We start from the raw sequence: 144179 nt of genomic DNA, 5'->3' as shown, positions 1-144179 counted from the left end.
GGTGGAACAACTCGAAGAATACACGCACAAAGAACTAAAGCAATTCTGAAAGAACTTAAAATCGCTACCACCGGTCTCAACACCAAAGAAGATTTGCAGAAAGCACTGAAAGCTTGGGTGGATGCCGGGGCCTCCCGCCCAGAAGGCACGGGGGAGCGCCCCGACGAAGCCGAACCCCCCCAAGGCGAAAGCAGCAGCAATCAGGAGCGAGGCATCGTACCAGACGGGGGACTATCCCCGGAAGAACTCGCGGACAGAGAGAGAAGCCGCAATCACGAACTCGAGTTAGCCAAACTCAAAATCGAAGGCGAATTAAAGTTAGCGGAAAAAAAGCTAGCAGTAGAGCAAATGCGCGTGCAAGGCGAGCTAGAAGAGAAGAAGCTCCAACGGGAACACGAAGGGAGGAAGCTCCAACTAGAGCACGAACGCAGCTTGAAGGAAATCGAGCTCAAGGCCAGAAGCGAGGAATAGAGGCCCCCGGGAAACCGAGAGGCGGCCTCCCCAGCGGAGCAGAAGGTCCACATCCCCAAGGACGTGGTCAAAGAATATTATAAGAACAATGACATTCAACAATGGTTCAGGGCCTACGAGGTCGCCATGACCTCCCATCGGGTCCCGCAGAAGGACTGGGGGGCCGGGTTGTGGGGACGGTTTCTGAGCGAAGGAAGAGACACCCTGCTCGACCTACCCATCTCTCTGCAGACCTCCTACAGCCACATGAAAGAGGCTCTACTCACAAGGTACGGTCTCACCCCCGAGATGTACCGTCAGCGATTCCGGGACTGCAGGAAAATCCCGGGCACCACCTGGGTGGAATATGTAAACTTTTTCAGTCGGGCCTTCGATGGGTGGATCAAGGGCAGCAAAGTCACCACCCTTGAGGAACTCACCAACCTCATGTTGTGGGAACACCTGGCTGCGAACTGCTTTGTGGAACTACGCCAGCATCTGCTGGACAGCAAACTCACCGATCCCAGGAAGCTGGCGGTGGAAGCAGACCGCTGGACCAACACCCGGGTCCCCCGGGGCATGGTAGGAGAATACCCCCGAGCCAGTCAGGGACCACCCCGCCAGAGAGGAGGAGGGAACCAGGGAGGGCAGCGAGAGTCCCAGCCTAGCCCCCCAAAGACCCAACCTCCACCTTTTCCAGCGCCCTCCCCACCAGTAACCGGACCCCCCGGGAGACGGGGACACCGGGTAACCGTCACTTGCTTTCGTTGCCAGAAGCCCGGGCATTACGCCAATGACCCAGAGTGCCCCATGGCCACCCAAATCACCCCTGCAAGACAGATAGCCAACATAGCTCTGGGGGAGGAGGTTGAGGAAACCGGGGAGTGGGAACCCGCAGCTATGGCCCTAGTATCCCTGGGAGATAGAGAGATGGTCCCTGGTAGCCTCCTGCCCTCCAACACGAAGAAATACGGGCAGCTCGTCAAGATCAATGGCCACCAAATAGAGGCCCTGCGGGACACCGGGGCCAGCATCACCGGTGTCCTCAGGCACTCAGTCCCCGAGAAGCAGATCCTCCCCAACGTCTTTTGCCCGGTAATTTCCGCAGATAATAGAGAGAGTATGTGTCAGGTAGCCCTGGTGCCGTTTGAGTGGGGTGACAGGTAAACTGAGGGTTGCCGTAAGAACCTCCCAGCCGGTCGACTGCCTCTTAGGGAACGACCTGGAGAGTTCTCCCTGGAAGCACGTCGAGCGCAAGGCCCACCTAGGAATGATGGGGCTCCCCGAGTGGGTGTGCGCCACCACCCGATCTATGTCAGCTCGACTTCCCCCCCTGGGAGAAGTCGAAGACGCCCCGACCGAAGAAGTCAGAACAGTAACCCCCGAGGGTCCTCCCGTCCCCCCATCGGAAGGGTCAGTCGCCAGCGACGAACCCTCACCGTCCGACACCGCCCCGGTCCCCGAGTTAGGCGATCTACCCGAATTGGCCCAATGGCGCCACGAGGGCGTGCCCACCCGGGAGGAATTTTGCCGGGAGCAAGCCACTTGTCCTTCCCTGGTCGGACTGCGGCGCCAGGCCGAGGGCCAAGCCGCAGGCGACCAAACTGGAACGCACCGAATTTATTGGGAGAATAACATTTTGTACAGTGAGCAGAAGTCGGTGGAGCTGGGATCCGGACGGGTGCTGGTGGTACCCCTCCGCTTCCGAGACTTCCTCCTGGGCTTAGCCCACGACGTCCCCCTTGCCGGCCACCTGGGTCAAGACAAGACCTACAGCCGTCTCGTGACCCATTTTTACTGGCCTAGAATGAGAACAGCTGTAGAAGCCCACTGCAAGTCCTGTCCCACGTGCCAAGCTAGTGGGAAGAGTGGGGGGAAGCGCAAGGCTCCCCTCCAACCCTTCCCGGTCGTCAGTACCCCCTTCGAACGAGTCGGGATCGACATCGTGGGGCCCCTGGACTCCCCCACCTCCCAAGGTCACCGTTTCATCCTGGTCCTAGTGGATCACGCCACCCGATACCCTGAGGCTATCCCCCTACGCACCGTCACGGCCCCCGTGGTGGGCCGGGCCCTGATGGGGATCTTTTCCCGGGTGGGTTTTCCCCGCGAGGTCGTGAGCGATCGCGGCACTAATTTTATCTCGAAGTACATGACGTCCCTGTGGCAACAATGTGGAGTGTCCTATAAGTTCACCACCCCGTACCATCCCCAAGGGAACGGCCTAGTAGAGAGGTTTAACAGGACTCTGAAAGGGATGATCACCGGCCTAGAAGAGCCCCTCCGGCGTAAGTGGGACGTCCTGCTCCCCTGCCTCTTGTTCGCTTACCGAGAAGTCCCCCAGAAGTCCCTAGGGCTCAGCCCGTTTGAGTTGCTCTATGGACACCCCGTCCGAGGTCCCCTCAGTTTGGTTGAGGAAGGGTGGGAGGCGGCACCCCAGACCACCCCACGAGATGTGTTCCAATATGTTCTGACCCTCCGGAACCAGACCAGAAAGTTCCGAGCACTGGCCGAGGCCAACCTAGAGGCAAGCCAAGAAGAGATGAAGCGCTGGTACGACCAGAATGCCACTCTGGTCGAGTTCCAGCCGGGCCAACAAGTATGGGTCATGGCCCCCGTGAAGCCAGGCGCCCTCCAGGACAGGTGGACCGGGCCCTACAAAGTGATTGAGCGGAAGAGTCAAGTCACATACTTGGTGGACGTCCAGTCGCCTCAGGATCCCCTTCGGGTCCTTCACGTGAACTTCGTGCGGACAGAACTGAGCCTCCTGCTGGCCGCCGATGACGGGGCCGAAGATGAGTCCGATCCCCTCCCGGACCTCCTGTGTGTCAAGGAGCAGGATGGCTCCGTGGAAGGAGTGAACCTCTCCCCAGCTCTCACTGCCCAGCAACAAGAGGACTGCCGCCAGCTCCTAGGACAATTTGCCGACCTCTTCTCCCTGGTCCCCCGAGTCACCGACTGGTGTGTCCATGACGTGGACACCGGGGACAGCCCGCCGGTGCGACACCGAGCATACCGGGTCCCTGACCGGGTCCGGTCCTGCATTCAAGCTGAAGTCTCGAAGATGCTGACCATGGGGGTGATCGAGCCATCTGACAATTCCTGGGCCAGCCCCGTGGTCCTGGTCCCGAAGGCAGCGGCCCCCGGTGTCGCCCCCGAGCTCCGATTCTGTGTGGACTACCGGGGGCTCAATGACGTCACCCGAGCCGATGCCCACCCCATTCCACGGGCCGACGAGCTCATTGACCGACTCGGGGCAGCCCGGTTCCTCAGCACATTCGACCTCACCTGCGGATACTGGCAGATTGCGCTCACCGAGGGAGCCAAGGAGCGGTCCGCCTTCTCCACCCCAGATGGGCATTACCGCTTCCGCGTAATGCCCTTCGGAATGAAAAATGCCCCGGCCGATTTCCAGCGACTGGTGAATAGAGTCCTGGCCGGGCTGGAACAGTTCAGCGCGGCCTATCTAGACGACATCGCCGTTTTCAGTTCCGAATGGAGTGAGCACCTCCAGCACCTCCGGAGGGTGCTAACCGCCCTGCGCCAGGCAGGCCTCACAGTAAAAGCCAGCAAGTGCCAAATTGGGCAAGGATCAGTAGTCTACCTGGGGCACCAGGTCGGGAGTGGCCAGGTCGCCCCTCTACAGCCGAAGATCGACGCCATCTTGGCCTGGGAACCCCCCACCACCCAAACGGAGGTCCGAGCCTTTCTGGGCCTCACTGGCTACTACCGAAGATTCATCCGGGGGTATGGCAGCCTTGTCGGCCCCCTCACAGAACTCACATCCAAAAAACAGCCAAAGAAGGTGCAGTGGACGACTGCCTGCCAGGAGGCGTTCGATGCCCTAAAGAAGGCCATGTGTACTGCCCCCGTCCTCCAGGCTCCCGACTACTCCAAGGAGTTTGTAGTCCAAACCGATGCCTCCGAGCATGGCATTGGGGCCGTCCTGTCCCAGGTGAATGACCAAGGCCTAGACCAGCCCATCGCCTTCCTCAGCCGGCGGCTGTTGCCCAGAGAACAGAGATGGAGCACCATTGAGCGCGAAGCCTTTGCCGTGGTCTGGGCACTCAAGAAACTACGCCCCTACCTGTTCGGCACCCATTTCAAAGTCCAAACCGACCATCGGCCCTTGCGATGGCTCATGCAGATGCGAGGAGAAAACCCCAAGCTACTGCGGTGGTCAATCTCCCTCCAGGGGATGGATTTTACCGTAGAACATCGCCCTGGTACGGACCACGCCAATGCTGACGGCCTCTCCCGGTTCTTCCGCCTCAGCGAAGAGAACCCCCCAAGATGATGGGCAGTTCTCTCCGGCTTTCAGCTGGGGGGGACGCGTGTTGGACCCGGCCTCGTAGCATGGCTCTACTTGTCCCCGCACCACCTAACCTGGTACCTGCAGCCCCGAGCCCACGGCCTAGCCGATCCTTTCCACCAGAACACACGCACCCGACCCGGACACCCTCGTCCATGGCCTCTCTCCCTTCGGCCACCCCGGGCCCGCGTGCCCACTTCATGCACCAAGATGGCCGCCCGGCCCCAGCGCGACCCGGGCCTAGCGGCGCCACTCCGGCTGGAGGACACCAGCTTGCCAGGGGATGAGAGAGGGAGGAGCAGTTTCTATCGCACCTCTGAACTCCCCTGGGACGATGAGTTTCGATCGGCCCTCCGGCCTCCCTGAGAGCTGGCTCCACGCCTGCTGGGTGTCTGGGACTCCTCCCGACCCGGCCCTGAGAGGATCAAAAGACAATGGCAGGAAACCCCGACAAGCGACCCCCAGGTGACAAGACCCCTGCCTGCACAGACTCCGGACATCAAAGAGGGGTCGACCTATAACAAGGGGTGCTCTGAGACTGTCCGGCAGATTCGACGCTGGAACAACGAGAGCCCTGCTGAGTGACTCGCGGCTCTCTGAAGATTGTAAGACCTCCGAACTGTACCTGAGCCCGCTGAGTGACTCGCGGCTTCCACAGACTCCACTGGTCCCGCCGGACCCCAATGACAACAAGCCTACCCCCCCAGCTCGAGGATTGTGAGCTGTGCGCCGGGTACGTCCTTGCCGTGAACCTTTTACCAGAGACTGTCCCGCTACCCCCTACCCCTTCCGAGACTCATTGAGCCCGCGCTCTCCTTGTACATATTTGCAGTGCTAACCTGTTTGATAAAGAGTGATTCCTAAGAACGCACGGTGTGGTGTTTCTGTGTCGTGTGGTGCCAGAAGTACGATCCTCGATACGGGATTCCTCCTCCTGAGGAGTCTCCCGCCAGTGCCCGGCTACGATACTTTGAGGGTGGGTCTCAGGGTAGTCAGGACCCCCTTTCCGGGCTCCTCTGAGGTCGCCGTCTAACAATTTGCACCTTACCATTGTTGCAGGGATTCTGCTCAGGAACAGAACTATGCTTGGGATCAAAGAACATCAGTAGATAGGGACTTACTCACCATATCACTTGAGTACCATGCACCCGAGTCCGACTAGCTATAGTGTCTCACTTGCCGTCCTACACATAACCGGAGGAACAAGTGAAATGACACCCCAGAAAACAACACTCCAGACCCCCTCAGGGATCGCGCTAACAGGGCACTCCCTTTCGCTCACACATTCGTACTCATCCTCAATAAGATATGACAGAGACACAAAGGAAGTTTTAAATATTTACTGAAACTATCATGCCCTAGAATGCAGAATACGTGCCACAATCATAAAACAACTGCCTGGCAAAAATACCATCAGCATAGTCAGTAAACCACACATTATGAAAAGCCCTGTCATATTATAAGACAGATTAGCCTAACCCCCTTCCCTTCTACAGAAGAAAACTGATTATACAGCAAAGATCTCTGGGATGAGTAGTGGACCCCGTACCTTAGCAAACACAGATGGACACTCTACATCCCAGATACAGCTGTAATCTTTAATCAGGATTTTTTTTTATCTCTCGGTGTTACGTTACTGCACATACCTATATGACAAGGTTTGCATGATCATAAACAGCAGCTGAGGTTCTTTGTTTTTCTTCTAGGTGTGAGTACCTGACCAGAAAAAAATAACAAGGGACATTGTGGCATATGTACAAGTCCCTATCGCCACTACAACATCACCTATAGTGACCTTGTGGTGGCAATAGGGGCTGTGCCATATTCCTGCCTTGTACATAAGGCCCCCTTTCACTCTATGGTTAGCGTGAAAGGGATGGGCCGTGGGGGTTGTGGTGGGTGTTCCACCGCAACACCCATTAGTTTTGACGCTGCCCCCTATGTACAAGGGTGGCGTACATAGGAGGCAGTGCCAAAATTAAGACACAGTAAAACTTTTTTTATGATAGCAAAATGAGGAGAAATGCATTTTTTCTCCTCGTTTTTGCTTTTTTCATGTGTGCAGCCTTGTGCAGCACACATGGAAAAAACAAAATGCCACTGTTTGTTTATGTTCAGGAGGTGTCGCTTCCTGTACATAAACAAAGCTTTTTATAATGACATTTTGTCACTTTAATGTGTTCTGCATGAAGCAGCACAAATGAAAGGGACAGAATGGCATTTCTAGGATTGTTTATGTGCAGTAAGGGACACCTTCCTACACATAAACAATCCTCCCCTGCATGCAGACACCCTTGCACTCTGGTGCACGGGTGCCTGTGTTGGCGCTAAGTTGCTAAACTTAGCGCCATTGCAGGGGGAAATGCAAGGCTGCACCACATTCTTGTAAATATGGTACAGCCTTGCATTTCAGAAGACGAGGAGAGAGGCGTTAAGCCAGGAAGGCTAACGCCTCTCTCCTCCACTTCCATGCACATATCCCCCATTGTTTTTTGACCTTGTCTGCTGTTCGGACTAAATCCCAGGAAATAAAAGAACGAGAAAACAATTGCAGACTCTGTGTGAAAATATAGTGTGGCACAAAAACAAACGTGATTATATATTAACGTGTGTAAAGCTAATGTGGCTTCTCGTGCAGTTATGCTAACTTAGGGAAAACTACAATGGGGCAGGTACTGAAGACATGACACCACCTCCCCCTTAAAGCAGTCCTGGACTTGGAAATATGGCACCAGAAGAAGATCCTGCTGGAAGAAAGAAGGCTCCTGACTTCTGCTGTTACCCAGGGAATGGAACTGCTCTCCAAGTGTAATGTGGCAGACCTCCTGATTGCCTACTTCAGTAAGATATCATGGACATGTACTCCTGACTACACGAGGGCAAAGCTGAGAGCAGAGGACTGACCCTTGCAGGAGACCTGGCTTGTTATACACTAGGTGCCCTGGGCCAGGAGTTACCAGAAATAACTCTTCAACTCTTCCAGCAGTTTGACAAAAGTAGCCTTTAGGTATTTTTTGTACCTCTAAAGGATTGCAGCAAGGTGCAAAGGCTTGAGCAGGAAGGTCATACCCATTGAACACAGGAATAATAGGTTTATCGCACTCAAAGTACCTTGCGGAGCCCTGCTCAGGTACAGCCTGCAGTTTAATGCTAGTTAATGTGTGAAATTTCCAAAATTTACCTTTGTGTAATTATGTGAAACTGAAGCAAAATTATGTGAAATTATGCGTAATTCACTCAACATAATGCAAATCCATAATTGAGCACTATATTTGTGAGGATATTGCATTATCCTATTAATAATCGAAGCAAGGACACATTTTGTACAAAAAAAGTGCAAAAAAAAATAAAATAAATGCAATTACTGTGTCTCTCATCATGTTATTCCTATACATTCACAGTGGAATTTTACCGAGAATGCTGTGCAAGTATGCAAAGTGGTATAATGGTGCAATTTTGGGAATGTCATAATATATGTGCACTGTCAAGTCCCGAAATAATACAAATTACATGGTGTAATTTTCATTTTACCCAGACTTAGTACATTCTTGGACCAGGGCGAAGCATCAACTCTATCTCACCTGTGTAGTTCCCTCAGCACCTGCCAATCCCACCTTTTTCCTACTCTGAAAGCAAAGCTCAGTGGCTTCAGTGGAAGATGGATGATGATGTATCTGACTTCAAGGGAACCTCCCTGGCTATAGCCTTGCACCTTGCACTGCTGGAGAAGTTTGACTTCCAAAAAAAAGACTAAAGCGAATTTTATGATTTGTCAGGAAGGGGACCTTGTCCACGAAACTGATGGCCTGCCTGCTCTATTCACAGTTTGGTAAGCAGCTCAACAAACTCACAATGACTTCAAAGGGGTCACTGTGGCGAAGGCTCCTCTGAACCTATAGAGACCTCAGTCAGGCAGAGATCTCTAAATATGCCATCCACCAAGCACAGGTCTCCACTGCCACGGTGGAGGGTACAAACCCACAATGTCTTCAAAGGGGTCACTGTGGCGAAGGCTCATCTGAACCTATAGAGACATCAGTCAGGCAGAGATCTCTAAATATGCCATCCACCAAGCACAGGTCTCCACTGCCACGGCGGAGTGTACAAACCCACAATGTCTTCAAATGGGTCACTGTGGTGAAGGCTCATCTGAACCTATAGAGACCTCAGTCAGGCAGAGATCTCTAAATATGCCATCCACCAAGCACAGGTCCCGCTGCCATGGCGGAGTGCACAAACTCACCATGCCTTCAAAGGGGTCACTGTGGCGAAGGCTCCTCTGAACCTATAGAGACCTCAGTCAGGCAGAGATCTCTAAATATGCCATCCACCAAGCACAGGTCTCCACTGCCACGGTGGAGTGTACAAACTCACAATGCCTTCAAAGGGGTCGCTGTGGCGAAGGCTCCTCTGAACCTATAGAGACCTCAGTCAGGCAGAGATCTCTAAATATGCCATCCACCAAGCACAGGTCTCCACTGCCACGGTGGAGTGTACAAACTCACAATGCCTTCAAAGGTGTCGCTGTGGCGAAGGCTCCTCTGAACCTATAGAGATCTCAGTCAGGCAGAGATCTCTAAATATGCCATCCACCAAGCACAGGTCTCCGCTGCCACGGCGGAGTGTACAAACTCACAATGCCTTCAAAGGGGTCGCTGTGGCGAAGGCTCCTCTGAACCTATAGAGACCTCAGTCAGGCAGAGATCTCTAAATATGCCATCCACCAAGCACAGGTCTCCGCTGGCACGGTGGAGGGTACAAACACACAATGCCTTCAAAGGGGTCGCTGTGGCGAAGGCTCCTCTGAACCTATAGAGACCTCAGTCAGGCAGAGATCTCTAAATATGCCATCCACCAAGCACAGGTCTCCGCTGCCACGGCGGAGTGTACAAACTCACAATGCCTTCAAAGGGGTCGCTGTGGCGAAGGCTCCTCTGAACCTATAGAGACCTCAGTCAGGCAGAGATCTCTAAATATGCCATCCACCAAGCACAGGTCTCCGCTGGCACGGTGGAGGGTACAAACACACAATGCCTTCAAAGGGGTCGCTGTGGCAAAGGCTCCTCTGAACCTATCGAGATCTCAGTCAGGCAGAGATCTCTAAATATGCCATCCACCAAGCACAGGTCTCCGCTGCCACGGTGGAGTGTACAAACTCACAATGCCTTCAAAGGGGTCGCTGTGGCGAAGGCTCCTCTGAACCTATAGTAACCTCAGTCAGGCAGAGATCTCTAAATATGCCATCCACCAAGCACAGGTCTCTGCTGCCACGGCGGAGTGTACAAACTCACAATGCCTTCAAAGGGGTCGCTGTGGCGAAGGCTCTTCTGAATCTATAGTGACCTCAGTCAGGCAGAGATCTCTAAATATGCCATCCACCAAGCACAGGTCTCCGCTGGCACGGTGGAGGGTACAAACACACAATGCCTTCAAAGCGGTCGCTGTGGCGAAGGCTCCTCTGAACCTATCGAGATCTCAGTCAGGCAGAGATCTCTAAATATGCCATCCACCAAGCACAGGTCTCCGCTGCCACGGTGGAGTGTACAAACTCACAATGCCTTCAAAGGGGTCGCTGTGGCGAAGGCTCCTCTGAACCTATAGTGACCTCAGTCAGGCAGAGATCTCTAAATATGCCATCCACCAAGCACAGGTCTCTGCTGCCACGGCGGAGTGTACAAACTCACAATGCCTTCAAAGGGGTCGCTGTGGCGAAGGCTCTTCTGAATCTATAGTGACCTCAGTCAGGCAGAGATCTCTAAATATGCCATCCACCAAGCACAGGTCTCCGCTGCCACGGTGGAGTGTACAAACACACAATGCCTTCAAAGGGGTCGCTGTGGCGAAGGCTCCTCTGAACCTATCAAGATCTCAGTCAGGCAGAGATCTCTAAATATGCCATCCACCAAGCACAGGTCTCCGCTGCCACGGTGGAGTGTACAAACACACAATGCCTTCAAAGGGGCCGCTGTGGCGAAGGCTCCTCTGAACCTATAGAGATCTCAGTCAGGCAGAGATCTCTAAATATGCCATCCACCAAGCACAGGTCTCCGCTGCCACGGTGGAGTGTACAAACTCACAATGCCTTCAAAGGGGTCGCTGTGGCGAAGGCTCTTCTGAACCTATAGTGACCTCAGTCAGGCAGAGATCTCTAAATATGCCATCCACCAAGCACAGGTCTCCGCTGCCACGGCGGAGTGTACAAACTCACAATGCCTTCAAAGGGGTCGCTATGGCGAAGGCTCCTCTGAACGTATAGAGACCTCAGTCAGGCAGAGATCTCTAAATATGCCATCCACCAAGCACAGGTCTCCACTGCCACGGTGGAGTGTACAAACTCACAATGCCTTCAAAGGGGTCACTGTGGCGAAGGCTCCTGTCGTAAATTGGCTGCGATTAAATTAGCGTTAGCAGAATCCATCTGGTATTTACAGGCTATCCTGTACATTTTGTGGAATCCATTTTGTATTTCTGGCAGCCAATTTGTCTTCCCTTGTGCTCTGTTTAAAGGACTGGCTATACTTAGACTCTGCTACCCTGCACATGCGCAGGAATATCTAACTGTCCATGCATCTGTTTTTAGTCTGTAACTATCAGGTTGTTTCTACCAGAGTCAGCAACTGCTAGCTCCTCCTATACTATTTACGGTGCATTTCTGTATGACCATCTATGTATGTAACTCTTCTCATGTATGCTTGCATCGTCCTTTTCCTGAGCCCCTGTGTGGGTATAAAAGACCCATGGTTCTTCTACTCTGGGTGCTACCTTCATTCAGCACCACAGGGTGCTGGGTGAATGTGGTTCCACCTCCTGAGGTTTAATAAACTATGTATTTTCTATTTCAGATTCTGTGCCAACTTCTTTCTAATAGTCTGAGGACTCTGTGCAGAGAAGGGCGAACCCCTTGCACTGGTAGGCCTAGCTGAGGCCTATTTTCTACAATTGGCGCCTCAACTTGGGGCTCATCGGTGACTCGGATGCCCAAAGGATTGGTCGCGACGAAGGATTGGAATCTCGCTCTGGACGTGATCACTGCCCGATAAGACCAGAGTCTTGGCATCCACGGCGACTTTTCCTTTCTTTCTGATCTGACCATCCAGGTGGCACCGGTCCTCGACTGAGATCTCTTCTGTTGATTCACCGTGCAGTGACCATTTGGTCGATTTTAGAACTTGGCAGGATGAATCTGAACACCAAGTGATTGGTAAGTGTCTGCGGCGCTTGCTGTTGGTTTTGATGCCTGTGATTGGTAAGGTAGTTTAGTAACGCTTACTGTGGCTTTGAGTATGGTATATTTTGTGTTGGCCAACTTGGTTTGTTTTGACATATGTGACTTGCAATTCACATAGGCAGGTAATGAGGAGAATTTTCTCTAACTGAATTGATTTGAACGGCACATCGTACTAAAGGTACCTTAAGTGCTACTTTGATTATAATATTGCATATTCTGCACTATTTTTTGGCATATCTGTCTTTAGCACACTTCAAAAGATGTGTTGCCTTTGGAATGGTACCAAAATGAAACTTGATGAAGCACAACTGGCCCCCCCTCGGAGGGGACGCCTAATAGGGATATGTATATTAAGTATGGTCTTTCTTCTATAATGTACAGCGCATTATGGAATAAAAATACCTGTAAGTGGTGACTAGTACCCCGAGGAACTAAATATGTACATAAAAGGATCCTGGTCTGTGCACTTAGTAACATTCATAAGTGATGAGATGCAGAGCGTTTTTTTTTGGTGTTCTGCCAGCCAAATCTGGTGAATATGACTTGCAACTAGTATTTACAAATGGTTTGGTTTAAGTACAGTCTGTGGGCTGTCTTTTGTTTCTGTCTTAAGTGTTGATCTGTGGGTTAAATGTGTGTTTACATGTTATGGTGTGGTAAATTGTGTTTTGGATGTTGCTAGCACTGGAAAAAGCGTGTGATTGAATGACTGTGAATATGTGAAAGAATTCTGAGAAGTGAAATTGTTAAGGAGTAAATTTAATTTGGTCTCATCACCATCAATAAGTCGCAAAAGGAAATTGAGAGGGGTGTAGCAAGAGAAAGAGCAACCCCTGTGATTTGATGACACCCTTAATGTACAAAAGTATTAATGAAGAGTAATTAGGGACCCGTTAAAAGTTTAGCTTGGAAAAATTGTGGGTATTTCGAATTTGCAAATTGTTCCTATGCAGCTTTGTGTTCTTGGTGGTTCAGTGAACCAATGTGCTGGGTCCACAGGGTTGTAGGTTCTAATTTAAGCTGAACCTGCTAATCTGAGAATTGAACCTAAATTGATGACCCTTGAAAAGAAATTGTATATTAAAATAAATGTTTCCATAGGGCAAATTATTGCAGTTTAGATAACATTAGGAAGGCTTTTTGTCTTTGACAGCTTCAGGGCTGTGCAAGGCAGATTTTGACCTTGCAGCTTGTAAGGTGGGGGCTAAAAATAGAGGAGTGAACCAGGAGGTGAAATCACTGCTTAGAAAGCTTCACTGACATGAAAATGTGTAATGCTTGCAGCAGGACAGCCTTGGAGAAAGGTGGGGGCTAGGAGCACTCGCTGTGGCCCGGTTCTGCGCTGAGGTTTAGCTTCTCTGATGAGACAGGGCAGCTGAGGAACGAAACCCAAGGAGCCTTCCTCTGCCCTATTTTGTGCAAAGACCAGTTAGACTTTCCATAGAAAACTGTTTTTATTTTTTTTTTAAAACTGTTGCATTAATCCTACACAAAAAGTAAAATGATGCTCTTGCTTGAAATTTTAAGGGCTATATGCCTATATAAAAACGATTTTCCAATTGAGAATTAATTTTCTCAGTGGAAATTGTGGCGCAAAATTAACATGGATTATCGGATAAGAGTTTTACCTTTAGAAAGTTAAAATTAAGATGACCTGTGTAAAGAGAAAAACGAAATTGTGTGTTTTACAATAGACTAAATTCAGATACAAAATGTCACAGCATTTATCTTTTGTATAGGGTATTCAAAGGCATTCACATTATACAGCACGACAGATTTGTGTTGGCTTGAAGGGTTGACTTGCAAGGCGTGTGAATTTCGACACCTTTACGTGTTAAACAGCTGTGTCAACAAGACCATTTCTATTTCGGACTCCGGCTACAGAGAATAGTTGAAGTCAAAAACACGGAGTAAAATTCTGCATTTCAGACTGCTGTTTCCAAAGTTAGAAATGTAGTTTCATTATTTTTGCAGATTGACAGTAGGGATTTCTTTTCTTAATGCCTTTTTTTTAAAATAAGGATAAGAGTGGTTTTTGATGTTCAATAATAATGGCTGTCCTTCATTTAAAAGTGGCGCAGACTTAAGATGTTTCAAGATAAGCTTCTGTGCTTAGGGCTAAGAATTAATGTGTTTCAATATAATAGGCAAGGGATGCAGCTCGCTTTTCATATGTAGACTCATCAAAATGATCAGATTTATTAACAAAAAATATATTTTGATTATATAAAAAAAAAAATGTTATTTCAAATAGGTGCAAAAACAAATTCGTTTTTTACTATTTATAATGCCTAATAATGATACTGTGACCTCCTAGCATCCAAATTGCATTTAAGCCGTGCTATACAGCAATAGGGGGTCAATTACATGTGAAAATATCACTTTACCCAGGCGTACAAAACTCATTTTTATAAGGGTATACATTATACATTTTTGATGCCACATCTCTGGGATATGTAGAGGACATTCTGGGGATGACTATTATGCAAAAACATTGTAGGATGTTAATTTTTAAGTGCCCTGAAAATCAAAGTCGAAATTGGGTAAAAATTCACTATTTAAATGAGTTTTCTCCAGTCAGATCAGTTTTTAAACTGCCTTACGCCCCAGTAAATGCACATATGTAAGCATAGACCATCTATACTGCTAGACAAACGCTTGGCACACTGCTTATACATATCAATGTACAAAAATTGGCAGAAGTTATTAAGCTTACCTCTGAAATTGCTGGTAGACACACAGAGTGGGTTTTGCTGCTCTGTCTTCGGTCTTTAGGGTCACTTTGACTTGGAAGCACCACATGAAAACCTTGCATGCATGCTGGGGAACAGCTGCATAGGTTATAGGTCAAAGTCCTACATTTAGAAGCCTGTAGGGCTCAGCACAACGTTGCTTTGACATTTCGACATTTGAAAGACGAAATGGCAGGGGAAGAAAGAGGTTTTTGCTTACCCTTTTTTTTTTTGGTAAAAGCAAGTTTTTGTGTGCACTCAATGCACATAGTATATGTGACCTCTCTTTAAAGGACAATGGCTCTGCCATATATATATAGTATAAATGTTTTTAGGGTTGAATTCAGGAAGCAATGGGATTCAGTTTGACTTCATGCGGTCTCATGTTGCACTAGTACATTTGCTAAAGGAATATGTTCTTTGGCTAGCTGAAATGTGCTATTTCGCTCCTCAGAGTTTGTTTATGCCCAGTTGCTACAAATTGGGGTTGATAGTGTTGACAGAATGAAACCTGGTACAGGTTTCTTACCGTCAAAACTGGGGAGTGGAGGCTAGCTCCTCTACAAATTAAGGGTAGGCAAATTTATGTGTTCTCTCTCTTTTTCTTACTTTTTTTTTGAGCCTGTCTAAACTGTCTGTGAAATAACCATGAGACATTAAATTGGCTCTTCAGTAATACTGTTTTAAACATTATTAGCATTAATAAAACGAATAAATATATTTTGCTATGTTACTACCCATCCTCTCTGATGGAATTATGAGAGGATGAGTAGTCTAGGTTGCTGTTTCCTTATTTGATCTTTGAGGGGAACTAGCTGTGGGTAGTTTTTGTTTGAAAATTCTCAGGTGACAACACCACTATTGTTTGTTATTCTCATGCTACATACAGTTTTGCAAGGGCATTGCTAGTTTTATTAGCTAGTCTGTGTAAATAAACTGACAGTCCTTACTAGAACTAATGTTGCATAGTTTGGATTGTGAAAATGTAGAATGCAGGGAAGAGGTCTATGTGTTCCTTAGCAAACATTTTTGAGGAAAATATTGTTTTACAGGAGTCTGTTAGTCACAAGATGTTCCGCTGGAGAACATGTACCCATTATGTTGAAGTTTTTAGTTCTGTATGTAATAGGAATCCCTGTTAAATTAGCAGTGTTAGATTTTCCTGTTGCTCCTATAACATGAGAGCATGGTCCTGAGTATACAATATAGGTGCTTTAATTAAGAAAAATCATTTTAGAAGTGTCTGCAGTCCTGTACAAATAATGCAATGTTTAGGAGTAAAACGTGTATAACATTTCCTTTTTCTTGAGGGTCTTTAGAAATGAACACAGACTTCACTCCTCTGAACCTATAGAGACCTCAGTCAGGCAGAGATCTCTAAATATGCCGTCCACCAAGCACAGGTCTCCACTGCCACGGTGGAGTGTACAAACTCACAATGCCTTCAAAGGGGTCGCTATGGCGAAGGCTCCTCTGAACGTATAGAGACCTCAGTCAGGCAGAGATCTCTAAATATGCCATCCACCAAGCACAGGTCTCCACTGCCACGGTGGAGTGTACAAACTCACAATGCCTTCAAAGGGGTCACTGTGGCGAAGGCTCCTCTGAACCTATAGAGACCTCAGTCAGGCAGAGATCTCTAAATATGCCGTCCACCAAGCACAGGTCTCCACTGCCACGGTGGAGTGTACAAACTCACAATGCCTTCAAAGGGGTCACTGTGGCGAAGGTTCCTCTGAACGTATAGAGACCTCAGTCAGGCAGAGATCTCTAAATATGCCATCCACCAAGCACAGGTCTCCACTGCCACGGTGGAGTGTACAAACTCACAATGCCTTCAAAGGGGTCACTGTGGCGAAGGTTCCTCTGAACGTATAGAGACCTCAGTCAGGCAGAGATCTCTAAATATGCCATCCACCAAGCACAGGTCTCCGCTGCCACAGCAGTGTACATCCTTTCAAGTTTGAAGATAAACATTTGTACCTGGACAACTCGCTTGGTGTATTCAACCTCTGCTACAACACTTGTTGCCTGACATTGTGCCGAGGTATGGTTCAACCACAAACTGTTGGTTTTCAAAAGTGTTTTACTTTTTGTTTGTGCTTTTTGCCTTAAAGTTTAGAAAAATCATATCTCTGGTTCTCCCTATCTGATTTTGATGGTGTTGGTGTCTTTATTCTCATCAAAAAGTGTTCTCTTTTTAAAAAATAATTTTGCAAATTTAAATGTGTTGTTTTCTTACTTTTAATATTGTTGGTGCTGCTTGAACTTAACTTGTCTTTCTCTGAGGAATTGTCTACTTTTTGTGCAGCTGCTACCATAAAACAAAGGTTCTCTAGAGAATGTGCTTTGACCTAACCAGAGTGGATTTAATATTTGGTAGGGGTCCCACTTCCAAATTTTTAAGACCATTTCTTTTTTTTTTGTGTTGCAATTTTTAATTGTAGTAGAGAGTCAAAGAAATATACATCATGAAGAGACAAAATCCGCCGATGAAATGAAATTGGTGGCAACAGTAATAATGTGAAAACATGAATGGCATTTGCATCTGAATAAGACTTGAAAGTGCAAGAAGAGTAGAGGGGGGCAACGGGGAGAAAGGAGGGTATAAGGAAGCTTCTTGTCCGGGTATGTTCTGCAAGTATATAGCGGGCAGATTGGGTGATCCCGAATGTCCAGGTCCTTATTGTGTCAGCCTTCTTCTGTTGTTTTTTTTTATTGTTGTATGTTTGGTTGTTGGTTTTTTGTTTGGTGGCACAGATGTCTGTGGGTGGAGGGTACCAAACCCAGATAAACTGACTGCGTCTCCCATGGCGGAGGAGGGGGGTGTTGCCTAGAGTCTGGCTGGTATCCCCCCGGGGCAAAACCGTGCAGCCATTATGTAACCTCGGGAGTGTCCCCGGTAGCAGTTGCCCTTGACCAGAGATCAGAGGGCACATCCCTGTGGGGGATGACATGCGCCTAGCATGCCACAAAAGCAGAGGTGATGATGTTGTTTGAGTAATTGTAGTCATCTAAAAGTGTAAAAAGAACAATTGCGCGTGGTATATGACGGTATGCGTGTATGGAGGTGAGGAGCGGTCCCTGAGGAAAACGATAGAGGGTATCCTACTCCACCCTGTCTACTGGTCTTGATGTGGGAGCGCTCATTTACCAGGGTATGGGTGGACTGCAAAAGGGGTGGGGAGTGGAGATATGTAGAAGGGTGGCGTGGGTCATGATACTCTCCGACAGTGTCACTGGGTCCCCTGTGTATTCATGAGTGTGTACAGGGGACCATTAGCCAGGGTTCTGCATTTTGCTGCCCTTGTGGTACTGCATGGTGGTACGTGGTGCTGAGTGTTGGTGCCAGGGGGTGGGTTAGGGGAAGTGGATGGGGAGAGGGAGGGGAGGGCAGGGCAGGAAAGGAAGATCGGGCAGACAGACAGAGGTGGATAAGGAGGAGGAATTTGGAATTGGATCATAAGATGGAAGGAATGCGAGTCGTCCTTGATATGTGAGAGAAGAGAGGGTACGACAGAGTAACAAAAGAGAAAAGAATGGAAAACGTAGGTGGGAGTGAGTGCGTATGGGTATGGTTTGGGTGGGCAGACCACAGGGGGTGAGCGTGAGGAGCATGGGGGGAGGTGGAAGCTTACAGTTCAGTGAGGGCACTGTAGAGAGGGGAGGAGCAGGGGCGCACTCTCGGTGCGTTAGATGATGTGGTGGATGGGCCGGCTGTGGAAGAGAGGGGATCCGAGTCCCCTGCTGCATGGTTATCCTCAGTGTTCTCCTCTGCAAGCAGAAAGCTCGCGTCCCCTATCTGTAGTACTAGATCGGATTGGTCCTACAAGTTGTAAATGATTTGTTAGTGGGAGGCAATGTTGATCATGGCCACCAGCCAAGCCTCCTGTGATGGCGGTATCGGCGATCTCCATTATCACAAGATACATAATGTAGCTGTAGCTACCGCCATGTGGAAGAGGCGGCGTTGCATCTTTAATAACGTTGGCAATTGCCGCAAGTCATGCAGTAGGATGGCAGGAGGGTGAGTGGCAAATGTACGGGCATAGAGGCACTCAGGACCTGGCCCTCATAAGACCAGAAGGGGATGCACCGATGGACATTCGCAAATAATATGTGTTGTGTCGCAATGCGTGTTCGCACACCTCCAGCAGTTCGCATGCTGGAGTAAGCCAGCTCTATGTAGCTTCATTGGCGCCAGTGGCAGTCATGTAGGGTCTTAAAAGGACTGAATTTCAGTTGCGCCTCCCTGGTACCTCTGCACAGGTCTTCTAGAGGATCTGCTCATTCATCTTCTTCATAGGAGACTGATAGCTGTGCTTGCCATCTGCTTGTGACAGAGGTTGTGAGAAAAGATGGGAGGAGAGAACTCCATATAGGCATTACGTTGCCCCTTTGTGTCTCCCCCACATATGGAGATATGATACCACCGGGGAGGTTAATAAGGACCAAGGGCGCGGGCCTAGGCATTTCCTCATGCATTGCTGCAATTGGATGTGCCTCCAAGATTGCCATGTGGGGAGGCCAATCTCCTCCCTCAACTGTGCGAACGTTTTGAAGTCACCACCCAAGAGGAGCTGATAAATGGTGTGAATTCCCATCAGCTTCCACAGGGGCCAAGGTTGCCCACGTCCAGCGATGCATATGCCAGCATTTCCGCCATAGGGAGATTTCTCCTGGAGTCGTTGGTCCAAGCCCAGCAGGTGGTATGCTCATTGCCAGGCCGTGTGCATGGATGATAGTACCGGATGGGTGGGGTCTTGTTGGCATCTCTCTATCCCATATAAAGCAGAGAGGCCTACCTCAGCAGATAATAAGTGCAGTTTGATGTGTACCCAGTGAGGCGTGTCCGGGATCCCCAACAGCATATACATCACTGAAGGAAGGCCCAGTCCTCTGCTGGAGCCCCACACTTTAAGTTTTGGCATGGCCAGACGGGGCTTCGAAGAGCCCTACGTGAAAGATTTGATCCTGGAATCTAGCATTCTGAGGGTATAGATAAAGTGCAGAAGTGTGACCATGCACACAGTTTGCACTCTGCCCCACATTGAAAGCCCGAGCACTTTCCACTTCTCAAAGTCATGCTGCATCTGAGTGATCAGTGGGTTTAAGTTATCCGAGGCCATTCCAGCCATACGTTTGGTCACCAGGATACCGAGGTATTTAAGACATAAGGGTTGCCAGTGGAAGGTGTACCCCTGTATGGCTGCTTTTGTGGTGCCGTTAGAGATGAGGCATGCCTCACTTTTATCCCAATATATTTTATAGCCAGAGAAGGAGGAGAAATTGTCAATAATTTGGAGCAAATCTGGTAAAGATCAGTGCAAATACGTGAGGGTGAGTAGGATGTCATCCTCATAAAGGTAGAGTTTGGATTCCCCAAGAGGAAGGCATATGCCCGTGACTTTGGTGGTGTTACGAATGGTGGCTGCCAGGGGTTCCACGGCCAGGAGAAAAAGAAGCGGGGAGAGGGGGCATCCCTGGCATGTCCCCCTTCGAATTGGGAATGGAACCAATATGCAACCCACACAGTTGACCTGCATGGTGGGATTGTCATATAGCAGTCACACCTTGGCGATGAATGAGTCCCCTAAGCCAAAATGTTCCATTCCTTTACAAATATAATCCCATTCGATGAGGTCAAATGCCTTTTCTGCATCGAACAAAAGTGCCAGCATGTCTGTCCTGAGGTCCTTGCCAGACCATAATGTATGGGCGAGGGTGCGTTGGTGGTTTCTAGAGGAACGGCCTGGGACAAATCCCACTTGCCTATGATGCACCAGTGAGGGGAGGACTGTGCAGAGATGAGAGGCTAGGACACTGGCTAGTTTTTCACAATTCAGCAAGGAGATGGGACAGTAGCTACAGCATAATAAAGGGTCCTTACCAGGTTTAGGCAGGACAGCATTTACTACCCTGTTGGAGAGTGAACCCAGGTAGGATGCCGGCTCTGCCTCACATAATGCAGCCTGGAGTGTGTCAACTGCCTCCTCTCCTGCCCAATGGTAAAAATCTGCTGGGGAACCATTTTCTCCAGGGACCTTATGGTAGGCTAGCTCGGCTGTGGCCAAAGCAATCCTGTCTCTGCTGAGCTACCCGTCTTATAGTTCATGCCCTTGTCAGAGAGATGAGGGAGATTCGCCTCCTTCAGAAAGTTGGCCAGCTTTTCCCCTGCAACTGGTCCCCCCGGGGCATAGAGAGATTCAGAGAATAAAGCAAATGTATTCACAATATCCTGTGGGAGGGTAAGGATTTCCCTTCACACCACTCTATTGGCCGGGATGGTCATGTAAGACTCTCGCTGACGGAGCTGTGCCACCAGTAATCTCCCTGCCTTTTACCCCTCTTCATAGTGCCTCCTTTTCATTCTCTGTAAAACATATTCTGCTTTGGAGGTGAAGAGGCTATTTAGGGCCATCCATGCCCGTTCCAGAGACGTACATTGATGTAGGATAGGTTGTGTAGAGTAGACATGGGTAAAGGGCCGAACGTTCCATTCCAGCTCCACCTGTCGGGTAGCAGCTTGTCTATTCGCATGTGCTGCATCCCTCAAAAGTTGGCCCCTAATGGTGATGTTTGCTGCGACCCAGAGAGTTCTGCCAGAATCTATGGACCTGAGATTGTCAGAGAGATATTCTTTGAGATGTGTCTGTAGTTGGCCTTTACCTTTAGGGGTCCGATATAGCTGGGTAATTTGTTCACCATGGCTTGATGTTTAGAAGAACCGGGTAGTTATCAGAGAGTGCTGCCTCCAGTATGCGGAATTCTTGGGTTAGTCGCACCACCCCATGAGAGATGAGAAAATAGTCCAATCGGGAGAGCGTGCCATGGGTTGGGGAGGTGAAAGTGAATTCCTTGTCCATGGCATGACTAAGCCGCCAGTGGCCCACTAAACTGTTGTCCTCTAACATGTCGTCCATCAGGGCCCTATCAGCTGCATTGCCCTTATCGAGGGGTCCCATTCTGTCCAGTACTGGGTCCCTCAGTATATTCCAGTCATCGCCGATGAGGCGCCTATCTCTATCAGGAAGCAGTTCAACTGGAGAAAGAATGACTTTTTCGCTCCTGTCGGAACATATACCCAACCTACGCAGATGTAATGATCCCTTAGCCTCAGCTTGGCAAACGCGTACCATCTGTCTGTGTCTGACCATGTGATAAGTACTGTGTCTGGACGGGATTTGCATAGGAGGATTGCTTCTCCACATTTTCGCAGAGGTCCCACGCCTGGTGCGTTCCCGCCTTGCAAGCTTCTGTGTATCACTTTCCGCACCCAGTCCCTGAACAGCTTGCCAGATTCTAAGGCATTGAGATGTGTTTCCTGTAGCAGTGCCGTCCATCATTTGTTTGCTGTAACACTTTTGCTGTGACATACCCTAAAACCGGTCCCAGGATGCTTGTTTCCAGTCCAGGGAGGACCTGGCCTGGCAGTTCGGGCTGGACTGTTCCCATGGGGCACAGGGTCAAGACTGATTTGCATATGGCTGGGTCCAAACTGGGGTATGGTATTGGGCAAAAGAATGATGGATTTAACCCAGATCTTTTGACTGGGGAGAATGTTTGCATTGTCAACATTCAGTCCATCATTTGTTTGCTGTAACACTTTTTGCCCTAAGTGTGATGGTGATGCCGAGACGTAGGTCCCTTGCTCACTGTGCCACTGGATTCAAGCTAGCCTGGCGGAAAAAGTGTGACATACCCTGAAACCGGTCCCAGGATGCTTGTTTCCTGTCCAGGGAGTACCTGGCCTGGCAGTTCGGGCTGGACTGTTGCCATGGGGCACAGGGTCAAGACTGATTTGGGTCCAAACTGGGATAGCGTGGTGGGAAAAAGAACGATGGATTTAACCCAGATCTCTTGACTGGGGGAGTATGTTTGCATTGTCAGCATTCCGTACATCATTTGTTTGCTGTAACATCTACTCACAGGGTGGCACCCTTTGTTGGCATGCCAAAGTACTTGGTAAGTGGTGCCAACGGTGTCCCACTGGCGGTTCAATGAGTATAGGTGCTGAGATGAATACACTGTAATGGCACGGAGATGGGGAAGAGTGCACTACCTGCTGCTGGTTTGGTGCGATGGGGACCCCCAGGTCACCACAAGAGGGGCCCAGGAAAAATCCTCAGGTCCAGTTTGCTGCCCGGACTGCTATGCAAAGGGGGGTCCATGTAGTCACGAGGACCTTGGGAGACAACAAGTGTGGGCATCACTTGATTGTGTGTGCCAGAGTCGGATACAGTGTGAAAGACACAGCACGGCGAGCGGGCCAAAGGTAGGAGCAGGAAGCACGCATTCCTCTTTGTTGGCCAGCTGAGCGTGGGTTTCAGCCGAGCTTGGATGTACCAGGAACAGAGCAGCAACTTCCGTTCAGAAGTTATGTGTGGGACCACTGCGTCATGATCTTGCGTGGAAGCCTGCTGGTGGACGGCAGCCAGGACATCGGCACCTGCCCGGGTGAGGTGCAGGAGGCGGGATATTGATGTGAGGTGGAGCCCCTGCATGTTTTCAGGCCACACTGAAATCCACTATGCAGTTACACTTATACCTAAGTACCAAGCGCTAGGCAAAATGGGGGGAATGGGCACCATGTGATGTGCCACCCTTTTATCCTCTCACTGCCGTCAGCATCTCTCTGTGGTGAGCTAAACTGTCCTGTGGTCTCTGGGGTCTCTCCGGCTCTCCTTAAATCCTGTAGCACAGGGAAACGCAGGGTCTGTTAGTGCCAATATCGGCAACAGTCCTCAGTTATCATGCAGCACAATACATAAATAAACCACACGACACCTTGTTAGTGGAGAAAATTGCTGCAGGTTTATTTGCATAACAAATATACCAACATGGTGGGTTATCTTAAGGGCGATCCCAGGGCAGGCTAGCCCTTATGCCACCTGCCCGCCTGATGAGCCAAATTACACTGTGGCCGTCGCCAAGCGGTGGTTACCAATTATTGGGAGGGGCCACCCCTCCCATCAGTGGACCGATAGTCCACTCCCTTACTCACGCCCCCCCAAAGGTGGGCGGAGCGTTCCAGGCATCCCCCGGTTGCTCAGACCCACAACCGCCCGTAGGACTAACGGGGCGCCGTATTTCTTCCAGGGGACAGCGCTAAGACATCCCTGGGTATCCTTGGCTTAGCACCCTTGTTGTGCTGCTGCATATAGTACCAATCTGTATCTTGCAGACTCTGGATCAACCTGTAACTCCTCCTGCAACACAAAACAATAGGTTAGATTTCCCCCCCATACCTCCCTTTGGCCGTCCGCAGGGTACGCGGTGGGGCGGGAAAGGCGAGACGGGCAGCGGTCAAGAGACTGCCCTGTGGGCGGGGGAAGACTTTTATACCCCTGTCCCCCTCCCACGACCGGAAGTGGCCGGCCGGAAGACCCCCTGGTCCCAAGCCCAGGGAGCCTAGTCGGCAGACTTCTGTGCCTTCCTGTAGCACTAAGGTGGCCGCCCTGTTGGAGGGTCCCCTACGTGGCCCCCCGGGCAGCCTTGGCATAGTGCCAATATCGGCAACAGTCCTCAGTTATCATGCAGCAAAATACATAAATAAACCACACAACACCTTGTTAGTGGAGAAAATTGCTGCAGGTTTATTTGCATAACAAATATGCCAACATGGTGGGTTATCTTACGGGCGATCCCAGGGTAGGCCAGCCCTTATGCCGCCTGCCGCCTGATGAGCCAAATTACACCGTGGCCGTCGCCTATCGGTGGTTACCAATTATTGGGAGGGGCCACCCCTCCCATCAGTGGACCGCCAGTCCACTCCCTTACTCAGGCCCCCCCAAAGGTGGGGGGAGCGTTCCAGGCAGCCCCCGGTTGCTCAGACCCACAACCGCCCGTAGGACTAACAGGGCGCCATAGTTCTTCCAGGGGACAATGGTAAGACATCCCTGGGTATCCTTGGCTTAGCACCATTGTTATGCTCATGCATATAGTACCAATCTGTATCTTGAAGACTCTGGATCGCCCTGTAACACCTCCACAGCTCTGGGAGTGGCCACCGTCACAACCAGGGCCCCCCCACCAAGGTAGATATTCCTACTTACATCCTGTTGCTGCCAAGGCCTCCCCCAGGTCCAGCAAGAATAAGTCCATGCCCAACCCTGAGAGGTGCGCCCCATCCACCTCCCAGCATCCAGTGGACTTGGCATGAAGTAAACCATGTCTGAGAAAGCCAAATCCCCTTTGCTCCGTGAATTTACGCATGGCGCTGTTTACTCTCCTACGTGAGATCTCAATGGTGTCCCCAGATCAAGCTCCTTGCCAAACTGCCCGTGGTGTAATTTCTGACCACCACAGTTCACATGCCCCCAGTTGATTACTCAACTGACACATGGTGTCTCTCATATCTTGGAGCAGTACAATCCTCCCCAGTACAGTCAGGTCCTTCCCTCCCAAGTGTATGACAAGCATGTGAGGTGGGGCGATCCCACCCCCAAGTCTCTGCTGCAGCTTCCTCGTCAGTTCATTCCAACGCATACCAGGGTAACCCAGCCACGATATCTCGGTGGTGGAGAAGCCATGCTGCCATTTTCTGAACTCAGCCCACCGTGCCACTCTAGCGGTGCTTGAATGGCCAATTACCCAGACTTTGGTTCCTGGTAAATAAAGAGATGTTTTGTTTGAAAAACATTTATTGTAAACGTTAACACACTACTAGTCTACAATTGCACCTCAAAACACATCACTGCAACATCACATGGCAACTCGGGCCAAAGCTGTATGTCTTTATGCACATTAATGCACGTTGGGACATTGGGCCTAAGAGATCTCTCGCCACACCCTCCCGCTTAAGGCCTTATATATCGCTTGTAGCATTGAGACTCCCAACGCCCTAATTGCTTCCTTCTCTCTGGCGGTATCCTTGCCCATCCCTTAAGTGCAGCCCTGATTACGAAGGATTTGGTAGGGTCACTCTGTCCTTCCAACCTGGCATGACGACTGATGGCCGACAAATGGCCCAAGATCCAAGGGTGGGATTTCCCACCATCCTTGGCCCACAGGATAAACTTTTGTACTCTGAGCTCCAGAGAAGACCCTTCATCCTCCCATGCTCCCATGGTTGCACAAAATTTGTCCACGTAAGTCCTGTAGCGCTTCACCGTCCTCGGTGCCAGAGACAGCTCCCCCAAACCCCTCATCTTTGCTCCACTTCAGAAGAAGCCACAAGTGATGTGGGAAAGGGGGCATTCCTTCTCTTGTTCTCGGCCACGCCTCCCGGAAACAGTGCCACTGAAAATGAGAGAGAGGGTCAGCAGCCACGTTCTGCACCCCTTGTGAATGTGGCGAGCCCTGCAGTCAACATTGTTCTTCAGGCATGCCCTCACCAGCTCTCTCAACAGGCACAACACCAAGGGGCAGCTAGCTGAATGTGAGTTGATAGCTTGGACAACCGCTAGGTTGTCGGACCAGAACAGGACCCTCTTCGCTGCCAACACCCCAGGCCAAAAGTGGAAAGCAATTACTATGGGGAAGAGATCCAACACAGTGATCTTGGAAGTTATCTTTCTATTGTGCCAAGAGTTAGGCCACCTCTCAGCACACCACTCCCTTTCCAGGATCACCCCGAACCCCTCCCTTCCAGACGCGTCAGTGAACAACGACAGCTCCGCGCTGTTTGCCCAGGGTGCGCGCCAGATGACAGACCCATTAAAGTTGTCTAAGAAGTCAGCGCACATTGGTAGGCCCTCTCTCATGCCTCTACTCAGTTTCACCATGTGGTGCTTCTTTTTGACCGAAGCCGTTGCTCTGGCAAGCCTGCGCGCAAAGACCCTCCTAGCGGGAATTACCCTGGCAGCAAAGTTGAGTTTCCCAAGGAGGCTCTGAATGAAAGCCAGCAGAGCCTTGTCCTTCCCTATGGCTAGCCGAATCTGTTGTCCCAGGTCCCGAACTTTGTCTGGAGGCAGCCTGGATTCACCTAAAACCGTGTCCAGTTCAATCCCTAGGAACGTAAGTACCTGCGCATGGCCCTCGGTCTTCCCGGGAGCCCAGATGCTTGGCGAGGGTCTGAAAGTCAGAGAGTGCTGCCTTGCATTCCTGCGTGCCATCCCACCCAATGAAAAGGAAATCATCCAAGTAGTGGGAAACCCCTTCCACCCCAAAGGTTTCCTTTAGCGCCCACTGCAAGAAGGAACTGAATGCCTCAAAGAAGGCACAGAACACCGCGCACCCCATGGGCATGCATTTGTCAAAAAAGTACCAGCCATCTAGCCTGAAACCCAGAGGTGTTGGCTGCTTGGGTGCACTGGTAGCAAGCGGAACGCCAATTCAATGTCCGCCTTCGCTAACCAGGCCCCCTTGCCCGCCCTCCTGACTAAGTCCAGAGCCACATCCAGAGTACAGTATGACACTGAGCAAGTTCCCTCTTGGAGCCCATGGTTGACTGAGTCCCCTTTCAGGTAGGATAGGTGATGAATAATTCTGTAGTCCCCCGGCTCCTTCTTAGGTACCAACCCGAGCGGGGAAACTACAAAGTTGTCCAGTGGTGGCTCCCTGAAGGGCCCTGCTACCCTCCCCAGCTCTAGCTCCTTCCTGACTTTAGCGTGCACTACTGACGGAAGGTCCCTGGCTGACTTGAGGTTGTCCGCCTCCCTGCAAGACATGGGGCCCACATAAGGGATCACGAAACCTTCAGAGAACACCCCCAGCAATAACGCCCCGTCTACCTTGTTAGGGTACCGTCTGAGGAGGGGGAGGATGTTGCTCATGATCACTGGTGACGGCCCTTTGATTGCAAGGGGAGCTAGCGTGCTGGGTAATGCCAGGGGATGGCTACGTTTAGGTAAAATGGCAAGAGCGGTTGAGGTGCTGCACGGCGGGTCATGTGTTGGAGGGATAGGTGTTTCTGCTTCAGTCAGTGCTACCTCAACTGTCCTGTTTACCATTGGCTGAAGGTTTCTGCTTGGATAGACATGAGGTCGAGGGGTGTTGGCCACCGCATTTGCTGCACGCATGCTGGAACTTACACTTGATCCCCCATGAGCATGCCCCCAAGTTAAAGAGATTGCATGTTCCCTCTTGAACCCCTCTCTGTGGCCCCCCAAGGGCTGCTTGAAAGTCCTCGTGCTTGTCTGAGAGTACCCTTGCCCTGTATGGGCCCCCCTTGCACCTTAGGCTGCATAACTGTGCTCTGCGCCCCACGGGATCCCATATGGTCCATCCACAACTGGACCTCTTTTGGTCCCACCCCATCTCCGGGGATACTGCCATCTTCTTCCTAAATTTGCGGTCATAGTTCAACCACCCTGACCCACCCCACTTCTGTGCTTCTGTGTGTATCAGCCTTTGGTATTGCACAAGCACATGCCCTTGCTCTGGGAATTTTTCCAGGATCACTGACTGGAAAATGGAGAAGGCAAATAGCCAGCTGTCGATAGACTTCTCCAGCCACGCCTGGAACCTGATTTTCTTATCCTCATCTTTCCCCCCGACCCTCCGCGCGTCCTGGCCATGTTGGTCAAGCATGAGCAGGGAAAAAATGTCTAGAAATTCACACCTCCATATAAATTCCTTAACAGCAAATGGCACTTCCCAGGACAAGGAGCTGTGGCCTGACAACAGTGGCGCATGAGTGACAGGCTTGTGTCCTGTTTGCGTCACCGGGGTCTGTACTGTCAGGGCATTAACTGTTGCACCTGGCTAGGATGCCTTGGAAGGAGCGACTAGGGGATTGCTGTGCATGGCCTGGGTGATGATAGCCGCTGCCCCCGCTGCCGAAGGCCCACCCACCTCGACGTGTTGCCTTCCACTAATCCCCGCTGTAGGTCCTTCAATTGGGGCAGTCAGAGTCTGGTCACCTAGCCCAAGGACACCAACTGTCCCAGCAGCTCCCGCATCTTTGCTAGTACCAGGCAAACCAGCCCCTGTCTGAGTTCCTAATATGGATTCCCCCCCGGGGGGGACAACGGTTGCACCTGAGTGGTGCTCCCTTGGAGATCCCACACCTTCGCTGCCGCTGCTACCCCTCCCTCCAGAATGTTTGCAGTGGCGGCTCCAGCAGTTGCGCCGGCCCCAGCGAGACCAGATCTGACCCCTTCCATGAAGCTCCTTAGAGTGTCAGTGAGCTTACCCAAATCCTCAGTTGTTGCGAAGTTCACTTGAGGCGTGCCGCCGGCCGGGGGAGAAACTAGTCCTTGTGTCACGGGCGGGGGAACGGGCAGTGGGGCACTTCGGGCAGTGGCCACTACCCGACTCTTCGGTGGCAGCAGGTCCGCCGGGAAATCTTTTACTGTTGCCCTGCGAATCCGCTTGGACCAGGAAGGGCCTGCTTCTTTGCTTGGCTCCTGCTCTGTGTTTGAACCCCCACAGATGACCCCGGAGTCCTCCGGATTGCTGGCCTTCAATAGTTCAGCAGCCCGAGCCAATCCCTTGGTCTTGGCGAGTTCGATGATGGCTGCTAGCTGTGCATCTTGGGGAGTGCCTTGCTGTGTTTCCTCAACTTGGGACGTCAATGTGAAAAGCGAAGGGGATCCCTGGCTATCCATCACTCCTGATCTGGCCGACTCAATCTGGAAGAAAAACAGCTGTGAGCTACAACCTAGACCATTGAGAACAGGCACTCCCTTGATCCTCCAGTTTTCCCTTCTGCGATGCTCTAACCTGCGCCTGTACTTACTATGTGTGAATTTGAGCTAACGTGCTTGAAAGATGTCGTTCGCAGGGTGCTTCCATGAATTCTGTAGTGGAGATGAAGCAGAAGTTAGGTTAGCGTGCCCTCCACACCGTGTTCATGGACCCTGACATTTGCGCTCCTGTTGTCCCTTATGCTCGTGCAAACCCGAGTTCGTACTTACTCTCCTTAATGTCGCTATCGAGTTTAATCGCAGCAGCTCGCTGGGTACCTTGGTGAGATCTGTGGTGGAACAGAAGTAAAATTAAATTAGCTCTCGCCCCCCAAACCCTGGTCTGCACCTGAGCATTTGCCCCCGTCCCGGAGGGCGTGGAGGGTGGGCTGCCCCCGCGACACCTCATTTCACATAAACTGGGCGAGGGAACTCATCTCTCCCCCAGCCGTCAGGCCTTGCTTACGGCGCAGCTTGTGTCACCAGGATATTCCCATACATATGTCCTGATGCTTGTTCCCTGTCGGGGAGGGGGTTATGGGGGCGAGGTTGATCAAACAGTGGTCCAAGTCACCCTTCTGTTCTTGACCTGCTAGGGAGACAAAATTGATTAGGAACGGGACACTGAGGGGGTAAATCACGGCAGGCTCAGCCAGGTACAGCGGCGTGCGTTTGAAAACCTTTCCCCCTGCGCTCTGTCTGCTGTGAACATCTTCATTGACCTGCTATTTCCTGTGCCCCAATCCGCTGTCGTGCCCTTACTTACCACGCAACCCCCACCTCAGAAAGCAGGCCGCGTGTCCCTGTAGACTAGTTGTCATGTTGTGTTAATTCCTAGGTGAAGAAGCCGCAGACCCCGTAGCCCCCTTGCTATTAGTCCCCCGAATGTGGCAGCTGTGTAAAGACGCGTAGATCAACAGCCTACCCAAAAATTATTATTATTATTTTTTATTTTTTTGCTTGCCCCAAGGTAATTAGCACTGACCTGTGCCCCGCCTTCCCTTGTACCTGGTACGAGAGATAAGTGCTGCCCAGAACCCACCAAATGTAATGGCGCTCTACATTACAACCCCTAGGCCCGGTAGATAAGTAATCGGCCCCTGGTACAACAGCAGAGACGCGCTAACGTGCACGTGCAAAACCCACCAAGCTACCACCAACTGTGCCCCATCACCCAGCTCAGCCTATAGCTGCGAAAAGCCCCATGACTGGAGAAAGCAAGCAATAATGGCCTGGAAACATGGCAGATCCAAAACCGGGGGGGGGACACAACCCTGTCTCTGTACACGCCGCGAAGCGGTCCCCTCACGCTCCCAGACACCCGGCGCTCCCATCTCAGCCCCTCCCCTCGAGCAACCTGGCCCCACCGCATGCGGGATGCCCTGGGAGGAGATCCTGCGCCGTGCCGCGGGTGCCACCCTGCACTCCGAGGCCCGACAACATGGATGCCGCCTCGGGGGCACACCTCCCCTCTTACCCCATTACCACCACACACCCCACAGCCGCACCACGCCTGTGTCGACCCCGCGGGGCTGGCGGCACCAAACCGGGTACGGGTCTCTAAGGTGCTGCTCTATGACACGGTCGAAGACGGGCGCCGCGATCCACCCCGGCACACCGCCCCCACCCCGGCAGGTGTCAACGGCTCACCGCCCGACGGCCCAAGCACCTCATGGAGCGAGTTCCAGTCGCAGCCGGGCGACGCCCAGCTGGCGAAGGCAGACAAAAATTTGTAGGTGGTGGTGTACTTATTCCTAAACCCTGGTATTTGTAAAGTTCAAACTAAACAACCCACAGGGTCTCAAGGCGCTGGGGGCCGTAGGGAAGATTAAGCAAGCTATTGCCCAGATTCATCATAGTGTGGGACATCCTACCGCCGGCACCGGGAATCGAACCGTGAGCCCCGTGTGTCGGAGTCAGCCCCCCTGGCCGCTGCACCACAACCTATGTCCCAAACGCTAATAACTGTTTAAAAGGGACCCAACGAACACACCGGGGATAGAACACCTCTACTTGGGGGACAGAGAGGGGGGGATGCGCGGGAGAGGTCCTGAGAGGGGAGGTGATGCCCTGCCCAGTTCGTAGGGGACCAGGGAAACGCTTGCGGGAAAGACATGGCTGAAACCGGGCTGGCATCGGCATCATGCCTATTCCGGGGGGGCGACTACAAAACGGGGGGTGCGTGAATGTGCAGTAGAACATCGCCGCTACACCATCCCCCCCCCTGTGATCTGCACAGAGCCATGCACTCCCCAAGGAACAAACGAGGCCCAGCTAAATTCCCGACCCAGGAAGAAGGGGGGGACGATGGCGACGGGAGTTTCGTTGCTTGCCCAGGCCCAAGACTTGCCTCCAGGCAAGCAAGGCCTGCCTGCCCCTGCCCCCACTGTCGAGTGCCAGGGCCGGACCGGCCCCTCCGGCTGCTGGCGATGCCGTGCTCATATAAATATTCCGGAGCACAGAAGTTGCCTTAAATTTGTATTTATTACACACCTCCCACCGGTGTAACCACTGTGCTGATGCTATAGTTGCACACGCGACCACCGGAAAAAACCCGAAAGCGGGTACGCCTCGCCCTAGAGGCCTCAGCCTAGAGGAAGCTGCCTCAAGGTCTACTCCCCTGCTCGCCTGTAGCCCCACCGCCACCTAAACTACCCCCCTAATCGCCCCCGCTCGAACCAGGGCAATCCCTAAAATGCCTGGTGCGGCGATCGGTGAACTGAGCCTTCCATGCCCTTTGCATCTCGTTGGGTCCATGAGAAAACTAAACACGGACGTCCAAGCCCCCGCAAACAGGGGGCAGGCTAGCAAGGCGCCATTAGTATAGCGATACTGCTGCTGCCCCGCCCAGGTGGCCTACAGCTGTGGCCGGGCCGTCCAGATGGCGAAAACGGGGGGGGGGGGAGGCCCAATTATCACACTCACCGCAATGGTTGCAGCAGCTACCAGGAAACAGGTCAAAATGCGAGACGGGCAGCAGTCAAGAGACTACTCTGTGGGCGGGGGAAGGCTTTTATACCCCTGTCCCCCTCCCATGACCGGAAGTGGATGGCCGGAGGACCCCCTGGTCCCAAGCCCAGGGAGCCTAGTCGGCAGACTTCTGTGACTTCCTGTGGCACTAAGGCAGCCGCCCTGTTGGAGGGTCCCCTACTTGGCCCCCCGGGCAGCCTTGGCAGTTCCACCTCCAGGAGGTGGGGGGCAGAGGCGCTCTGTTGGCCTAGAAACTCCCCCCCGCCACTGCTGTGCCACTTTCCTCTTGTGGCTGACGCAAGATCCCCAGGGCAGCCTGAAGTGGAAGTGGCTTTAGGACCTCCCTGCACAGGCGAGGAAGCCGGGAGGTGGCGCCCCCGCAGTTACGCATCAGAGATGATTCGGGTACAAGGAGTCTCTTGCGGGTGGGGGGATTGCAAGTAGTATCACCCAGATGGGCCCGTAGTGTATCCGTAAGATCCCTGTGTAATGTGGGAGCCAGGCCCGGTCCAGGCCCGTTCCAGCTTAGCTGCAGCGAGCGGACAAGAGCCGAGGCTGCAATCATGCTTCCAGGCCATGCACCATCATTTGATTGTCGATGTTTGTCTGCCCGCAAACTCTCCCACCAGACATCTCGAGGGGTTCCACCGGCACCAAAGCAATGCAGGAGTCCCCCCCCCAGGCACCACACAAGAGCCGCTGCCTCCGAGCGGAGCCCGTCTCGGAGCAGAGCTTCCCGTTCAGGTGGCAATTTGAATTCGTGGCCAGACCACGCCCCCTATTAAGAGCAATTCTTACACCACCCCTGCATTATGACTGGGTCATTCTCGTTCTTTGACATCAGTAATGAAGTGAAGCTTTCTATGTTACTCTGTCATTCGTTACCCGTGTGGCAAAGAGCTATTTCCATGTACAGTACATCGTTTCTGGAGATCCATCTGTGTGCTTACTTGATTAATTTATTTTGCTCCCTGCAATTTGTCCTTGGTGAATCAGTGACTCATCTGTCTTGTTTGTGGAGCCTGTTAAGCAGTCACACTGGTTGTCTTACATGTCCATCTAGAGGAGCTTGTTCACTGGCCATCCCATATGGATAGTCTTGGAGAGTCAGCTGTGCCACAATTCAGCTGAGTTGCACTAGGCACCAGAATTGTTGTATATGTTTCTACATGAGGCTTTCAGGAACTGTGGCTTTATCTCCTTGACCATGATTGCTCATTCTTCTTTGGTGCAGTGTTGCACCTTTCTGGCTAAGCCCTCCCTGGTTCTGATGGGTGTTTGGGAACCATTCACACTCTGGTGATTGCTATGGAATTATTCTTGCTAATTCCATCCTCAGAGGATATGTACCACTTGATTACCTTTGCATGGGCGCTCTGCTGGCAGACAAAAGGACAATATTGTGTGGGAAGCCACACAAGTTTGTGTTCTAGCAGATGACACCATCCAACTGGCTACAAGTTCTTTTCATGACTCTAATACATTTAAAATCATTGGTAATAGTGCTCCAATGTTTGGTGGCTTTAATGTGTGCATTAGGTGGGGTCTGGATGTGCATGGTTCATGTATGTATTCCAAAAGGCATATGTGTGGGTAGTTTCTGTTCCATCTTTTATGCTGTGGTAAAAAGAGGCAAACATTTACATTTGCAATTTCTGTATAGCTTTGGACATTGTTACTGGGTACTGCTTGAACAGAGATCATATCATTCGAAACAAGGGGGTGTATTTATAGCAGATTGCGGATCGCAACTGAGTTACACATTTCCTATTGCATCATGTTGAATATGTGCCAGCACAATACTAATAAAATACTAGTTCAATATGTTGAATTTCTTATTTGATATTTTGTCTTTGACAGATAAGTCATGCTTCTGTGCTCTCTTCTCTCAGTGACAAGCTTCAGTTCCCATCCTTTCTGCGCACTGTTCCCAATTACTCTTTCCAGAACATTGCCATTGCCAGACTGATGGACCACTTCCAGTGGACATGGGTGGGAATGATAGTTTCTACTGATGACGTAGGCTTGCAGGGAGGACAGGGAATACGGAAAGGCATTGAGGACAAAGGAGGTTGTGTGGCTTTCGTTGAACAAATTAACCTTCGATTCTCTAAGGAGAAGATCCTCCAACTTGTTGAAATGATCAAGGCACATTCAGCAAAGGTGATCATCATTCACAGCCCCGATGTCCATGTCAAGGAACTTCTGCAAATGCTTCATGAACAGAATATAACCAGCAAAGTCTGGGTATTCACTGCAGCTTTTACTTTGGGACCTGGACTCCTGTTGGAAAACCGGGCATGGAAAATATTGAATGGATCTCTGGGACTTGCACCTTACACGGAGCGTATGCTGGATTTTGAAGAGTTTTTATCTCACCTTCATCGTTCTAGGTACCCGGATGATATATTCATGAAACACTTCTGGGAGAAAGCATTCCACTGTACATTTCTGGAGAAAAACTGGACTGACACTGCTACTTTAAGAGAGATGAAAGGAAGCCCAGATGCTTGTTCAGGGGAGGAGACACTGAAACAAGTCACTCATTTTTTGTTTGAGCTAAATGACCTGAGCTACAGTTACCACAGTTATGTAGCAACTTATGCCTTCGCTCACGCTCTGGATGCATTGATATCCTGCAGGCCAAGCCAGGGACCCTTCATCCATGGATCGTGTGCTGACACCAAGGATATCCGACCTTGGCAGGTAACAGGAAGGAAGATGTACTTATTTTGTAAGATGAATGATTAAGACCTATACAGGGCAGACTACTCACTCACCAACGCTTGTATCGGCATCACAAACCTGTCCAGTGTCAACACTAGCAAGCTTGCATCTAGCTCTTAGCCTACAACCACTACACGAAGCAAAATGCAGTGCTCAATTCTCTGCACCTGCACTACCATGCAAACTACCCATACTTCTGCCAAATTAACTATTTTGTCCAGTATTACCCTCTGAAAGAATATATATATACATATATATAATAAAATCCTATGTGACCCCTTCCCCTCCAACTAAAGCCCCTACCTTTCGTTCAGGATCTGGCTTTCCTTGTCTTCTCTCTTTAAGCACCCCCTTCCTTCCTTCTAGCTTCTACCATAGGTGCTCTAAGCCCACAGTTGTTCTAACAGACTAACACTAGGACACCATGGACTGGTCACATTCCCTTTTACTAACACATTTACCAAGCTCACTTTCTTTTTCAGAACCCTAGAGTGTTGTTTAATCCACTCACACACTCTAACTATCTGACTTCAAATGTTTTAATGCACTGCAATCTGAGTTATGTCAGCCAACTTTGACCAAATGAAGCAGCACTTAAGCAAACCTCAGGGCATCATAAACACTTTCCCTCCACACTCTTGTTATTAAAACTCCCTGCTGCATTCCCTGCAGTCCACCACTCGCGGTTATCACCAATTCTCACAGCCTGGTTTTCAAGGCTAAGACACCAAAATTATTAATTTCATATATTGGTGATCACTCATGCCTATATCTCGTTCTGTTCCTACTCTTCATGTTTGACATCTCTGCATGTAGAGGCCTCCAATATCTCTGGACTGGGACCTCCTCTCCTTCTCTACCACTTCTCAAGAAGAAACAAAATCCTCCATCAGGTTGTTATCCATGTGTATGCTGATGTTGTGCAGACCTTATGTGGGCTCACCTCACCTCTGCCTTGCCAGACTGAATTCTCTGACGCAACATCTGATGGCCATCAGTTCTCTAATGCCCAGTTTTATAATAACCAATAGTATATATTTGCTGGACTCTTAAACTTCTGAAACCCTTTCTTCTTTGATTGACTCTCCTCACAAAAACCTGTCATTTTACAATTTTCAACACAAGTATTTAACGTCATTTATTATGACAAACGCCTAGTATTGTATAAGCCACCATCTTCTGTCCTTTATGGCTAAGTTCTAAATCAACACGCTATTATGAATACGCTGGAATATTGCAACAGTCTATACATGATACAGACCATTCGCTTCCACCAACAAAAACACACAATGTTGCAACATATACATTATTCACCTTGACTGACCGGTCCATTACCACTCTACATTGGTACAAAGCAGTGTATTTGAAAACAACTGGGTGTGTTACAAACTTCTGATACAAGTTTAATAGCTAGGTGTAAGTAAATCCGTGGAGTTTTTCCATGGATAGCATGTGTATTTTTCACATGAACCACAGGCTTTATGAGAGGTAAGAAAGACAGGTGTTTCAATCAATCAATCAATCAATCGGGGGCTTTGTATAGAGTAGCTATATGGACTCAAGGCAGATGGGGGCTGCTGGTCGGACTGGGTGGAGGATCATTCAAAGAGCCAGGTCTTGAGGTCCTTCCTCAATTGGGTCAGCGACGGGGATTGCCTGAGGTGGAGGGGCTGAGTGTTCCAGGTCTTGGCGGCAAGGTTCAAGCACAATCTTTCTCCTGTTCTGGTCTTGTGGATCCTGAGGACGGAGGCAAGGACGAGCTGGGAGGATCAGACTTAACTGGTGGGTAAGTGGAATGTGAGGCGGTGGTTCAGGTATGCTGGTCCTTAGTCGTGTAGATCTATGTAGCCGTGAGTGAGGAGCTTGAAAGTGATTCTATTGTTGACTGAGAGCCAGTCGAATTGTCAGAGGAGTTGCGTGATGTGGCTGTGGCAGGGGATGTTGAGTGCCAGTATCGCTGCGATATTTTGGAGGTTCTGTAGTTTCTTGAGCTATTTCTGGGTGACGTCAACATAGAGTGTGTTGGTCGTAGTTGAGTCTGCTGATGATGAATGAGTCTTCTGGATTCTGTGGGGATCCATCTGAATGCAAGCAAGCAGAGAGTGTAAAGCAGGCTGAGGAAACTGCATTGATTTTGTGGTTCATGGTGAGCGATGAGTCCAGTATGATGCTGAAGGTGCATGCGTGGTCAGTAGGTGTGGGGGGAGATTCCAGACCGGCTGTCCACCAGGAGTCATCCCATGCTGAAGGGGTGGGACTCAGGACGAGTACTTCGGTCTTTGTCCGAGTTGAACTTGAGGCAGCTGTCTTTCATCCAGGTAGCAACAACCTTCATTTCACTGTGGAATTTGGTTCTGGCAGTTGTGTGTTCGTTGGTGAGGGAGAGTATCAGATGTTGGTCGTCAGCATATGAAACAATGTTGAGTCTGTGGCTCCTGAAGAATACTACAAGGTGGGCCATGTAGATGTTGAAGAGGGTGGGGCTCAGGGACCAACCTTGGGGCACTCCACAGCTAATCTTTGTGATTTCTGAGAGTAACAGTGAAAGTCTGACTTGCTGGGTCCAGCTGGTGAGGAAGGAGTGGATCCAGTCCAGAGCCTTGTCATGGATGCCAGCGTTGTACAGTCTTGTGATTAGGGTGCAGTGGGAGATGGTGTCGAAGGCAGCCAAGAGGTCTAGTAGGATGAGGGCTGCGATCTCGCCCAGGCCGAGGAGGGAGCGGATGTCATTGGTGGCGACGAGGAGTGCTGTTTCCGTGCTGTGGTTGATTTAGAAACCAGATTGGGAGGTGTCCAGGACGTGGTTCACTTTGATGAACTCCGACCTTTGGGCGATGATGGCCTTCTCAATACCCTTAGCTGGGAGGGGAGGAGGGAAATGGGTCTGAAGTCATTGAGTTCTGCCGGGTCTGAGGACGGCTTCTTCAGGAGGTGGTTGATCTCAGCGTGTTTCCAGTCATTAGGAAGGTGGTGGTTTCAATGGAGCAGTTGAGGGTGCAGCAAAGCTGGGGCGTGATGGAAGCTGCTCAGTGGAAGATATGGTATGGCCAAGGATCCGCCAGGGCTCCTAAGTGGATGCTCTTCGTGGTCTTGAATGTTTCCTCTGTTTTGAGCCGGGTCCAATAGAGGATGGTCTGTTGGGGTGTAGCTTGGTTGTGTACGATGGCGGCAGGCGTACTGGCCAGATCTAGGGTTTTGAAAAAGTGCCAAGTTTGTTGCAGAGGTCTTGGGAGGGGCGACGTCTGTGGTCTCGCTGTTGGGCCTGGCAAACTCATTGACGATGGCAAAGAGTTCTTTGCTGTTGTGTGCACTGGCATTGATATGTCTCGGAGGGCTGTTTTCTTTGCGGTTCTCAGGAGGAGGTGATGTGCGTTGATGGTGGATTTGTAGGTTGCAAGAGTTTCCCGGGTTTTGTTGTTCCTCCATCTCTTCTCGAATCAGCTGCAGCTTCGTCTGGACTCATGGAGGGTGGGAATGAACCATCTGGCCTTCTTGGAGTACTGCTTGCCTGGTCTTTTCTTGAGGGGTGTCAGCGCAGTTGGAGATCCATCGATGGGGGTTGCTTGCTGCGGTGTTGGGGTCCATTTGCGTTGGCGGATTGGTTGTACTGAGAGAGTTGATGAGAAGTTCTTTGGTGGCCTTGATCCAGCTGCGACGGGGAGGTGAAGATGATGGTGGTGTAAGGTGGGCATGGCAAAGGTGAGATGCATGCAATGATGGTCGGACTGTGAGAGTTCAGTGGTGTGGCTGTAGCTGATGTTCCCGCGGGCGGAGAAGATGGGGTCAAGTGTGTGTCCGGCTGTGTGGGTCAGTGTGGTGAGTGTGGTGACTGGCTGCTTGAGTTGTCAAGGTTCTCCAGAAGGGAGGCGGTGTTCTGGTCACTAGGGTTGTGGAAATTGAGGTCTCTGAGTAAGATGTAGTCAGTGGATGGGAGAGTCTGGGGTACCTTGAGGTCTTAAATGGCATTGGTGAATGGGAGTCAGGGGCCGGGGGGCCTGTAGACAAAGGTGCCATGGAGGGTGGTGTTGGGGTTGGTCCGGATCTGGAAGTGGAGGTGTTCCATGGTCATCGTTGAAGTGCATGGTCAGTCGGAGCGTGCTTTTGTGGACGATGGCGATGCCTCCTCCTGGGCGGTCAGGGCTGTGTTTTTGTAGCATTTCAACAGCACACCCTTAAATCTCAATCTATATTTATTGTCTCAAAAAGATTATAAAAGGTATTGCACGTTTATAGAAAAAATAATAAAATATAGAAACTATGTAGGATGTTGCAGTGAAGATGTCAATTATAGCATGACACCACAAACTGAAGGTCCTTTAGGCACTTGCAGACTCAATGGAACAGTTATTCACTATTGTTTCACATATTTATTTCAAATCCTCCCCCACCCCACCTCAATATTTGTAAAGTAAGGGAATATGTGCATAGGTCATACTCACAGGCATCTGCCTAGTATTACACAAGCCAGGAGTGGAACATCGGATGTAAATCAGCACTTTAATCAGAGGGTCTTTGGCCATAGCTTCTCCTTTTGCTCGTGCAAGCTACACAAATGCTTGGTTATGAAATATAATGCTGCAGAGCCAATACTCCATATTTCCATGTAAAGAGCAAAGCCTAAGGTCTATAGGAAGAAGTGACCTACGACATTATTTGATATAAAATGTATGGTATGTGCTCAGCTATGTGCAGAGTTTACAACACATTTTCCACAAATGCATCTTAATTATAGACTTTATGATGAGTATTCTATAGACGCTTACCATGTAACAAACAGTGCATTTGTTATAATAATTAAAATAAAACTATAGCGCTATTGGTCTGTTAAGGATCTGTAACCAATGCGATAAAAGGTATTGGCGCTGTAAATGAATCAGGGAGGCAGTTTTAACCGTGCATATCATAAATGGCTGGCACGGTGTTCATGACCCACGCTGTATGGCAGTGCCATCGTGCCAACATGCAAGGAAGCTCCCAAGAGTGGACTGTAGCAGCAAAGTGCACCTCACACAGATGTGTATTTTTTACATGAAAGTCAAACGTTCCAGCTGAGCTGTTAGCAGCTGCTGCAGAGCCAGGAGCACTGAGGGCAGGCGTGCAAGGGGGACATGCCAATGGCTGCCAACTTGGGAGGGCAGAAGCAGCGTGCTATGAAGAGTTCACAGGGCCTCTATCTATCCCCCACTACAGGATTTTAAGAGTCGCAGACATTGTGTTTCACGAAGGGACTTTTTTGAAGTACATAGGAACAACCCCTAGACACGTCCTGTCCTGTCTCCAGCAACTGTATCCTCCCTGCTGGTCCAACTCAAGAACTCTCACATGCTGGTAACCATGGTAAGAATGCATGACAAGTTGCTAGGATACAAAACAGGAATCTCAAGGGGAGTCAGGAACTCAGACAGGACTGCAGAAGTCCCTCAGCATGCGTAAGAGTACCTGAGGGGATACATGGTTCTAGAACTGTGGTAGAAGCATGTAGGGCAGACGCTCGATGGAGGAAGTACCTGGAGGAGCCTAGCAGAGGACGCAGAACATAAGGGCAGGGTGACAACAGTCCTTGGGAAAGTGTTGCGGGGTAGGGTCCAGCAAAAAACAGGTGAGAAAACAGGGCAGCAGATGTATTGGGTGGCGGCGGGAGCCCCAGGAGGACTGGAGGAGGCGAGTCACCCACTATACCTACATAAAATTGCATTGTATTTTCCTTCGTTTTGTTGGTCGCCAGTACAACAAAGAGGCTGTGATGCTCCCCTGCTGCGGGATTCCGGTTGCCTCCTCGGCGTGACTTACCTGGAATGGCCTCGAGTGCAGAGAGCCATCAGGGTCACCAAGGCGGCCAGAAGAGAGGAGACACAGAAGCCTGCTCGAGTTGTCAGTTTTGCAGTCAGAGGACTGCTACTTTGTTCTGCGGGCGACTCTGACTGACGGGGCAAGACTCCCAAGGGAACTCTAAGGTGGCAAGAATTGAGCCGCCTGCATCACGGCCGGAGTATCATGGGTCACCAACGCCAGCAGCCAAACACACTGAGTGTGACCGAGTCCAAAGATGCCGACCGCTCCTGCCGAGGATATCGAGAGCAGTCATCCCGATGATGAGCAGCCACTCCTGGAGGTGAGATTAAAGGACTGGGTCTGGAGGCAGCCCTGTGCACCCACTAGGAAAAGGATCCATGTAGCAGGGCCGGTCTCCAGGGCGGTAAGTAAACAGACACAAGGTGGGACAAATGTACATTGTTCACCAACCAAAGCAATGCAATTTAGAGAGGCTGACCAAGCAACCAGGAGAGGATGTGGCCTAAGGGCAAGAGCATTTGACCTCGAAGCTGGGGAACTGGGTACGCGTCTCGGTAGGGACACTCAACATCCTGTGATTCTGGAAAAAATCAGTTAATCTTCCTGTGCCTAAAAAAGTAAATCTGTCTTTTGGTAATGCAACTGGTGCTCATGTAAAGTGCTGTGAAACCTTGGGGTCAGGTTTATGCTTTATAAAATGTAAAAAACAATCATAAAGCGCACGGAGGGATTACAGCATGCCACGCAGAGCAGCGCACCCTTGCTGCCTCTAGGCTCGACTTAAAAAAGACCTAAATCCCTCAGTGGAAATCTCACAGTAATGACTCCTGGTCCATCCACATGATACATGTTCCTTCTTTCTTATGTAAATCTACTCTGCCAGTTGTGTGAATATGCATTTGTCTGTATGTTTAGGTGTAAGGTTTTGATGTAATCTATGAGGCTGTGTAAATATCTTGTTATTTTTTCTAAGTCTGCCAAACTTTAAACTAGCTCTCTTTGAAGAAACTGAACCCCAATATTTGCTTTTCTAAAATCACCCCATAGCTGTAGAGCGGGTGGGTTTAGGCTTCTGTCATGATTACCATTGAGTACCTATCCCACAATCCAATGTTAAAGTGTAAATGAAAGTGAAAACAGACTTTCTTAGGTTTACCTCAAATCTCTAAACAGGAAATACATACTCTACATAAAAATAGGCTTTGAAGTCTTTTATCTCACGAATAGGAAAGAATAGGTACATGAAAGATCCATTTAGAAATATTGTTGTCACAATATTTTTGATAATGGTCAGATTTGACATTCGAAATTCAGTCTTTTGCTCCACATCAGGCCCATTTAACCTTGTAAAAGTGATAAATAATTTTCAGCTCATATCACTTAAGTGGGATTCTATTTATTTCCATCAAAACTTTGCAATTTGTGTGAGCAGATACTCATGGGAAAGAGGAGCATCTCATCTACTCATTGTTCTGCACAAAGGCTCAAATTCTAGAAAGCAGTGGCTTGCAGTCCTGGCTGATCCTTGCTGAGTCAGGGTAAATGCTGTGCATTCAAGGTTAAATCCCAGGTTATCACCTCTAATTTGCCCAATATTGTAAAGTCTTAACAGCATGTGTCCTAATACTTGTGCTTATGTAATTATATACCAGGCAAAGCGAAACTTTAACTGAGTTTGACTGATAGGAGGCACGTCCGCCTACAACTGCAAAAAGGTCTGCTCCGGACCATTCAGTTAGGTCGCAACCCAGGACAGTGCATTAAAAGGAACAAGTATGGTGGGCCCTTCCAGACCACACAACAGGTTCCACACCTCGGCTTTACCATGGAAGACCCAGGTCCAGCACTCAAGCTAGATTAGCATGCTGGCTGGACCGACAAAAACTCAGGATACCAGTTTCACATGCAGTCGGTTCACTCATGATAGGGGTCAATGCCTGTATACCATGCAGGGGTATTCTCAATGGAACACCAGTACTATCCTTCAGATCAGGGCCGGACTGGGAACCAAAACCGGCTGTAACATTCTCTTTAGTCTTTCCTTATTCTCTCTTCTCCTCTTAGTATTCTAGAATACTGATTATTGCGATTCTACACCGACCCTGGCAAAGTGCTCGGCCGCACCCCCCGCGGGGGGTTGGGGGTGCCGCCGAGCTCTTTGCCAGGGCCGGTTTTCGGCTGATTTTGTTACAGGGCCGATTTTGCAGCTCTGCTGCAAAAACGGCCCCCAGGGGCCCAAAACCGGCCCCCACCCATGCGACGCACCGGGGGATTGCCCGGTGCCCGCTACGGCCAGTCTGGCCCTGCTTCAGATACTTTGGTTGTCAATATTTGTGATAAGATATTCTTGATACCCGTCTCTAAGATATTTCAGGTGTTGAAACTTTTGGTACAGTATTCTTGTAGCATAATATTTTACTAGAGGATAGACTGACACAGCTTACAATGCATGGCTCTAATGTGATTGTGGAAAACAAACCAGCCAGAAGCTAGCGCTACACATTTCCACATAGTTCTTGCTACTCAGTTATTATTTTTTTATTGAGGGAGGTGCAGTGCTTAATTTGTAAAATAATAACTGCCGGTGCTCAGACTTGTTCTCAGAAGTCTTCAGCTAAATCAACTGAATGTTGGAGATCCAGAATACTAAGGCTGTCTGATTCCACTGTATGCCTTTTGCTTCCACCACCCTACAATCCCTAACCATCTATTTAACTCTTGCGGGTCCTTATTCGCCCCTGCCTTCTCCCTTTGTCACAGTTTTCCCATCTGTGCTTTCCTATTTATTTATCTCTTTTTCTTCCTTTATTCACACTTATTCTGGGTCAAAATCTAGTGATATACAAATAAGTTCTGGTCCCCCAAAAAAGACTGCCAGGGGGCCCCCTCTGCAGCCGCCGGCTCAAACTAAGCACATGGAAGCGGTGAAGAGAATCCTAATGTAAGAGCATAGTGCAGAGATACCACGCTTAGCTTAACATGACCATCAAGGCAATCTTTAGAAAACATGCATGCTGTCTTTTGTATTTCAAACACACCACATGGCGGTACAATATTGCACAACACTGAGCAGCAGATGTGGCTGGTGTCAAACTCTGGAGTGTGTTAATGTTAATATTAAGCAGATTGGACAGCACATTCTTCCCCTGGAGGGTATCCTGGCTCTGAGTTGGAGGAGAGACATGATGTTGGGGGACATGACATTGGGGAGCAAGGCAACAAGCGTGAGCTAGAAAGAGCAGGGAGCAGAATATGCACTACCATGCAGTGCTAAACGAAGAATGAATGGTAAAAAAGTACTTCCATGATGCCAGCAGTGGAAGGATACACCTTAATCAATCAAAATTACAGGCATCACAGCAAAAGATTCTAGGAGAACAGGCATAAGCGCTCAAATTCATAGCATTTTAGAGTAGTAGATATCTAAGCTATCACTACAATTCAACGGAGCTTACTCACATGAAAGAAACATTTCCGGTTAGGGACAAACACGGAATAGGGAGGAAAGCAAGACATGAGTAAAGAGTGGGCAACTGAATTTGACAAGCACGCCATCTAATCATGAGCAAGACATGACTGTGTGGATCATTAGTTACAATGCTGTCAGCAACACACAACTTGAGCTGCCTGCAGCAAGGCAGCAACAAAAACCATAGAAATTCTCCCAGTATTCCATGTATTTGTTATTCCTGGAAATAGGCCATATACATTTGTTTGTTAGAGGACTCTCTCAATCTCATAAAAGAAGCTCCTCTGCTGGTAAGAGGAGTCCAGTGTAAACCATTTCTTCCCAGTGAGTCATCCAAACACTTGAACATTCAACTTGCAACTATTCAAGCTTTAGTGGCTCCCACATAGTTGAGAATTGATGCTATTTCGGGAGCAGATGCATTAATTGGATCTATAGATTCATGAGATGTAGTACTTCAACTGAGACCTATGCAAGAAAAATAGTTCATGGCAATTTGGTCAAATTCTTCTAAAACATAGCATGAAGGAGACAGATTTAAGAGAACAGATTGAAGAGTATTTTAAAGTAAACAATACTGGGGGTTTGAATACATCCTTTCTTGGAATCTTTTATGGCTCTTTTTAGGACACTGGCTCTCTTTTAACACTACCATAAACTGCTTTAGTGAGGTGACACTGCAATATATTGTTCTTGAAGCACTCTGAATGAGCGCTACTTAGAGTTAGACAAGAGTTCCATAAAAAGGACAACACAACCAATAAGGTGCAAACGGAATTTGAATTACAGAGGAGAGAACTAGGATTTGAAACATAACAGCCCCTGAAGGTTCTGTGACAAATTCACAAAAGAGAAAACAAAAAGCTTTTTGTACTTTTATATAAAACTTCCGTCTGGGGAGATTTCTGGTTCTCAGCACATTAGTTCCTTCTTTGAAGGCTTAACTCTGACTTAGCTGGGCTTGGACGATAGAGCTGGGCTAGAACAGGCAATTACTGTACCAGAAGTAAAGAGGAAACTTTAAGAACCTTTCATGCAGCAAGGCCCCTCGCTCATAGGGTCTTGTTATATGGCCGTTAGGGTCATTCTCAACATTGCTAAGTTAGCAGGAGCTCTGCTGCCATGATGCTGCTTTTGTGCACGTTACTACATGACTTTATTTTTCAAGACTCTGTTTGCGCCGTTCACATGAGAACTGTCTGCTTTCTGCGTTCTTTGCTGTTCCTGGAATTTAGTCTGAACACGATGTGCAAGGTTGATAAACATGTCCCTTGTTATTCTGTTCTGGGCAGTCCCTACTACCGAGACAAAACATGCCACACACAGCTGCACTGCTAGAGAGCTCGTGCTTTGATATTACGAAGTTGCATGTTGTTCACACACACTTGGATGAAAACCTTTCGTTGGAGAAGAGCTATGCGGTTCCTATGATGTAAAGCTACCATCCAGGCTCTAAGGTATGGGGCCTGCTGTCAAAGCCCAGAAATCTTCCTTTTTTTTATTATAAACCTCAACTTACCAAGAGAAGGGTGGTAAGGCCTTATAGTCCTTTTACTACTGTCTGTATATGATGACATCCCCCTTTATATTCTATGGTATTGTAACAATACTAACTGTTCTAGGTTTACGCATTTTGCTGCTGGTAGTGGCTCGTATACTGCATCATAGAGCATGAGAGTTAAAATAAACATTTTGAACTATACAGTTACTCTGACAATCCTTATTGTGGACAAGTAAGAGTGAGTGAGCGAAAAGGTATGTCTTGCTACCGCGATTCCTGAGAGACTCGGGAGTGTTGTGTTCTTGATTGTCTAAATATTTGTAGCTTTGTGATTGTGTAGGAGACCGAATGAGACACTATAGCTAGTCGGTTTTGGGATTTTGGGTACTAAGGTGGTAGGAAGGTTCTGTGTAGGTGCAGAATCCCAGCAACAGTCTGATCAATTTTTCTACTAGCAATTTTGCTCACTCCTGTCCTCTTAACTACTAGAGTGCACGATCATTTCCCAAATCAGGCTTCATCACATGATCCATAGGAGAAGGGGCTATAGCGTCAATTCAAGGAAAACATTTAGATATATCTCATCTTATAGACAGGCCAGAAGTATATGTTTGAGGGCTTGGCCCTCAGTAATGGCCCCCGGTAATGACCGGACATTAAAGAGATGCACTGAAGGTGGCCTCTCTCCCTTAATGATCCATATCTTTACTCAGAGTTGACTTCAAAATATAAACAAAAATTCTGGAGATTAAGATGGAATTTCTAGCAGCACAATGGATAAATTAGATCTGTCAGAGTTAATATGCAATGGACAAACGTCTGATAATGTGGATAGAAGTCTCCATCTGATTGAGAAACTCTGTGAGAGAAACACCCCCATTATCATCCTGGTCCTCAACACTGAGAAGATATTTGACTGACCTGATTAGTTCTTTCTAAAATATGAGTTAGTTAAGGAGGGTGTGGGCCCTATAATGCTAAAGATTATTATGCTACCCGTACAGCTGAGGTTTTACAAAATCCCCTGTCTGCAGCCCATGCAACAACGAAAAATAAGGCAGACATTAAAGTCAGAGTGGCTGACTTTGGTAGAGCTTCCTAAAGCAGATATGCCGACTTTGAAACTTTGGAACCGCCTTCGAGTCTTGGCGTTGGCTCAGCATCCTGTGATACTGGACAAATCATTTAATCTTCCCGTGCCTACAACAAGAAAACAAAAAAATGTACGTGTCCCTTGTGTAATGTAACTGGTGCTCATGTAAAGCGATCTAATACTTTTGGATGAAGCTTGCACTATATAAAACTGCAAATAAAATAAAAGATACCCCAATCCAGTTCTGAGCTTCACACCACAACCGCCATAGACTTTAACAGAGTGGTCCGATGCTGGGAATGCAGGAGATGAAGGATGCTCAAGGAGGCTCTATGTGCTGTGCAGTCGACTGGGGTGTCTTTGCAGTTACTCCTCATTCCACGGTTCAAGTGGGGCATCTTTGGACACAAAGGTCAGGGTCCCTCAAAGTCATCTTTGAGTCTTTAGAAGGCCAGCTGCTGCTCAGCTACTGGTCTCCGTTCACAGCGAGTCCAGTGGTATACTTTGGTGTAGGTTAGTGTCCCTCTTGGGCAACCAATCTGGACTCCGACAGCACTCCTGGGTCCAGCAGATTCTGTGCACCTTTTGCCTGTTGAGGATTGGTCTCTTGGTGCCCCCAGTGACAGTGAGGGGATTCGGAGTGACTTTTCCTCAAGCCAGGAGCCACAGGTACAGTCATCTCTTCGCTTGCCCAAGGTGCAGCATATGCAGTCCAGCAGATGGTGCAGCCTCTCTTTGTCAGGTCCACGGGTCAGCAGGGCAGTCCACTTTTCAATTCCGTAGTGATTTGAGGTCCAGAGTGCCAGGAGTGCCATCTTATGCCCAGAAAGTGCCCTGAGGGGATGATGCAGTCACTAGCCAATGGGCTACCAGGATCCCTACCGTCCTGTGATGACACCCAGATATGTGTGGCATCTACTAATCCCAGGGTGCACTATTGTGCCCACTCACAGGATGTCTGAACCCTTCCTTGGATGGTAGGACCTTTGTAGCCCACCCTAGAGGAGTGGCTGCCTGTGTGCTACACGACCATGGGAAAACTGGACTGGGCACTGGTCTCGCCTCTCTGTTCGCACCACCACCTTGTCTACCTGAACAAAGGGGAAAGCCCTCAGGAATGTGATCGCCATTTGCCCAGCAAAGGCGGATTCCCCATTTGAGGCTCGTCTTTTAGGCCAACACTCTGAGTGGCTTACTGCAAGGGGAAGTAACGCATTCCTCTGTAGCAGGCAACCATTGTTCCTAAGCTTGGGAGTCATTCAGACTGCACCTCAGTAGAGCAGACAGCAGTCTGGTGGCCAGCAACCATGCAAGGCCACTGGAAAACTGGGCTACAGACTGGCAACTTTCTAAATTATGTCTTTCCTTAAAAGTGACATTAAATTAAACTTGGGCATCACGTTGGGTTTAATGCCATGAGTAACTTGATATCTTGAAGTATGCATTTTAGTAGTCCCATTCAGAAGTTACCCGGACTGAGGGGTCAGCCAGCAACTCCGTGTTAATCAATAGGGTTACTAGCTTTTCCACAGCAAAACATGAATTTGGAAGTGTTGCTGTCAGGACATATTAAAAGGATATGTCCTACTTCGCTACGTCATAATATATGGTTCCCTGCCTCAGGGCTCCATAGGCTTTCCTTAGAGGAGACTTACATATATTATTAAGGGAATTGGGGGCTTTGCCATTGATTTAAATGGCAACATCGAAATAGCAATTTGAAACTGCTCTTCCAGGCTGCAGTGGCAGGCTGGGAGCCATTTTGTACCTTGCCCTACACAGGGTGGCACAATGAGTGCTGTAGCCCTGGGAAGACACTCTGCCATGGGTACCCTTGGTGCCATATACTAGGAAGTCAGCTTATGCCAATTGTTGGTAGCCAATTCAACACAAACTTTAAATGGGGTTAGAACACTGGCACGGAGATCTGGTTAGCAGGCCTCAGTGCTCTCTGAGAGTTGAAAAACCAGCAGCATCCGTCCAAAACTTTGGGGTGATTATGCTAAAAGAGTCCTTTCCTTACAATATACATGTCAGTATGTGGTTAAAGTGAAGATTAAATGAAAAGCAAGATTTAAGACCGTTAAAAATAAACCTTCCACATAAAGTCCAACTAGCATTTAGGGAAAATGATAGACAGCATGGCAACTGATTCAAAGGCAAAAGTCACTTCAACTGACCAGGGCTCTCACTAGAAAAGATCAGTTAGATCATAAAAGCTACAATTCGTAGAATTTTAGACCAATGCATATATATGCTATTAACACAAGTCAATGGGGCTTATACACATCACAGACATGAGTTCCTGTCAGCAAAAACATATCTAATAAGATGGTTAGAGGATTTTGTCTCTGAGGAAACTCAGAAGGTCTTTGTGGAGAAGATATCATTCAAAAAGACAATAATGGGCTCAATATTCTCATAAAATTCCACTTCTTCTTGGTATGTTCTAAAGGGAGATTGCACTTCTTGGAAATCTATAGTTGGAGTTAAATGGTTTCCGGACCTACATGAGCCATGAAAATTAGCAAGCAAACGCAAAGTTAATGGATGCGCCAAACTACTGTAAAACGACATCTTTATTTGATTACAGCGCATTGGTATATTCCCAATTATAGGCATAATCATTAATCAATAATGTATAAGAGTAAATGAGCGTAACACAGATTTGATTCAGGTTTTCACAAGACCATGGGGCAAAAATAAAAGCTTGGGGGGAATTAAAGACAGCATATTCAATGTGTATACACATTCCTGATCAGACAAATTCTATTTGCACTGTGTTTGATTATCACCTGTTTAAAGTTGTGATTGATCCTCTGCTCTTCATCTGCAGGTCCTGCACTATCTGAGAAACCTGCACTTTACAACTCGCACTGGGAAGGAATTTTTTTTTGATGCACATGGAGATGCCCCGGCGGCCTATGACATCCTGAATGTGCAGATATCCCAGGATGAGACATTCCAGCTCATTAAAGTGGGAAGGTTAGACTCGACAGCACAAGAAGGCGAAGGCTTCAGTGTCAACAATAGTGCCATCCTGTGGAGTGACGGATCATATCAGGTATGAGGAGTGCTCCATGCGCAGAATGATAAGATATCATGAGCCCCGCAGCATCAGATCCCTTCATATATATGTTCTCCCTTTGCTGTGGCATATGGACATTGAAGACCACATTTTATAGGCACATCACCTTAACAAAGTAAGAGATTGCTATTGGTGAACATTCATAGGATTCCCACTGAATACAATTGCAATGTGGTTCATAACTTTATAAACCTGTGGTAAGTAAGTATTTCAAGGCAGATAAACCCAGCCAGTATAAATTGTACTCTAGCACACACATAATTTAGGACAAGATTTGACACAGTTTCACAGGGACAGTAGTAGAAAAGACAAAGTAGCATTGGTAGTGATGAAAAAGTGGGAAAGGAAGTCTGGAAACATGATCCATAATATTTCAAATTAAAGACTTCCTGGAGTGCACGATCCACGCACTGTTCCCGTGATGCTCATGGGGGCACCAATTCTGAATGAGCTCCTATAAGTATAGAATTAGAACCTCATATTAGTTGCATGATCACCTCTACAATCATTTCTAAATATAATTAAAATATTACCTGTTTTTTTTGTTACCGGGTATTGGTAAAGCAGGAACTAATAACCCCGTAAGGGTCTCAAGGCACTGCGGGCCGTCAGGGAGATTAAGTGAGCCACTGCCCAGAGTCACATGATACTGGGCTGATCCGCCTCCGGCATTGGGGATCGAACGGTGAACCCCATGCTGAAGAGTCAGCTGCCCTAGCCGCTGCGCCATACCTTTCCCTGGAATTATTATAGCTCTATTGGAGCCAATGGAGTGGTTCAAGGCAAATAATGACTGGCATAGGCCATCTGTTACAACATTCCAATGTCTGTCTTTTTGTGTCTCCTTTTTAGGTCTCGGCTAGCGATGGCTGCGCTTGCGCAGTCTCGCTCGCGAGACATAATGACTTGGGTGAAGAGGGGCTTGAACCCGCCCCTCTTCTTCCCTGTTCTCCATTGGCTGGCCTAGTAAATGCTGGCCAGCCATTGGAGAAGAGGTCCCGTCACTCTGATCCTGCCCCGTCCTTTTCGGATCGGGGGGCGTGTTTTTTGCGAGAAGTCTCAGGGAGGAGACAACAGCAAAACACGCCCCCCAATCCGAAAAGGACACTCCCTTTCTCCGAGGCATTTTCTGCTGTGCCTCGGAGAAAGGCGGTGGTGCCCCGGCGTAGCACACACGCTATCGCTTTTACTTTTGGAGCAAATACCTATTACTCAAAAGTTTTTTGAGCGAATCTAGTATTATTTTCAACATTCTGTAAATTAGGTAATACGGGTGCCGGATGCTCCTTTTATACTGAAATCCAGGTTTAGCAAGTTCAAAACGGCCGCCTGATGTGCCCTTTTCTGGGGCAGGAGGCGTGTCCTTGTTTTTTTCTCTCGTCGTCGCATCTAGAGTCCTGAGAGTCCGTGCCTCCATGGCCGGTGCTCATCTCTCGCCCTCTGATCCCCCAGAGTGTCCCCCCCATGCTCCATCCCACCCCCGGACCCTGCGAGCCCGCCCTGCCCCTACACTCTTTTGGCCTGGCCACCGCCGGCTTTCGCACTGCTAAGTAACTTCCGAGCGAGTGGGCGGTGCAGTGCCAAGCCGGCTTTGCCCAGGCCCTCTCTGACCGGCTAGTATACAGTTTACTTTTTAATTGCACTTCATCGCGTCAGATGTCTGCTGTTAATTTAAAGCGTTCTTTTCAAGAGTCACCGTAACAGCGACAGAAATAGACATTATCACGGGTAGGCAGCAGAATATTTCTATTTCCAACACAGAAAAAAAAGCGTTCCCAAATTGTGCTGATTCTGTTGCCGGCGGCCCCGCACGCTGCTGTGAATAACCTCAGAAGCAGCAGCGAGAAATAGCGAAGGCGAACTGACGAATCAGCTGACGGTGACCCTGTGTCTTGAAACACGAGCCGCGAGCGTCCACGCATCACGAGTTGCGCGCGGGAATCAAAGGAGCTGGTGTCATGTTAGTTACACAGATGATTGCCCAGACATGTGAGGTTTTTAAAACGAGGCTCCTCGCATGTGCGGCAGCTGTATTGTCTCTGAAAGTGTGGGATACTGTGAGACTCCACACGAGTTGCAGGCCTCACAATTGCCGCTGCCGCACGCTGGCTGGTGTTAAAGGCGGTTTATTGTCTTGTAAGGAAGGGGCGAGGGGAGGGTTTGGTGGTTGGGCGGTGCTAATAATTCAGTCGTGATTTTTGCAAGGAGGGAAAGGCCGTCATGTTTTAACAAGCAGTACGAAAGGCGACGCGAGTGCCGCCTTCCGTGATATTGAATGTAGTAATTTACCATATTTTGAGTTGTGGTCCACGACAAATATGAGGCAAACAACATTAACAAAATAACGCCTCCGAATCCGAAAATGCCGCTGCGTCATTTTTCTTTTTTTTTCTCGTCGTCGCGTCTAGAGTCCCGAGAGTCGGTCTTCTCCCGTAGCCATGTCGGTGTGCTCTGTGCCGCCCCCTAGCAGTCCGTGCCTCCATGGCCGGTGCTCATCTCTCGCCCTCTGATCCCCCCAGAGTGTCCCCCCATGCTCCATCCCACTCCCTGGACCCTGCCCTGCCCCTACACTCTTTTGGCCTGGCCACCGCCGGCTTTCGCACTGCTAAGTAACTTCCGAGCGAGTGGGCGGTGCGGTGCCAAGCCGGCTTTGCCCAGGCCCTCTCTGACCGGCAAGTATACAGTTGACTACTTCAACAGCTTGGCAGCAGCACAGCGAGTGAAGACAGGGGGACTCGCGAGCACGGGGGGTTGCGGATATTATGACAGGGCACTGGGGGCGCGGGTATAGTTTTCATAGAGGCAAGAGATCGCAGCGCCTGTCAAGCAAATCGTTTGATTTCCTTGTGTCTTGGGCAAAAAACATGTGACTAGGCTTGGTCCATTGTAACCCCCTAAGGCAAGGTTTGTGTAATTAAAAATACTTTTACCAACAATTCATTCCGGGTGACGTAGCATTTTTCGCCAGTGAACTCTTACAAAGAGGTTACGGTGGAACAAAATCCAGTCCGTTACCTCATCCCCAAGTCACAACCGGCACAGAATCCAGTCCAGGTTTTCCTTCGCCCACGGTTGCTTTTAGAGAGTTTTCTAGGAAGTACCCACCTCCCTGCTTGTAGGCAGAGGCAGCAGTCAGGGGCCTCTGCTTCTCTGACAGATGGCTTATTTCCTCAGCTCAGTCCGAGAGGGCAGATACCAGATTGCCCCCCCCCCCAAGAGCCCACTGGGAGTCCCTTGCATCAGCACCCGCCCCTTCCACAACCAATACAACACCTGAAGGCGATCAAGCAAGACTGGCAGCTTGAGTGGCAGCTGCAGGGAGGGGATGGTGCCCACCGCCTCACTAGTTAACGACTAGAGGCAGAAGAGAGAAGGGCGTCCAGAGAGAAGGGACAGAAAAAAGCAGTAGGGAGAGAGATGGGACGGAAGACAGAAGGAGAGAGAGCTGGAAAGGGAAGAAGCAAGGATGGAGGCAACTGAAGAAGGGCAAAAAAAAGAGAGAAACAATGCAGTAAAGGAGTAAGGAAGTTGATTGAATATGCCCATTGCTGTCAAGTGTCCCTTGTAACATGCGATGCTGTTCGATAGCAGTTAGAAGTAGGCAGCATTGTATATTTTTTTTCCTCGTGAAATAAATGTCATTTTCTTAGTTGAATTATGCTGGCCGGACTTCTATGTGAAAATTGTATGTGGGCTATGTACTTACACACAAAAGTAAAGTGAGACACCTGTTCAGTCTATTTTCCTGAGGATATCCAGTGTCACCAGTTGCTACTACAAACAAGCATTTACACAAGTTTAAGCTATTGGCATTGTAAATGACAAAGCCTTTTATTTATGTTTTAAAAACAAAAACAAAAATTAAAAAGGCATTGTAATTTGCAATGTCAATAGCTCAAACTCGCGTAAATGCAAGACCTATTGCATTGCAAATGCTTGTGTATAATTCTCTCTCTCTTCTTTGGATAAAGGTATGCTGAGGAAAAATAAGGTTTTCTCCTAAAAAATGAGTGCCGGTGAGTGCCACCTGCAACCACCGGTTCACATTTACCGGTGTGTGTGTGGTGTCAGTGTTATGCCGTTATGTGTGCTGCGAAATGCACGCATGCGTTGTGGTTGTGTTAACTATTGTGTTAGGATTATTTTGGATATAGAAATGCGTTTAAGCGTTGAGCACGGTTCCTTATGCCAACTAAGGTGCACTCATATGCAGAAATGTGTGTTTGTTGAAGTTTGTGTTTGTTTCTTGTGCGTGCTTGTGAGGCTGTAAGAAAATAAAACTTTATTAAAGATAATAAAAAGCCTAATGTGTATCCGTGCTTTGCGGCGAATGGCTATACCGGTTGTGTTTGTGTATTTAGAGCAGACGATTGTCACGCCATCATAAACACCTTTTAATAATTGTGTGTGTGTGTGTGTAGGTGGCTCTGTGGGTGGCTCTATTTGTGTGTGGGTTGCTCTATGTGAGTGGCTCTGTGTGGGTGGCTCTGTGTGTGTGGGTGGCTTTGTGTGTGTGGCTGTGTGTGTGGGTGCAAATGCAATAGGTCTCGCATTTGAGAGTGATTAAGCTATTGACATTGTAAATAACAATGCTGTTTCTTTATATGTTTTAAAAACAAAAACATAAACAAAAATAATGTCATGAGCAATGCCAATAGCTCTAACTTTAACAATGCCGAGACCATTGCATTGTAAATGCTTGTTTAAATTTGGAGCACTCAACCCTAAGCGGATGGAATACTCTTATAGCCGTACAGCCCTTCTACTGTGTTCTACTAGTTGTTAAAAGTCCACACGTTCCGGGTCATTAACAACTGGTGTAGCTCTTGGCAGTAGTCTATAAGCCTAAGTTATGCTATCTGAACTCCATACCATCACTGGTAGTTCTTCACAGCAGATGTGCCGAGTACTTTATACCATTTGTTAATTCTAGAAGGACAGCTAACATTTTAAACGTAAAGTAAGTTATCCATTGCTGTATGCGGGGTGTGACTGGGTGCCCAACTTTCCGCAGGTACCCAACCATTCAGAGTTTCCTATGTGATTTAACAATATTAAGGGTGTCATTTCATATTTGTCTCAGTGTCAAAACACCAACATATAACAAGCATTGGCATAGCCAATAGGTCTTGCTTTTGGGACCTTATAAGTATTTAGTTATGCAGCACAATATCATTGGTGCAACAACATCAACTGTTGCATGGCTAAACACATAAGGTCCCTAAAGCGAGACCTGTTGGCTATGCCAATGCTTGTTATTTAATAGTAACTTACCCTTGGAGTTTCTAAATACTGAAAAGTAGTGAACTTACTCAAAAGTGTAAGTTACCTTTGTGAATCAGGCCCATTGTTCTTGCATGTTAATTGTAGATATCTATAATGTAGATACGATGAAAGTCTGGCTAGATGCTATGCCCGGTGCTTCAAGATGTCCAACAACGACAAAGAACTTTGCAAAAATACAACAAGGAGCTTTGGTACCACCACTATCAAAACAAACACATCATTGTATTGCTATTTACTGTTTTGTGATATTTTTATTTATCAGATCGGTACGTGTGCTGTTATTCTTCAAAATTGTTTTACATTTTCCTCGTATTTTGTACATTGCATTTTGCACGTGGCTTTTTGATAATGGTTTGAATAGGAAGCATTCGAATATTGCATGTAATAAGTATTATGTACTTTGTAGGTGCCTGGAATTGATTGAGTCAAACATGATATTAATATGTAGCAATCTGAAATGTGGTGCTCCATGTTGCTCCGTATCTTGCTTTTTTATACGGGCCTCGTTTTTGTATTTTTAGATCTGTTTCTTGCAGCTGGGATTAAATGTGTTGCACTTTACAAAAGAAAGTCATTGTTGTACTTGCATGATGGAGGCATTGGATTAGAGAACCTGTATTCTTTTAATTATGAATGCATTCATGTGTCATCTGTCCTTGTGGACCTCCCTTGCTAATTGAATTGAATTGCATTGAACCACATCACAAACATAACCTCTTTCTGGGAGGAAAGAGAAGTGCAAATGAAGGGCAGACAGAGGCCAGAGGGCACATGGGTGTGGCAAGCAAAATGAAAGACACCCTGCCAGGCTGTGGGAGATAAACTCAGCAAAATTGTCATTTTATGTCACCATCGTCCTGTCATTTGCCCTTTGAAGTTTATTTTTTTACTGTTTTACTGTTTGTTTTATTTTGGGACTAACACATAGCTGGGACCTGGCTTCAAGGAGCAGAGAGCACGCTCAAGGGAACGTTTACACTGTGTCATCATGTGGTGTGGGACACAGAACAGGCTGGGGTGCTTGTGCGAGCACTGTCTGCTGCACACTGGTTGACGTGGGAGGAAGGAGGGAACAGTTCATTCTGACCCTGCCAGAGACTTTATTTATTTTTTACGCAACAGATATTTACATTTCCCAGTATCTTCAATGTGAGACACAGGGAGGCGAAGTGACTTTGCCCAGAATCACACAATGTTTTGTCAGGTGTTGAGTACGGTTTTTATAACCCATCCCTATAGATTCCAAGGACACTAACGCAGCCACAACACCGCAGCTTCCCCTTATCAAATGTCCTGTGATATAATGTTATAAGGAGATAGAGGCTTGATACATTAGAATACTACAAGCAGCTGCCTAGCAGCATTACCACAGACAGTCACAAAATGGCGCCTTATTGCAACAAATAGCCTCAAAAAAGTCTTGTAGCTACTGTAGCAGGAGCACCTGAATGGCAAAATGCTATATTGTCTGGGCTCTTACTGTAGAGCTGATGTAAACCAAGGTACCCAAGGGCTGCGTCAGCCTGGTGGTGTTGAATGATGGCATTGGTGCCCTCTGCACAGGCAACTGGGAGTTTGGGTTCGATGTCACAACCCAGAGACGGCTCCGTCTGTGAGGTCCAAGCGTTCCATGAGCACCAATGACAAGTGCAGGCTACAAGATTGAGCAACATTACCTAGCCGTGTCATTACACCGTCTATGGCAATGAACCCATCTCCAGTGGTAGTTTTCCATTATTTTTGTGAAGTGATGCAAAGAATCGTCTGTCGGCCTGAAGGGGTGCCGGGTGCCGGAAGGGGGCTCACTGCCCTTTGGAAGTTGGCACCAGCCCCGGTCACCCGTCACAGACAAACTCCACAACACATCACAAGCCAGACATCTCCTGTTGGCGTCCTCAACTGGATTCCATTTTCGGCTATCATCAGGTCATAGAAGAACTGGGCATTAACCCCTAGCCACACAAACTGGTGACGCGGAAGTGCTTTCCACACATACGCTTTCTCCTAGAAATGGAAAAGGTCCACTTGAATAATGCATGATCAGTTTCACATGAGCATGGACGTATCTGTGAATTCACAATTGTTTTCCAGGGAACCCTTGGAAACCTTTGTGAATTCTAAGCAATCTGAAATCTACATCTAACTGGCAGTGAAAGCCTCTGGCTGAAGAGTTACATTTTTTTTTAATAACTGATCTTAATTCTTTTTGTATAGCACAGTGTTGAAAATTAAAACAGCGATATGATTAAGCATTCACTAAAGACATGAATTCTCTCTAGTTAAAACATGTTTTCTTGTCTTATGTTGACTAATGTCCGGACTCCATTTTGTATTGTCATGTCTCCACGTGCTTTGCACGAGAAGAGTCCTATCTTTTCGCTAGTTGCTCTTGTAATCTGCCTAGTAACAGTCTATAAATAGCTCCTTTGTCCGTCTGGCGCATGCCCAGACTTGACCACATCTGTTATCAGTTAGTCCTTGTTTGACCATGTTTTCGCGGGCTCAGGAAATTGTTAACTCCACCCATATATTGATCCTGTATCGAAAATGTCCATAAATGGTAATGAATTTTGCTCCATGTTGTATCCACCCACTTATGAGCCCCTCTGTTGTGTATAAAAGGGGACCGTGTACGCAAGTTCTTTGTGCTACTCTATGCAATACTAAAGAGTGTTGTGTAGGTTGTAGGACCACCCTTAAGGGTTAATAAACTCTGTCTTTGTATTTGCAGTTTCCGTGCCAACTTCCTTCTAGCTTTTGTTACAGGAGAGCGAACCCTTATATTCTGCGGGCCTAGCTGGGGCCTGTATTCGTCAACAGTGCGGCGTTAGCCAGGGTTCCGTCACCGTAATACTAACAAGCAAAATGGGCTCCTTGTTCTCCAGAAGGGTAGTAAATTAAAGCCATAACAGGGGGTACCGCGAGCACCCAGGCCCCGGTGCCACTGCACCTGCTGATAGCTGCGTCCTTGATAACACCTGCTTTAAGAAGCGGTGCATTCCTATCCGTGTCCTGCACTTTGCACAATGCACCATCCTGGGTCGGTTTTCTGGTCTCCTGGGTAGCGCTGAATTTCAAAGGTTGCTTTTCCTGCGCTGATCCGCCCCCGCTTCAAAAACACTCAAATCTCTTCAAGTGACGTCCCGCCCTCCGGCACAAAGGGCCCTCCGAGCTCGTTCTGCATCTGGCCACAAGAATTATCCCCTCCTCACACCACCCTCCGCCATTATTTACAAAAACCTCCACTGCTCCCTGCGCACACAGGGCCAGGACTTTGTGGCTCAGAGGACAAGTGCACCCGCAGCAGGGGTTCGACCTCATGGTCACAGGTCCGAATCCCAAAAGATCCTGAGTACAGCGTTTTGTTGCGTTCCAGCTAGCTTGGCGCTATAAAATTACGAATTTACGTTCAGACTCTAAGGTAAGGGAACGCTTCAGGGAATTAAGCATTTCATTAAATAAATGTCTCCATTTGCTACTGGGCGGCTCCGTTTCATGTCCCTGAGTAGCCACGCTGGGACACATCTGCACTTTCCTCCTCCAAAAGAGATAAGGGGCACAGACGCCTTCAGGAAAACGGAGAAGAGGTGGAGCGGGAGATACTACGGCTCCTTAAACCCTCATTTTCATTCTGCCTTTTCTATCAGACGGCAGCCACCAGAAACCCCGAGGCGGATTGGATGCACCGGGGCGGACTGCGACCGGCCGGCTTCAGGTATGCGGAACCTGCGGTCTCGCATGACCTTATCTCAAACACTCAATCGCTTCCAAGGCCTCAGCCGGGGCCCAGAGAGGCCTCACCCGTCACGGGCTGACAAAGGGCCGGGATGCTTACTCTGAGCTGCAGACAGCAGGTCTGCCTGGGCAGGTGACTGGGGCCATTACCGAGGTATCATGACCGCTTGTGGAGGTGGGGGGGGGTGACAGCGGGCGACAGCGGGCGACAGCGGGCGAAGCGTGATACTCCCAGGCAGATAGCCTCTCACTGGAACTTACAGCCCACTGTGCACCGCATAAATAAGGCAACCTGTGGAAAAAGGGTGGGGAAACAAAATCAGCCCCGGCACAGAGTTCAAACCATCCCACCGGGACGCAGGGCTTGGGGACGCGCCTGCCTGGGTCATCGCAGCCCATACCTCTCAGAATGCAGCCCATAGCCAGGGCCACTGGAATTATGCAATAGTGCGGTGGCTTTTGCATAACTATAGATTTGCTGCATTTGCCACATTATTCATCATCTGCCACATAATCTGCAGATTTTTTCCCAAAATAATTTTTGTATCTAACTCAAACGGTTAAAAAGTTAGTACAAGCGTGCACCTCGAGCTAAAAGTGGGAGGGTTGAGGGGAGCACACAAAGCGATTCCCTTGCGAGAGCGAGCAGGGGCATGCAGCCCCATCCATGAGCCTTCTGAAGGTCCCAGAGATCCTATCCCCCAGGGAGGATCAGTTTTTTTAATGAGAAAGGGACGTGCAGCCCACCTCTCCTGTTTTTTTTCCGTAAAGTAATATTTTATTACCATACTTGCCTAAAGTGTACCTCATGCTGCACACAGGCCTTGACCGAGCGCAGCAGGGGGTTGGCTGCAGGGCCTGGCCTGCGACCAAACTGCGCAGGCAGGCAACTCAATGCTGTGCACAGCCTTTGGTTATGAATAGCCGGGGTTGGCCACAGGGTTTGGCCTATGGCCAGGCCTTGTGGAGAACCCATCTATAGGCAACCAACCTCCGCAGGTAGCCAGCCCTACGCTGCACCGGGTTTTCATTGTGCATGGGATGGGGTTGGCTGTAGACCCTGCTTGCAACCAGACCCTGCATCTAACTCTCCACAAGCATCCAACTGCATGCAGCACATATCCTTTAGACATGTGGAGGCGAGGGATGGCCACAGGTCCGTGTGCCCAAACCCCCAGCAGGCTGCCAACCCCATGCCACGCACAGCCATCTGCAGGTGCAGGTAAATGTTAACTTCAGTGCAAGGGGACCCCATCCCCATGGCAAAATCATATATATTAAGTAAAGGGGGCATGTAGCCCCCTCCCTGAGCCTCAATTGGCCATGGTGACACCATTCCCCAGAGCTAACTTTTAATACAAAGGGAAGGGTGCCACGTGGCTCCCCTCCCGAAGCTAACAGGCTTCATGGACCCAATACCCCGGGCCAAATATAATTAAATAGCAGAGAGGGCTTCAGCCTCCTCCCCAAGCCTTCCTAGGCCTGGGGAAAGTCATCGCCAGGTCAAATTCGAAGGGGAGGTGAGGCATGTGAGCCCCCTCCTCGAGCCTTATTAGGCAACAGGGACTCCTTACCCAGGGGCCAATTAAAATAAAAAAAGGAGAGGGGGCTGTGTGGCACCACTCCGCAAGTCTATTTTGACCCTGGGGACTCCAGCTCCCAGGGTCTTCATTATTACTAGGTGGTGCCCTGGTGCACACCCGGGGCAGCCACCACCCACCATGTTGGGGCCAAGGAGGGGGGCCGTATGGCCCCCCCAGTGCCTGCCAGCACTGCTCACAGGTTGTGCACCAGTATTGCTCCTGCCTGGAGAGAGCAGCTAATTATGCATGCTCCCTCTGGACGGGAGCAATATGTGTTCTGATTACCGAGGACCCCATTCAACATGGTCGGCTGACTTGATGTGTCCTGGTGAGCCCACCCCGGGACACAGCAATTTCCCTGCCTGCACCACAGCGGGCAATGAAAATTGTGTTTGCTCCCGCCTGGTGGGAACATTTTTGAAACTCCTGCCAAATGGGAGCAAACACGCGGGCGGGGAAACAGATTAGGATATTTATCCTGCCCTGACGTGGCCACGTAAATAGCTGCTCCCTGTGCACGGGAGCAATGATGCCTCCCACACCATGCGGAAAGGTGGCTGGGGCTGCGAGGGCCCTGGGGCTCCAACCGTAGTACCCAATATTGTATATATAAATATATAAATTCCCTACTGGCAGTCATTTGATTTGCTAATAACTTTGGTGCTGCTTGACGAATCTTCATGACATTTTCAAAACTACTTTGCTACTCACTTCAGCTGCTGCCTGAAAAGTGTTGGAGTAATTCATCAAGCCAGAACCGAGAAAAAGGGAGGGTGGTCCTAAAATGCTTTTCCCAGTGCAATTTCCCATGGGGATTTCAGACAAATCTACAGCTGAACGGAATTACACCAAATTTGGTAAGAAGCTAGATCTTGGTTCAGAAGGATCTCTTTTTGTAGTTTGGTGTAAATCAGTTCAGTAGTTTTGGAGTTTTTCAAGAAAAGTAGGGACGCAGAGGGTCGGCGGATCTGACAGATCTCATGCTGCGCTATGATTCGCAGTAAAGAGAAGGATCTGCCTGCAAAACAATTTGAGCAACTAGAGAAGGGAAAATGTATCAATATGCAAATGCCTAGGGCAACTCTTAAATTATTTATAGCAGTTTATAAAAACTAAGAATAGAAATAAATAAAGAATAACAACACATGAACAAGGCAAAAGGTGTATGTGAGAAAAGAAATAAAGATATTTAGAATGGTACTATTTTTTTATTTATGTATATATAGATTTGTCAATATATTACACCATGTAAAAAACAGTTACATACTATGATGGGTCACTTGTGAAATTAATAAACTTAAATCTGGTTTTGACTCTAGATAATGTTCAGTCAAAAATTGGGGCGATACACCAATCCCTATTTGAGAACCTAAAAGGGAATTCTTCAAGGCGCCCAGGGTTCTGAGACAAAAGAAGTCTGATATATTGTGGTATGATAGTCAGTGTAGGAAAGCCAAAACAGCCCTGGTTAAGGAAATTAAAACCAATAAAAGGGGGAAATTAGTAAAAGAAGAGCTAATTACAAAAAGGTAATAAGAAAAGCTAAAATGGAATGGGACAACAGGAGGTGGGTCCAACTGCTTGAAGCCTCTAAAGAAAAAAAATCAAACACTATTTTGGAATTTGGTAGCCACATGGAATGCAGAGGGTTCTCTGGAAATTGACAATAATAGTGCAGCAGATGCATGGATAGACTATTTCTTCTCACCTATATACATTAGGCTGAGGGCAAGATGTGGATTCTATTAGTCTTGGGGGCTTAAGTATAGCCAGCAATGCAGAGAGCTGGGCGTCCCATCCTATCAATCCTCAAGAGATTGAACTAGCCGTTAGAAAGACTGTACCTCATAAAGCCCCAGGAATTCATAAAATCGAAGGTGATTTGTTTTTACCTGGCATTGATATCTTGGGACCGTATCTTACAGTTACTTTCAAAGCCATCCTAAATTGAAGGAGCATTCCCGAATCATGGGCTGTGGCCAAAATCATCACTATCATTAAAAAGGGTTCACCTTTAGACCCTGCTAATTATAGGCCAATCAGCCTTCTTGAAACACTCTTTAGTAGGGTAATGCTTACAAGGTTGCAGCAATGGTTGGATGACCAGGCAATCCTGAGCCTGCTACAAGCGGGCTTTCGACAAATCCATAAACAATAGACCAACTTTTTAAACTTCAGTTGATCTACTGGAAGACAGTTCTGATTGAGAAGGGTGGGCTCTATGCAGTATTCGTAGACCTTAAAGTGGCATTCGATATGGTCCGAAGTCACAAGTTATGGCAGGTGATTTGAAACATGGGAGAGCCCAAATATCTATGTAATATCATCAAGAGGTTACCAGGTACGCTGTGGGAAAGTTTGGAGAGACGACTGCCCCATTCCCAGTGGGAAAGGACGTGAGAGAGGGATGTGTACTGGCTCCCACTTTGTTTACATTGTACATAAATGACCTAGTTGAGCACCTAAATGCAGTTGATAACGATGGTCCCAAGTTGGCAAACTTGAGGGTTTTGGGCCCTAAGGGATCACCAACGATTCACTGCTGTTGGCAAAATCACCAATGAGCATACAAAAGACCCTGGATGAGTTTAGTAGATTCTGCACCAAAAGAGGCTTGGAAATTAATATTAACAAAACCAAATATATGGTCCCTGCCTGTTCGATGTGACCAAATGCTACACTCGTTGGCATCCCCTTGGAAAGGGTGCATCTTTTTGATTACATAGCAATGACTCTTGACACCGTGGGGGACACCATGTCACTAGATGAAAATTAAAACTAGGTCACCAGATAGGGGGTTTATTGAAGTTACATAAAGGGCCTCTTAGTAAACTTGTCTCCCGAGTAATACAGATATATTCTAGTCAAGCTCTGGGGGTAACCCTATACGGGGCAGAGATATGGGGATATAAAAAGACAAAAGAGCTCAAACTGGAGGAAAATCGTTTTTTGAGGTCAATAATGAGTCTCTCAATGAGTACCCCACTGATTCCTTTAAGACGTGACACTGGGTTGAGACCAATCTGAGACCAAATTGAATTTAGACCCTTATTATTTTGGAGAATGCTTTGGGCTACCCCAGAGCTGTCCCTATACTGTAGTGGTCTGGTGGAAATTCTTAACTTTGCGTGTTCTGTTCGATTCCATTGGATCAAACATGTAGGAGAACGTGTCAAGGGGATGGGCCTCTGGAGTGATCCAAGGGGCTCAAGGACCGGAAAACTGAATACAGGTCCTACAAGCTGTCTACTCTCTTAGCTTCTTATGCACACAGCACTTTATCTTGTTTCTATCTATAGCATAAAGATTCTTATTTCTTAGAATCGTTTCTGGATACTGTTGAACCTAGGATGGCCAAAAAGCTGTATGTACAATTCAGGGTTGGAACGCTGTCTCTTCATGCATTTATACCGGGCTCGTCAGGAGCAGACAACCCAAGGGATTAGAGCGGCCCTAGTAGCGGTCATGACAAAGAATCAGTGCCCCATTTATTATTTCTCCTGCCATTTTTATATCAAACCCAGGTCGAAATGGCTAGCCCCTATTTGCAGGAGTCTGGGCACCAGAAACCATGAAGTGGCCCTTAGAATTTTACAAACTAACCCAGCCCCCTCTGGTTTTTGCAGTTTCAAGATTTCTTGTGATTTCCTGTTTTTTAAGAAGGCGTAATATTCCTACATAATCTGGTCTAGTTTTATATGTGATATTTGTTAGGGCATGAGACTTTTAATATATGATTAATTTAAAAAGAAATTCTATTATTTTTAATGAGATTGTACTCGTTTTTAGCTCATTAATGTTTTACCTTTTGATTGCCTGTATGTTCAAAGTTATGTATGTATCTCTTTTATGGTATCACAAAAAAACGAAATAAAGAGTAATCTGATGATGATAAAATCAATGCAACATCTGATCCTCAGACAGATGAGGTGAACTTCAAGGGTTAGTTGGCTGACTTCCTGTTACAGCATCTGGGCCACAAAAGTTGAAGAAGCCTGTTCTAGCCAGTCAGTAGCCACAATCAGGCAACAGCTGGTGTCACTGTGACTGGAGACCCGTGGTCCAGTGACATTTGAACTTTTGCTGGACAAAAGAGGACTTCAAGTGCCATCAACAGCTCTCGCCAAAGTTGCTTCACCAAATCCATGGACAGAGGAGTAGCCTCAGGAACACCCCTGTCAACTGCACAGCATCCTCAGAAACATACAGCATCTTCAGCATTCTATATCCCTTGCATCAGGACCACTTAATTGAAGAATATAGCGGTCAGCCCATAGCAATAGGAACTGGACTTGAGACTGTTTTGGTGCCAAGGTAACTGTGCTACTACTCCTCATTGCCCCCGATCTCCCCCCTGTCAGATGTGGTTGCCCAAAGTGGGCTGGAGTAACCAAACACAACTCTTCAGAAGGTTTACAAACTTTGCTGTTACCAATGCTTGTTCTCGTTTCTGAATAAAAGCTGAGATTTACGTTTTTGCTTCAAAATATGCTTATCCGGAAACCTCTGGAGGATTTTGTACCGGTGGATTTTGTTTTGGTGTCTAAAAAATTCTTAAAAATAAGATCTAATTTTATAAATTGTTGTTGGATTTCTTTCGAGTTGTCTGACTTTCTTATTTTGTTATTTTGGGACTTGTAAATGCCTTACACTTTTTTCATAAAGCCACAGCTACCCAGGGTTGAGTTAAGGTTCAACAAAGAATCCTGACTGGACCCAAGTAGGTTTCATGAGTGTATTCCACTGTGAGGTCACACAATCTCACCATATAATACAACATAATTCCTCACAATGGATGATTGAAGCAACATTGAGCAATCACTGCTCTTCACTTGAAATGCCTGCTGGTTGGCTACATCTCTTCTAGGGCTGCTAACACCATGGTCCAATTCTCCTTGTACTGATGTTGTTACTGTGGACTTAAGGTATTTAGCTTTGAGGTAAGTGTAGCCTATGCATGTGAGGATGGGGTTCCTGTGCAGTGACTCTGAAAGTCGCGTCAATGGACATATTCATATCTGTATTTAATTTAAAATATATAGCTAATATTAGATACTTTTCTATGTGGCATTTCGAGTTATATATTATTTTATATTAAACATATAATTTCATCATGTTCACTTACATGTGTAGTTGATCTCTTTTTTTCATGTTTGTTGTGTTACAGTTTAAGCCTTTTGTTCCTTTAGTTTAGGCTGTCTGGGGGTTGTTTTCTTCCTTTTAGCAGTCCTGCAGAGATGAGGAAAAAGTATAGAATATGTATTTAGTGTTCTTTTGTTGATAGTGGTACTTTAGAAGTTGATTATTAAGAGATGTAGTGGCTCATTTGTGAGCCTGTGACGCGCAGCAAGTCACCTTGGCGCGCTGCATTGCATGACAGGAAAATGGCAGGAACGCGCCGTTACTTAAATCAGTATGGCACATTCCGGTTCTTTCCCAGTGGTCTGGTGCAGCCTAGCACCAATGCACGCACCCGTGCATCACGGTACAAGGCTGTCTGCATTGCAGGCAGGGTTTCCTTTGTGCCTGAAGGGCCATCTTCCTACAAAAAATCAATCCTGGGAGTTTATTCCTCTTTCTATATGTACTGACGAATGCAGTTCACATAGAAAGAGGAAGAAACTAGCAGAGAGAGAGATCTTTCTCCTTGTTACGCCTCCCCTGGGAAGGTGTAGGACTTTGGTGCATCCCCAGGTTTACAAGTTCTTGTAAATCTGGGAATGCATCAAGATTCATGGGAGTTACGTGGGAACACCTACACAACGCCCATGGAAAGGCTTCCCAGGGCAGAGTAACTCCACACAGTGATTTGTGCTGCTGGGTTTGCGTTACTTCAGATTTTTTAAGCCGCTCAGAGCCATGCAAAGTGGCTTTGTGTGGCCTTAAAAATATGACTTAGAGGTTTGCGTCATGCATGTACCATGTAGCGTGGTGCAAACGTGACGCAGCGCTCTCAGAAATAAGCCCTGTAGTGTTAACAATACTTTAATAATTTTGATTCAGTCATCTCTGTAGGGTGCAGTTACAAATGTGTTTTTTCCCCATAGTTTTTATGCTCTTATTTCTTTGTTTTGATTTTCTAACAATGTTTCTTTGAATATAATTGGTCCTTGCATGGAAAACAGTCATTAGGGTAAATAATATTTTATTTTGGGGTATTGTTTTGTCGATGTTTATAAATGTATACATGTACGTATTTCAGTACTTAATTATTAATAGCTTTGAGGTTTCTAATTTTTTTACATTGTGTATGTTTTCTTTTGGAGAAAGGTTTGTATATGTTACGTGTGTCTATATTATGACTATCAGTATTTTGTTGTTAGCAATATTTACCTTTTGGATTGAATGGTTTCCAATATTTTGGTGTTTTACATGGGCAGAGGTTTCCAACCTTTCCTATTGTGAAAACCGTCCTGGACCGCTGCCTAATATAGTGGTTCTATTAGGATACACTAAGACCAAATAATTTAGAAACTGCCCACGGAGTGCAAACCTTGCTACAGTGCCTACAGCGACCATACAGCTAAACAGCAAAGGACCGGTGTCTTAAAAGATGTACATCCCACCCCGGATCACTTTTATTCCTGTACTCTAGAGAGAGAAAGAGAGAGAGTAAGAGGGAAATAAAATTACAGAAATAGTAAAAAAGCAAGCACGAAAGAAAGAAGCAGAGAATGACTGGGAAGGAAAGGGAAAATGAGGGTAAAAAGGGAGAGAAAAATAATGAAAAATAAACAGAAAAAAGATTCAAATGAAAGAAGGGAGATGAAGGAAGAACGAGTCAAAGGAAGGTGAAAAAGAAAAGAAGAAAGAAACAGTGAAAATAATGCATAAAAGGAGAGGAACAAAGAAGAAAATGTACAAAGGGAGAAGTAGGAAATGAAAGAGAAGAGCACATCGGAGAAAGAAAAAATGGAAGAGAAAGAAAGCAAAAGAAAGAAAAAGAGAATGAGAAAAGAGTGGGTCCATTCTTAGCGAGACATTCATTGCATCTTGAATTGGTTAAAGCTGGTGTTAATTACCATCTTAGGTGTACATTGCAGCTGTTTTCTTTATAAGGAGAGCAGATTGAGGAGCTCCCGGCAGATATCTACGCACCCATGAGGAATCACTTAGAGTTATTTTCATTTAAGGGCATGGCGGGGTTGGGTAGCCTGAAGCGAGGGCTCAAGCAAGAGGTACAAATCAGTGATCCCTTTTGTAGTCGGGTGCCATGGGACTTGGGACGTGGGGATGAGTAGGAAGTGAGGACACCCGGTGCAGTTATGGTAACATCCATAGAGGATGAGCTGCAGAGATTTTCCTGCTGAGTAAAGGTCAGCCAGTTCGGCTGCCATGTCAGAAAGCCATCTATGAAACCACGGGCACATCTATCAAAACCTCGTGCAGCGTAGGAAGCCTCCAGGCTGCACCGCGTGATAGGGAAAGGACAGGAATGTGCCGCATTTAGATTATACCGCGTATTTCCTGTCTGTTCCTTGCACTGGCGCACAGTGTGCTACCAAGAGCCAAAGCAGGCACCCTTGCACCATGGTGCAGGGTGCCTGCGTTACGAGCAGGATGGTTTTCGTTTTCGTGCAGGAAGGCACAATCGTCTGAGTCCTTTTCTTCTTTCAATGTTTGCTGCAGAATGTAGTGCACATAGAAAGAGGACAAATCATGGTAAAAAAAAGATATGTCTCCTCATTACGCCTCACGTATGGAGTGGTGGCATTTTGACGCATTCTCAGGGTTACCACTGTTGGTAAATCTGGGAATGGGACACAATTCATGGGTGGATGAAGACCCACGCTCCACCCATGGAACTCCTCCCTGGGCCAGGGTAACACAGTGCAGCGATTTGCGCTGCTCTGTGTTACTCTAGATTCAAGCCACGTAGGGCCACAGAAGGTGACCTTGCTGGAGCAGGGTTTTCTATTTAAACTCAAACTTCAGTTTATGTTTTTATATGTCATAATTAAAATTACTAAGAATTAATTATTAAGTATTAACTTTTTTCGAATGTTCTAATTAATCAACCTTACTAATGAAAGAATTACACGTGGGAATGCAATTGCATGGCTTAATTAATAAGTGAACTAAGTTGGTGAGCAAATTAATTAAATAAGTGTGGCTAAAGTGCTATTTGTTATGTGTTTGCGCTTTAAAATAATATGCTTTAATGCTTTTTTATGTCGCAAATGGCTAGATAAATACATACACATAAGGGTATTAGTGGGAATTAACACTGTATAATCACTACGATGCAGTAATGTTGTTTTGTGTTTCTTTTAATTAAGTTATCCATTCTGGCCTGTTGAGAAATGGCCGACATCTACAGCCTGCATTTGAGTAGATGAAATATGAAGAGAGGCCTCGCTGAATATGGTTGAATGACCTCGGCCTCTGTCTGAGATAAAAGTTATGAAAGGACGACAACTCTGGGAAGGTAGCCAGATATCATTGGAGGAGAACAATTGACACAAATGAACATTTTTGATAAGCTTGCGGTGGTTTCATTGCAAGTGATTTAATTCCGGAGAAGAGCAACCATGGATGTTGCAAATTTAGTTTGTGCTTCCTTTTTCCGTGTTTTTATTTTTGAAATATCCGAGAGTGAAGATTTTTCTAAATGTTGCGAGCTAACATCCTTTCCTGCTCGCTCTGCTCAACGGACGTTTGGAGTTTGTTTGTAACTTTTAGTATGCAAATTTTAGTATAAATATTGTTAGACTAGATGTGGGAGCCGGCCTCGTGGCGTGGTCCTGTTCCCCCTCGCTAAGCCGCACGAGGTCCCATGCACCTCGGGGCTCCTCCATTTTGGATTATACGTCACTCCACGTGACCACCTGCGTGACCCTGCTTCACCCGGCCTCTGTCCCAACGAGGCCCGACATCGAGGCGCCAACTCCTGGCCCGGGGGATACCACGTGAACCCTTCCCACTCCCGGCGGAGGGCAGTATCGATGGGACCCCCAACCGTCTTTCCACACCTAGGTGCGATCACCTCACAGCTCTCTGGGGCCTGGCGCCTCTCCTGCTGGGCGTCTGGCCGCTCCCCAACCGGCCTCTCCGCCCCCTCCGGGCGCAAGGGTCCGGACATCAAAGGGCTCCAGTCCTATATCTGGGGCAACCCAACAACAGGACAGGAGTTGTATCCCGGAGTCAAGAGCCCTGCTGATCGGATCGCGGCTGACCCTACGGAAGAAGACTCATCCTGAACCCACACTCTGAGCCCTGCTGACGACGTGGCGGCTCCCCCGTGCTTGAAGACCTTCACGAACCTTTGGGGCCCTGCTGACGCTGACGCTGTCGCGGCCTGACCTTGTCTAACCTCATTATCAGAGCCCAGCTGACCTCGTCGCGGCTCGACCGAAGCGGACCTACCACCGGAGCCCTGCTGACTGTGTCGCGGCTCGACCCAAGCGGAACTACCACCCGAGCCGTGCAGATGCCGTCGCGGCTCCCCACGTCCGTGCCGCCCCGCGGCCAGCACCCAAGGTCTGGCGCAGAGCCTCCCGTACCTGGTTGGTACTAAGACTGTCCCGCTACCCTATCCCTCTAACAGACATTGAGACTCTTACTGGATCCCTCGATCCCACTGTAAATATTGAAACGTGCTACCTCTGATAAAGAACGAAATCAAGCAACTGATATTGAGTCCTGTGTGGTGGTGTTACTGGGCCTAGTACGATTATAGGAGAAAGTCCTCCCCGAAGGGGGCTTCTCAGCGGCGCTCGGCTATAACTGTGCGGTAGGAAGGGTGCCGGACTAGTCTCCCCGACTCCCCGGTGGTCCTCCCTCCAACACTAGAGAGGGTCTAAGGCCACTTCTTCCTGAACTTATGCTCAAGAGGATCGATGCTGATGGAGAGGACGGCGACTCGAGAGTCTTTGATTCTTTACTGACAGACCTGTCCTAACTTAGAATAGAATAGGTAAATATGAGAATAATGATTTTGCAATTGAATAACTTTTCATTTAAACTAATTTAGATAAATCATTCTTGTTTGAATTTCAGTGTCGGGTGGTTATTTCTTTGTCATTTTATTGAGATCTCAAATGTGTTTAAACCGTTTAAATCATGACTCGAGACAATTCAATTTGGTTGCATTGACCTCCAAGTAGGTGCAGATTGATCAAGGAGTTCTCTCATATATTCAGTGTGGATAGAGTAATAGAATGAATGTTGGTGTAATGGGCCCTAGCGTATGATGAGTATATGTGCGTATGACTGTGAAATTACTCTGTCCGTGGAAGTTGGGAGAATTTATAAGCTCTGATCTGCAGCAGTTTCCTGGTAGCAGTATGATGGTTTTGATTATTGTCTTGATCTGATGAATTGCTTGTACATAGGCCTTTTGGATTTATTGATTTTTTGATTGATGTTGATACATGTACTAACACTAAATGTTGAAGTCGTCGTATTGAGTTACATGTAGTGTGTACGGCTTCTGGGACGTAGGGAGTCGGTGACGGTTCCGTAGTAGGGCAGAGGGAAGTAAGTGCTGCTCTCGGGAAAGACGGGATTGTTGGCCCTGTACGAATGCAGGGAAAAGCGTGTGACAATTGAAGATGCGCGTCGCATTGTCTGGGTTCGATTCAGTGACATCGTCGCGTGTTACTATTAGAGACATATTTTCGGTATAAGAGAAGTGTGTATGGTAGCAAAGGTTATCTGTGAAACTCTGGTCTTAAGTCCCAGGGATCCGTAAGGTTCGCCGTTAAAGCTTACCGCTGGAGAAGTAATAGGTATTCACTGAGCTTATTTGAAGGACTGGGCAGAGGTAAGCGCTGCTTGGTTAACGTGTGTTATAATTCTGTAGCAGGACAGATTGTTCGCTGTTCTTGGGAAAGGCAGGATTCTGTGTAAATGTGCTACATTTTCTGGTGTGAAAGTGCGTGAATGTATGAGCATTTAGTTGATTGTGAAGCTCTTAGGAACATTCCGAGAGAAAACCGTTAAAGGATGCATGTTAGAAGGGCAGAGTAGAGGGATGTGCTACTGTGCCAACGAAAGTAATAATTCCGTAGTGGAGCAGAGGTAAGCGCTGTTCTAGAGAGAAGCGGGATTCTCGTGGGAAAGGTCTTTACTATTCTGTGGTTAGCGGAGCAGACAATGGAGATGTTTATATGTTGTAACTAATAGATTTGTGGAATTTGAAATGAAACAGAGTCTACTGAGAAGGTTTTGTAAAGGAGGGGTAGACGAGTGACAGGAGACAGGAGTAGAAGCAACTGCAGCGACTACTGACGTCAGAAAGACCGCGCTGTGATTGGACAGTGGGTTAGAACAGCGAAAGCGCTGTGATTGGTGCGTTGGTGTGAGCCGCGCAGGGATTGGAAGAAGCACAGGGTGACGTAGACGCTCCAGGATTGGTGCGTTAGTGTGAGTCGCGTTGTTATTGGACAAAAGATCGTACAGTTGTAGTGAGGACTAGAGAGTTGTGGTAAACGCTAAAATGTATTACCAAACGGAAGAGAAGAAAAAGAAATCCTTGTTCAGTAAAATTAAAAAGTGGTTTGACAAGGATAAGGACATAATAACTAGAGAGGGTGAATTACTACCTCCGACAAGGACTCCTGCATCCTTCATGGTTGCGAAATATGGGTATCATACTTGTATTTGGTTAGACAATTGGGCTAAGTACACTAGAGAAGATGGTGTTCTAGCATTCCTGGAACATGGTTCATTTAATCTGGCCGTGTTGAGAAATTTACGGGAAAAAATGATGTGTCTAGAGCCTAGACCAAGGCCGACACAGTTCGAGGCATTGGTAGAATGGGAAGATGAGGTGCATGAGCGAGAAAAGCAGAGGAGTGGAGGTAACTATAGGTATATGTTCGGGAGGAAATATGATCGTGAAACTCATCATGATCGAATGAGGAGATGGCGAGATGCTAGTATGTCAGAGGGACTATACCCTGTGAGAACTGTTGAGGAAACAGAAGGGAGGAAAGGTACGGAAAAGGTATATGATGCAGAATTGAGAAGGTATGGGGCTAATGAATATGAGGATGAAGTCTTGGATGACATGATCTATAAAAGACCACCTCCATATAGACCAGAACCAGAGGTGAGAACACCAGTTGCTACACCAATGAGAGATACTTTGCAAATCATTAAAACAGAAGTTGTGACACCTGATCTGAAAAGTAGTAGCTCTTTCGCGGAAAGGGAAAAAGAGAGAGAGCGAGAGAGAGAGAGTGCAATCGGGGATGAAAAAACAAGAGAATTAGCAAGAACCACATCTGAGTTGACAGAGAAAATTAGGGAATTGACTAAGAATCTAAAAGCTGTTACAGTGCCTGTAACCATAGGTCCTGTTATGCCTATTTTTGATAAACAAAGAATGTGTGAAAATGGTTTGACAGTTCCATATGTAGGAAATGGACTAGTTGGTTCTTCGGGAGAGTCAGGAATGAGGACAGGAGAAAATCAATTGAGACAGTTGAGACATGACACATGTGGTGGAGAGTTAAATGTACAGCCTAATTCAGGATTGAATACTGGTTGTGTGGAAGGATCGATTTTGGAACCACAGAGGATGGCAGAGCAAGTGAATACAGGGAAAAGGTCTACAGAAATAACGGCTGAGGATTTGAATGATTGGTTGAAAGTTCTTCAAAAGAAGGATAAAGATTCTCAGGCAATTGATGTAGCCAGGTTGCGCATAGAACTGGAAGAGCTCATAGCAGGGACAATTCCTACTGAAATGTTAAAAAATCATCATGATGGAGAGTTGTTATTTATGTGCAAGAGTATCACATGGAGGGCTAAGAGTACACATGACAGGTTTAAAGGAATAGCTGGTGAAATGGGAGTTGACATGGATAAGGTAAAAGCTTTACAGAAGCCTTACCGAGTGGACTTTTCGGACAAGGATATTAAAAATTTAAATGATGTTGGCAGAACAGGGCAGATAAAGGAGATGATTTTCTTATTGCGAAAATGGGGTGATATGGAAAAGTGGAAGGATAGATGGTACAAGAAAAGAGAAGATACAGTGGACAGGACTTACTCAGCATTTCCCATGAGAGAAAAGGAAAAAACAGTGGATGCTTATCCTATGAGAGAGATTCCTGGAGGAGGATATGTACATGTCCCATGGACTAGGCAGGATATTTTGTCATTTATGAATGATTTCCCTCGATTGAGAGAGAAGCCCGTCGAGTGGTATAGGCAGGTAGATAGGTTTGTGAAATTGTCAAAATTGCTGTGGATTGACCTGAATAGTCTGTTTGATATAATTGTTCCAGCAGACTTGTGGGCAGAGTGTAAAATAGTTGTAGATTGGCCTGCTAAAGAATACCCAAGAGATCAAAAGACAGGAGCTCCAGACCCAGAGGTAATGAAAAAATACGAGCAGGTTATTGTGTTCCTGAAGAATAAGGTACCCCCTAAGGAGACAGATTGGGTTAAGATAGATTGAACACATCAGGAAGCAAAAGAATCAGTTCATGCTTTTTATGAAAGGTTGATACTGGCTTTTAAACAATTCAGTGGAGATGAACATCTGGGTGATAAGGATTTGAGTCATTTTGTATACAGATTTGTATATGGCCTGAGACCCGAAATAAGTGAAATGATTCGTGAGCACACAGTTGATTGGCAGAGTAAGAAGATTGATGAAATCTTGAGACATGCGAAGTACTTCAGTGATGAAATTGAGGCGAAACAAAGAAAGCTGAAGGAAAAAGCAATGTGGGCACAGGTGAAGGTTGCAGAGAGACAAGAAGCACAGCTGGTTGAACAAGCAAATAATCCAGGAAATAGGCCTAGATATGGTACAGGAAAAGGAAAGTGGAACATAGAAGAGGCGAAGAAAACATTTCCGTGCCACAATCCTTGAATCAACAGGTGCAGAACGAGGGGTGTAATCATCAGCAGCAACAGCAGAAGGTTGTCAAGCAGCAGAATCAAGAGCCAAAACCGCCCTTGCCGCAGAACAGAGGGTCTCAGAAATACGATAAAGACTCAGGATTCTACAATGATGAACAGGTAAACAAACCGAGACGTACAAACGCAGTACAACAGTACTGGTTAAAGAATGAGGGGAGTGAGTCTGAAGGGGACTACTGACGGTGCCGAAGAGAGGAGGAAGAGTGCATACTTGGAGCAACTCTAGAAATAGACCAGGCAGGACCATTTGTAGCTGGGAAAATAAATGGGGGAAAGTGTTACTTTTTTAGTAGATACAGGAGCGATGAGATCAACTGTCAGGTCAGCAGATATAAGAAATCTTCCTCTCTCGGACGAAGCAATCCAAGTGGTTGGTGTGTCTAACACACAGATTAAGACTCGTCTTACTGAACCAGTAAGGGTAAGGATAGGGAAATTTTCAGATATGCACCGATTTGTGGTGTGCGACACTAGTCCAGTGAACTTGTTAGGTAGGGACTTATTGTGTAAAATGAATTGCTCAATTTTTTGTACTCCGGATGGAATAGCCTTTGAGACACCGGATGAGGATGTCTTATATAGGATGACTCTGGATAATAGAGAAAGTGAGATTGTTGGAACATATGCTGTATTTAATCCAGAGGATTTGCCTCAAGAGTTGAGAAACACAGTAAAAGCAGCAGTTTGGGATTTTACTGGAGAGGATGTGGGATTGATGAATAATGTAGATCCAGTAAAGATTACAGTGAAAGAGGGAATCACTTACCCTAATATCCCACAATACAGATTGACACCAGAGATAATTGAAGGAATAACACCTATAATTGATAAGATGATTCAGCAAGGTGTTTTGAGAGAGTTACTGAGTAGCCCATGTAATTCACCAATAATGGGGCTGAAGAAACCTAATGGGAAGTTCAGAATAGTGCAAGATTTGAGAAAGGTTAACAAAATTGTGGTATCATGCTGTCCCATTGTGCCAAATCCATCAGTGATTTTGTATCAGATTCCTCATGATGCTGAATGGTACACTGTAATTGATTTGTGCCATGCTTTCTTTTCAATTCCATTGCATCATGACAGCCAGCCGATTTTTGCATTTCGGTTTGGACAGCGTATTTTGGCATGGTGCCGAATCCCACAGGGGTATACAGAGAGTCCTTCAATATTCAATCAGTTGCTGAAAAAGTCTTTAGAGAGTCTGACAATGCCTGAAAGCTCAGTACTGGTACAGTATATCGATGACCTACTTGTGGCATCAAAGACACGTGAAGCTTGTGAAGTAGATACCATAGCTTTACTGAATCATCTGGCTGATGGAGGATTAAAGGTATCTCCAGCCAAATCGCAATTTTGCAAGAAAGAAGTACATTATCTTGGACACAATATTGAAAAAGGTCTGAGAAAAGTGACCATTGACAGGATCAAAATTATCAGAGGAATGAGAGCACCAATGACCCAGAGAGAAGTGAGAATGTTTCTGGGAATGGTGGGCTATTGTTATCAGTGGATAAGTAATTTTTCCCTGATAGCAAAGCCACTGATTAAATTGACCAAAAGTGAAGTGAAAGACCCATTGGAATTGAATGCAGAACAAATGGCAGCATTCGAAGAATTAAAGAGCAGATTATGTGAAGCTCCTGCTCTAGGAATGCCAGACTATGAGAAGGAGTTTGAACTGTACTGTAGTGAGAGGAATGGATGTGCACTTTTAGTGCTAATCCAGAAACATGGACGTCTGAGGAGGCCAGTTGCGTACTTCTCTTCAACACTTGACCCAGTAGCTGTGGGTTTACCAGGTTGCCTGAAAGCAGTAGCTGCTACATGCAGGAGCTTGGAACAGAGTGAGGGTATAATAATGGGATATCCTGTAAGGGTGTTTGTACCTCATGATGTGGCAATTCTTTTGACAAGAAGCAGAACTCAATACATGTCACATAGTCGGCTGACTAAATATGAGAAAATAATTCTGGGAGCATCAAATGTGACTCTTGAGAGATGTGCGAATGTGAATCCAGCGACACTTTTGCAAGATGCTGAAAATGTGAGTGTGAGAGATGATGTTGATCATGATTGTTTGGATGTGCTTGATTACTGTACAAAGCCGAGACCAGACATAAGAGATCTGCCACTGCCTGAGAGTGATCATGTGTTGTTTGTGGATGGATCATGTCTGAGAACAGAAGAAGGTGTGCTGAGTGCAGCATATGCGGTGTGCAAAGTTTCAGAAGTTATTAAAGCTTCACCTTTGAAAGGAGTTAAATCTGCTCAGGGCGAGGAATTGGTGGCACTGACAAAAGCTTGCAAGATTGGGAAAAATGTGAGAGTGACTGTAATGACTGACAGTCAGTACGGATTTGGAGTGGTTCATGATTTTGGCCAGCTTTGGCTACAGAGAGGTTTCCTGACCTCGAGTGGAACTCCTATAAAGAATGCTGAGGTGATTGGGAAATTGCTTGAGGCGATACAGCTGCCTAAAGAACTAGCGGTTGTAAATTGTGCTGCTCATGGACAGGGAAATGATTTTGTTACTCTTGGTAATCGATTCGCAAATGACATAGCACAGTATTGTGCAAAGAACAATCATTCCATTAACCGGGGAAAGGATAAGGAGATGTCTTTTTGTTCTGTGATGTTTACTAATGTCCTGGAAACATGGGATGAGGTGAGGCAGTTGCAGGATGAAGCAGGAGATGAGGAAATGAGAGATTGGATCAAAGCAGGTTGTGCACCAAGAGAAAAAGATCATGTTTGCATCTATAGGGATGGAAGACCAGTCATGCCAAATTCTATGTTGTCAACAATGGCAAGAATGTATCATGGCCAGGGACACCTGGGGAGGGATGCTATGATCAGGTCCTTTAAACAAACCTGGTACAATGCAAAGTTCAGGCTGATTGCAGAGAGCATCTGTCAAAGATGTTTGATTTGTCAGCAATTCAATACTGGAAAGAAAACAGTGGTGAGCCTAGGAACAATAGGCAGAGAAGGAGGTCCTTTTACCAGAATGCAAATAGATTTCATTGAAATGCCCCAAGTCAATAGATTGAGGTATGTTCTAGTGGTAGTCTGTTTGTTCTCAAGGTGGGTTGAAGCATATCCGACTAGGAGAAATGATGGAATAACAGTGGCCAAGTTGCTGTTGAGAGAATTGATTCCTAGGTACGGGTTCCCAGTGACAATTGAGTCAGACAGAGGAGGACACTTCTACAATGAGCTCATGAGTTTAATTTGTGCAGCATTGAGCATACAGCAGAAGCTACATTGTGCATACAGGCCAGAGGCTTCTGGCGTTGTTGAACAGATGAATGGCACAATAAAAAACAGAATTGGTAAGATGTGCTTAGCCACTGGAATGAAATGGCCTGATGTCTTGCCTCTAGTGCTAATGACTATTAGATCTACTCCAGACAGAACTACAGGGTTGAGTCCGCATGAAATAGTAATGGGACGTGCAATGAGACATGCATTCGTGCCTGTCAACAAGCTGATGACTATAACTGATGACATGATTTTGGATTACTGTAAAGGCCTGGCTGACGCAGTTCATTCTGTGTTTCACCAGGTTGGAGAAGACGCCACTACACTTGAAAAGAAGCAAGCCCATGATCTGAGCCCAGGGGATTGGGTGAGAATAAACGTGCACAGAAGAAGAAATTGGTTGGTTCCAAGGTGGGGAAGGCCAAGACAAGTAATTCTGACTACGACAACTGCTGTGAAGTGTGCTGGAGTGAAAAACTGGGTTCATGCAAGTCATACTCTGAGAGTTCCAAATCCGAAGGATGGGACTGGAAAGGAGTACTTTGAAGAGTCAGATTCCAGTGATGATGCAGACACTGAAACAGTGAGAAGAAAAAAGAATCCTGAAAGGGGGGAAAGAGAGTCAGAAAGAGAGTCAGGTGATTCTTTTTTCTTACCAAGAGAGACTTCAAGAGGAACATTGCAAACCTCAGAAGAGAGCTCAGATTCTGGGAAAGTGCCTGAAGTTCTAACGAGTAGTGGAGAAAATAAAGGGGAAAAAAGAAAAGAAAAGAGCGATTCCACAGAGACTACACCTGAGTCAAATGTAGAGATTGAGAATCCATCTGAGACAACTTCTGAAGAAGTAGGGTCAGAAGAAGATAGAGAGGGACACATTGCGGAAGACCCCCAAGGAGGTGTAGGGAACATTCCTGATAAGCTAGGTAAAGGGACAAGTAGGCAGCAAGAAGATTGCGTGTCGGAGACCCGAGGAGGGACAGTAGCAGGGAAATCTCAATTGGTGGAGAAGAAGACTGTGGAAAAAGAGAGAATTGTTGATAAACAAGAGGCAAATGAGACAGAATCGGATTAGAGTGAGAATGAGATACCAGAGGGTCGAGTTCTGAGAAAGAGAACTTGGATCGGAGAAAGAAACAATAGAGAAATGAAACAGAAAAGAAGTGTAAAAGGAGATCTTTGGCCTAACAAGATAAAGAGGCTGAGATATCGATTGACACGAGTGAATTCATCAAAAGCTGAACAGGTGAACGAGGTGTCAAGTCAAAATCAAGCGAAAGAAGAAGAACAAAAAGAGCCAAAAGAACCAGAGGAGATCAAAAGAATCAGAAAACCCAACCAGAAGTACAGGTCACCGGAATGGACGTATGTGGTACTGTCTGAAGAAGAAGAAGAGGCAGAAAGTCAAGGAAATCCAGAGGGGACCTTACGGAGAGTGGTTGAGGAGGAGAAGACTGTTGGTATCCTGAAAGTTATCTTGACTGACATTGGAAAAGAGACAGATGTTCAGGATATTCAGGATCTGATACAATTTGATGTTGCTGAAGAAGAAGTGAAAAGTGATGAAAATCCAAATTGAGTGAACTAAAGGAGTCACTTGGAGAAGGGTGAAAAAGAAGAGTTCTAAAATTAACAGATTTTAGTCTAGAGGTTCAGTAGTGGAGTAGTAGAGGCTAAATTAAAAGACACTGCCAAAGTAATAAGATGGCTAACACAGAAAATAATCAAAGTAGATGTGCCTTCTTGAAAAGATGGTGTAGAATGTGCTGCTGCTGTACAGGACTATTAATGCTATTATGGAGTGTGCTTGCTTTATTAGTTACTTTTAGAGTTACAATAGACACTTTGGGAATACATACTGAGAATATGACTAATATAGGGAAGAGTTCACAGAAAATAGTACCAACTAGGAGTAGTGATATATACATACACAAAGATAGGTCAATTAATGATTTTTCTAGCAATGTTTTTTCTAAATTGTTGTATGAATACGTAAAGACAATGGAAGTAAGGGATTGCTACGTCTGTATGCAGTTACCTGCATCCGTTTCAGAGGGAGTTACTTATCATCATCTTCCAGCTACGTATGGGATTTCATGTAGTGTGTTGAGTAGTATTTTTTATTTGTTAGGGAAAATAGATTATGAGATGTCTAATAAGGATAACATTTTTGGGCAATTGCCTATGAATAAAAAACTGAATCCTGCTAAAGAAGCTAACATTTTTGGTGAGATTTATATTGAAACAGAAGAATTAACATTAGATTACATTTTTAGAAATAATTTAACTTGTAGTTTGAAGGAAGAGGAAAAAGCTTTCCTAGACATGGTAGAGAAAAGGAGAATGAGCATGCATGAAAAGGCAGGAGGATATAAAATGAGTGAGACAGTGTGGGACATTGAGATGGGAAAGGAGTTGAAAAATGGGGCCAGTCCAACTTTGGCTTCAGATGCACCACAGAAGGGTAAACTATGCATTACCAGAAGGAAATCCCAATATGATAACTATTTTGTTGGGACTAGTGAGTGCCATGATACATACTTTATTGCAACAGGATGGGGATTCAAAGGAGGAGAAGATCCAGTTTTCCCGGGAGTGTATTATATTTGTGGGAATAAGGCTTATTACAGGTTGCCTGACCATTGGTACTGCACATGTTATGTTGGCCTGGTCTTTCCCAAAAATGTTCATATGGATAGAATAGAAGATGCAGAACAAATTAATTTACTAACACGCTTTAAAAGAGAAACTTGGTCAGAAATTGTAGGAGATATTTTTGGAGCTTTGATTCCAGCAGTGGGAATTTCATTAAATGCATATGGAATTCGGAAGCTGTCAACAGTGGTGGATCGTTTATCGACAAGTACCGCTGGAGGATTTTTATTGGTAAATACAGAGATGGTTGCCTTACGCGCTATGTCTATGCAAAATCGACTTGCCCTTGATATTCTATTGGCAAAGGAGGGTGGAGTCTGTGGAATGCTGAAGGTTCAACATTGTTGCACTTACATTCCTGATGAAAGCAAAGATCTGAAGATCTATATCAACAATATTACTGATTTGCATGAAGAATTAGTACCACTGGAAGCTGAAAGGATCTGGACTAAAATGGCTAATAAGATGATTGCTGTTAAGGATTTTATTGCTAAGATAGGTAGTACCATTTTTGGTAAGATATTATTTCCTTTGACATGTGTGATTGTTGCTTTATTGATTCTTAGATTAGGGTGTTTATGTTGTAGATATAGGAAGAGTAAAAAGAAAATAGTAAAAGAAAATACTGAAAAGAGATAAAAGAGGTCAAAAAGAGACCCACAAGAAATTGAATTAGAAGAATTTAGGGAGAGCATGTATTTAGAAACGAAAAGAGATGATGAAAGAGAAACTGGTGTTTAGTAAAAGCAAGAAGACATTTTGAATTTCTCCAAAGAAAAGGGGACTCAATTTTTTGGGTTGGATTTTTGTGGTGATTATATATCACCAAAGGGGGGATTGCTGGAGCAGGGTTTTCTATTTAAACTCAAACTTCAGTTTATGTTTTTATATGTCATAATTAAAGTTACTAAGAATTAATTATTAAGTATTAACTTTTGTCGAATGTTCTAATTAATCAACCTTACTAATGAAAGAATTACACGTGGGAATGCAATTGCATGGCTTAATTAATAAGTGAACTAAGTTGGTGAGCAAATTAATTAAATACGTGTGGCTAAAGTGCTATTTGTTATGTGTTTGCGCTTTAAAATAATATGCTTTAATGCTTTTTTATGTTGCAAATGGCTAGATAAAAACATACACATAAGGGTATTAGTGGGAATTAACACTGTATAATCACTACGATGTAGTAATGTTGTTTTGTGTTTCTTTTAATTAAGTTATCCATTCTGGCCTGTTGAGAAATGGCCGACATCTACAGCCTGCATTTGAGTAGATGAAATATGAAGAGAGGCCTCGCTGAATATGGTTGAATGACCTCGGCCTCTGTCTGAGCTAAAAGTTATGAAAGGACGACAACTCTGGGAAGGTAGCCAGATATCCTTGGAGGAGAACAATTGTCACAAATGAACATTTTTGATAAGCTTGCGGTGGTTTCATTGCAAGTGATATAATTCCGGAGAAGAGCAACCATGGATGTTGCAAATTTAGTTTGTGCTTCCTTTTTCCGTGTTTTTATTTTTGAAATATCCGAGAGTGAAGATTTTTCTTAATGTTGCGAGCTAACATCCTTTCCTGCTCGCTCTGCTCAACGGACGTTTGGAGTTTGTTTGTAACTTTCAGTATGCAAATTTTAGTATAAATATTGTTAGACTAGAGAGGGTCTAAGGCAACTTCTTCCTGAACTTATGCTCAAGAGGATCGATGCTGATGGAGAGGACAGCGACTCAAGAGACTTTGATTCTTTACTGAGAGACCTGTCCTAACTTAGAATAGAATAGGTAAATATGAGAATAATGATTTTGCAATTGAATAACTTTTCATTTAAACTAATTTAGATAACTCATTCTTGTTTGAATTTCAGTGTCGGGTGGTTATTTCTTTGTCATTTCATTGAGATCTCAAATGTGTTTAAACCGTTTAAATCATGACTCGAGACAATTAAATTTGGTTGCATTGACCTCCAAGTAGGTGCAGATTGATCAAGGAGTTCTCTCCTATATTCAGTGTGGATAGAGTAATAGAATGAATGTTGGTGTAATGGGCCCTAGCGTATGATGAGTATATGTGCGTATGACTGTGAAATTACTCTGTCCGTGGAAGTAGGGAGAATTTATAAGCTCTGATCTGCAGCAACCTTGCGTGGCTTGATAAATCACACTTAGTAGTTGTGTCGCCCTTGCCCCATTGCACGGCACGAGGGAAACGCAACTGCTTGTTAAATATGATTCCACCTGCCTGTCCACCCCGGGAGAAAGTCTCATTTATTTAGAACATGGGGCATTGGGGAGGGGTAAGTTGTGCATACAGAGCTATGGATACTGGTTGTCCAATATGTGCCAATGTTAGACTCATGGAGTGCAATAGGGAGGAGCGCTGTCATTGGCGCCGGGGAAGCCAGGGTACGCTGTGTATCGTAACAGGCGCGTAGTGAGCCTCCACTCAGACCCATCATTTTTCTGCACAAGGCTTGGTCATATCCAATTGCGCTGCTCTGACATAACGATCCATCTGGGGTAATCCTAGACCACTCTCTGATTTGGGGGTGCACATTGTTTTGTATGACATCCTCAGGAGTTTCCCTCCCCACAGTACTGCCCAGACTACCAAACCATGAGGCTTCCCAGCTTCCTCCTCTTTGCTGATCTTTAAAAAGAGCATTGGAAGGGGGGCATGAGCTGCAGAGAGGTCTTCATTTCTGGCTGTTAAAATAACACACAAGTATTCAAGAGATGATGATGAATCAGCAATACTAAGGTTGGCCAGAAGGGCCGCTACCCCGTTGCAATGCCTGCTGGAGTCCCATGGCTTCAGATTAGGCATAATTCATTTTTAAACCAGAGATTTGAGCTTCAGAGTCAAGCTCATCTTTCTCTCAGGGCTGGAGGTGAGATTTCTGGATTTGTGATAAAGCACAGGATGTCACCCGCAAATGCACCATTTTATATACCTGATCACTGGCGTAACAAACCTTGAGGGGGCCTCCCTGCGAGGCCCCCCTCCGGGCTCAATCAGGAGCCCTGCAGCCAGAGTTCTGTGCTGAGGTGGCCCCCTGGAGCGTGCCCCCCCCCCCCGCACCGCGGGGGCTGCGGGGCCTGTGTTACGCCCCTGACCTGATTCCCTGCTACGAGGCTCTTGATCAGTGGGTTATGATTTATTTTCCAAACTAGAGGTAACAGGGCAAAGGCAACAAATATAGGGGAGAGTGGGCATCCCTGCCTCTTGCCCCTCCAGAAGGGGATCTGCACACTCTCACTGGTGTTGACTTTGAGCTTGGTGGATGGCTTATAAAAGTTAGTTTTAATGTAGGCTTCAATAAGGTGGGTTTTTTCCAGCACTTTTAACATATACCTCCAGCCTAGGTGATCGAAGGCCTTCTCAGCATCCAAGGAGAGAAGGACCATGTGGGTGTCAGTGGAACCAGCTACTTGACACATGTTGAGGGCAAAATGGATATTGCATCCTGTCTGTCTGCCTCGGATAGGCACGGCATGTGTTGACAGTTCAGGTAGGGCCATATCCTCTCCATCCCTGGTACACAGAATCTTTGTAAAGAAGTTAAAGTCTGAGTTTGAGGGAGCAATTGGGCGATATGAGTGCATCTCTGAGGGCCTTTATTGGGTAACCATCAGAACAGTGAGCGGCTCCGCCGTGGAGTCGGTGATCACTACTGCTTGAAGGAAGGAATTAACAACTCGGGCTAAAAGGGCCAAAGTTCTCGCTGAAAACTTCATAAAATGAGTTAGGAACCCCATCAGGCCCAGGGCTTTATGATTAGGAATGGATTGCATGGCTACCAACACTTCCGGTGATGAAACTGGATCTTCCAGAGGGTGGAATAGGTCATGTGGGAGCGATGGGAAGGGTATTTCCCATAAAGTGCCATCCTTAACCACTTCAGATGTGTGCTCTGTGGCATAAAGCGGACGATAGTTCTTGTGGGATGCCCCTACAATATCTTGTGTATGGGTAATGTTGTCACCTGAAGGGAAAATGAGAGAAAAACTCCTATTCCCAAGTTGACGCTTGTAAGCGGGCAGGCGCCCTGCCTTGCTGCCTTTCTAGTGATAGGTTTGTTTAGTAAAGCATTAGTCGGGCCTTTTCCCCCATTAATACTTGTTCAAGTTCTCCCCTCGCTTTAAGTAGAAGTCAGAACAGTTTCTGGAATGTGAAGCAAGGGAACAGGACAACCCCACTCTCCTCACATCATGATTGCTGAGATGCATACGGTGCACTGTTATAACACACTGACAGGAAACATGCAAACTGAGGTCTTGAACAAAATATATCAGGCAATCTCAGTTTGTGAGTTACAGTTCCAAATGAGGGAAAAATAAACATGAGAACAGAACTGAAAGTAAATTTGGGAAACAGCCAAAGAGGGGGGCAGCTCAAGTACAGATCCTCGGGCCAGGATTAGTAGAGACTTCTATCAGGGGGTGGGGGTGGAAGGATCTCACCAGGGGATTCAGATTGACAATAGGCTCATGGGGAGGTAACTCTACACATCAGTCATCATCAGTCGGGGCCCCCTCTTGGAAGGCACTCCCATCAGATAGCGGTTAACGTGTTGTCCATCGGGTTCCAGAGTTTGGCATGGTTTCCATTGTTTACTCTGATCCCCCCTTGCAGTGACAGGTCGTGGGGAAGCGGAGTCAGTTTCCTGAGGAAGGGAAAGAAACGTCTAGGCCTCCCCAGGGTACATGCTGTACCACGTTTGCCCTTGAGGGGGAAGAGGAGAGGGAGCGGGAACCAGAAGGAGTAGAGTGCACCTTTTTCTTGCAAAAAGTCTGTCGCACGTTCAAATTCCTTCTGCTTCGCTAAGGTGTATCCTGAGATGTCCTGATAAACATGGATATTATCACCATAGTACTCAATTGTGGCACGGTTTTAAAGATCTCTTCCTTCTGCTTATAAAAATATATCCTAGTTAGGACATTTGGTGTGAGATGTTACTTTCGAGTATACGCGGTGGACTCAGTCTAGCAGTACCTACAGGTTTGCAGTGTCGCTAGGAGAGTGCGAAGACTTCTTGCACGTAGCTTCGTAGCCGAAAAACTGAGATGGCCAGACATATTCCTCAGATGCGCAGGTTGTTGTGACAGCTGCGGTTTTCCCCATCGTCGACCTTTCTGATGAGGGTTTCCTGAGTACGCTTGAGAGCCGCTACTCTGACAAATAATGCATGCTGTACGTGGTCGCTTTCCACTGCAGCGCTTTCGAGTTTAGCTATGCCTCTCTGGAAACAGCGTTTACAACACTATTCTTACCCCGCAGGTAGGTAACAATGCGGTCGTTACAACGACCGCGCTGTTACCACGCGTGCCTTTACAACGCAAGTCGTTTGTACGACTTGCGCTGGGTGGCGTGCATCAACAGGGAATGTGTTGGATTTTAAATCCAACACATTCCCTGCTGTTGCTCTAACTGGAGTAGGAATAGTAATTTATTCTATTCCTAAGTTCAGCGCGCCATCTAGTGCAAGTCAAAGAAATGACTTGCGTTGTAAAGGCATGCGTGGTAACAACGCGGTCGTTGTAATACCGCGTTGTTACCTACCGTGATGTAATATGTGGCGTTGTAACGTCACATATGCACGCCTCTCTCTGGTTTGTGCAGATGTTTATACACAGGGCCAGCTTCAGGGTAGTGCGACTGGTGAGGCCACACTGGGTGTTGACCTGTAGAGGGGGCACTGAACTCAGGGGGGAGCCCTTTGTTAGGCAATAACATGATTGGAGAGATGAGGGGCACTTTAGCTCGGTGGTGATGAGAGAATCTGAGGAGGCAGTCATGTGGTGTGGGGCACCAAAAAAAAATGACGCACCGGGCGTCACCAGCGCTAAAGCTGGCCCTGTTTATACAAGTCACCTAAAGACTTATTTATTTCATGTCTGAGGGAAGCCATCTCTTCACGAAATTCAAGCATGAAGGATTTAAAGTCTTGTTTAGTGGCTGGGGCCTCCATGTCAATTGAGGACGGGGTTTCGGGATCCCCATAATGTTGAGAGGACCTGACTGGGATTGCGCCTGGGCCAGAAGTGCTTCTTTTATATTAGAGGGCTTCTGTGTCTTAGTTTTAGTGGATGCCATGACCAATACAAGGTCCAAGGGAGAGGCGGTGGCCGAAGCTTTTGAGCTTATGATGTTCCATAGAGGTTGAAGAACGGTACCGCTGGGAGAAATTAAGGTGTCCTGAGGGAGCCAGTGGTCAAATGTGGTGTCATTAGATTCTAGTGCAATTGCTTCTGAGTGGTGTATGAGACAGGCACTAGAGAAGGTAACACCTCTCCCCTCAATTTCATAGACCCCCAGTTCAAGGTGGAAGACTGCCACAGGAATCCCAAGGCTTCAGAAGGTTCGGTAGGGAGGACCTCTCTCCCCCATGAGGGCCACTCAGTTGGAGTTAGCCATTTTATGAAGCTGCTGGGCCGATCCCCGGACTGGACCATCATACTGACAATCAGATCCTCTCAATCCCAGTCCTCCTTCGGAAAGGGACAATCTCTCTACAGCTGACTCACCTTTGCCCACCCAGAGGGCATTCACCCTCAGCCTCTGGTGTTCTAGTGGGTCCATCAGTCCATTCAGAGGCCTTCCTCCAGTGCTGGAGCATGAGTGATAGCAGCAAGCCCCAAGGCCTATTCACTTAATAGATGTTGAGTTCCATCAGGATACGCCCATAGAGACTCCTAGCGATTGTTGCAATGAGGGGGAAGGCAACCAGAGCCCTGCCAGCGACGTAGGTTGGTGTCGGAGGTTGTCTCAGTTTAAAATGCCCACCTATAGTGAGGCACTGTGCCCTGAGTCCAGGCAACCCTTAGTGATAGTGCTTGGGTCCCTGAAAATCAAAGCTCTCAAGGGGTAGCTGTGGAGAGCAACTAAGGCTTATTCATGAGGGTGTAAAACGTGTGCCTTTATGTGGCATGCTAAAATAGTATTTCTTCTCTCTTAGGCTTTATATTATGTAAGGATTTTATGTTATTCTATTGGATCTTCGTATGTTTCACAGTAGAATGTTTCTTGTGTCTGTTTGAATAGTACTGGACGTTGTATTCTCTGGGCCCTTTGTACCAGCAGCATCTTTACAGCTACCTTCTACAATAAAGAGTTATATTCTACATGATGGAGTGCTTTCTACACTTAACAAATTTGGTGTCAACCATGACTTCATCATATTCATCGTGAGTTTTGGACCCTCTTCAGTTACTTTCCACGTTTTCTGGGAACCTACATTCATCTTTCATAAGGTATTGTTTTCAGTTTTTAAGGGACCAGGGATTTGACATTGGTATGCCCCTTGTGCTGTTTATGGCCAAGTGACTCTGCTGCTGAGTATCTCTACTTTATACTTTTCTTTTGGTTGTTTCCTTCAGATTTATTTGGCCTGAGTGTGCCTCTGAAGCGCGAGGACACCCTGCGTGTAACCGTGACCTCTGAGCGAGTGAGTATTCTTTTCCACGTATCACAGCAAGCAGGTTTCCGACATTGATGTCAGACTACAACGCTGTCAAGATTTCAGCACTCGGCACACATTGTCCTTGGCGTGCGCTGCATTTCATTCACGCGTTGTCCTTGGTGCGTACTGCCCTTTATTCACGTGCTCTCTTCACGTTGTTTCCAACCACACGACTACAATCTCCCGACTAAAAAGGATTTTTATCTACATTACCTGTGGACCTGTTTTGTGTTTCCACTGTCCCAGATACAGCATTTACAGTGCCATCTGCTGGTTATACATTGCAGTGATTGGCACACTTTATCTTGTTTGTTTTTCTTTTGCCATCTGCTGGTCTCAGTGATTAGTACACTTCTTTTTTTAACATTATCTAACTAACATGGCTTGCAGTTAGTTATCTATCTGATCTCAGTGATCAGCACACTGCATTTTATTTGTTCTTATTATGTTTTTGTTTTTGTGTTTGTCCCTGTACATTTACTATAGTACATTTTAGTATGCAGTCTCTTTCACCGCCTAATCCTTTTTTGCAAGAAACTGGAGAACCTGCCTTAAGATGGAGGTTGTGGTACAGATGATTTAAAGCTTATCTAGGAGCTATTGATGGCTTGAAGTTTAAGCCTGATTGTAAATGCAATTTTGCATTATTATTATTTGGGTGTCGAAAGCCAGAATATTTTAGACCATTTCCCGGAATTTGTATGCAATGAAGAGTTTGATGAATTTGAAGTGTCTGTAAAGCAATTAGAAACGCATTTTGAAGGTAAAGTGAACTTGGTGGTGCGTCACAAATTTTTCACTTCCATGAATTCTTACATCACAGCCTTGAAAGAACTAGCAGCATACTGCAAATTCAAGGGTTTTACTTCTCAGCTACTACGTGATCAAATTGTTTCAAGATGTTACTCCAAGAAAATACAAGAAAGCATCCTTCACTCAATGAAACTTTGGACATTGCTAAGAGCATAGAAACTTCTCTTGAAGATTGTAAACAGTTAGGAAGTGTTGACACACAGACATAAGTTGCTATGGTTAACACGCAAGGGCAAGGTGTCTCTTACAACAAACAATCTGCAACGCAAGGTTATTTAGTCAATTTTAATAGGGGAAAGGGGTCTGCTTGTGGTCCAACCAAACAAAGGTGTATCAGATGTGGATCTTCTTTACACTTATCACATTTTAAGAATTGTCCTGCTAATGCACAGGAATGTTGGAGGTGCAAGAAAATTGGCCATTTTGTAAGGTATTTAGGGGAGGTAGACATGTTGGTGTGAGGAGCATACAAGAACAACCATTGGAAGATGTTGAGAGCATAGACCAAAGAGGAGACTAGGTAGTGTTGTCTGAAGAATGTGTAGAAATTGGTTGTGTTCACAGTAACAAGAAATATAATTCTCATCATATTCCTATACTGATTGATGGGATTCATATCATGTTACTCTTGGATTCAGGTGCCAAAATCACAATTATTTCATATGCAAAGTACAATGAACACTGGATTGGCAAATAATTATTATCCCTTAATGTAATTACCACTGCATTCAATGGCAGTAGAATAGATTTAGATGGTTATTTCTGGGAAAATATCACCTTTGAAACCAACACTATTAAAGGCAAAGTCTATATTGCTCGTAAAGGCATAAATGGCGATGGGCCTTTTACTAACCATCCATGACCATAAAAATATTCCCTACTCGACCAGCTTACAATGACACCCGCGCAGAACCTCAGAGCCACCTCGAATATAACGTCCTACAAAAATGGCACTGTTCTTATTCAAGCAGCTAATAAGGACCTAGAACTATTTGACAAATCACCTCACAAAGCGCCTCTCAGGACCTTACTACCACCACCCCTTCCTCTCCTGAAGATCAGCGACCCCCTCCTTCACCCAGAACCGATGAAAGAAGTATCATCAACTCTCCTTCCTTATCACGCATTGCACTGACACCCTCATCACCTCATGCAGCGCCTCTCAGGACCTTACTACCACCACCCCTTCCTCTCCTGAAGATCAGCGACCCCGTCCTTCACCCAGAACCGATGAAAGAAGCATCACCAACTCTCCTTCCTTAGCACACATTGCACTAACACCCTCATCTAGAACTGCCATGAGAACCAACAACAATGCAACTCCCTCAACACCCAACATCCTGTCTCCCCCTTCACATCAGCAGATTGAACAAGACTCACTCAAAACCCAGTCTTACCTCACCTCCCAGAACCTACAAAACGTAATCCTAGAAATCAGAACCATTCTACAACTTGCTGAAAAATCTCTTGCTAAACTTAAGCATCTTCAAAACTCTCTAGCGACAGACGACAACGTGACAAAATCTATCCCCCTGCCTCTAACCAATCGACACTTGCGCACATGCAAACTCCCTAACTACATAACGGACCAGGAAATACAAACCCTTCTACTGCTATATGAAACTCCTTCTTGCCCTGTCATAGACAAAGATGAATACGATATTCTCCCAGTCCCCATCAACCCATGCAGAACTTTCCATCCAATCCATAGAGGAATAAACTGGAATAACCTTCAATCTATAACCCCGAACCTCGATAGTCAGGAGCCTACTTTAAAGAATTCCTCACACCAGATCTCATGCCTTCTATTAAACTGCCGTTCAGCCCCTAAACACGCCTCTGGCATTGCTGACCTCGCCCTTCACATGAAAATGGATATAATCATCCTCGGCTCAAGGAATCATCCTCAGCATGCCTAGACCTTCTTGTCCCTTCAGACTACAACATCATTAGACTAGACAGACCACACAAAATAGGCGGAGGCTTAGCCTGCATACATCGTTCTGACATCACCATCTCAAAGTTTCACTCGGAACCCCTGGACTCCTGTGAATACCTTGGGGTTTCTGTGAAATCATCAAGTAACCACTCCCACAAACTACATATACTACCACCCTCCAGGTTCGAACGCAATTTTCACAGAACAAATTATGGAAATCATTACTGCAAACTCTTCCCCTCATTCTAATGACATATTCCTTGGCGATTTCAATCTCCACTGGGAAAACACACTGGACAAGCAGGTTAACACCCTCAAAACCTTCCTTGCAGACCATTCCCTGATCCAAGCTATCTCAAAGCCTACTCACACAAAGGGTGCTACTCTCGACTGGCTCATCTCTAAACAAAATACAATTGAATCGATCTCGATTACCCCTTGTGACTGGTCAGACCATCACATTATCACCTTCCAAATTCCCTCCGCTAACAAGAAAACTTTCTCGCAACAAATCAAGCCGAAACAATGGATAAGAGACAGAATAAACATCAACTGGAACAACCTTGCCTCCCGCTGTGAGAAGGCTCTTACCCTCCCAATAACATGTCAGACGTCAATGACCTCACTGCTCACTATAACTCCACGATGACCAAAGTTTTCGACCAAGATGCTCTGCCAAAACACAAAAGAATTCCGAACAAAGATAAAAACCCATGGTTCAGTGTAGCCATGAATGAAGAAAGACGCACGCAGATCAACGGAACGGAAATGGAGGCAACATCCCTCCCCCTCCATCTTAAACTACTCCAGAAAGCTAGAAACTCATACAATAAAAGTATTCTACAATCAAAAAAAGACTTCTTCAAATCAGAACTAGAGAATGCCAAAAATAGACCAAAAAAACTCTGAAACAACAATCGAACAAATTGGCCAAATCCTCACTCTTAACATCGACTTCACAGCTGAATAGTGAAGAATTTTCCTCATTCTTCCATGCAAAAATGAATTCCCTCCAACTCGAACTTAATACGGCGGCAATCAACTCATCCACCCCTAAGATCATTCAAGCCATTAACCCGGTACAACATAAGCTAACTCTGCTAAAAAAAAACTCCCACTGGTCTAACGTTACGTTCTCAATGACATCACCAAAATTCTAGCGACTACCAAACTCAACAACCACTTCAATAACACCGTCCTCTCAAATTGCCTACCCCACATCTGCCATATCATCTCCCCTCTCTGGACCAAAATCATCAAGGCCTCGCTAACACAAGGTCACATCCCAGACTGCCTAAAAACTGGTCAAGTCAACCCTATCCTAAAAAAAACGACAGCTAACACCTCCGACCCCAACAACGTCCGACCAATAAGCCACATTCCCATGCTAGCAAACGTCTTGGAAAAATGTGTTCAGCAACAACTGAACCAACACATCACAAACTTCAATCTACTGAACATCCACCAATCAGGTTTCAGACCTGGCCACAGCACAGAAACAGCCATCTTGCACATAGTAGACAACGCCCTCCTAGCTCTTGACCGCAATGAAACCTGCCTACTAGTCCTGCTCGACCTCTCATCAGCCTTCGATACGGTCAATCACGACAAACTTCTAAGAAGACTAGAAAACAGGATGGGTTTATCTGGCACAGTCCTTCTATGGTTCAAATCCTTTCTGGAAAACAGAACGCAATTGTACATGACCAACACGATTCTTTCTCCCTCCTCACCTAACCTACTAGGAGTACTACAAGCCTCTACCCTATCCCCCACGCTATTCAACTTATATGTCGAACCACTTACCGATCTCCTACAGCAGGTGAACATCTCCTACCACATGTACGTGGACGACACTCAACTTTACAATAAGATCACCTCCATTGAAGCGATAAAGACAATGGGGCAGATTTACAAGCCCTGTGCGCCACCTTTGCGTCACTTTTAACATGGGAAAAGTGACGCAAAAGTGGCGCAAGGGGCTTGTAAATCTGCCCCCATGAATCTAGCTCTCGAAAAAAACGTCCAATGGTTAACGACCAACTTCCTCAAGCTACACTCACAAAAATCTGAATTTCTTTTAATCCCCCTCCCAATAACTCCCGGGAAACAAAGGAATGGACCAAAATTATCAATGCTCTGAATTGCATGCCAACGTTGGTGGACTCCACAATATCACTTGGAATCACACTGGATAAGAACCTTAACATGCATACTCACATCAACTTGATGGCTAAAAATGCTCGCTTTCACCTCAGCTATCTCAGAAAAATGAAGCCATTCAACGAGAACCCGGACCTCAAAACTGCAGTTCAGTCCTTAGTCACATCGAGGCTGGAATACGGATGTTCTACCCTCTCAGGGCTTCCCAAAATCTCAACCACCCCTCTAAAAGCTTGTCTCAACACCGCAGCAAGTCTCATAACAGGATCTAGGAAATTTGACCACATATCACCACACCTGAAGGCACTCAACTGGCTACCCTATGAAGCTCATATTCACTTAAAGATGGCTTGCATCCCTCACAAGGCGTTACACCACAACACCCCCCAGTACCTATTCCAAAAACTCATCTTATCTGGAGGAAACAGACATTCTAGGAGCGTGGATAATCTACACCTGAAAACCTCGCGGTTCAACAAGACTAAAACCTCCAACAGAGCATCTTCTGGAGCGGAGCCAAGAATTTGGATCTCGCTTCCGCAATTCATCAGAAAAATCGCCTCGACACCTCTCTTCAAAAAGGAAGCAAAATTATTCTTGATGAGCAAATTCCTCCCTTAAATCCGCACAAACACCACACCAGCTTACTACCTCAAACTTGCCTATACTCTAAGCCTGGGCAAAGCACTACGCTACACTCGCGTAGTTTGCGAAGTTCGCGCTACTTCGCACTACGCGAACTGCACGTAGCACAGTGCGAACACGCATAGCGTAGTGTTGCGTAGTGCTGCGGTCATTTTTTGCTTGCTCGCGGTCCTCAACGTCAAGTTGGTGACCGCGAGCAGGCAAAATGACATCCCTGCGAGACTTTTTCCTTGTTCTCAATCAGCAACATCAAGTTGGCGATCGCGAGCATGGAAAATAAACCTCCCGGCGAGATTCCCAACGCGAGGAGGTCAGGTTTCTCATTGCGAGTGGTCGCGCATGCTCGCGACCGCTCGCGATGAGAAATTACCAGTTCGCGTTGAGAAAGCTGCCGCTCGAGTAAAAATCTACACGAGCAGCAGAAAACTACAGCTCACACTGTGCAAGATGCCATTTACAATGATTGCACAGTGCCGGTTGCTTGTCCGCACTGTGCAATCATTGAAAACGACATCTGGCACAGTGCGAACAAGGTACTACGCAGTTCGCGAAGTGCTACGCGTAGCTCGCGTAGTGCGAACTGCACTTTGCGTAGCTTTGCGAAGTGCTACTTCGCGAACTACGCCCAGGGTTACTATACTCTCCGTCCACTGATATTTCGAAGCTAAGACTTGCACAATCTCGAATTGATTCTTATTGCTCAGAACAATTCTCTATTCTGCTTTTATCCTCCGAACTCTGTTATTCTATGTTGTTACTTTGTATGCTATGTTTTTGTATGCCATGTTTTTACTAATTGTGCTATTCACACCTTGCCTACTTTGTAAAGCGCTCTGATACCCTACCCTGGGTCTGGTTCATGCTATAGAAAACTCTGAAAATAAATAAAAATGAGGTAGGGTGGTGTCACCAAGCGGATTTGAATCTTATGATTAGACCTGGTCATAAGCAATCTGTCACTATTGTCAATGTTGTTTCTGATCAGGAGTCATGGAAAGAATCTTTTAGGAATGTTTTTCTAGGCAAAGTCGGCAAGATTACTAATTTTGTTCACACCATCAAAGTTTAAGAGAACAGTGTACCTGTAAAGAACAATCTACGCAATGTACCATACAGTGTTAGAAATTAGTTATCTATGATTCTGAAGAAAATGCCAGATGATGGAATCATTGAACAAGTGGATGCAAGTTTATGTCTTTGTGTTGACCTAAGGTCACTTAGTGATTCCATTTGGATGGAGAATTTTCCTCTTCCACGTATTGAAGATTTGATTAAAACTGTTGGACTGTCTACATGTGTTTCAAAATTGGATAGTAGGGCAGCTTACCATCAGGTTGTGTGAGATGAGCAGTCTCATCATCTTGCATTTGTCACATCTGATGGTGTGTTTCAATTTTACCGCATGCCGTTTGGGCTGGCCTCAGCAGCGTTGGTTTTCCAGAAAGTGATGACAAGGATGTTTAACAATGTTTCAAACGTAGTTGTTTTCCAGGATGATATTTTGATTTATGCTAATTCTTTAATGGAGCATGATAAGTGTGTTGAGAAAGTGTTCTCTCTGTTGGAGAACAATGGTGTGACAATCAGAGAAGACAAATGTGTCTTTGGTGTTAATGAAATAGAATATCTGTGACATGTGTTGATGTATGAAGGTGTAAAACCTAAACCCAGTATTATTGAGAGCATAGAGAATACACCACATCGTACAGACAGAGAACAACTCTGATCGTTTTTAGGGTTTTACAAATTTTATGCCAAGTTTATACAAAATTATGCTTAAATGACTGCATGTTTCAAGGATCTAATTCTGATTTTAGATGGTCTAATGAGTGTCAACATAGTTTTGATTGTATCAAGCAGAGTATCTTGTCAGCGCCTGCTTTCCAACCATATGTAGAGGGTCGTGACATTTTTGTATCTGTGGATGCCAATGCATATTGTATGGGGGCTGTCTTGTCTCAGATGTGCAATTGTACTGATGTTACTGTAGGGTTTGCATCCAGGAGATTAAGAGATGTGGAATCAAGGTATTCTGTAATAGGAAGAAAGATGTTAGCCTGTGTCTGGGGTGTGGAAAAATTAAAACCTTATCTTTGGGGAAGAGCATTTGACCTTAGAACGAATCACAAACCGATGGTTGAAATTCTATCGGGCTAGAGCATGAAGATATAAAACTACAGCCAGGTTAGCCACACTTTAACTTCAAAGTAAGTTATATTGGAGGCGGTAAAAATGTCAGTGCAGATTTTCTATCTTGCCTGCCTGTGGAGAATGACTGTATGGAAGTTGTACATGATGAAATTGAAGAGTGTATAATTGCTAAAGTTGAAGACCGGGTTATTTGTGCTGACATGGTTGAGTGGTGCAAGAGAATAAATGAGGATGTGGAGTTAAGCAAGTTGGTATCTTTGGTGAAATCGGGATGGCCGAGGGAAAAGTCTCTGGAGATTTCTGTACAACCATACTGCAAGCTAGCAGAAGAGGTATCATTGGAAGGTAAGGTGTTGGTAAGAGAAGATAAGCTAGTTCCATCTTCATGGTTCCGCCAACAAATTCTAGAGACTGCGCATGCGGGACATTTACGCATGACTGTCAAAAAATGCTGAAAAAAAAGATTTCTGGTTGCCGGGTGTCAACACTGATGTAGACAGATTGGTAAGAAACTGCATGAAATGTTGCTCTAGTGATAAGCATTTGATCACTACTGTAAGTATGCCTATTCCTGTAGCCAATCCCAGTAAAGTGTGGCAGAGAATTGCTGTAGATTTTTTGGGACCTTATCATATATTGCCTCCCAGAATTAGGCATTATATATTGCTAGTGGATCATCTTTCACGGTGGGTGTAGGTGCGTGGAGCAGCAGTACCTAACACAGAGAATGCAAAAAGAATTCAAATTTTTCCCGTGACATATTTACCAAGGAGAGAACTCCAGAAGAGCTTCTCACAGACAATGGAGTTCAGTTCACTGCTCTTGCCATGAAAGGATTTCTGAATGAATGTGGTGTGAAACATTTATGTACTCCCCTTTATCATCCTTAAGCTAATGGAAAAGTTAAAAGGCTCAACAGAGTATTGGTGGAGCGTATCCAAAGTGCTATCAGATCTACGATATAGTGTGAAACTGTGTTAAGAGAGTTGGTTTGAGCTTGCAGGTTCACACCTTATTTGGTTATGGGGTAGGTACCTTTTGAACTTATAAGAGGAAGTAAGGTGGTATCTTCTTTATGCCTGTTTTGGAAGGTGGACATGATGGGTCAGAGTTGTGACATTTCTTTGGCTTGTGAGAAAGCTAGGCTGTTGAATGATAAACACAATATTTTATGATGTCAGAGAGAAGCTGAATTTAAGGACAGTGTTATTAAGAAGTCTAGAGTTCAAGTTACAGTTGCAAGATCCTGTTTGGGTCACTGAGATGAGAGGTAAGGCTGTGCGTTTGTCAAATGGACAATGGTGGAATTTGTCCAGAGTTGTCAAAGTGGAAAACGGTGACATGGAAAAAGTCAGAGATGGGGACAAATCTATTTCAGAAATCTAGCACGGAAGTATTTTAAGGGATTCAGAGAGTTCAATGTTGAGGAAGAGCGGAAGGAATACCAGACTGCCCAAAAAGAAATACAGAATAGTTTATTTTCTTAGATTAATTCATTTTGTTTTTTTTCACATTTTTTTCTTCTCTTTTTCATTCAGTTTTGCATTGCTTATTTTGTTTTATTACACATCTTTAAAAGGAGAAAGGATGTGTGGCATGTTAAGATAGTATTTCTTCTCTGTTAGGCTTTATATTATGTAATGATTTTATGTTATTCTATTGGCTCTTCATATGTTCCACTGTGGAATGTTTCTTGTATCTATTTAAATAGTACTGGACATTATATTCTCTGAGCCCTTTGTACCAGCAGTGTCGTTACAGCTACCTTCTACAATAAATAATTATTGTCTACATGTTGGAGGGCTTTCTACACTTAAGAATTTACCACAGAGTTGGTCAGTAAGCTTTCACACAAGAAAGAACCACACAAGTGTTTACAAGCATGCTTTACTATTTATTAACACAACACTAAAAACTCACCTGGTATATCTCCCAACCGGAGATATCAAATATAAACAAGTAACACTTTAGAAACAGTCAAGTAGCACAGAAAAACACAAGGGGCTCTATATGGAGACCAAACCATAAATTAAGAAAGTGGTATAAGTAGTAAGTACCAACACAAGATTGTTAACAAAAGATAGAGGAGCCCAGGGTAAGCAAGGAACCCACAAAGGTGAGTAGCTAGGGTTGCCCGGGTTCAGAGGGGATAACACTGGGTCAAACATCCATAGGGTAACACAGGGTAAGTTGCAGTTGGTATTTTCTTGTCTCAGGACCCTTGTCTCAGGACCCCAAAGACAACAATTGGATCAAGGGAGGTTGGAGAGCCACCTAGAGTACCAGGATACCTACAACAGGGAACCAGGGTGCACAGGGACGAAGTGGTGCCGGAATCGCCCATTGGAACCAATGGAGGATCTTGGAAGTCTGGCGCCTGCAGCAATTCGTGGACCATGGCAGTGGAACTCAAATGTGGATTCTGGATGAGAAGTACCTGAAAACAGAGAGGATAGAGTCAAAACCACTGGGAGGAGTCCAGGAGGAGGAGGAGCACAATTCCAACCCTTGTAAGAGGTACTTGCTGAAGCACAACATTCTTGAGGAAGCAGCTGTGAAGCCCAGGCAATGATGCAGGAGCACAGGCGTTTTCCACAAGCAGTCCCATGATGGATGAGGAATGCAGGCAGGTCAGTGGCTGGCGGAACCACCAACAAGCCTTGGAAAAGTTGCTTGGATGCATACCAGCAAGATCTGTGGGACTAACCCAGCAAAGGTAAGTCAGGGCTAGCCCCCAGCATGCAGGAGAGGCAGCATGAACTGTTGGAGCCCCCTCGAAGACCCTCTGGCACCAGGCACAGGGAGTCGCAGGGAAGCCTCAGCAGCACACAGATGATGGAGGCCCACAGTGCAGAGGATGCAGGCAGGACATTGTTTATGGAGCTGTGCAATGCTGAAGACTGGGGCCTCTTGGAGCTTGAAGATCTTCCATGAAGAGAGCCAACAACCCTTGGCAACAGCAAACAGCTGTGGTGCACAGCGAGGCATTTCACATCAGCTAGAGAGCAATTACAGTCACCCAAGATGCAGTGAAGACTAGTCAGGCCTCTGGAGAGCCAACAAAGTACCACCTGTGATGCAGAGCTGGGTGAAGTCTGCGGGACATCAGGATCAGCAAACTGTTCATCGATGTAGAGGTGCCTGTGGATGCAGGGAAGTGACTCCTTCACTTCAAGGGAGATCTCTTCTTGCTTGGATGCAGACAGAGTCCTTTCTGACGAGGAAGATGCAAAGCCACAGAGTTGAAGAATCTTGAAGCGCATGAAGACAAAGGTGCAGCAGGAGTCGTCCCACTGAGAGCAATCTTGTGGTTAGTACATGCTCGAAGAAGCAGCAGAGTTCCAGCGTCCCCCAGCAAAAGAGTCATTAGATGATCTTAGGAAGACATGCAGTCTCTCATTGAAGAGGTTGTCTGGATGAATCTACGGACCCACCCTCAGGGGAGCCCATTAAGTAACCAGAAAAAGGGGAAGGACCTCTACTGTGGGGATCCACCTATCAGGGGTGGCCAGGGACACTCCTCAGCTGGCCTAGCCAGTCAGAAGCTCCCAGGGACCAAGATTCAACATGGCAGAATCAAGCAGCCTACTGGGAGAACTCTGGGCACCTCCCAACGGAGGAATTGGACAGGGGGTGGACACTCCCCTGTTCTTTGTGTAGTTTTCCGCCAGAGCAGGAGCCAAGGGCTCCTGAACTGGGCAAAACTGGTTTATGCAAGGAGGGCATGAAGTCTGCCCTTCAATTCTGTCTGGTGGCACTATTAAGGCCCCCCATGCTACCAAATTCTAAAGGAGAGGTGGTTACATCTCTCTTTAGCAATAAGTCCTCTGTTAAAATTCCCCTGCCCGAGTTAAGCTCATCAGCAGGGGGCAGAACACTGTCTTAGGTCAGCACAGTGTGGGCTGTAAGGCAGACCCTGTAATCCTTCAGTACATGGTATCATGCAGCTTCCAGGTCCCACTCTCTGGGATGCATTTGATCAATGTTCTCTCAGCTCTTCCCACAGGTCCCACTTTCTGTCTGTGGCCCTTTCTTGCACTCTGTTCCACCTGAAGTTTCTCTCTCACTCTTTAATCAATTCTATTAATGTTCTGCCTGACCCTTCTAAAGGACATTTGTTTTGTCTGCATCTGTTCACTATAATTAACTGCTTATTCCCCCTTCAGGTTCCCCCCTCTGTCTGCAATGATGCCTGTCCGCCTGGATTCAGAAAAGCCGCCAAGGAGGGGATGCCTTCATGCTGTTTTGACTGCATTTCGTGTTCCCTTGGAGAAATTAGCAATGGCACAGGTGCATTTTCTCCAGATATTGTCTTTATTTAATGGTTCAGCAGATGCAAATGATAATTACACATACTAATCAATAATATATTATTCTTTATTATCTTCTAATGCAATAAGTACATGATTTGGCAGCTCACTGTTTTTCCCCAAAATCAATTAATGGGTTGTCTATCCTCAACCCAGGCACCCTTGTGACCTACCAGGACCAATTGAGTTGCAAAGAAAAAACACCCTATGGGGCACATGCATGAAGCATTTTTGTATTCGTTTGCAAATACAAAAAAGGCTTTTCACCTGCATCAAACCCAAATTGCAATTTGGTAACCTGTTAATGAATCGCAAATTGGGTTTTGCGATTCAGTATTTGGAAGGGGCATGTTAAGAGAGTTCCTTCGAAATACCGAATCATAACAACATGCATGAATGTTTTGTGACCATGAATGCATATTCCCACCTACTTCAAGTAGGTGGTAACCCATTCACAAATGGGAAGGGGTCCCCAAGGGACCCTTTTCCCCTTTGTGAATGGTTGTAAAAGCATTTGTAAGACCAGGCAGTGGTCCCACAGACTACTGCCTGCTCTTAAAAAATTAAAAGAAAACTTTCCATTTTACTTTTTGTAAAGCATCTCGTTTTCCTTTAGGGAAAATGGGCTGCTTTACAAAAAAAATAGATTGCTTTATTTAAGAACAATTACGGACATGGTGGTCTGCTGACCTCAGCAGGCCACCATCCCTGAGACTTTTGCGATTCCCAGGGGGTCGCAAAGTGCAATCTACCTCATTAATATTAATGAGGGAGAGTGATTTGCAACACCCCCTAGGAATCGCAATCTGAAACTCTTTGAGATTCATGCATTGTAAATTGCTATTACCTAATTGCGATTCTCAGGAATTCGCAATTAGGTATTTGCAATTTACAATGTTGATGCATGTGCCCCTCAGTCCCTCTCTTATGCTCTCCTCTGTAATCTAGCAATAAAGGGGGTCGAATCCAAAAAACACTTCATGTGTTTGCCCAAGCTAAAAAGGGAATTTAGGTTGTGGAATGCGACGGGGTGGGAGGGCTATAAATATTGTTAGGAAAAAAAGGGTATTTGAAGTAAGGAAGATTACCAGTAAGTAATTGAACTATGACCACCTTAACCCATTTTCTCACACCATATCAAAGCAATGAACTGCAACCTAATTCCCTGCCACAAAAAATTAGGACATCCCAAATTAAGCAAATTAATCATTTAATCCAAAAATAGGAGTATAAACATCCGGGCATAGTGGCCACTAATACTTTAGAACCAAAAGGAGGCAACCATTTCCTCTGTAGAACTATCCCGTATTTTACCTGGTAAAGGGGTGTCCCTTGAATCATATGTAATAGAAATAAGAGACTTAGGGCCAGATATCCCAACTTTTTTTGCATGCGCAAATGGGTTTGAGACCCGTGTGTGACTGCAAAAAACCTTGGAAATCAATCTGCGACGCGCAAAATAGGATAAGTGACTCACTATTAGCAAGGGGCGTTCCAAGGGCATTCCCGCCTAATAGTGACTCCTGAAGCTGTGTATGACTGTTTTGCGACTGCAAATTGTGGTCGTAAAAAAGTCGCAGTTTACCACCCTTCACAGAAGGGTGGTAAACCACTAGCAAATGGGAAGGGGTCCCCAGGGAACCCCTTCCCCTTTGTGAGTGGGACCACTGCCTGCCCTTAAAAAACAAGCATTTACAATGCAATAGGTCTCGCATTTGTGAGAGTTTATGCTATTGACATTCTAAATGACAATGCCTTTTATATCTTTGTTTCAGAAACCAATACATTAATAAAAGGCATTGTAATCTACAATGCTAATAGCTTAAACTCTAGTAAATGTGAGACCTACTGCATTGCAAATCCTTGTTATGAATGGAAGGAATCTCTCTGAGGGAGTGAGTAATTCCAGGAAACTAACCCACCGCTCACAACTCAGCACATTCCGGAAGCATAACAACAGAGCGGGCCTCACCCCCAGAGAGCGGGGAGTGCGGGAGCCTACACCCAATCCTAAACCCGGTAAAAGAAAGCACGCAGTACTCACAGTAGTGACTCTTGTATTCTCTATTTGGTTCACAGAACTAGGGGTGGCCTGTGGGGTCCGCTGGGGCCCATAGATGACCCAGATCTTGGACCACTCTCCTCGTAGGCTGCTATACCACCGCAGACATTGGGAGGTGGGCCGGGCGAGTGGGTGATGAGGGAACTGTCCTCGACCTTTTCGCTGGTGGCTCCCACTTGCCCGGACGTAGGTGAGAACCGACACCAAGCCTTGCCAGCCCTTTAAGGGTTTCAGGAGGTCGGTTTGGAGGCACGTGGTGTGGCCTGGGTGTGCCCGGGTTAGTGGTGGTAGGAGGCTCTGTGGTATGCCACCCCAGCTGACAGCATCCATCTGCCATAGAAGTGGAGTTCAGGAAACCACAGCTGGTACGCACCACGTCTGTGCGACAGGTCCTTCAAGAGAGCCATGGGGAAGACTGAACATCAATGCATGCTGGTAAGACTGTCTCCAACAGCGATACGCTATCGGCAAATATGCATAATCTGTATAGATATAAAGGTTCCAGTGACCTGAGGAAGCGCAAAGGGGCACCTGCGTGGATGTTATTAAATATGCAAAGATAAATGTGGAGACGTTGTAGGGCCTGAGAGTCAACTGACGATCATGTGGTTGGAAATCTATTCTTTATTAGCAATTGACATAAAAGGAGGTACATGAGAACAGCTCAGGCAACAAGTAACCACATAGGGCATCAACATGCCCGGCACATCATCCCGCTTGGTCACAGAAGGATTAAGCATTCAAATGTAGACTGCGAACAATTTAGAAAAAATACAATCGATGCATGTAAATCAAAGATTAAATAAACAACAACATTACAAAAAATGAGACCTAAAAAGCGGCATTGAAACCGATCTCGAAAGTGAACGCAATCACAAGCAAAAAAGCCCGCGAGTGGTGCACGCGTGCGTGCCTCAGCGAGACATGTGGTTTCAATTTTCGTGCCCGTGTCTGGGCATGATAATTGAAACCACATGACGGCCGGTGCGCGTAATAGACACCAATAGGCCGTGGGCGGAGCAATGCGCCCTCCTTTGGCCTATTGCGTGATCTCTTTTTAAAAAACACTCACACAAAGCCCAATAGCATGCCCCAAAAGGAAAAGCACACGCTTGTGCGTGTGCGATTCCTAGACCTGTTTTCAAACCCCCATACAAAATGTCTCGCGCTGCATGAGCAGCCCTGCGCACTGCAACGCTAGGTGCAAGACCTAATGAAACTGAAAAGTTTCATTTTTATTTTTTAAATGCATCAACGAGCAGCAATTAGAAAAAATGCTTTATTTAAAAGCAGTCCCAGACATGGTGGTCTGCTGGCCCCAGCAGGCCACCATCCCTAGGAGAGCTATCCAGTCCAAATGTGGTCGCAAATTGTGACAGCTTCAATAATATGCAGGACTCATGCAATTTGCGACCCCATAGGGAATCGCAAAGAGTGTCTGAGACACTGTTGTGCATCCCAATGTGTGAGTCGCAAAGTGTGAGTTGCAAATGCGATTCAATTTGAGACTTGCAAATTGGTGGGTCGTACATCTGGCCCGTAACCCATTTACTTTAGCATTGGAGGTCTTTTGTCCATACAAATAAATACCAAAATTTACAAAAGATTTTCATTTTGCATAAACACTTTTGCCACATATAATTACATCTTCACAGCCATTAATACATCCCAAGTATTCTGAGCCTTTTCTTCCAGAGTAGTAGTTGTTGGAAAAAATAAGAGACAATAATTTTCTGATCCTGAGGAAATGACTACATTACTTAAGTACAAAAACCTAGCCCTAATCTAAGAAACGATCTACATGAAAAGAATCTCTAATTAAGTGGTATAGTGGACAAAGGGCCAGATGAACGACCCACCAATTTCGACGCTTCTTTTTTTTTAAAAATCCATCCCGTTTTCCTTAAAGGAAAACGAGATGCATTTAAAAAAGAAAAATGAAACTTTTCAGTTTCATTTTTTTAAGGGCAGGCAGTGGTAAACTGCGAGTGTTTTGCCGCTGCAAATGGGGTCGCGAAACAATTGTACATGGCATGGTGACTCGCTATTAGGAAGGGCCGCCCCTTCCTAATAGCGGGAGTCACAAATGCAATTTTGCGAGTCAGTGACTCGCAAAATAGCATTTGTACATACCACTACCCTTTTCTGTGGTCGCAAATGGAAAGATCTCCCATTTACGGCCACAAAAAAGGGTCGTACATCTGGCTTAAAGACCCTAAGTCTTCACTTCTATGAGTTGCGAGCAGATGCTATAGCCACCCAAAAAAAAACATACCTTTATGCTTGTATGGATGTGTGAATGGGTGTTTGAGTGCTTGTATTGATGTGTGAATGGGTATGCAAGTGGTTGTGTGGGTGTGTGAGTACTTGTATGGGTGACTGAGTGGCTGTGTTAAGGAGCTGTATGGGGTAGTGAGTGGGTGTGTGAGTGGATGTATAGGTGAATAAGTGGATATGTGAGTAGCAGTATGGGTGAGTGTGTGACTGTGCAAGCGGCTGTATGGCTAAGTTACTGGTTGCATGACAAGCTGTATGAGTGAGTGAGTGGGTATGCTAGAACTTGTATGTGTTTGCGAGTGGACATGTGAGTGAATGAGTGGGTGTATGAGAGGCAGTATAAGGGTGTGAGTGGATGTGCAAGTGCTCCTGTGGATGATGTAATCAGTGATGTCATTTGAGATGTCATGAGTTTTATAATATGTGAGGTCATAAGCGATACATTGTGGGGTATAGCTGTTGAATTTCACTAGTTTTGTGCAAGTGAAATCTGAGCCTAACTATAACATCCTTGTAACCTTTGTTTTTTCCAGTGAATTTCTAAGGTTTTTAAAATTCTATTTGCTAACTATAATGTCCCAGGGAACATGTTTTTTTAGCTAATAATCGCATTTGCATAGTGATGGAGAAAAGGGGTGGGCCTCTGACCAGCTCTCATGAATTCTGCTAAGTCAGACGCACTGGCGGTAACATGAGGGCTTCTTGGCCCCCAAGGAACCTTAGCATCCAACAGGACTTCATCCCCCAACCAGTAGTGCACCAGTAGGCCCATTTGAAGAGAGGTGAAGAAAGGGGACGGGACCCCTGAATCCCTCTCAGCAATTCTGCTGTATGGTACTTACTGGAGGCAACAGGACAGCTTCTTAAAACTCAAGGAGCCTCAGCAGTCAAGGGGACTTCATCCCCCAACTAGTAGTGTGTCAGGAAGTATGTTTCCAGAGTGGTGGAAAAAGGGGACGTGGCCTCCAAAGACCTCTCAGCAATCCTGCTGTGTGGGACTTATTGGAGGTTACAAGAGAGGTTCCTGGCCCCCAAGGACCCTCAGCAGAAAAAGGGGATTTCATCCCTCAACCATTAGAGCAGGGTGGTGGAAAAGGGGGCGCAGGGCTTCCAACAACTTCTCAGCAATCCTACTGTGTGGGAATTTTGGGAGGAATTAGGTGGGGTTGTTGGCCCCCAAGGATGTCCTTGGGGGCCAACAACTCCTTCTGTTACCTCCAGTAAGTTCCACACAGCGTGAATTGACTGCTGCGAGGTCTTTAGAGGCCACGCCTCCTTACTCCACCACTCTGCAAACAGGCCTTCTGTCTCACTACTTGTTGGGGGAAGAAGTCCACTGTAGTTCTGACGCCGTCAGAAGTAGTGTGGAATTCATTCCCCAACCAGTAGTGTACCAGGAGGTGCATTTGCAAAGTGGTAGAGAAATGGGGTAGGGCCTCCAAAGACCTCTCAGCAATCCTGCTGTCTGGGACATACCTGAGGTAAGAGAAGGGGTTCCAGGTTGCCAAGGACCCTCAGCATCCAAGGTGGCTTCATCCCTTAACCAGCAGTGTGCTAGGAGGTGTGTTTGCAGAGTAGTGGAGAAAGGAGGCATGACCTCTGATATCCTCACTGCAATCCCACTTTGTGGTACTTACTGGAGGTACCAATAGGGGTAGTTAGTTCCCAAAGACCCACCTGGAGCCAAGGGGACTTCATTCCCCACCGAGCAGTGCACCAGGAGGCACGTTTGTATAGTGGTGGAGAAAAGGGGCGTGGTCTCTGAAGACCTCTCAGAATCCCACTGTGTGGAACTTACTGGAGGTAACAGGAGGGCTTGTTGGCGCACAAGGATCCCCTGGATTCAATGAGACTTAATCCCCCAACTGGCAGTGCGCCAGGAGGTACGTTTGCAGAGTGGCAGTGGAAAGGCCGTGGCCTCCGGCAACTTGCATGCATTTTTTTTACGGGAGGTAAGCTCCGTGGCCCCCTTTCCTGGGCCATTGCTGGCCTAGGGGATCCCCAGAGGCCAGGACTTTTTTATTGGTGGAGGGAAGCCATGTGGCCCCCCTCCACTGGCCAATTGCAGCCGAGGGACTTCATCCCCCAGGGTCTCTTTAAAAAAAGAGAGGGGGTCACGCGGCACCCTTCTTGGGTTGATTTCAGCCCCTGGGGACCCTGTCCCACAGGGCCGGCTTGTAGTGTGGGTGGCCTGGTCCCACCTAGGGCACCAACTTTGTACAGTTTATACTGCAGGGGGGAGCCTGAAGTGCCCTGTGGTCCCTGCCGGCTCGCCGCATCCTGCAGGAGCCGGCATTGCTTTTGGACAGTGGGAGATGCTAAACATACAGCACTCTCTGTCCAAAAGCAAATTCAGCTCTGCTTCTAGAGTAGGAGAGAACATTTTTTATGCTCCTGCTTACTAGAAGTGGAGCAGAGTTTGATATGGCTTGAAGGGAGTGGTAAAGCTCCCACCAAGCCATAGCAAACTGCAATCTTTTGAGGGTTGGCACCCTGGGACATTGCACCCTGGAGGGTGGCAGTACCCAGAGCCAACTTTGACTCCAGGATTGGGGACATGCTGCTCCCCTCCATTATGAGACACAGCCCCGGGAAAGAGATGCTTGTGGGGGGCCGCAGCAGACCCCCCCGCATTTCTTATTATTCATTGTCCCGGGTAGGTAACGGTCCCCTGTGCTGTGGGGGCCAATTAGGCCCTCTCATTTCTATCATTCATTGCCCCAGGGAGGTGACGGTCCCCGGGCCTCTGGGGGCCACATGGGCCCCCACATTTCTATTTTTTATTCATTGTCCAGGGGAGGTTGGGTTTCCTGCATTAACACAACGTTAGCCCTGGAGAGGTGGAGGTCCCCGGGGCTGCAGAGGAGGCAATACGGGCAGTAATTTCAAGAAATGGCCTACATACCCCCAACACTGGTTTTCAACAACATCTGCCAGAGCCTTCAGAGTGCCTTATCTGAAGGGCTGGCTAAACATATTGAGCTCTAAAATAAAGTCATTAACCCCTTCGCTGCTAGGCCTCCCCCCCCCCCCCCCCACAGCCTTTTTTGGGCTATTTGGGGTAGTTTGCGCTTAGGCCCCTGTAACTTTTTGACCACAGAAGGTATCCATGCCAAATTGCCACATTTGCGTCCTTTTTTTCCAACATCATGGGGATTCTAATGGTACCCAGGGTTTGTGGATTCCCCTGGAGGGGACCCAGAAATTAGCCAAAATACAGATAAATTTGGGTATTTGGGGGAAAAATGGGAAAAAAGGGCTACAGATGAAAGCGTCTGCTTTTTTCCCTACATATGATATCAAAAAAGGGGTTGTGGTGTGGAAATTACCATCTTCCCAGCTTTCAGGGACAAGCAGACTTTTGTCAGAAAACCAAAATTGTTTACACAATTTTGGCATTTTTCTGGGACATAGCCTATTTTTACTATTTTTTGTGCTTTCAACCTCCTTCCAGCTAATGGTAGAAATGGGTATGAAAGCAATAATGGATCCTGGAAAGATATACATTTTAGAAAGGTAGACACAATTCCTAATTCAGCAAGGGGTCATTTGTGTAGATCCTTCAAGGTTTCTTTATAGAAACTAACAGTTAAATATAGGAAAAATTGAAAATGAGTTGAAAAAAAAGCCATTTGTGCCAAGGTTTTCACCTGTAACTTCTTCCAATTGTGACAGCTGTTTGAAAGCAATACACCCTTACATCCACTCAACCTTTCTGGTTGTGGGGATATATAGGACTTGTAGAATCACCAAGAACCCGATGAACCCAGAGCCAATAACTGAGCAGCGTCTTGCAATTTATTTTCATTATGTCCAGGGTACAGAGCAATTAATTTGGGAAAATATATACATGGAAAAATTGCTATGAAAGACACCTATGTATTTCTGAAATTGGAACAAAATATAGAGTTTAGAAACAGTAGATATTTGCACATTTCCGAAATTGTGAGTACCCATACTAGCATGAGACTTACAGATCATTTTTCAAAATGACTTCTATTTTACACCTTGTCTTTTATTTGGAAGGCAGAAATGCATCGAAAGTCAATAGGTAATAAGCAGTTGCTCAACAATTTTGTGTTACCCTAAGTCTCCCGATACAAATGGTACCTCACTTGTGTGAGTAGGTTTAGTGTCCATGACAGGAAACGATCCAAAAAGCAACGTGGAGACACTTTATTTTTACAGTGAAAACTGACCTTTTTTTTGCAAAGTGCCTAGCTGTAGATTTTTAACCCTAGCTCTGGGAAACCTAGCAAACCTATACATTTTGGAAACCAGGAGGGGGTGACTTGTGTGGCTCTCACCAGGTTCTGTTATCCAGAATCCCTTGCAAAACTTATTTGTCCAAAAAACCATATTTTCCTCACATTTCTGTGGTGGAAAGTTCTGGAATCTGCGTGGATCCACAAAATTCCATGCACCCCATGTTCCCCAGAGTCTTCCTAGAAAAATGGCACCTCACTTGTGTGGGTAGGCCTAGTGCCCGCAACAGGAAACGGCCCAAAACGCAACATGGACACACCACATTTTTAAAATGAAACATCCTTTTTTTGCAAAGTGAATAGCTGTAGATTTTGAACCCTAGCTCTGCCCGCACCTAGGGAAACATGGCAAACCTATACATTTTTGAAAACTAGACAACCAGGGGAACCCAGGATGGGGGTGACTTGACTGGCTCTCACCAGGTTCTGTTACCCAGAATCCCTTGCAAACCTAAAAATGTGTTAAAAAACCCATATTTCCTCACATTTCTAAGGTGGAAAGTTCTGGAATCTGTGTGTATCCACAAAATTCCACCCACCCCACCGTTCCCTGAAGTCTTCCGAGAAAAATGGTACTTCACTTGTGTGGGTATTCCTAGGGCCCACGACACGAAACGACCCAAAACGCAACGTGGACACACCACATTTTCACTGGGAAAACTGGCCCTTTTTTTGCAAAGTGCCTAGCTCTAGATTTTGAACCCTAACTCTGCCAGCACCTGAGGAAACCTAGCAAACATATACATTTTTGAAAACTAGACACCCAGAGGAACCCAGGATGAGGTGACTTGACTGGCTTTCACAGGTTCTGTTACCCAGAATCCCTTGCAACCTAAATATTTTCCTCACATTTCTGTGGTGGAAAGTTCTAGAATCTGCGTGGATCCAAGGATTCCACCCACCCCGCATTCCCCAAAGTCTTCCGGGAAAAATGGTACCCCACTTGTGTGGGTAGGCCTAGTGCCCGCGAATAGCAAACGGCCCACAATGCAACGTGGGAACAGCACATTTTCAGGGTGAAAACTGACCCTTTTTTGGCAAAGTGCCTAGCTGTAGATTTTGAACCATAGCTCTTGCCCTGCTAGGTCGCTCCCCAGCCACTGTGCTGCCCCCCTGAGTGCTGATCTGGTTCGCCTGCTACTTGATCCTGACTCCCACTCCCTGCTCGCCCGATCGCCGATTCCCGCTGATTCCCGCCGTTTTTTCCCCCGCCCCCCTCCCCTTGCTGCCTGGTTCCCGCCGCTGCTCCCCTGCGGCCCGGCCCCCCGAGCATCCCATTCGCCACCCCACTCCCGCCTCCCAGCTGCCCCTCCCTCCCTCAGCCCCTCTTATGGAGGCCACGCAGCGGTGAGGAGAGCGTACCTTGCCCTACTAGGTCGCTCCCCAGCCACTGCGCTGCCCCCCTGAGTGCCGCTCTGGTTTGCCCGCTACCTGATCCTGACTCCCACTCCCTGCTCGCCCGATCGCCGATTCCCGCCGATTCCCGCCGATTCCTGCCAACCACGCACCATCGCACCCAACAGCTGCCGTGCCGCTGCTGGAACAAAGTCACCGAAGACCAACTGACCACCACCCTCGCCCAGAACCCACCTATCAACCCCACCTGCCCCGACACCGCAGCCCGCAACCTCAGACAGTGGATCGACGACTGCGCCAACACCCTCGCCCCACTCAAGAGACCATCCAACAGCCACGCCAGCAGGAGAACCACCTGGTTCACCGACGAGCTCCTGACCTCCAAACGCGCCTGCCGTAAGCTGGAGAAGAAATGGCTCCACAAACGAACGCCAGAAAACCACTCAGCCCACAAGGACGCCACCCGCAGACATCACCACCTCATCAGACTTGCCAAGAGATCCTCCTTCAAAGACCGCCTGGATAACAACGCACACGACAGCAAAGAGCTCTTCCGCATCGTGAAAGAACTCTCCAATCCCGACGCCAGCGCCAACGACATCCCGCCCTCACAAGAACTGTGTGACTCACTGGCCATCTTCTTCCACCACAAGATCGCTGACATCCACGACAGCTTCAACTCCATGACCGCACCAACGATGCACGACTCCTCCCGCCCCGCGATCACCAACAGCGCCAACCGCCTGACCTCCTGGGCCAACACCAACGACGACGAGACACGCAAGATCATGAACTCCATCCACTCAGGATCTCCATCAGACCCATGCCCACACCACGTATTCAACAAAGCAGACGCGGCCATCGCACCCCAACTACGGAAGGTCATCAACATCTCCTTTGAAAAAGCAGCATTTCCGGAAAGCTGGAAGCATGCTGTAATCAACGCCCTCCTCAAAAAGCCCAAGGCGGACCCCACGGACCTCAAGAACTTCCGACCCATCTCCCTGCTCCCGTTCCCGGCAAAGGTCATCGAGAAAATTGTCAACATTCAACTGACCCGCCACCTCGAAGACAACAACATCCTGAACCCGTCCCAATCCGGATTCAGACGTAACCACAGCACCGAGACAGCCCTCATCGCCGCCACAGACGACATCAGATGCCAACTGGACAACGGCGAAACATCAGCCCTCTTCCTCCTGGACCTGTCAGCCGCATTTGACACGGTCTGCCACCGCACCCTATAGACACGCCTCCAAGAAGCCAGAATCCAAGAGAAGGCCCTTGACTGGACCGCGTCCTTCCTCTCCGGCAGAACACAGTGCGTCCGCCTCCCACCTTTCCAGTCAGAAGCCACCGACATCATCTGCAGCGTCCCCCAGGGCTCATCCCTCAGCCTGACGCTGTTCAACATCTACATGGCCCCCCTCGCACAAGTGGCCCGCCACCACAACCTCAACATCATCTCCTACGCCAATGACACCCAGCTCATCCTCTCCCTCACCAAGGACCCTCACACTGCCAAAACCAACATTCACGAGGGCATGAAGGCCATCGCCGACTGGATGAGGAGCAGCCGTCTGAAACTGAACTCGGACAAGATGGAGGTCCTCATCCTCGGACCCACCCCCTCAGCCCGGGACGACTCCTGGTGGCCGGCCGCCCTGGGGACAGCATCGATACCAGCCAACCACGCACGCAACCTAGGATTCATCCTTGACTCCTCCCTCTCCATGTCCAAGCAAGTCAACGCCGTCTCCTCCTCCTGCTACAACACTCTACGCATGCTCCGCCGGATCTACAAATGGATCCCGACCGAAACAAGAAGAACAGTGACACAGGCCCTCGTCAGCAGCAGACTGGACTACGGCAATGCACTCTACGCAGGAATCCCAGCCAAACATCAACAGCGGCTACAACGCATCCAAAACGCCTCCGCCCGACTGATCGTCAATGCCCCCTGCCGCAGCCACATCACCCCCGTCCTGAGAGACCTGCACTGGCTCCCCATCGACAAGAGGATCACCTTCAAGCTCCTCACCCACGCACACAAAGCACTCCACAACGCCGGACCAGCCTACCTGAACAGCAGACTCAGCTTCTACACCCCCACCCGCCAGCTCCGCTCCGCCAACCTCGTCCTCGCAGATGTCCCCCGCATCCAACGTACGACCGCCGGCAGCAGATCCTTCTCTTACCTCGCCGCCAAAACCTGGAACACCCTCCCAACCCACCTACGACAGACCCAAGACCTACTCGCCTTCAGAAGACTCCTCAAGACCTGGCTTTTCGAGCAGTAGGAGCACCCACCCCCCCCCCCCGACCCCTCAGCGCCTTGGGACCCTCACGGGTAAGCAGCGCGCTTTACAAGTTCCCTGATTGATTGATTGATTGCTGGCACCTAGGGAAACCTTGCAAACCTATACATTTTTGAAAACTAGACACCCAGGGGAATCCAGTATGGGGTGACTTGACTGGCTCTCACCAGGTTCTGTTACTCAGAATCCCTTGCAAACCTCATAATTTGTAAAAACAAAACACATTTTCCTCACATTTCTGTGGTGGAAAGTTTGAAATCTGCATGCATCCACAAAATTCCACCCACCCTGAGTTTCCCAAAGTCTTCCGAGAAAGATGGTACCACACTTGAGGAAATGGCCCAAAACTCAACATGGACACACCACATTTTCACAGTGAAAACTGGCCCTTTTTTGCAAAGTGCCTAGCTGAAGATTTTGTACCCTAAATCTGCCGACACCTAGGGAACCCTAGCAAAACTATACATTTCTTGAAACTAGACACCCGGGGGATTCCAGGGAGGTATGGCTTGCATGGATCCCTCAATGACTTCTTACCTAGAATCCCCTGCAAACCTCAAATTTAGCTGAAAAAAAATCAGTTTTTCCACACATTATTGTGTGGGAAAGTTGTGGCTGACACAAATTCCCTACCACCCAGCGGTATCCCAGGTCTCCCGATAAAAATGGTGCCTCACTCGTGTAAGAGGCCCAGGAACCCGCGACAGGCAAGGGCCCAAAACATATTGAGGCGACATCAAAATTAACTATCGAAAAATAACCTGGTTTTGCAAGAGGGGTCACCTGGGTGTTTGGCCCCGTGCTCGGCGGCCAACTAGGGAAATCTACCTAACCCACACATTTCTAAAAACTAGACATCCGGGGGATTCCAAGGAGGCATGGCTTGCGTGGATACCACAACATTTTCCTACCCAGAATCCCCTGCAAACCTCAAATTTGACAGAAAAAATTCAAATTTTCCACACATTTAGGTGTTTTAAAGTTGTGGCATCACCGGGCTGACACAAATTTCCTACCACCCAGCGATCCCCCAGGTTTCCCGATAAAGATGGTGCCTCACTCGTGTGGGAGTCCCAAGTACCCGCGACAGGCAAGGGCCCAAAACGTATTGAGGCAACATCAAAATTGCCTATCACAAAACGACCTGGTTTTGCAAGGGGTTCACCTGGGTTTTTGGCCTCTTGCTCGGTGGCCAGCTAGGGAAACCTACCAAACCCACACATTTCTGAAAAGTAGACATCTGGGGGACTCCAGGGAGGTATGGCTTGTGTGGATCCCCCAATGTTTTCTTACCCAGAATCCCCTGCAAACCTCAAATTTAGCTGAAAATAATCACTTTTTCCACACTTTTTCGGCGGCGTAAATGAGGCACAAGGGGCTTGTAAATCTGCCCCGAGGTTTGCAGGGGATTCTGGGTAAGGGGTTAAGCTTAACAGCAGCACATCCACTATAAAGCTAATGATATAGGAAAATTGCAAAGATGTATGAATAATAAATCCAAAGAAAAATATATAACCTGTGACAAAGTGCCCAGCACAGTGTCCTACTTACCAGGAGGCAAGGAAGAACCTGGAACTTTTTCTCTCTAAGAGGCATGAGTTGAAGGTCATTTTTTTGGACAAATGATTGAACATATATTGAGAAGCTTTTCATAAATGTTATAATGTATTGTGCCAAAAATGTGGATGAGAGAGTCTTCATCTTGAATGGGCCAGATTAATTATTTGGATGCCATTGGGAACTCGTATGATGTACTCACAGTAGGTGGGAATCGCTGGTGTGCTAATCTTGAACCTGTAACATTATTTCAGTTTATTTAATGATGTTTGGTTCAAATAGCACTCATCCAATTTGCTCTTTGGAAATTAGAGATTTTAAAATGCTTGCAGAAATATAGTAATAACATAATATAACATAAAATGGTATGTCTCAAAAATTGACATATGTGTGATCCACTCATCACCAGGTTCTGTGAAATATCCATTACAACGCAGTAATTAGAACAACCTACCTTTACAACGCAACTGGCTTTCCATTACATGCCATTAAAATGCATGCCATTACAACGCATGTCACTACAATGCATGCCATTAAAATGCATGCCATTACAATGCATTATAAGGTAAGTAATGGAGATTATTTTAGTATTAGGGTGGGTATGGGTTTTGGGGTACATGGGAATAGTAATTGTTACCCCTACACTATCCAACACTTTCCCTACTGTTGCACTCACTGGAGTGAGAATAGTCATTTTTACCTCTACACTATCCAACACTTACCCTACTGTTGCCCCAAAAATTACTATGCATTGTAATGATATGCGTTGTAATGGTATGCATTGTAATGGAATGCGTTGTAATGGTAGTTTTAAAAAATGCATTGCAATGGCCTGTAAAATCATGCAATGTAATGGTAGTTGCGATGTAAAGACTCCTTTGTAAAAGCATGCGTTACAATTGCGTGCTTTGTAACATCGTATATTCCCAGGTTCTACCACTGCACGTAGAGATGGGGGAACCAGTATGTTTCTTTCAGCATATGCTCAACAGTGTCTATCACAAAAATAAATCTCTACGTAATCATCTCAACTAAGATGTCCTAAGAGACGTCATTTGCATTTCAGTTCAGAAGAGTTAGTGTACACAAAGAATTGCTAAAATTATAACATCTCTGTAGTGCTTGAGTAAGCTAGAAGAGTGACAGAGAATTAGGGAGAAGTCTTCGGAAGTAGTAAATGAAGATGAGGAAGTCTGTGACGTAGACCTAAATGTATAGAACTAGAAAAGCTAGAAATCATTTGGAATAATGCCCTGAACCCTGACATATAATTTCCTCTCAAAAGCACATTTTGTATTCAAGAAGTACAGAAACAGTTCTTAAGAAACCTGGAAATAAATACTGTTAGAAATACTGGAGTAGCCAGGGCACCTCCTGCATCAAGGTTTTTTGGGATCCTATATAACAAGTAACCACAACAAATGCAACAGAAATAAAAAAATGTACTACATACCCTCAGGCGATATTGGTGTACTTCGAAAACTTTTTATTAAGACAGAGCATTTACGATTTGGCACGCCCCAACACTAAATGAGAGTCTGAGGGAGTCTCCTTTTTTGCACAAACGGACTTTGCCTCCGCCACGGTAGACCGAAGATGGTGTTTGAGACAAATGTTTTCTCCTTTTCAGAAATAAGGCGCTGAGGTATACCTACAAAATCCAGCGAAACTGAAAGTGATCTTTAAAGGGCGTACTTAAAGTTTTTTCTCAGAGTTGCAGACCCAGGAATACCTAGATGAGCTTTGGAGGGGGCTGATCTAAAGGCTGAGATTAAAGGGAGCAAGTCAAATGTGGGAGGGGGAAAAGTGAAGGTGACCCACTAGATTATGAACGTTAGAAAATGGGTGAAAATATAAAAAAATTAAATAAATAAAAATATTGGGATTTATAATCCATTAAAAAAAGAATGGTGAAAAAGTAAAGTTAATTAATTCACACTCACCGATAGGTGGTCAGTATAGTGTGTTGTTTGGGGAGTCTAGGGAGGGGGGGTTTGGGAGCCGGGTATGATATCTCAGATGGCTTCACACAGGTCAGGCCTGGTTGCTCAATTGTTGGGAGTGGGGGGTAGGTCATTCTGGGTGGAGGGCAGGGCCCACACTAGGGGGTGCTGGGCTGGGCAGGGGAGAAGGGGGGAGCGGGAATCCTACACGCTCTGGAGAAAAACACGAGGAACTGTGAGCTTGGTTAATAGGTAGAAAAAGCTTTGGTGGGTCATCATTAAAGTATTCGTAGTTAGGAGACAAGGATATTTAATGGGCGATAATCAGATGATATATTTTGCCTCTATCAACATTTGGGGTCTGAATGAACCTAAAAAAAGTGCAAGAACTTCAATGGGGTTACAGGTTCTGAAAGCAGACATTGTTTGTTTGCAAGAAATGCATATTGAAGCTTCACAAAGGGACGTTTTAAACACTATGGGTTATAGACTTATATGTGGGGCTTCAGAAGGGACGCAATTCTGGTCCGAAGCAATTGGCTAAAATGTACACAAGAAGGGTCTGACATACAGGGTAGATGGGTAGCTGTAGTTTGTCATACTCCCTAATATCAATCTCCTGGGTAATTTCAACATAGGGGTACAACTAATATGTACGGACTGAAAACCCAGAGTATTTTGAGCCCTTAAAGGGGTTTGCAAAGACCATGGCTTTATAGATGTCTGCAGTAGAAAAAAAATGATGAGGCATGGTTATACATATTTTCCTGCTCCACATTCCACACACGCCCGTCTTGATTATTTTTATGTGTCAAATAAGCTCATCACAACCTGTAAAATTGAGTGATACCCACAGTACCTTTCGGATCATAATCCACTGGTATTAGAAATACAAGGAATCGGTGGGGGAAAATACAAAACACATGGAGTTTTGAGCGTGCCCTACTTGCCAACAAAGAATGTTGTAAGAATATCAGTGGGTGGATCACAACATTATTTAAAGAGAATTGTGGTAGTGCTTCTTTGATCATGGTGTGGGACACATACAAGGCCTGCCTAAGGGGGGAGACTCTAAGGTTCTCATTGAATCGGGGGAAGCAATTTATAGCAATTTATACAAGCTAAACAAGATAGCCTGGTGGTGGCGGGGAAAAACCTAATAAAAGGTATACAACAAGGTGGGGATATAAAAGTATCCCAAATTAGGGTAATAACTGCTAAGGCAGCAATAGAGTTGATTTTCGCAAATAGGGCAGCAGAAAAGTATACTACCTGGAAGGATAGAACGTATGAGTATAGTGAGCAAGTTGGGCACCATCTGACGGACAGAGCAAGGCAGAAGAGCACGAGCAGTGAGATGAGAGAAGTCCGGGATCCCACTCTCGGGGTAGTTTCAGATGCAAGTAAAATTAGAGATGCATTTTAAGTATTTGATCAAACTCTATATACTGAAGAGACAAGGGAGTGCCCATGGCAGATTGAAGAGTTCCTCACAATGACGCCCGTAAATAAATTATCTATAGATGAGCGGGAATCCCTAGAAGGAGATCTACTATGGGAAGAGATTTATCTTGCAATCTCTAGTCTTTCCTCCGGTAAAGCTGCAGGAGTGGATGCAATCCCATCAGAAATTTATAGAATATTTGCTCCCCAACTGAAAGTTCAGATGACCACACTATTCAATCAAATATATCTTGTGGAGCCCCCCCACCAGGCTCATGCTAAAATTTTTGAATAAACCATCGGTAGAGTTAGGTTCATATCGCCCAATAGCATTATTAAATGGAGATTCAAAAATCTACTCTAAGGTATTAGTGGTTCGATTAGCCCAGTTTATAAAACATTTGGTGGAGAACCAACAACCAACCAATCAACAACATGGATGTATTGCAGGGAGGGATACTACAGACCACATTCGGAGATTCATCTCGCTTTTGATGCTGTGCAAGTGTCAGGAGACCCTATGGCCTTGATGCTACTAGATACGGAAAAGGCATTTTATAGGGTCTGCTGCAAATATCTATGGCAGTCAATGCATGCAAGGGATATCGGTTCAGGGCTCATTCAAGGATTTAAAGCCTTATATTATAAACCTGTAGCAAATGTTTGTATCTCCGGAGTTATGACAGGGCCTGTGATGATTGCTCATGGAACTCTACAGTGGTGCCCTTGCTCCCCACTATTGCTTGCGCTGTATATTGAGCCGTTTATAAGGAAAATAGCATAGGATTCTGACGCATTTCCAGGTTTACAAAATGTTGTATATCTGGGAAGGTGTCAAGTTCCATGGATAATGCGTGGAAACACCCACAGCAACACCCATGGAACACGCCTTTCACACAGCGTTATGCATGAATGGGAAACATGTTTACATGGCCATGACAAGTCATGCAGGGTGACTTTACATGGCCTTGTAACTATGTGGAAGCCCATTGCGCTGCTGATGCATCAATAAAAGTGATGCACTGGCAGCACAATTGGCTTGTAAATAAGCCCCATCATTTATTTCCCTGGGAGTGGGGTCATCACATTAATCTTTATGTCTGTCACCGCCAGGTTTTCCCTGTCAGCGATGGGCAGAAAGAAAAGGCTTCAAAACATCTGAACTGTATAGGGTAGGCAGTTTGATGCCCTTACACCAAGAGCCAGCATAGCATTAGGCCAATGGAGTAAGCTTTCCATCGACAGAGCCACTGGGGGCACAACTGTGCAAAAGCCGATTGTCGCCAAACTCTAAGTAGAACAGGCAGACCAAGAGTTTGGCAGACAGGTCTCTGTCCACCAATTGTAAATCAGGCTCCAAGTCACTAGAATGTTGAAAGGGTTCCTTCTTCAAACAGGAGTAGCATAAAACTCCTACAAAAAGGAAGTGAGAACTCATTGTTCTTCCCCCATATATGTGAGTATTAGTTAGACAGTCCCACGGTCAACTAAATATAATATCTAAGAACTCTACCTCATATATCGCCTGAGTACCTCTGATACACAATCCCACTGTATGTGATTGTAAATGTCCTTCCAGCAATATGCCTTCTCTAAACACTAATTACTGTCTGTGATTTGACTTTATAAAGTATGTACTTTATAAACACAGTTATGATGTAAAATTCAATAAATTTGAGGCGTTTGGAGATGAAGAATTGTCAAATATTAGCCCTGATTTATAGCATTTTCTGAGAGCTTCATTCCATGAAGATGCAGCCACTCAGCATTCAGATTCCTTAAGAAGTGTAATCTCTTCTCTCATGCTCAGAATCTGTGCTGTGTAGGCTTAGTTGTTTTCTTATAGTAGGTTTTACAATGAAGGTGTTCCTTGGCATGAGCTATAGACTCTCCATAGTTATCCATCAAGTACAGTTCTACTCAATACTCCCATTTCCTTTTCAGACAAGACAAACTGCATGAAATGTCTTGAAGACCAATGGTCCAATGAGAGACGTGATACATGCCTCACAAAAGTCATGGTGTTTTTAAGGTTTGAAGAACCCCTTGGTCTAACACTTGCCATCTCTTCTACTGCCATGGTGTCAATGACTGTTTTCGTTTTGATTCTCTTTGTCAAGTTCAAAGACACTCCTGTCATAAAAGCCAACAATCGTGGCCTCAGTTACCTGCTCCTCATCGCCCTCATGTTCTGCTTCCTCTGCTCTTTCGTATTCATTGGCCGCCCCATGGCGCTCACTTGCATGCTTCGTCAAACTGCATTTGGTATAATTTTTTCTATAAGTGTCTCCTCTGTTCTCGCTAAAACTATTATTGTTTGTCTTGCATTTGCGGCAACACGTCCAGGCAGCTCTGCAAGGAAATGGCTGGGACAGAAGACCCCCTGTTGTATAGTGTGTGTCTGCTCATCACTTCAGCTTGTCATTTGTATTCAGTGGTTAGTCCTTTCTCCTCCATTTCCAGAGCTAATTACAACAATTCAAAATGACAAAATAATTATTGAGTGTAATGAAGGAAACACTATCTTCTTCTACTGCATGCTGGGATACCTGGGCCTCCTGGCCACAGTCAGCTTTGTAGTTGCCTTTGTCTCAAGGAATCTGCCTGGAAGCTTCAACGAGGCCAAGCTGATCACCTTCAGTATGCTGGTGTTTGTCAGTGTGTGGATCTCCTTCATCCCGGCTTACCTCAGCACACGGGGGAAGTACATGGTGGCTGTGGAGGTGTTTGCCATCCTGAGCTCCAGTGCTGGACTGCTGGGGTGTATATTCTTTCCAAAGTGTTATGTCATTGTTGTAAAGCCAGAGTGGAACACTAGGGGATATGTAGGAAGAAAAACACATTTGAATAACAAAGACAATGAAGTGTGATGGCCTTAGATTGCTTTAGCTTCATTGTGCATAAGTCATTATGCCTATTGTAATACGTGCATAAAATCAAATGCATTATAACGCTTTATATTCATTATCTGTTGCTAGTCAGCTGTGCAATTAAATGACATAGCATTGTATTTGAAATGGGATTGAGAATGGAAGTCTATTCAGAATTTAGGAATACCTTAAAAGCAAAATGGAAGCTTCTCTCTGGGATGTGGTGTGGTCACAATATGGTATAAACTCCTGAAAGAGAGTGTAGCGCCAGGACTTTATTCTTCGTTCACCAATGTCTCATGCAACAGCTAGCAAGCGGTAGATGTCCATGGGATTGACATGCAAAGAATCCAACATTCTCATAATGTAGCACCATTTAATAAGAACATATCTGTCATACATTCCCAGAGAGAAGAGTTTCATTGTAAACTGCATTGATGTATTGTTCATACACCTTCAATATATCTTCCTGCACCTCTGGTAAACTATAGAGTAGCAAGCCAACAGCTATTCCTGGGGTATCTTTCTGTATTGCAGGGGCTGCTGATACCCAGTTTTTTTAAAGAAATGTTGTCCTCAGTTCATATGACAGATCTTTTATAGACCTGTTTACCTTTTAGAGTTTCTTACATATCTAATCTGGAAGAATGATAGATTATTTAGATTATTTAGCCCTGTTCAAATTCAAGTTGAACCTTTCTTTTCTTACACCAAACACTTTCTTCACAGTTGCCTTATTGGGACTGTATGACAGTGGAACCAAAGTTTGGCCAGCCTCGCTGCTCATGACTCCCAACATGCTTTCTGTGAGCTCCTAGAATGCGTCAATGGTCTACAGGTCCGAGGACAGCTATCTGTTGACTGTCATCCACAATCAAAAGATTTGTCATCTGAGAGCCCAGGGAAAGCAGTGAGGAATAAATTAGTGATAACACAATCTTTGCTGCCTATCTGTGTGATTTCAAAGCTTGTGAGGAACATGTTCCTTGAAAAGAAACAATAACACTGGGCAAAAAATTGATGTTGGACTAATATTGATGTTCTAGTTTAACTTGTTTAATTTAGCATAGGTGGCAGTGCAATAGTGCCCTAATTTAGTGATACCGAATGCAATTTAAACAAAGAAACACTTGAAGTATGCTAGTCCACATGGACCTAGCCACAGAAGAGAAGATCCTATTAGGGTGAACATGTTCATTCAGCAGTTCCAATGATCCTAAATCCCCCTGGATTCATTCATGTAGAGGAAACAAACAATGATCAGTGAAAATCATCCATACAAAGCATGAAGTCAGTTTTCATATTAACTCATTACTTTCTTCATGGGAGCGAAGCACACATTTGAGTGTCCAGACAGTTTTTTACTGCTGGTAAATACAGAGCACTGTACATGCACGGATACCAGCAGCATGAGGCAAAGGAATGCAACCCGTACAAAAGACACCAAGGAAAGAGAAGAATGTCTAATGATGCCATGGGTAAATCCAATAGGAGCAGGATCATGGCCAAGTCACAAGGAAGCAGAAAGGATTGTTGTTGAAAGCTTCATCTGGTCATCAATAAGAGCTGATACAGAGACCTTCTGGGAAATGGTGGGTAAGGGGTCCTGCAATGCTTGCAGCTTAGTACGTATAATTGTGATGCTGTGTCAAGCAACCAGCATGGAGGGGCTCTATGTATACAACATGGGTAATGTCATGTGGAGTCTGAGCCAGCCAGAAGACCATGGGATGAGTGTAAGGAAAATGAAAGTTACAATCTTTGGTTATGGCAATCATCTGTATTATTGTACACTTGGGAAAAGGGCGAGGATTCAAAAAGTATGTTTGTGTACATATCACACAGAAAAACACCTTATGGTCACCATGCAAACGGGAAAATGTATTTGTGCATAAAAACATTTTTGTTATAAAAAAAAAGGAAAAAAGAAAAAAAAAACCTTATGATCTGGGAGTTTGTTTCTTGAAAACAGAACAAAATGTTGCTGAACAGAAGGAATGAAGAAAGCACCACTTTGTAGAGTTCAGTGTTTTTAGCGGAGCAGGGTGCAGGATGTGCAGCTGAAGGCACAGAAATCCTCATTTGGCAAGCAGAGTCTCACCAGGGGAGTGGAGGTGGTGGCCTGTGCTGACCTGGGGCGTTCACTGCCAGGGTCTAAATGACGACATTAATATGGCTTATGAAAACTTTAATGTAATCCACTTCTGAGAAGATGTGTGAACAAAATGCATCTATTGTGCCTCATGACTCTTTATCCAAATAAGCGGATAGTGTCACTGAGCTGTAGAAGATTAATGCAACTAACAGACAACAGGACTCATTGTTCAAGACCTGCTCAGTTCTAACAGTTTTTCTGGGTTTGTATTTGGGTTTTAAGTCTTATAAGAAATAACAGAATACAAATTTTCAATCCATTACTATCTAAACTCGATATGTAAATTTTCGTCAAATACAATTAAATTAAATAACCCATTTCATTTAGTGGTACACATGCAAACTTGGATAATCTCAGGTGGGGATGTATGATGTTACAACGCATGCTTTTACAACGCATGCTGTTACAACGAATTTTTTACAACGCAAATGCTGTGACAACGCAAGTCTTTACAACGCAAGTCTTTACATCGACTTGCAGTAGATGGCGTGCTAACATTAAAAAAGGGTAATTTACTATTCTAACTCCAGTCCACGTTGCAGTAGGGATCATGCAATGTAATGGTAGTTGCGATGTAAAGACTCCTTTGTAAAAGCATGCGTTACAATTGCGTGCTTTGTAACATCGTATATTCCCAGGTTCTACCACTGCACGTAGAGATGGGGGAACCAGTATGTTTCTTTCAGCATATGCTCAACAGTGTCTATCACAAAAATAAATCTCTACGTAATCATCTCAACTAAGATGTCCTAAGAGACGTCATTTGCATTTCAGTTCAGAAGAGTTAGTGTACACAAAGAATTGCTAAAATTATAACATCTCTGTAGTGCTTGAGTAAGCTAGAAGAGTGACAGAGAATTAGGGAGAAGTCTTCGGAAGTAGTAAATGAAGATGAGGAAGTCTGTGACGTAGACCTAAATGTATAGAACTAGAAAAGCTAGAAATCATTTGGAATAATGCCCTGAACCCTGACATATAATTTCCTCTCAAAAGCACATTTTGTATTCAAGAAGTACAGAAACAGTTCTTAAGAAACCTGGAAATAAATACTGTTAGAAATACTGGAGTAGCCAGGGCACCTCCTGCATCAAGGTTTTTTGGGATCCTATATAACAAGTAACCACAACAAATGCAACAGAAATAAAAAAATGTACTACATACCCTCAGGCGATATTGGTGTACTTCGAAAACTTTTTATTAAGACAGAGCATTTACGATTTGGCACGCCCCAACACTAAATGAGAGTCTGAGGGAGTCTCCTTTTTTGCACAAACGGACTTTGCCTCCGCCACGGTAGACCGAAGATGGTGTTTGAGACAAATGTTTTCTCCTTTTCAGAAATAAGGCGCTGAGGTATACCTACAAAATCCAGCGAAACTGAAAGTGATCTTTAAAGGGCGTACTTAAAGTTTTTTCTCAGAGTTGCAGACCCAGGAATACCTAGATGAGCTTTGGAGGGGGCTGATCTAAAGGCTGAGATTAAAGGGAGCAAGTCAAATGTGGGAGGGGGAAAAGTGAAGGTGACCCACTAGATTATGAACGTTAGAAAATGGGTGAAAATATAAAAAAATTAAATAAATAAAAATATTGGGATTTATAATCCATTAAAAAAAGAATGGTGAAAAAGTAAAGTTAATTAATTCACACTCACCGATAGGTGGTCAGTATAGTGTGTTGTTTGGGGAGTCTGGGGAGGGGGGGTTTGGGAGCCGGGTATGATATCTCAGATGGCTTCACACAGGTCAGGCCTGGTTGCTCAATTGTTGGGAGTGGGGGGTAGGTCATTCTGGGTGGAGGGCAGGGCCCACACTAGGGGGTGCTGGGCTGGGCAGGGGAGAATGGGGGAGCGGGAATCCTACACGCTCTGGAGAAAAACACGAGGAACTGTGAGCTTGGTTAATAGGTAGAAAAAGCTTTGGTGGGTCTTCATTAAAGTATTCGTAGTTAGGAGACAAGGATATTTAATGGGCGATAATCAGATGATATATTTTGCCTCTATCAACATTTGGGGTCTGAATGAACCTAAAAAAAGTGCAAGAACTTCAATGGGGTTACAGGTTCTGAAAGCAGACATTGTTTGTTTGCAAGAAATGCATATTGAAGCTTCACAAAGGGACGTTTTAAACACTATGGGTTATAGACTTATATGTGGGGCTTCAGAAGGGACGCAATTCTGGCCCGAAGCAATTGGCTAAAATGTACACAGGAAGGGTCTGACATACAGGGTAGATGGGTAGCTGTAGTTTGTCATACTCCCTAATATCAATCTCCTGGGTAATTTCAACATAGGGGTACAACTAATATGTACGGACTGAAAACCCAGAGTATTTTGAGCCCTTAAAGGGGTTTGCAAAGACCATGGCTTTATAGATGTCTGCAGTAGAAAAAAAATGATGAGGCATGGTTATACATATTTTCCTGCTCCACATTCCACACACGCCCGTCTTGATTATTTTTATGTGTCAAATAAGCTCATCACAACCTGTAAAATTGAGTGATACCCACAGTACCTTTCGGATCATAATCCACTGGTATTAGAAATACAAGGAATCGGCGGGGGAAAATACAAAACACATGGAGTTTTGAGCGTGCCCTACTTGCCAACAAAGAATGTTGTAAGAATATCAGTGGGTGGATCACAACATTATTTAAAGAGAATTGTGGTAGTGCTTCTTTGATCATGGTGTGGGACACATACAAGGCCTGCCTAAGGGGGGAGACTCTAAGGTTCTCATTGAATCGGGGGAAGCAATTTATAGCAATTTATACAAGCTAAACAAGATAGCCTGGTGGTGGCGGGGAAAAACCTAATAAAAGGTATACAACAAGGTGGGGATATAAAAGTATCCCAAATTAGGGTAATAACTGCTAAGGCAGCAATAGAGTTGATTTTCGCAAATAGGGCAGCAGAAAAGTATACTACCTGGAAGGATAGAACGTATGAGTATAGTGAGCAAGTTGGGCACCATCTGACGGACAGAGCAAGGCAGAAGAGCACGAGCAGTGAGATGAGAGAAGTCCGGGATCCCACTCTCGGGGTAGTTTCAGATGCAAGTAAAATTAGAGATGCATTTTAAGTATTTGATCAAACTCTATATACTGAAGAGACAAGGGAGTGCCCATGGCAGATTGAAGAGTTCCTCACAATGACGCCCGTAAATAAATTATCTATAGATGAGCGGGAATCCCTAGAAGGAGATCTACTATGGGAAGAGATTTATCTTGCAATCTCTAGTCTTTCCTCCGGTAAAGCTGCAGGAGTGGATGCAATCCCATCAGAAATTTATAGAATATTTGCTCCCCAACTGAAAGTTCAGATGACCACACTATTCAATCAAATATATCTTGTGGAGCCCCCCCACCAGGCTCATGCTAAAATTTTTGAATAAACCATCGGTAGAGTTAGGTTCATATCGCCCAATAGCATTATTAAATGGAGATTCAAAAATCTACTCTAAGGTATTAGTGGTTCGATTAGCCCAGTTTATAAAACATTTGGTGGAGAACCAACAACCAACCAATCAACAACATGGATTTATTGCAGGGAGGGATACTACAGACCACATTCGGAGATTCATCTCGCTTTTGATGCTGTGCAAGTGTCAGGAGACCCTATGGCCTTGATGCTACTAGATACGGAAAAGGCATTTTATAGGGTCTGCTGCAAATATCTATGGCAGTCAATGCATGCAAGGGATATCGGTTCAGGGCTCATTCAAGGATTTAAAGCCTTATATTATAAACCTGTAGCAAATGTTTGTATCTCCGGAGTTATGACAGGGCCTGTGATGATTGCTCATGGAACTCTACAGTGGTGCCCTTGCTCCCCACTCTTGCTTGCGCTGTATATTGAGCCGTTTATAAGGAAAATAGCATAGGATTCTGACGCATTTCGAGGTTTACAAAATGTTGTATATCTGGGAAGGTGTCAAGTTCCATGGATAATGCGTGGAAACACCCACAGCAACACCCATGGAACACGCCTTTCACACAGCGTTATGCATGAATGGGAAACATGTTTACATGGCCATGACAAGTCATGCAGGGTGACTTTACATGGCCTTGTAACTATGTGGAAGCCCATTGCGCTGCTGATGCATCAATAAAAGTGATGCACTGGCAGCACAATTGGCTTGTAAATAAGCCCCATCATTTATTTCCCTGGGAGTGGGGTCATCACATTAATCTTTATGTCTGTCACCGCCAGGTTTTCCCTGTCAGCGATGGGCAGAAAGAAAAGGCTTCAAAACATCTGAACTGTATAGGGTAGGCAGTTTGATGCCCTTACACCAAGAGCCAGCATAGCATTAGGCCAATGGAGTAAGCTTTCCATCGACAGAGCCACTGGGGGCACAACTGTGCAAAAGCCGATTGTCGCCAAACTCTAAGTAGAACAGGCAGACCAAGAGTTTGGCAGACAGGTCTCTGTCCACCAATTGTAAATCAGGCTCCAAGTCACTAGAATGTTGAAAGGGTTCCTTCTTCAAACAGGAGTAGCATAAAACTCCTACAAAAAGGAAGTGAGAACTCATTGTTCTTCCCCCATATATGTGAGTATTAGTTAGACAGTCCCACGGTCAACTAAATATAATATCTAAGAACTCTACCTCATATATCGCCTGAGTACCTCTGATACACAATCCCACTGTATGTGATTGTAAATGTCCTTCCAGCAATATGCCTTCTCTAAACACTAATTACTGTCTGTGATTTGACTTTATAAAGTATGTACTTTATAAACACAGTTATGATGTAAAATTCAATAAATTTGAGGCGTTTGGAGATGAAGAATTGTCAAATATTAGCCCTGATTTATAGCATTTTCTGAGAGCTTCATTCCATGAAGATGCAGCCACTCAGCATTCAGATTCCTTAAGAAGTGTAATCTCTTCTCTCATGCTCAGAATCTGTGCTGTGTAGGCTTAGTTGTTTTCCTATAGTAGGTTTTACAATGAAGGTGTTCCTTGGCATGAGCTATAGACTCTCCATAGTTATCCATCAAGTACAGTTCTACTCAATACTCCCATTTCCTTTTCAGACAAGACAAACTGCATGAAATGTCTTGAAGACCAATGGTCCAATGAGAGACGTGATACATGCCTCACAAAAGTCATGGTGTTTTTAAGGTTTGAAGAACCCCTTGGTCTAACACTTGCCATCTCTTCTACTGCCATGGTGTCAATGACTGTTTTCGTTTTGATTCTCTTTGTCAAGTTCAAAGACACTCCTGTCATAAAAGCCAACAATCGTGGCCTCAGTTACCTGCTCCTCATCGCCCTCATGTTCTGCTTCCTCTGCTCTTTCGTATTCATTGGCCGCCCCATGGCGCTCACTTGCATGCTTCGTCAAACTGCATTTGGTATAATTTTTTCTATAAGTGTCTCCTCTGTTCTCGCTAAAACTATTATTGTTTGTCTTGCATTTGCGGCAACACGTCCAGGCAGCTCTGCAAGGAAATGGCTGGGACAGAAGACCCCCTGTTGTATAGTGTGTGTCTGCTCATCACTTCAGCTTGTCATTTGTATTCAGTGGTTAGTCCTTTCTCCTCCATTTCCAGAGCTAATTACAACAATTCAAAATGACAAAATAATTATTGAGTGTAATGAAGGAAACACTATCTTCTTCTACTGCATGCTGGGATACCTGGGCCTCCTGGCCACAGTCAGCTTTGTAGTTGCCTTTGTCTCAAGGAATCTGCCTGGAAGCTTCAACGAGGCCAAGCTGATCACCTTCAGTATGCTGGTGTTTGTCAGTGTGTGGATCTCCTTCATCCCGGCTTACCTCAGCACACGGGGGAAGTACATGGTGGCTGTGGAGGTGTTTGCCATCCTGAGCTCCAGTGCTGGACTGCTGGGGTGTATATTCTTTCCAAAGTGTTATGTCATTCTTGTAAAGCCAGAGTGGAACACTAGGGGATATGTAGGAAGAAAAACACATTTGAATAACAAAGACAATGAAGTGTGATGGCCTTAGATTGCTTTAGCTTCATTGTACATTGACAATTATTATTGGCTTGCAAAATCTTGTTCCTGCAGCTCAGAAAGTGGTGCATAAGTCATTATGCCTATTGTAATACGTGCATAAAATCAAATGCATTATAACGCTTTATATTCATTATCTGTTGCTAGTCAGCTGTGCAATTAAATGACATAGCATTGTATTTGAAATGGGATTGAGAATGGAAGTCTATTCAGAATTTAGGAATACCTTAAAAGCAAAATGGAAGCTTCTCTCTGGGATGTGGTGTGGTCACAATATGGTATAAACTCCTGAAAGAGAGTGTAGCGCCAGGACTTTATTCTTCGTTCACCAATGTCTCATGCAACAGCTAGCAAGCGGTAGATGTCCATGGGATTGACATGCAAAGAATCCAACATTCTCATAATGTAGCACCATTTAATAAGAACATATCTGTCATACATTCCCAGAGAGAAGAGTTTCATTGTAAACTGCATTGATGTATTGTTCATACACCTTCAATATATCTTCCTGCACCTCTGGTAAACTATAGAGTAGCAAGCCAACAGCTATTCCTGGGGTATCTTTCTGTATTGCAGGGGCTGCTGATACCCAGTTTTTTTAAAGAAATGTTGTCCTCAGTTCATATGACAGATCTTTTATAGACCTGTTTACCTTTTAGAGTTTCTTACATATCTAATCTGGAAGAATGATAGATTATTTAGCCCTGTTCAAATTCAAGTTGAACCTTTCTTTTCTTACACCAAACACTTTCTTCACAGTTGCCTTATTGGGACTGTATGACAGTGGAACCAAAGTTTGGCCAGCCTCGCTGCTCATGACTCCCAACATGCTTTCTGTGAGCTCCTAGAATGCGTCAATGGTCTACAGGTCCGAGGACAGCTATCTGTTGACTGTCATCCACAATCAAAAGATTTGTCATCTGAGAGCCCAGGGAAAGCAGTGAGGAATAAATTAGTGATAACACAATCTTTGCTGCCTATCTGTGTGATTTCAAAGCTTGTGAGGAACATGTTCCTTGAAAAGAAACAATAACACTGGGCAAAAAATTGATGTTGGACTAATATTGATGTTCTAGTTTAACTTGTTTAATTTAGCATAGGTGGCAGTGCAATAGTGCCCTAATTTAGTGATACCGAATGCAATTTAAACAAAGAAACACTTGAAGTATGCTAGTCCACATGGACCTAGCCACAGAAGAGAAGATCCTATTAGGGTGAACATGTTCATTCAGCAGTTCCAATGATCCTAAATCCCCCTGGATTCATTCATGTAGAGGAAACAAACAATGATCAGTGAAAATCATCCATACAAAGCATGAAGTCAGTTTTCATATTAACTCATTACTTTCTTCATGGGAGCGAAGCACACATTTGAGTGTCCAGACAGTTTTTTACTGCTGGTAAATACAGAGCACTGTACATGCACGGATACCAGCAGCATGAGGCAAAGGAATGCAACCCGTACAAAAGACACCAAGGAAAGAGAAGAATGTCTAATGATGCCATGGGTAAATCCAATAGGAGCAGGATCATGGCCAAGTCACAAGGAAGCAGAAAGGATTGTTGTTGAAAGCTTCATCTGGTCATCAATAAGAGCTGATACAGAGACCTTCTGGGAAATGGTGGGTAAGGGGTCCTGCAATGCTTGCAGCTTAGTACGTATAATTGTGATGCTGTGTCAAGCAACCAGCATGGAGGGGCTCTATGTATACAACATGGGTAATGTCATGTGGAGTCTGAGCCAGCCAGAAGACCATGGGATGAGTGTAAGGAAAATGAAAGTTACAATCTTTGGTTATGGCAATCATCTGTATTATTGTACACTTGGGAAAAGGGCGAGGATTCAAAAAGTATGTTTGTGTACATATCACACAGAAAAACACCTTATGGTCACCATGCAAACGGGAAAATGTATTTGTGCATAAAAACATTTTTGTTATAAAAAAAAAGGAAAAAAGAAAAAAAAAACCTTATGATCTGGGAGTTTGTTTCTTGAAAACAGAACAAAATGTTGCTGAACAGAAGGAATGAAGAAAGCACCACTTTGTAGAGTTCAGTGTTTTTAGCGGAGCAGGGTGCAGGATGTGCAGCTGAAGGCACAGAAATCCTCATTTGGCAAGCAGAGTCTCACCAGGGGAGTGGAGGTGGTGGCCTGTGCTGACCTGGGGCGTTCACTGCCAGGGTCTAAATGACGACATTAATATGGCTTATGAAAACTTTAATGTAATCCACTTCTGAGAAGATGTGTGAACAAAATGCATCTATTGTGCCTCATGACTCTTTATCCAAATAAGCAGATAGTGTCACTGAGCTGTAGAAGATTAATGCAACTAACAGACAACAGGACTCATTGTTCAAGACCTGCTCAGTTCTAACAGTTTTTCTGGGTTTGTATTTGGGTTTTAAGTCTTATAAGAAATAACAGAATACAAATTTTCAATCCATTACTATCTAAACTCGATATGTAAATTTTCGTCAAATACAATTAAATTAAATAACCCATTTCATTTAGTGGTACACATGCAAACTTGGATAATCTCAGGTGGGGATGTATGATGTTACAACGCATGCTTTTACAACGCATGCTGTTACAACGAATTTTTTACAACGCAAATGCTGTGACAACGCAAGTCTTTACAACGCAAGTCTTTACATCGACTTGCAGTAGATGGCGTGCTAACATTAAAAAAGGGTAATTTACTATTCTAACTCCAGTCCACGTTGCAGTAGGGAAGGTGTTTGGATAGTAAACTACACTATTTTTAATGTTAGCACGCCATCTAGTGCAAGTCGATGTAAAGACTTGTGTTGTAATGGCATGCGTTGTCACAGCATTTGCGTTGTAACAGTTTCGTTGTAATGGCAGTGCGTTGTAAAAGTTGCGTTGTAATGGTTGTTCCCCCTCAGGTGGCAATCAGAGCACCTTTCATTGGCTCATGGATATGAACATCTGGAGCACTTAATGGGTGAAGATTAGAGGCTGTTGATACCACTCTGGATCCACAGAAGACTGAGCTGCATCTGGTTCTCAACTTGAGACAATAAGGATACTGAAGGAACCCAGGAGGCCAACCCCAGAGATGCTGAAGGCTGAGGACCTGCAGAAATACAGCAGAAATACGGTCCAGCCTCAACAATGCAAAATAGATCAAATTGGTAGCATATTAAAGAATATCAGAATATTAAATGATCTCAGGATAACATTACAAAAATACAACATGCATAGTAATTTCAGATGTAGAAGAATTGTCAAGGTTTCTAAACAATGTTAAATAAAATAACTGATGAGGTTTGTTGCTTCTCTTTCTTTTGAAATATTGATTATTTTAAAACCAGAGATGCAGCGCCCAGAGTGCCACCTGCTGCCCAGTAAATGAAAAGCTGAGACTACAGTCTGCATTAAATTACAACCACATTTCCTCTAAGTGAGGTTGGTAGTGACTTAGGAAGTCTTGAAATTAATAATGTCTTCAATCAAGCTGCTGTTACACAACAGTCCAATACTCTTGTCTATTAAAGATTCCTGTTTGTGTTGTATGTACCTTGCTTAACTTTTACGTGTTTTTCTTGTTGTGATGTTCATGTTGTTATTTTTCCTTTCTTTGCCTCCTATCCCCACACACTGTAACACGCCAGCCTCTGTGGTGTGGGCACATCTCAATTATTATAATGGCCTCAATCCCTTCCTGCTGCAGTGTTGGACCAGACCACCGTCCTGGCTTCGGAATGCCACTGCCTTTTTCTCTTCTGGTTCATGGTGTCAAGAATACATATCTGCTATCATTGGCACACTTTGAAGCAACAAAGGGAACCAGTGGTTTCATGACAACTGGGAATCAACAAAGGGACCCTGTGGTTTCCGGACAACTGTGATTTGATATTCTACACCAGAAAACAGGCACAAGGGAGGAATGTCTTCTACTCCATGCTTCGTATAACAGGTACCAGAAAAACACAGTATGGCCTCAAACTTACAGCCTCGCCCTTATCACTCTATAATGCAAACGCCACTATTTACCTTTACAATAATGGAGGTAACCTAATTCAAGCTACGGATGACAACTTAGCCAAGATGGATAACATCTTCCCCTTCCTCAAGACAGCTGCTAACTCACAAACTGGATCAATATCTCACAAACTGCATCAATATCTCATCCCTCCTCAGGCCTGGGGTGACCAAATCTGAACATAATCCTCCTCACTCCCGAAGCGACTTCGGTTCCATCCAACCTCCTGACTTAGCATCATCAGATCCTACACAGTCCACATCACCTACTAACCAAGCAGCTACTGGATCTACTGTCTCTTGCACCTTCTCAGGCTCCTTACAGTTCCAAACTGGTCCCCATGGTGAAGATTCCTCTCCCTACTCCCCATCCCCCTCGTCCTCTAGGGACCCTCCCTGCCTGAACCACCCTATCATGCCCTTTTCCTCACCTTCACACCATCTGCCACACACAACACCTATCACCCACCATTCACCTCCGGCTCCCCTTCCTTTCCTAACAGAGCCTCATCAATACCACACTGCTTCATGTACTACCCTTAACCTTATCGATACCCCCTTGGTCCCCGTAGCTCAAGGACCCACCCCATTCCTGGAACCTCCGATACCATCCTTATCCAAACACAAAAAATCAGATTGGGCCGCTCGTTTTGATGAGATTTTGTGTCACCTGCGTCTTCTCACAAAAGAATTCTGAGATCTGAAGACCACCACCTTTGACCATCTCCCCTTACCCAGAACACTCAAAACACTATAGGAAACCAAACTAGCGTCCTGATTGGCACAATTCCCACCCCTGCCCCTCACATTCCTTTCCAACACCTTAAAAACGTCACCCCTCCCTAATGCCTCATCTCGCCCCAGAAGATTTAAGGACTATCTGTCGGCTATTGAGATCCTTGATCTACTCATCACTTACTTCTTCCCTGCTGGCTCTGACAAGTCCCTACTGGGTCAAATCCAAACTATCCATGCTAACGCTGACAGAGAACCTGTCTACAATCCTAGATCTATAAAAATCGAAAACCTCAAGCGAGTTAACACCCTCCAGACCCCTACTCCCCAGTTCACCGACCAACTGAAATGAGTACTTCTCAATTGCAGATCAACTAGTAAACACACCACTGATATCTACGATCTCATCCTGACTAACACATTGGATATCAGTATCCTCACAGAACCCTGGCTAAATTGCTCTACTTCCCCTACCCTTGACCTTCCAGTCCCACCTAGTTATGACATAATTCGTATGGACAGATCACTGAAACAGGGTGGGGGAATAGCTTGTATATACAGAAACAAACTTTCAGTCTCGCAATCAGAACCCCCCACTCCAATCTCCTGTGAATACCTATGCATCACTATATCATGCAAAGGCCGCCCTGTCTGCAGAGTAAATACATTCTACCACTCCCGGGAGACAATCGTCCCTTCATTGAGCACTTAATGGAAATCATCTCTTCCAATGATGATCCTCTGGTCTCTTAAATCTTCGTAGGAGACTTTAACCTACACTGTTCTAACCCTAATGATGATGTAGTGAATAGCCTGAAATCCCTCCTTTCGGATCAAGAACTGATACAATTCTGTGATAGCTCAACTCACAATAAAAGTGAAATTCTGGATCTCATAATAGCCAAAGGTAACACCATCACTCTGGACTACATTAACCCATGCGATTGAACTGATCACCTCTACATCCTTTTCTTTATCAACAGGAAGGTGTCGGTAAAGGGGGTCCAGCCCATGAAAACAAAGTAATGGAAAAGGAACCTCCGAAATATAAACACTGAAGAACTAGCTACCCCCTGCAAAAATGCCTTGTCCGCACAAGCAGACTTGAAGGATGTACAACTCCTCACTGATTTTTATAATTCCTCTATTTCTAATAATATGGATGCTATTGCCCCTCTACAGCAAAAAAATGCCTCCCAAAAAATGTCCAAACCTTGGTTCAACTCCGACCTAAACTCGGAACGCTGTAAGCTGAGGGCAGCCGAAAGATCATGCCTTCCACCGAACATTTAAAACTGCTTAGAGCTGTCAGGAATTCTAACAACAAAAAAAGTCAAGACTACAAAAACCAACTTTTTCAGATCCCAACTCAATCAAGCTAACAACCGCCCTAAGAAACTATTTGAACACATTAAACAACAATTGGTCAAGGCACCCAACCGCCATGACCTCTGTGACAGCTCTCCCACATGTGACGAGTTAGCCGCCTTCTTCTCTCAGAAAACTAACAGCATCAATTTAGACATTGAATCGAATAGGGCCCTTCTCTCAATATATAAAGCCACAGCCCTACCTACCCACCAAGAGCCACTCATCCCCTAGTTTAAGCCTCAAAAGCAACACATCCTGGCACACCTTTACTCACCTCAATGAAAGTGACATTTACAACACCCTCCTTGCAATCAATCTGTCTAACCACTTCAGTGACCCTCTTCCACCTCCCAGCTTCAAGGAAATAAAAACCTCCATCTTACCCTTATGGACCAAGATCGTCAATGCTTCATTAGTGCAAGGCATGATCCCCGACTATCTAAAAGCAGCACAGGTCTCCCCTATCATAAAAAAACCTAGCGCAGACACTTTCGATTTGAACAACTTCTGCCCCATTTCCAAAACCCCACACTGGCAAAACTTCTTGAAAAATGTGTGCTAACTCAACTCGGCTCTCACTTAGAGAAATTCCAACTGTTGGATCATCATCAGTCTAGAATCAAGAAAGGAGACAGCACCAAATCGGCACTCACACACATCATGGATGACATCTTAAAATTGCCAGACCATAATGAATCCTGCTTATTGATCCTCCTAGACTTATCTTCTGACTTTGACACTCTGAATCACATCAAACTACTATCTACTCTGGAACACAGGATGAGCTTTTCCGGCTCGGTATTGAAGTGGTTCACTTCCTTCCTTCAAAACAGATCCCAAAGAATAAAGTTGAATAAAGTTGAATCACTCTCTTTCTCAGCCCCATACAGTATCAATGGGGGTTCCACAGGACTCCACACTATCACCCATACTCTTCAATTTATTCTTGGAACCGTTAGCAAATGCCTTGAACTCTGCGACCATACTTTTTTATATGTATGCGGATGACACTCAACTCTATCTGAAAATCACATCCCCAGAAGACATCATCTCACTCAACTCAATCCTGATGAACACTCAAAACTGGCTCACGGACAACTACCTCATGCACAACACATCCAAAATGGAATTCCTTCTCATAGCTCCCCCTAATCACATTTCCAAGACTGACCTTTGGATGAAACACCTTACTGCCTTCAACTGTTCCCCCCACATTATTGAGTCAGCTAAATCGGTCGGAATCACACTAGACTTGAACTTGAATATGAAGAACCATATCAGCAACGCAACCAAGGGAGTCAAACATCAGTTGAGTAAACTAAGGAATCTCAAACCATTCCTTCCACAGAAAGATTTCAAATTGTCCATACATGCTTTAGTTGTGCCAAGACTAGACTACGGCAGCTCCACACTATGTGGTCTCCCTAACCGGAGCTTGGCCCCATTAAGTGCTTCCCTTAAAGCTGCAGCGAGACTGATTACTGGGACAAAAAGAAAAAAACACATTTCCCCAGCCCTAAAGTCCCTCAACTGGTTACCATACAAGGCCAGAATTCAACTACAAATTGTCTGCATTACGCACAAAGCAGTTCACTTCAAGACCCCATCTATCTGGTTCAAAAACTAGAACTATCAGGGGGCTGCAGAGCATTACGAAGTGCAAGTACGATGCTCCTGAAACTACAGTGTTTCCACAAAAAGAAATTGATTAACAGAGTCTTCTCTGGCATTGCCCCAAAGACTTGGAACTCTCTTTCTCCAAAAATCCGGACAATTTCCTCGGCCGCTTCCTTCAAAAAAGAAGTATAAAAAATCCTAATGCTCAAGTTTCTGCCTGAATAGGCCTTGACCAGTAGACTACATTGCTGCCCTCTATTTCCTCATCTTGATTGACTTTGGACATGATTAAATACCCGGGAATACCATTGTTAAGCATGCATTGTACTTATACATGATTGCTGTATCCGCCCTAACCTTATGTGAAGGTTTCTGACACCTACTGGATTCTTGCACGTGTCTTGTATAATTATGTAATGAACAAATGTTTTGTCTTGGTCTTGGTCCTGTTCAAGTAGAGCTTTCCCATCTGATCTGCCAGACCAGATTGGAACACTAACAACCCCTGACCTGTGTCAACCTCCTTATATATGCACAGTGAGAAGTAACTTTAGCCCTGCATAGTGAGCACTGCGCCTCACGTCTGGGGAACCTAGTTGCGCCTAGGATGTCTACTACAAATATAAAAAGGTAAAGGGGGAATGTAACTCACAAAAGAGCATCCTATAACCCTAAACATTGGGTCACAGCCTAGACAAACTCAAGCCCGAGACCCAGAAGATTTTTTTTGATTGTTAGACACTCACATTCTCTGTTGATGTTACGCTTCATCATCAGGTTTCATCCTGGTCGAACATATTCCAAGGGGCACTTTGGAAATTTTTTCTAATGGGGTCTGGGTCCATACATATAAAAATAGGTAAAGGTTCTTTCAGTATTCCTTTAATATTGAGAATCTTTGGTATGATTAAAATTGTATTCATGGGGGTTTGAAGAGGACTTAGTGTCTTTACACCATGATATTTGCTGACATGTTTCAGCCCTCATGGTTAGTCCACTAAGGGGCATATTTAAGAGCCCCTTGCATCGCTGTTGCATCACTTTTTGTGACGCAACCACGGCGCAAACAATCAAATCATATTTATGAGGCCACACAAAGCCACTCTACATGGCGTTGATTGGCCTCATAGATATGGAGTAAGGTAGAGCAGAGTATATTGCTGCGTTGCCTTATTCTGTACTAGGGAAGCCTTCCATGGGTGTTGCGATGGGTGTTCCCATGAAAAACTCATGGATTTTGATGAATCCCAAGATTTACAAGACCATGTAAACCTGGGGATGCTCCAAAACTGTACATCTCCTCAGAGGAGGTACAATGGTTACGAGACCCTCCCCTAGTGAGTAGCGCGCTTTATAAACCCCTGATTGATTGATTGATTTTGATTGAAATATCCCAATTTCTCCTCGTTTTTCCTCTTTCTATGTGTACTACATTCTGCAGCACACTTAGAAAGAGGACAATGCCTCACGGTTTATTTTTGTACAGGAAGGGGCCCGTTCTTGCACAAAAACAATCCTGCATGCAACTCAGGCACCCTTGTACCATACTGTAAGGGTCCCTGAATTGGTGCTAGGCTGTCAAAATGGTGCCAGCAAAGGGGGAAAGGTAAGGAATGCTCCATATTTCATTGATGTGGTGCATTCATGCCCTCTCACTTTGATGCAGGACAGTGGGGCAAGGTGACTTACTGTGCTGCCCTGCGACAAATTCCCATGAATAAGTCCCTATGGGGAATATTTATGAGAGGCTTGCGCTACCGGCGGGTCACTTTTTTTGACACTCCGGCTGCACAAGCCTCTCAACCATATCTATGAGGCCACGCAAAGCCACTTTGCATGGATTTGAATGGCCTCATAGATATGGAGTAAGACAAAGCAGCACAAGTTATTGCGTTGCCTTACTCTGCACCCGGAAGGCACTGTTGTAAATTAAAGCAGAATGTGATTAAGCATTTACTGAAAACATTAATGCTTCCCTTTTATTGTGTTTTCCTCATTATGTTGGCCGAAGTCCGGACTCCATTTTGTTTTGACATGCTGCCACGTGTTCACCACGAGGAGAGTCCGACCTCTGTGTTAGTTGCTCTTGTAATCTGCCTAGTAACAGTTATAAATAGCTTTCTTGTCTATCTGGCGCATGCCCAGACTTGACCACATCTGTTATAATTAGCTTTGCTTGACCATGTGTTTTCGCGGGCCCAAGGAGTGTGTTAGCTCCGCCCATGTATTGATTCAGTATCGAGAATGACCCTAAATGGTAATGTTCTTCAACCTCATGTGGTATCCACCCACTCATGAGCCCCTCTGTTGTGTATAAAAGGGGACAATGTACGAATGTTCTGTGTGCTACTCCATGCAATACTGAAGAGTGTTGTGTGGATTGTAGGACCACCCTTAAGGGTTAATAAACGTTGTTTTTGTACTTTGCAGTTTCCGTGCCAACTTCCTTATAGATTTCGTTACAGAAGAGCGAACCCTTGTCTCTTGCGGGCCTAGCTGGGGCTTGTATTCATCAATTGGCGCCCGTCACGTGGGGCTCATCGGCGACTCGGATGCTCAAAGGACTGGTCGCGACGAAGGTGAGGAGTTTGGCCGGGGACGTGATCACTGCCAGCGGCGTCTTAGCCTTGGCATCCCGAGGTTTTTCTTCCTTCCCTTCCGAGCTGACCGTCTGGGTGGCGCCGGTCATCGACTGAGACCTCATCTGTCGGTCCTGCCGTGAGAGCCGTTTGGGCGATTGTGGAGCTTGGCAGTTGGAACCTGGACTCTTGATTGGTAAGAACCGTTGTACGGTACTTGCTCCGAGTTTTGAAGCCTGGTCTGGCTATTTGAGTTTGATTGATGGTGACTAGTCATATTTTGAATTTGTCTTTGTGAAAATATATGCGTTGCAACACATATAGGCAGGTAATGTGGAGAAATTTCTCCGGAGCTGTGTAAACTTTGAACGGCGCAACGATTAAGTGCCATTTTTCTTGATAATACTGCATATTTTGCATTATTCCTAGCATGCCTGCTTTTAGCGCACTTCGTAAGTGGTGCTGCTGTTTTGGGAACCGGTTGAACCTCGAGGAATCTGCTCCAGCTCCCCCAGAGGGGACTCCTAATAGGGATATGTACGTGAAGCATGGTCTTTCTTCCATAATGTACAGCACGTTATGGAGGAAATATACGAGGAAGGATCCTGAGTTGCGATGGCCTTTGTATGGATCGTTTGATATACGTAAGATTGAGTATGTGGAACAGTGTATGTGTAAGCGACGTGCTCGTCAGGATATGTTTGAGTGTGTGCGATTATGGGTGAAGGAAGTGCGTGAGCGAGAGAAACGTGAGAAAGCGCTGTTTGATAAAGAACAACGGAAGAATGATCATGTGCGAGCTCAGGAAGCGAAGCGTCGGGAGGACAAAGAGCAAACGGACAGACAAGAGAAAGAGCGTAGGCTACAAGTTTCGGGTCAATATGTTGTTCGTCCGCCACTTTATCCTGTCCTTAATAATCCTGATGACGATTTTCATTTACTAGATCGCTCTCCGCCCCCTTATGTTGGCGCATCTGCTCCGCGGCCGCAAGATTCTGGTCCGGCTCCGGGTAAGGTCGACACACGGTCCATGTTATCGACCGAGCATATGGCTGATCTTCGGAAACTTTCCCTCCGTGCACTTAAGGGCAAGATGTCTAAGGATGAGTTGTTCCATACTTGGGGGTCGTGGCAAGATAGAGAGAGGGTGTATTTTCTGTCTCATTTTTCAGAAGAAGTAATTGCTGCTTTCCGAAAATATTCTAGTGTCCTTGAGCCTGACGAAGTGTCTTCGGATGCCGGAGCATTACGTAATGGTGTTTTTTCTCCCCCTAAGGCTTCTGAGGCGGCTCGGCGGCTGTTCGCTTTGCGGGACGAGGTGCTGGCCCTTAGAGAGAAAGCACGTCAACAAACGGAGGAGGAGAAGCAGTCGGATTCGTCTGCAGCAGGGGGCCACCCATCCGCCTCCCAGTCAGATAAGGACGACATAGTGCATGCTAAACTAATGCGAGAGGCGGCGCCTTTGTATGTTCCTCCCAAGGGAGCAGGGACTAGCTCGGATATTAATTCTGTCGATGCTAGGGGATATTTTGTGTATAATTGGGTTTATACTCCATGGCATAGGGCCGATGTTATGGCATTAAAGAATGCGCTGCCTGACCCCCGCAAGAATCCAGCGGCCTTCTATGAAGAAGTCGAGGGGGCCTTGAATTCTTGCATTATGACCTTAGCGGATATAGACCTGTTCTTTGGCCTTATCCTACCGCCGGATACGTGGCGCTCTGTCCGAAAGGTAGATGATGCGGTTGCCTTCAAGGCCCGGTGGTCTGACCTTGAGGATGAAGATAGGGAAAGGAAGCCCGCACAGAAACCACCCCAGAATATTTTAGATCTCTCTGCGGCTATTGTGGCTAAGTTGAAGACGATTATCCCCCCTAAAAAGATTGACTGGAATATGTTAGCTGCATGTAAACAGAAAGTTGACGAGTCAGTCGCGGACTTCTTTACGCGCTTTGAGGAGACGTTTCATGATTTTAGTGGCCAGTCGCTTACTGACGACACGGGCCGCCACCTTTTCGCGGACAAATATGTGGCTAATCTGCTACCGGCAGTTGCGGCCCGGTTAAAAGCGAGCGAGAGTTCCTGGTCCTCCGCGACGCCGACGGCCCTTCTGACTATCGCTCAGTATTATGAGCGTCAGGAGCACGAGGCGAAGGGCCAGGAAGAGAAGAAATCGAAGGATCTCAAAACCAAAGTGATGTTAGCACAAGTATATGGCCCGCCCCGACGGGGTAATAATAATAGAGGAAGGGGCGGATCTTATGGTCCCCCTTCGGGCCGATCTGATTTGACTAGGAACCAGTGTGCGTATTGCAAGCAGTTGGGCCATTGGGCCAGGGATTGCCCAGCGTTGCGTGCTTCGCGTCAGGGGCACACTCCGGGTGGCCCGAGAGGTAGAGGGGGCTTCTCGAACTTTAGAGGGAATTCCAACGAAAATGCCCGTTTCGATACTGCCGGACAGCACCGAGATAGCTCAAATGTTTTCGATCGCCAGCACCAGTATCATGTATCGGACATCGATCGATCGGGATATCATGATTCTCAGCATGCATAGGAATGCGTAGGATGGGGGTCTGAATCAGTTGAGGTGCCGGTCGATCAGACGGGTCCTTATGTATCGGCTGAGGTTTTAGGTTCTACTGATCAGTTCCTAGTGGATACAGGAGCGACACGTAGTGCATTGTCTAGGTACTTGGTTCCGGGGGCTCCCCCATCCGGCTCAATAGTTACATCGGTAGGGTTTGACGGTACACTCTCCCGAAGCCCTCTTTCACAGCCCCTTGCATTTAAAGTTGATTGTTTTTCTGCGCCCTGTCCGTTTCTGCTTGCTCCGTACACACCGGATAACATTATGGGCCTTGATATGTTAAAGTACTTTAGGGCTACAATCCGCTGCTCCCCTGAGGGTGTGAGGGTGATTTTAAATGATAACTACCCCCGATCTGGGCGGATGTGTACGATCTCAGAGGATGCGTTGTTGGCTACCCTCCCCCGAGCTTTATGGGCGACTTCGGACACAGATGTCGGACAAATGGTGATTCCTCCGGTCCACATTAGTGTCCAGGAGGGGGCGGTACTACCGCGCCTCCCACAGTATCGTATTTCCCAGGAGGGCGAGGAAGCTCTCATACAGATTGTGCAAGATTTGATCGCAGTAGGAGTAGTGGAAGAAGTTCCCTATAATATCTGTAACAGTCCGATTCTCCCTATTCTGAAAAAGGACACGGATGCAAAGGTCTATCGGTTCATAATTGATTTGAGGGAGGTAAACAAGATCGTGATACCTCAGTACCCGGTGGTTTCCGATATCACGACGTTGCTTACCTTGGTCCCGCCTACGGCGACCGTGTTCTCAGTGATTGATTTGAAAAATGCCTTCTTTTCTATTCCCATTCACCCTGATAGCCGATTTCTTTTTGGGTTCACATTAAACAATAGATCTTATCGTTTTTGTAGAATTCCCCAAGGCTATACAGAAAGCCCTAGTATTTATAGTCAGGCCTTGAAGCGACAGTTGGATTCCTTTGTTTTACTCGAGGGGGGTCGCCCTCATTCCATATGTCGATGACATCCTGTTGGCGGCTGACACCCTGGAGTTGTGCGAGAAAAGCACGATAGCCTTACTTTCCTTTTTAGCATCCCACAATCACAAGGTCTCTAGGAAGAAATTGCAATTCTGTAGACCAAAGGTGACTTATTTGGGTCACCTTTTGTCTAAGGAGGGGCGTGCACTCACACCAGATCGTATCCAAGTAATTTTGGACACACCAAGGCCATCCACGCAGAAGGATGTGCGTGCATTTTTGGGTCTTGTTTCTTTTTGTAGACAGTGGATATTGGGGTTTTCACACATAGCTAAGCCATTACTAGCTCTCTTGACAAAAGACACGCCCATCCCGATCCCCTGGTCAGATGAGTGTGACGCTGCTTTTCAGCAATTGAGACAGGCCCTTTGTTCAGCACCAGTGTTAGGGACCCCTGATTATGCAAAACCCTTTTCGTTGTATGTGCATGAGAAAGATGGATGTGCATTATCAGTCTTAGTGCAGATGCACGGCGATAAGCAGCGCCCTTGTGCATACTTTTCGGCTGTACTCGATCCTGTCGCCCGAGCATTGCCAGGGTGTTTTCGCTCGGTTGCGGCGACAGCGGTGTCAATACGGCAGAGTGAAGGAATTGTGTTATCCCATAAACTGTTGGTGTTAGTTCCCCACGCTGTTGATGCCCTGCTTAATCAAACAAAGACGCAGCATTTGACCAGTGCCCGTTTAACGGGATATGAGTTGACGCTTTTAGCTCCTCATATTACGTTAAAAAGGTGCGTGACATTAAACCCGGCCACATTGTTGCCATACCCCGAGACCCAGCCTGAGGCACAGAAAGCGCATGATTGTATTCTTGTGACTGAGGAACAAACAAAGGGTCGTATTGATCTCCAGGATACGCCCTTTTCAGATGTAGATGGAGAGTTGTGGGTGGATGGATCATGCCTGAAGCTACCAGATGGTACGACTTCAGCAGCGTATGCAATTACCACGTTACAGACGATAGTGGAGACAGCACGCATACCACAGAAATCAGCTCAAGCAGCGGAACTGATAGCGTTAACACGAGCGTGTGAGCTCAGTACAGGATTGTGTGTGAATGTTTACACAGACAGTCGCTACGCCTTCGGAGTAGCGCACGATTTCGGCCTACTCTGGAAGGAGAGAGGGTTTCTAACGTCACATGGGGTACAGATAATGCATGGGGAGTTAGTCCACAATCTTTTAACTGCATTGACATACCCAAAGAAAATCGCCATTGTTAAGTGTAGCGCCCATAGGAAAGTGGTTGATAAGGTTGGAGAAGGGAATGCGTTAGCGGATCGAGTAGCACGGGAGACTGCGATGCAGCCCGGTACTACTGCCATGTATGTAGTGAAGTCACAGGTGGAGAGATGGCATGATGCGAAGGAGGAAGTGCGAGAAATACAAAAGACCGCTTCTGACAAAGAGCGGGAACAATGGGCTAGCGAAGGAGAACTGGATGACGAGGGTTGCTGGAGAAATAAGCAGATGGATAGATGGAAATTACCCACGGCCTTTGTACAACCTATGGTCCAGATGGCACATGGGCTAGCACATGTTGGAGCTTCCGCAATTGTGAAATTGCTTACCCAAGTCTGGGAGCATCCAGAGATTGCTAGCACGGCAAAGAGGGTGGTGCAGACCTGTATGATCTGTCTGAAGTATAACCCAGGGAAAGGCACTCGAACTACAGCAGGAGGATTTGCGACACCCACTGCACCCTTTGAGGTTCTGCAGATGGATTACATCCAGCTTGAGCGCTGTAACAATTTGAAGTATGTTCTAGTAGTGGTTTGCGCCTTCAGTAAATGGGTTGAGGCGTACCCTGCGAAAGACAATACTGCAATGACTACAGCGAAGCTATTGCTGAAAGAGTTTTTCCCCTGATACGGCGTCTGTAGGCTTCTGTGGAGTGATAATGGCCCTCACTTTGTAGCGGATGTTATAAAGTATGTCTTGAAGGGCCTAGGCATCACCCAGAAGTTCCACGCCGTGTTCCACCCCCAGTCTGCAGGACTAGTCGAGAAATATAATGGTACACTGAAGCTTAAGATCGCCAAAATCCAAGCTTCAACATCTTTGACTTGGCCAGACGCCCTGCCACTGGCGTTATTGTCAATTAGGTCGGTGCCACACTCTCGAACCGGCCTTACACCCTATGAGATTGTATTTGGACGCCCAATGAACATTTGGGGTCCACCAAGGCCTAAGGCTGTGTATGATGTACCTTGTGTGATGATGAGTGATTATCTGGCACAGTTAACGGA

At 46.1% G+C, this 144179-nt stretch overlaps 3 protein-coding genes across 3 annotated transcripts; all 3 read left to right on the top strand.

The window, feature by feature from the left end:
- The first annotated feature begins 30659 nt into the window (after positions 1-30659).
- On the top strand, positions 30660-97939 carry LOC146808532 (extracellular calcium-sensing receptor-like). The gene is made up of 4 exons (XM_085623983.1): positions 30660-31021; positions 34152-34965; positions 49679-49906; positions 97715-97939. The coding sequence occupies exons 1-4, from the start codon at positions 30660-30662 to the stop codon at positions 97937-97939; spliced, it is 1629 nt and encodes a 542-aa protein (XP_085480109.1).
- A 21048-nt stretch (positions 97940-118987) lies between these two features.
- On the top strand, positions 118988-119899 carry LOC146808531 (vomeronasal type-2 receptor 26-like). The gene has a single exon (XM_085623982.1). The coding sequence runs from the start codon at positions 118988-118990 to the stop codon at positions 119897-119899; it is 912 nt and encodes a 303-aa protein (XP_085480108.1).
- A 7207-nt stretch (positions 119900-127106) lies between these two features.
- On the top strand, positions 127107-128018 carry LOC146808530 (vomeronasal type-2 receptor 26-like). The gene has a single exon (XM_085623981.1). The coding sequence runs from the start codon at positions 127107-127109 to the stop codon at positions 128016-128018; it is 912 nt and encodes a 303-aa protein (XP_085480107.1).
- The last annotated feature ends 16161 nt before the right edge of the window (positions 128019-144179 follow it).

This window comes from Triturus cristatus, chromosome 8 (genome assembly GCF_964204655.1).
Source record: "Triturus cristatus chromosome 8, aTriCri1.1, whole genome shotgun sequence".
Classification (NCBI taxonomy): Eukaryota; Metazoa; Chordata; class Amphibia; order Caudata; family Salamandridae; genus Triturus; species Triturus cristatus.
The sequence above is the reverse complement of the archived record's forward strand: the minus strand, read 5'-3'. Positions and strand labels throughout refer to the sequence as shown.

Bases quoted from the DNA above. Each gene is read 5' to 3' on its own strand.
- LOC146808532 (XM_085623983.1), top strand. From the start codon at position 30,660: ATGCGGGATGCCCTGGGAGGAGATCCTGCGCCGTGCCGCGGGTGCCAC. The intron at 34,966-49,678 runs GTAACAGGAAGG...CTTCATCTGCAG, and splicing joins AGGATATCCGACCTTGGCAG to GTCCTGCACTATCTGAGAAA. The intron at 49,907-97,714 runs GTATGAGGAGTG...TTCTTGTCTCAG, and splicing joins GGAGTGACGGATCATATCAG to GACCCTTGTCTCAGGACCCC.
- LOC146808531 (XM_085623982.1), top strand. From the start codon at position 118,988: ATGAAATGTCTTGAAGACCAATGGTCCAATGAGAGACGTGATACATGC.
- LOC146808530 (XM_085623981.1), top strand. From the start codon at position 127,107: ATGAAATGTCTTGAAGACCAATGGTCCAATGAGAGACGTGATACATGC.